Raw genomic sequence first — 116,056 nt, 5'->3', positions numbered from 1 at the left:
TCATGCCCTGTATCATCCCCAGGCAGCAGGTGCCATCGACCCCTAGTATGGACTCAAAAGAAAAACTGGAAAAGACAACTAACCAGACAACTGATGTTCAGCTTCCACCAAAGCACACTTAAGAAAGGCAATTTGGTCTCTGAATATGGTAATTTTCTAGGAGGTGCCTCCCATTTAAATAAATTGCTTAATTACAAGATTGGGGATGAGGGGAAGAGATCTAGAATGGCTGTAAGAGATCCAAACCACATGACGAAGGCTTCTCACTTCACCTTTTTCCTTTCCCCATCTATACCTAGGAGACTGGACCACTGGAATTTGAGAGTGACAAAGAGGGTCCGGGGAGGGAGCTTGGCAACACCAACCCGGTGATTCTTTTGCCCCCTGCCCTCACCCCTACCCATGCTTGCTGGATTTGGGCAGTTATGGACACTGAATGAAGATAATGGTCAAGAATACAAATGACAACTCTGTGATCTGTGCAACTGGTCCTGGCATATATCACAGTGGCATGACGCTCACACAGTAGGTAGGATGGGACAAACTGTATAAGAAAGAAACTGCTGAGCCACCTAGGGATGAAGTTGAGTGTGTGATGCAGGCAAGACATGGGGAGCACTGGACAAAGGGTGGAATGATCCCTGCAGAGGCTGGTCATACAATCACGTGGATGTGAAAGGAGAGGAAGAACCTGGGTCGGTAAGAGAAACAACCTTAGACCTGAAGAGGCCAGCAAATGAGGTTCAGTCAGGCAGTACGACGAGGCAGAGCTGTAAGCCCCGGGACAGGAACCCGTGAGGCTGTGTAGGCCTCCCAGTTGTTTATAATTGGGTCTTGCTGCTCCCTCGGCAAGGAGAGAGAAGGTCCCTAAGTGTGCAGATTCTACCTCCCATCTTTCCATCTGGTAGCCTAACCCATGCAGGTGTGTGATTCCAGGAGCTGCAGTATTTATCCCAAGTTGAACTCTGTCTTTCCTCTCTTGACCAAGGTGGACAGGCCTACCTCTGCCCCACTCTGAAGGGAGACAGCAGGGTGAGGAGAGCCTGGGAATAGTGTCCCAATAGTTCAGCAGGGACAGGGTGGATGAGGCAGGGAGCTGTGAGCAGATGTTCCTGCGGGAGGCTGGGAAGAACAAGGAAGCGGTAATGTTTGCAGCGGCAATGGTTTCCAGGGCAGAGACGAATCTGCCAAGTCACTAGGGGAAAGTCAACCTGAGTTTGGTCAGTCAGTTCAGTTGCTCAGTCATGTCCAACTCTTTCCAGCCTCACGGACAGCAGCACGGCAGGCCTCCCTGTCCATCACCAACTCCCGGAGCTTGCTCAAACTCATGTCCATCACATTGGTGCTGCCATCCAGGAAGGGAAAATCAGGTGATATTTCCCTTATTTGGGGGCAGTTGAGTTGGGGGGACAAGAAAGGCTAGAAAACTGGTCAAGGCTGGAAACCTAATCCAGAGAAGGGAGGAAAGAGAAGGGACTCGGAATGAATTCAATAGTATTTTCACTCTCCAGGAATAACGGTTTTGCTCAGAGGGTCCTTGGTTTCTGGACATAGTCTGGAGTCGAAATCATACATTAAAATGCAAATACCTATCTCATGTCTCTTCCTTGCTGAAATGGCTTTTGTGGCTGGTTTGCGAATTGTTTGAAGGCAAAAATTTAACCATTTCAAGGCATGGCTTGGAAGGAGGGTCCAGAAACTGTCCAAACACCTGTCTACTAGGCCCCTCTCCCCTTCGAGAGTGTCTGCAAACTCCCCTGGGACAAAACCAACCGTGCTGAGGGGGAAGAGCCCCTGCACACCTGCACTTCGTTTCTTTCACTTCACAAAGTTTTACAGTTCAGAAGTCTTGCAGTTCAGATTGAAGAGTAGAAACTTCCCAGGGAGAGCCAGAGCTGGTGCGACCCCCACACCAACCCCAGGGGAAGAACTAAGATACCCTGGCACTGAGGGTTGAGGGCGGAGCCCATAGTGTTTACTCAGTTAGCGCTGGGCATGGCCCTGAGGAGATAACTGAGTTTAGAGTAATTATCTCTGTCACCAGCCCCATGTTTTTTTTTCTTTTTTTTCATGTCCCAAAGCCAGGAACTACCTTCTTTTTCTTTCCTAAAGAAAAGATATTTACTTATTTATTTTTGGCTATGCTGGGTCTTCGTTGCTATGTGGGCTCTCTCTAGTTGCAGCAACCCTGGGCTACTCTCTAGTGGCAGTGGCTTCTCATGGAAGAGTCTTGTCTTGTGGAGCTTGGGCTCTGGGGTGGGCTCAGAAGTTGAGGTACATGGGCTTAGTTGCCCTGCCATGTGTGGGATCTTAGTGCCCAGACTAGGGATCCAACCTGTAGCCTTAGCACTGGTAGGCGGACTCTTTTTTTTTTTTCCTTTCTTATTTTTTTTTAATTTTTTTTTTTTATATATTGTAGTGTTTTTTGCCATACATTGACATGAATCAGTCATGGATTTACATGTGTTCCCCTTCCCGATCCCCGCTCCCTGGCAGGTGGATTCTTAACCACTGGACCACTGCGGAAGTCCCCAGGAACTTACCTTCTTGATTAGCCTAGAATAAATCAGCACCTGTGTAATCCTCCACCTGGACTCCCAGAGTCAAAATCAGCTCTACTTTCCCTGTAGGCTCAGCCTTGACCTTGGCTCCTTCAGACCACAGTTCTTTCCTGCTCTGCACTAACCCTGGGTTTGCAATCACTCATGCTCTTCTCAGGCAGAGTGCCGGAAGCATATGGACCTAACCTCAAACTCAGGAAAAGAGCTGTTTACTCATCTGCAAGATAGGGCTATTAATACTTAAGTTTCAGGGTTGCTTTGATAATGAAGAAAGCAAAGTACTTTGCTTGGCTCAAGAGGGAGGGGTCATATGTATAATGATGGCTGACTCATGTTGTTGTATGGCAGAAACCAGCACAACATTGTAAAGCAATTATCCTTCAATTAAAAAATAAAAAAGAAAGCAAACTACCGTATTTAATCAGTGCCAAGATAACATCAATTGTATTAATAAGATGTAGGATTAACCACCATGAAAGGAAAGTGCCCTCATTGCTTCTCTTTTTTGGTAACAATATAGTCCCACGTGCTGAGTCAGTAAGTCATGTCCAACTCTTTGCAACCGCATGGACTGTAGCCTGCCACGCTCCTCTGTCCATGGGATTTTGCGGGCAAGAATACTGGAGTGGATTGCCATTTCCTTCTCCAGGGGATCTTTGCGATCCAGGGATCAAACTCACATCTCCTGCACTGGCAGGTGGATTCTTTACCACTGAGCCACCTGGGAAGCATATAACCATATAATTCCATAACATAAAATTCACCCATTTAAGTATTTCTGTGGTCGGAAATTCTGTTTGTATATTCATACAGTTGAGCATCTATTACCACAATCTAATTTTAGAATGTTTTCCTCTCTCCCTCTAAAGAAACCACATTAAAAGTCACATCCTCCAGTCCCTGGCCACCACTAGTTTACTTCCTATCTGCATAGATTTGCCTATTTTGGATATTTCATAAGAATGGAATCATATAATATGCAGTCTTTATGACTGGTTTCTTTCACTTAACAAAATATTTTCAAGTTTCATTCATGTTGTAGATTATTGCACTGTATAGACATGCCACATTTTGTTTATTAATAAGTTGATGGATGTTTGGGTTGTTTCTACTTGGTTATTATGAATAAGGCTGCTATAAATATTCCTGTGCTAGTTTTTATGCAAGACTTCTTTCTTTGAGTATGTACCTAGGAATAGAATTGCTGGGTTATGGTAACTTTCTATGTTTAACTTTTTGAGGAAGTGCCAAACTGTTTTCTGAAGTAGCTGTATTGTTTTATTCTCCCACTAGTAATGTATGAGGCTTCCAGGTTTTTTCACACCCTTACCAATACTTGTTATTTTTGCCTTTTTGGTTATAGTCACCCTTGTTGTTGTTCAGTCACTGTCATGTTTGATTCTTCGATCCCATGAACTGCAGCGTGCCAGGCCTCCCTGCCTTTCACTATCTCCCAGAGTTTGCTCTAATTCGTGCCCAGTGAGTCAGTGATGCCATCCAACTATCACATCCTCTGTCACCCCCTTCTCCTCCTGCCCTCAATCTTTCACAGCATCAGCGTCTTTTCCATTGAGTTGGCTCTTTGCATCAGGTGGCTAAAGTATTGGAGCCTCAGCTTCAGCATCAGTCCTTCCAGTAAATATTCAGGCTTGATTTCCTTTAGGATTGACTGGTTTGATCTACTTGTTGTCCAAGGAACTCTCAAGAGTCCTCTCCCACCCCTCTATTCGAAAGCATTAATTTTTCGGCACTCAGGCTTCTTTATGTTCAACTCTCACATCCGTACATGATTACTGGAAAAACCATTGCCACCCTAGTGGATGTGAAGTGGTATCTCTGTGTGGTTTTGGTTTGTATTTCTGTGATGGCTGATGTTGAACATTTTGTCATTGCTTCTTTTCACTTAGAAATTTTATTTTGGGACTTCTCTAGTGGTCCAGTGACTAAGACTCCTCTCTCCTAAGGTAAGGGACCAGGTTCCATCCCTGGTTGGGGAACTAGATCCTCCGTGCTGAAACTAAGAGTCCACATGCTGCAACTAAAGTACTCACATACTGCAAAGAAGATCGAAAGATTTGAGTGCCGCAAATAAGGTCGGGCACAGCCAAATAAAAATGAAACAATTCTCCCCAAAACCCTTCAGTGTTCTCTTTTTTTAAAAGAAATTTTATTTTATTAAAAGAATCTTTTGACTTTAGACATTTTAAAAAATCATATTACTCTTATGCACACATAAGAGTGAAAATATGCAGCTTTTCACTTAATGCTTTTAGCAGCTGCTTATAATCACTGCCTAGTTTCTTTATTTTATTAGCTATTTTCTAATTCTAAAATTCCTTCTTTGTTAACTGGAATATTTATGTCATTACAAACTTTTCCCTCATCAATCATTTGCTTGCTCCTAAGAGCACTGCTTCCCTGGTGGTTCAGAGGTTAGAGTGCCTGCTTGCAATTCGGGAGACCTGGGTTCAATCCCTGGGTCAGGAAGCTTTCCTGGAGAAGGAAATGGCAACCCACTCCAGTATTCTTGCCTGGAGAATCCCATGGACAGAGGAGCCTGGTGGGCTACAGTCTATGGGGTCGGAAAGAGTTGGACTCGACTGAGCAACTTCACTTTCACTTTTTCAGGAACACTGCATACAGGAAAGACAGGATAAATGTTTGAAAGTTCCACCTCTGTTTACCTGTTTTCTGAATAACAACTTTGTTTCTAAGCATTCTCCGAAGCCAAAGTTTTTTTTTTCCTAAGAATTATGAATTCATGAATTTTACCATAATTGATGTATTTCAACTCATTGCTTCTGGTATTCCTTTTGCTGCTGGTTCAGTGAGGAAATAGGAAGCATATCAGTTATTTGAAAAGATATAATTTAATGTAATTGCTATTAAGAGTTGTTTTCATGCATTCTTACATTCACTACAGTATTATTTATAATAGCCAAGACATGGAAACAACCTAAGTGCCGATCAGTGGATGAAAGGATACAGAAAATGTCACACACACACACACACACATACACACACACACACACAATGTAATATTATTCGGCCATCAAAAAGAAGGAAATCTTGCCATTTGTGACAACACGGATGGACATTGAGAGCATTATGCTAAGTGAAGTAAGACATAGAAAGGCAAATACAAATGATCTCACTTATATATAGAATCTTTAAAAAGCCAAAAAACAAAGAACCAAAAAACAAATTCATAGATTCCGATTGGTGGTTGCCAGGTGGGGGATGGGTGGTGGTCAAAATAGGTGAAAGGAGTCAAAAGGTACAAACTTCCAGTTATAAAATGAATAAGTCATGGGGATGTAATGTACAGCATAGTGACTATGGTTAATAATATTGTATCACATACTTGAAAGTTGCTAAGAGTAAATTTTAAAGGTTCTCATAAAAACTGTGATTGTGTATGGTAACAGATATTAACTAGACTTATTGTGATCATTTTGCAATATATGTAAACACTGAATTGTGTTGCACATCTGAAACTAATATATCAACTATTATGTCAACACCTCATCTTGCTATATGTCAATTATACCTCAAATATGGAAAGAAAAGAATTGTAAACTAGGTTAGCTAGGGGTACAGTGGTTAAGGAGGTAACTCAAAGTGTAAAAAGAGGACTCTTGGGTATCATGGAGTGAGAAATTGTGTGAAGTAGCTACAAATAAAATGAAGACATTGCTTCAACTGACCGTTTTAGCTGCAGGTTATTTATTTATTTATTTATTTTAATATTTATATACTTGGCTGCATTGGGTCTTAGTTGCAGCACTCGGGATCTTTAGTCATGGCTGGCAGGATCTTTTAGTTGCAGTGTGCAAATTCTTAGTTGTGGCATGTGGGATCTAGTTCCCTGACTAGGGATCAAACCCAAGCCCCCTGCATTGGGAGCGCAGAGTCTTAGTCATTGGACCACCATGGAGTTCCTAGCTGCAGGTTACTTACTTATTTCCTTCTTCTCGTGTTCAGTAATTTTTTATTATGTAGTATTATATATGGTTTTGGCAAGCAGTTAAATTACCAATGGAGAAGGAAATGGCAACCCACTCCAGTGTTTTTGCCTGGAGAATCCCAGGGACGAGGGAGCCTGGTGGGCTGCTGTCTATGGGGTCGCACAGAGTCGGACACGACTGAAGCGACTTAGCAGCAGCAGTAAATTACCAATAGGCAACCTTAATAAGGCTTCTCTTGTAGCTCAACTGGTAAAGAATCTGCCTGCAGTGTAGGAGACCCGGTTTGATTCCTGGGTTGGGAAGATCCCCTGGAGAAGAGAACAGCTACCCACTCCAATATTCTGGCCTGGAGAATTCCATGGACAGAGGAGCCTGGTAGGCTACAGTCCATGGGGTGTCAAAAGAGTCGGACATGACTGAACAACTTTCACTTTCACCCCTGTCTGGTTGATGTTTGGTTTTAGGCTTTATTAGAGTGAGTTTGGGCTTCCCAGGTGGTGCTAGTGGTAAAGAATCCACTTGCAAACACAGGCGATACAAAAGACATGGGTTGGATCCCTGGGTTGGGATGATCCCCTGGAGGAGGGCAAGGTAACCCAATCCAGTATTATTGCCTGGAGAATCCCATGGACAAGAATAGGACAAAGTGTCCTGGTGGTCTACCATCTATAATGTCTCAAAGAGTCAGGCACAACTGAAGCGACTTAGCATGCATGCAGAGTGAGTTTATTTATTTTTTTACTTTATCCCTAGAATGTGTGTAGGTTTACTTCTAGGACATGGTTTGTCTGGGATCTCAAATTGTTCTCAGAATAGCTAAGATTGTTTGGCAAGCTTTTTTCATTCTGGATGGGGAAATTTTGGCTGATCACAAGAAACCATATCTAAGAAGCATAAGGATAAAACTAGATTTTATGGGAAATTTTGCTGCCTTCAACTGGCCCTTCTAGAGAGAAATTTTATTTTCCAATTATATATTTTACTTTTCATTTCTCAGGGCTGGGTTTTCTTCCTCAAACTTTGTGCAAGAATAGAAACAGCAGACAGAGCAGGCAGAGTTTGGGAGTTGAGTGTGTTAAAATTTCTGGAAGAAAATGAGCCAGGATGTAGTCTTCAGTAGAAGTTTTGAACCGTTTATATTTGAAAAAGCAGATGTTAGGAGAGTGGAGGAAGAAATGAAACAAGTACAATTTGCTAGGACAACAAAAGCTGTTTTCCCCTTTACTTCCTTTTTAATAAAAAAACTGGATGAGTTGGTAAATTGTTCTAGGTATAAAGCATGTGCATCAGGCCCCCTGAGATCTATTCTCACTGTCTGCACTCTCATTAGGGACATTTATTTCAGCCATGTCTCTTAATTATTTATTTTATTAGGGAAGGCCTATGTATAATAAGACTTTTAAACCTTCACCCTAAGCAATATCTTTACCTACTTCCTCTTTCTTTTAAATTCTTTATCAGAAGCACTTGCATGTAAGGAACAGCATATTTGCAAAATCATAATTTGGAAGTCTCACTCATCCTCTTCCTGTTTTGTGGTGGAGATGCTGTGAGAAAGCAGTGGACCGGTTAATCTATAAGCAGAGAGCCTCACACTCTGGAATCCCTGAGAACCAGCTGCATGCCTCACTCTCAGGGGCTCGGTTTTCCGTCTGGTCTCTCGGGGCTTTGAACAGACCATCAAAGGGCCTTGGAAGAGTGCTTGTCGGTGGTGGGGGTCCTGGAGCCCACAGTTCTCCTCCCCTAGGGAGGTGGTCCATTGAGTAGACACCTTCTGGTGCCCATGGGCTGTTTCCTACCCGAGGACAGTGATGGACAGGAGCACTTTGGGCAGCTGAGGATTCTGGGCTGTGAACTCAGTTTGGACACGGATGTGGAGGTGGAAGGGTGTTCTGCTGTCACCTTGTCTCTAGCTGCTAGAGCCATTCCTGGCCTCTTCTTCCAGTCGCCATGGGGGCTCTGCAGCAGCCCTGTCGAAGCAATTACAATGCCTCATCTCCGTCTCACTCTCTCCATTAGACGCATCTGACCTTCGGGAAATTCACAGAAGGGGTGGAAGCCAAACAGGTGGCTCAGCAGGAAGAGGATGCAGCAATTACACACAATCAGATGATTAAAAGGCTCGTGAGACTTAGCAAAATATACTTGAAACAACAAAGGGTACAATACAGTAGAAGAAAGAGAACCCAAGCAAACATCAGAGAGGTCCAAGACACAGCTCTTTTTGCAGTCACCTAGGACAGGCTTTAGGAGGGATTCACAAACAGAAAAATAGATAACAAAAAAAACCGCAGTGCTACGAACTGCTTCAATATCCTTGCCTCGAGAACCCCATGAACAGTATGAAAAGGCAAAACAGCATGACACAGGAAGATGAGCCCCCCAGGTTGGCAGGTATCCAATATGCTACTGGAGAAGAGTGGAGAAACAGCTCCAGAGAGAATGAAGTGGCTGAGCCAAAGAAGAAACGACACTCAGTTGTGGATGTGGCTGGTGGTGAAAGTAAAGTCCTGAATATTCATTGGAAGGACTGCTGCAGAAGATGAAGCTCCAGTGTTTTGGCCACCTGATGTGAAGAGCTGACTCATTGGAAAGGACCCTGATGCTGGGGAAGATTGAAGGCAGGAGGAGAAGCGAGCGACACAGGATGAGATGATTAGATGGCATCGCTGACTCAGAGGACATGAGTTAGAGCAAACTCTGAGAGGTAGTGAATGACAGGGAAGCCTGAGTCAGACAAACTTAGTAACTGCACAGCAAGAACGATGGGAGAATTGTGTCCTCTCAAAATTCATGCACTGAACCCGGAGTGTAATGGTATTGGAGGTGAGTCCTTGGGGAGGTAATTAGCTTTAGATGAGTTCATGAGGATGGGGACCCTAAAGAATGAATTAGTGCTCTTACAAGAAGATACACAAGACTCCCCTGGCTGTCCAGGGAAGTGGTTAAGAATCGGAGCTTCCACTGTAGGAGGGATGGGTTTGATCCCTGGTTGGGAAACTAAGATCTCACATCACATGCCATGGGATGAGTTAAAAAAAAAAAAAGATACATAAGAGAACTTCTAGTCTCTCTCTCCTCCGTATGAGCACATAGCAAGAACGTGGCAGTCTGCAGGCCAGGCAGAAAGCTCTCACCAGAGCCTGACCATGCTGGTACCCTGATCCCAGATTTCCAGCCTCTGGAACAATGAGAAAATAACTTCCTTTTGGTTAAACCACCCATTTTATGTTATTTTGTCACAGTGGCCTCAGCTGACTAACATAGACAATCCAGTTGTTCCAGAACAAGGAAATGCAGGGCCAAATAGTTCAGCCTTCAGCTGAGTGGGAATAGCTCATCTAATTTCATTCCAAAACCTTCCACTATGTATCTCTTCATGTGGCTGGTCCTGATTTATATCCTTTATAATAAAACTGTATAGTAAGTATAAAGTTTCCTGAGTTCTATGAGTCATTCCAGCAAATTACTGAATATGAAGGGGATGACACCTCCTGAATTTGTAGCCAGTTGGTCAGAAGTTTAGGTGGTCTGGACACCCCTAAACTTGGCATGTGAAGTAAGGGCAGTTGGGGGAGATTGTGCCCTTAAACCTGTAATGTCTGTGCTAACTCTGAGTAGTTAGTGTCAGAACTGGATTGCAGTATTGCAGCGAGTCTGTATTTCAGAAAATGATAGATATACAGATTTAATAGTCATTGGCATGGGGTTGGTATCTAATGTCACGGTCTGAGTGAAATTTCCTAGGGATATTGTATAGTTGGAGAAAGGACTCTCAGAAATGACCTTGGATTACTCCAACATTTTGAGTTTGAGCAGAGAGACAGCCAGTAAAAGAGACTGGAAAGAAGCTGTCAGGATGTAGGAGGGAAACCTGAAAGATGTAGTAGGGTGGAAACCAAAAGAAGAATGGGTACCTAGAAAGAGGGAGTGGCCAACTGTGCTCACAGTTCCCAAGAAGACAAATAGTTTGAGTGTAGAGATGGGACCATCATAGCACCACGACATTCTCAGTGGAGTGTTTACCACCTTAGCAACCTTCCTGTTAAGATCTACAAGTATTCACAAGGTCCTTCCTTTCTTATTCTCCTCCTTGGTCACTTTGGAAACAGACATTAAAAATATGCCCTCTGTGCTCGCTTGGGCAGCACATATACTAAAAATATGCCCTCTGTGTTGGTGGAGAAGATTTGTTAGCCTTCCTCTTGTCTTCAGTGTCAACTAAAATAATAATAATAATGCAAGAGCTTCAAATAAGCAAAGAATTAATTTATTTATTTGGGATCTTAAGAATTGCAACTGGAGAGGCACAGATTTGAGTAACCCCAAAAGAAAGTTCCAAGCCACTGGGTTGTTAAAAGTTACCTGGTAAGAATTGTGATGGACTCTGATGCAAATTGGAAAATATTTGTCCTCAAGGAATCACAAGTTATTTTAGGGTAAGGGTCTGATAATTATCTTGAGCTTCTGGCAGATGTTCAGGATGACATCATCAGGTCAAAAGGTTAGATTCCATCCAGGCTGAGACGTGCATACGTCACACTTCCCTAGTGGCTTCCTGGCTCCATTGTGGAGAGTGCTCTTAGCAGTACAGAGTCCATTTTGATTTCCTTTCACAGTAGAAACTTCAGGGCATCAGAATCTTTTTACATCTCCTGTCTCTTTCAGGCCAAGTTGGGGGCACCTTGCCAACAATTCTACCACAAATGAATGTTTCCTATGTATTTTATTTCAGACAACTTCTTGGGCTAAAAGCCTTGCAAACATGCTCTCTCTTTGTATCAAATATTTAAGATCAGACATATCAGGCTTCTGTTGGTTTGTAGTTAATCATTCCAGGAACACTTTTGTCTAGCTGAATGAATTTATAGGCACTGCCTTAATCTTCTCAAAGGTCTTTTGGGTGTGGTGATAGCCACACCCTTGATTTTTCTTTGTCCTAAAGCCCTGTGGTAGATTGTAATAATGGCCACAAATTGCTACATTCACACCCCTTTCATCATGACTGCCAATCTTTCCATCAAAACATAGATCCTATTTTTCACCCTTTTAATTTAGGTTGGGCCAGGTGGTTGCTTTGCGCAATGGTATGTTAGCAAAAGTGATGAAAGCAGAGGCTTATGAAGGGTCTGCCCTCTCACCGAACTTCTAAATGATAAAGAATAGCTTGGCTGGATGGTCTGGAAGGAGAAAATTTGAAAGACTAGAGAGAGGAGGTCTAGAGATACGTGTGAACGGACATGGGAGTGGGCATCAATGTGCATATATTTATGTTTTCCATCAGTATCCCTAAAAGGGCATCCATCTCAGAGGTGCTCAACAACCAGGTGGATGTGATAACTCATTCCATGGATGTCAGCCAGCCTCTCCTCCACCCTCCAGCCCCACCCAGTGCATGCCAATATGCCCATGAGCAGTGTAGCTATAATGGCAGGTGCCGCTAAGCATGGCCCTGTGCGTGGCTCCCAACTTCAAGGCTGGTCTACCTTCTGCTGCTGTCTTTGAGTGTCTGACTGGTCAGCAGCAGAAACAATGGCTATGCTGTTTCCCATTTCTAGGAGACCAACTTGCCACTCAGAGGCAGGTTGATTATAGCAGACCCTTTCTGCTGTGGAAGGTCCTAACTAGGATCAATGTAAATAGTTGGCATGAGGTTGTTTTCCCTGCCTATCCACCTTAGTGCTTGCTCAGTGGGCCCAGGTACAAAGCAGCCATAGTGGAGACATATTCTTCCCTTCCCAAGGGTGAATTGGCTCCTGCCACCTGAGTGCCCAACCTGCCAAAGCAGACTATACTAACCTCCCCCAAATTCCCTGGGAATCAGCTGGCCACCTAGAGGCAAGGTGGATGGACTTTATTCAACCCTTCCCCATAATGGAGGGCAGTGCTTTGTCCACATGGGGGTAAGATACATTTAGGTACAAATTTGCCTGCCTGCCCTCAGCACTCCTGCCAGAACCCCCTGCATAGAATGCATCATCCTTTACCATGATGCCTCTCGTAAAATGTGGAATGGCAATCAGGGGATACTTTTTGTGGTGAAGCAAGTATGACAATCTTTTTTTTTTTTTTTTTTTTGGTGGGAACCAACATTCTCTGGTTGATGGTTGTTGAGCAATGAGTTGTAATTTTGGAGTTCTTGCAGGAGAAGATGAGGGCAAGTCCTTCTACTCCGTCATCTTGTATGTTGGGAAATTGGGAAAGGAGTACGTCAAGGCTGTATACTGTCACCCTGCTTATTTAACTTATATGCAGAGTAAATCATGTTAAATGACAGGTTGGATGAAGCACAAGCTGGAATCAAGACTGCTGGGAGAAATAGCAATAACCTCAGATACACAAATAACACCACCCTTATGGCAGAAAGTAAAGAAGAACTAAAGAGCCTGTTGATGAAAGTGAAAGAGGAGAGTGAAAAGGTTGGCTTAAAACTCAGCATTCAGAAAACTATGATCATGGCATCTGGTCCCATCACTTCATGGCAGATAGATGGGGAAACAATGGAAACAGTGAAAGACTTTATTTCTCGGGGCTCCAAAATCACTGCAGATGGTGACTGCAGCCATGAAATAAAAAGATGCTTGTCCATTGGAAGGAAAGCTATGACCAACCTAGACAGCATCTTAAAAAGCAAAGATGTTACTTTGCCAACGAAGGTCCATCTAGTCAAGGCTATGGTTTTTCCAGTAGTCATGTTTGGATGTGAGAGTTGGACTATAAAGAAAGCTGAGTGCTGAAGAATTGATGCTTTTGAACTGTGGTGTTGGAGAAGACTCTTGAGAGTCCCTTGGACTACAAGGAGTTCCAACCAGGCAATCCTAAAGGAAATCAGTCCTGAATGTTCATTGGAAGGACTGATGCTGAAGCTGAAACTCCAATACTTTGGCCACCTGATGGGAAGAACTGACTCATTGGAAAAGACCCTGATGCTGGGAAAGATTGAAGACAGGAGGAGAAGGGGATGACAGAGAATGAGATGGTTGGATGGCATCACTGACTCAATGGACATGAGTTTGAATAAGCTCTGGGAGTTGGTGATGGACAGGGAAGCCTGGCGTGCTGCAGTCCATGGGATCACAAAGAACTGGACACAACTGAGTGACTGAATGGACTGACTAAGTATGACAATGAGCTCATGCTCACAGAATCCCTGGTCTTAACAAGTGGCCCTGTCACAGAAGCAATGACTTAACAGGACAGTAGAAAGGTTTGCTGAAGATGCAGTCACACACTAGCTGGGAGACAACACCTTTGCCTTTGGGGTTCTGTCCCCCACACAGTACATGGGCCCAATTGTGAGGCTGAGGCAAGAATATAAGTAGAGGCAGACGTATTTTAAGTTACAAATGAGGTTAATAGTCAAATATAATGTGTTCTGCCTCCCTACCTTAACAAACACACCTTCATAATGAATTAGAAACTCAATTTTTTAGTGCATCGATTCTTTTTTCTCTATTTAGTACTATTTTTATTGAAATATGGTTAACATATAGCATTATATTAGTTTAAGGTGTATAACATGGCAATTTGATATAAAGTTATTGCAAAGTATTGACTATATTGCTTGTGTTGTACATTACAACACTAATATACTGTTGGTGGGAATGTAAACTGGTACAGCAACCATCGGAAAACAGTATAGAAGTTCCTCAAAAAGGTTAAAAATAGGACGATCATATGATATAGCAGTTTCACCCCTGGGAAGTGGAAGAAGAAAGTGAAAACAAACAAACAAACAAACAAAAAAGAAAGTGAAAGCATCTCCACTAAAAGCAGAAACATTAATTCAAAAAGATATATGCATCCATATGTTAATTGCAGCATTATTTACAGCTGTCTAAATATGAAAGCAACCTAAGTACCTATCAACCGATGAATAGATAAAGAAGATGTGGTATATACATACAATGGAATTGTTGTTCAGTCACTAAGTTGTGTCTGATTCTTTGGGTCCCCAGGGACTGTAGCACGCCAGGCTTCCCTGTCCTCCACTGTCTCATGGAGTTTGCTCGGATTCATGTCCATTGAGTCCATGATGCTATCCAACCATCTCATCCTCTGCCGCTCCCTTCTCCTCCTCCTTTTGCCATCAATCTTTCCCAGCATCAGAGTGTTTTCCAGTGAGTCAGCTCTTCACATCAGGTGGTCAAAGTATTGGAACTTCAGCTTCAGCAACAGTCCTTCCAATGAATATTCAGGACTGATTTCCTTTAGGATGGACTGGTTGGATCTCCTTGCAGTCCAAGGGACTCTCAAGAGTCTTCTCCAACACCACAATTCAAAAGCATCAATTCTTCAGCAACTCAGCCTTCTCTATGGTCCAACTCTCACATCCATACATGACTACTGAAAAAACCATAGCTCTGACTATACAGTCCTTTGTCAACAAAGTGATGTCTCTGCTTTTAAATACGCTATCTAGGTTTGTCATAGCTTTCCTTCCAAGGAACAAGCATCTTTTAATTTCATGGCTGCAGTCACCATCTGCAGTGATTTTGGAGCCCTGAAAAATAAAGTCTCTCACTGTTTCCATTGTTTCCCCATCTATCTGCCATGAAGTGATGGAACCAGATGCCATGATCTTAGTTTTCTGAATGTTGAGTTTTAAGCCAGCTTTTCACCCTCCTTTTTCACCCTCATCAAGAGGCTCTTTAGGTCCTCTTCACTTTCTGCCATTAGGGTGTTATCATCTGCATGTCTGAGGTTGTTGATATTTCTCCTGGCAATCTTGATTCCAGCTTCTGATTCATCCAGTCTATAATTTCACATGATGTACTCTGCATATAAGTTAAATAAGCAGGGTGACAATATGCAGCCTTGTCGTACTGTTTTCCCAATTTTGAACCAGTCAGTTGTTTCATGTATGCTTATGTACATGGACATATATACACATACACGTATACTTATAACCAAAAGGTAGAGAATACACATTCTTTTTTTTTAATGTCACACACACTTACAAAATGGATGCTTTACTGTACCCTCAAAAATCTCCAAAAGTCAGTATCTTATAGACCACATTCTCTAACCACAGGGCAGTGCAGTTAGAATTATACACATACATACACAAGCCAGGAAACTTTATTAATTTGGAAACTGACACATCTAAATAGTGTGTGCCTTAAAGAGGAAATCTCAATGGAAATCTCTAAATATTTAGAAATGAACTATGGTGCAGTTCTGGTTTTTACCAATAAGCTGAACTAACTGTGGAGGGAAAATACCATGAAATGGAAAGATTGTGAAAGAATCTAGGGGTTGGGGAGTGGGTGGAAGGTATAGGATAGTAGTTTTAGCTCAAGGCTCACTACTGTGGGTATATAAACTCACACCTATGGTGACTCAGAGCTTGTCCAGATGTCCTCAGAATAAAATCAGGGCAGCACAGGCAAGTGAAGGGCTAAGGAAAACAGGTCAACCAACCCGGATAGTTACTTCTCTCCCCAAGCCTCCAGGAGACTGGTTCAACTTGTAATTCAGTGAAGTCATGACTGTGTATTTCAGTGAGGGCATTCCTCCTTGTTCACTAGGACCTTCACATACCCAAAGGTCATGGGGGATGGGAAAACGATTATTCAAGCAAATTATTATGTGTAATAGAGGGCTACTTCATCCGTGAAGCATGTTTCTCCAATCCATGCTTCCAGGCTAAGGGGAAGAAAATAGTATATACTGGCCACAGGTTTAAAGTATATGCTCATTAGACAGAGGCAAAAGGGGCCCTGACTTGGGCCAAGAACTTCAGAGGCCCTGCTGTTTCTCCTGTGAGGGGTGTAGGGTCCTTATGAGAGGAGGAGTCTGGGCCAAGGGGATGTGTCAACCCAGAGCCCACACATACCCAAGCCACTCTCTAGGTGCCCAGGACCCTGGAATTCCATGCCCACTTCCAGAATCTGCACAGCCTCTCCCCCAGGCCTGTGTCACCAGTGTCAGCATATACATCCCTAGGCTTATGGAGTGGCCAAGGGTTAGCTCTTTGTAGAGTGAGCGGATAGCACGTGAGATGTGAAGGCTTGGTTCAGGCAAGTTTATCGAAATCTATGGAAAGATGAAGGAAGTGGTTGGAAAGGGAAGGGGCTAGACCATGGGGTGCAACTGGGAGTTGGCTTGCCTTGCAATACAGAGATCTCAAAACTCTGAGTTCAAAGTTGAGTTTCCTCTGCTAGTTTGTACCTCTTAATCCTCTTTACCTATTTTCCCCTCCCCCATCCCTCCCCCTGTAGAAACCACTACTTTGTCTCAGTATCTGTGTCTGCTTTTGTTATATTAATATTTGTTTGTTTTGCTTTTTAGATTCAACATATAAGTGAAAACATATAGTATTTCTCTTGCTCCGTCTAATACCCACCAGGTCCATCCATGTTGTTGCAAATGGCAAGATTTCATTCATTTTTATCATTAGTATTTCAATGTATTACCATACAACTGGGCTCATTTCACATGCTAGTAAGGTTATACTCAAAATTCTTCAAACTAGGCTTTAGCAATAGGTGAACTGAGAACTTCCCGATGTACAAGCTGGGTTTAGAAAAGGCATAGGAACAAGAGATCAAATTGTCAACATTTGTTAGATCGTGGAGAAAGCAAGGGAATTTGAGAAAAGCATCTACTTCTGCTTCATTGACTATGCTAAATCCTATGACTGTGTGGATCACAACAAACTGTGGAAAATTCATAAAAAGATGGGGATACCAGAACAGCTTACCTGTCTCCTGAGACACCTGTATGTAGGTCAAGAAGCAACAGTTAGAACCAGACATGGAACTGACTGGTTCAAAATTGGGAAAGAAGTACGTCACGGCTCTATATTGTCACCCTGCTTATTTAACTTATATGCAGAGTACATCATGTGAAATTATAGACTGGATGAATCAGAAGCTGGAATCAAGATTGCTAGGAGAAACAACAACAACCTCAGACATGCAGATGATAACACCCTAATGGCAGAAAGTGAAGAGCACCTAAAGAGCCTCTTGATGAGGGTGAAAAAGGAGGGTGAAAAGCTGGCTTAAAACTCAACATTCACAAAACTAAGATCATGGCATTCAGTCCCATCACTCTATGGCAAATAGAAAGGGAAAAGTGGAAGCAATGACAGATTTTATTTTCCTGGGCTCCAAAATTACTGCGGGTGGTGACTTCAGCCATGAAATTAAAAGATACTTATTCTTTGGAAGGAAAGCTATGACAAACCTAGCTAGCGTATTTAAAAGCAGAGACATCACTTTGTTGACAAAGGACTGTATAGTCAGAGCTATGGTTTTTCCAGTATGTATGGATGTGAGAGTTGGACCACAGAGAAGGCTGAGTTGCTAAAGAATTGATGCTTTTGAATTGTGGTGTTGGAGAAGACTCTTGAGAATCCCTTGGATTGAAAGGAGATCCAACCAGTCAATCCTAAAGGAAATCAGTCCTGAATATTCATTGGAAGGACTGATGCTGAAGCTGAAGCTCCAATACTTTGGCCACCTGATGTGAACAGCCAACTCACTGGAAAACACTCTGATGCTGGGAAAGATTGAAGGCAAAAGGAGAAGGAGAAGGGAGCGGCAGAGGATGAGATGGTTGGATAGCATCATGGACTCAATGGACATGATCTGAGCAAACTCCATGAGACAGTGGAGGACAGAGGAGCCAGGCATGCTACAGTCCATGGGGACCCAAAGAGTCAGACACGACTTAGCCGCTGAACAGCAACATAACTGATTTACTTTGATGTTCAGCAGAAACGAACACAACATTGTAAATCAACTATACTCCAGTAAAAATAGAGAAAGAAACACTTGTTCTGAATCAGGTTTACATTAATTTGTCACCTGGGAGTTTCCACAGGTAAGCAGTACAAACAGTCAGTGATAGCTATTAATCAAAGAAATTTACATAGTTGGTTTTATAGAAAAAGGATGAGTTTCAATAAAGGGCTCAAATTCAAGCCCTGCCTTGAACTAAAAGTAGACATCTTCCATTAGGGCAATTAGGGTAGGCTCCTCTTCTTGGGTGTTGCATGCATATCCAAGTTCAAATGGCAGTCTTCTCTGGGTGTGATAGGAACTTCAGGGTGCTTTCCAATATCCATGCCACCCTTTTTTTCTTCATAGTAGAACCTCAGTTGTATTCATGATGTCAATAAGTTCGGCTGAAAAAAAAAACTCCACATTTTCCAGCCTATCTTAAAGTTAGGGATGGTCATGTGACACAATTCTGGCCAATAAGATGTCAGTGGAAGACAGTGGCTTATTAAGGGGGGCAAACTCCACTGGTAGTTTCCGCTTTGTATACTTGGTCCTTCCTTCCCCACTCCCAGGAATATGGAATCCCAGCAGAAGGATGAAGACTCACCCTAGGAATAGCAGAGTGGGCACCAGAGGAATCTGGGTTCCTGGTGATATAAAGCCATCATTCCAATTCTGGATTACCTTTCTCTGGATTTCTTATTATACAAGGTAAATAAAACTTTTATTTTGTTCAAGCCACACTTTTGAGAGTCTCTATTTCTTGCAGAAGGTTTCAATTCCCAACAGATTCAATGTATTTCCTGCCTGCTTCCTGGTATATGGACAGCTTGACTGGGGCTCCAGCAGCTTTCTTGTAAGTGACTGAATGCCAGAAGGGGCTTAAGATCTTGAGGATATGTGTGTAAGCTAAGAAAAAGTGTATAAAAGCACTGAATACTTGGATAGCTGAGCCCTGGTTTGGTAATCACTTACAGATAAAGGGGTATGGTCAGCAGTGCCCAGAACTCTTCCTATGCTTAGATTGGAAGACTAAGGCAAAGCTCCCCTCTGGCTTACTACCCCTGTTTGGTATTTCCACTGCTCCCTTAAAGAATCTGCATGCAATGCAGGAGACCTGGGTTCGATCCCTGGGTTAGGAAGATCCCCGGGAGAAGGGCTTGGCAACCCACTCCAGTATTCTTGCCTGGAGAATCCCCATGAACAGAGATGCCTGGCAGGCTACAGTCCATGGGTTGCAAAGAGTTGGACATGACTGAGCAACTAAGAACACACACACACACACACACACACACACACACACACACTACTCCCAGGCCTGGGACTGCCACAAGGTACCCAGCTAGACTCTATGGTAACCTGAGGCTTACACGATGCCATCTGGTTGAGTAAGGCAGCTTTGTAAAGTGCTCATAAAAACTGCAAACAATCTCCACCCACTCCTCACTTGGCCATTTGGGTCTCCATGGGCCTTCTGAGTTAACTGCAGGATGATGCAAATAAGCAGCTTTACCAAGGATTACTGGTGGAAAATGTCATCAGTTGTCTTTTGGAGTGGGAAGTCATTCTGCTCCTCGGCACAACTCTGGACAAGTTGAGAGCCTGTGGGGACACACAGAGTAACGAGTGCGTGGTTCCAAGCATGGACAAAAGCCTGCTATGAAGCTTTGGTGGTAATCGTGACTGGTTCACCTAGTGCCATGTTCTCTGTATTTGCTCTAGAAAGAGAACGCTGGTTCCAGGTGATAAAAAACAGTATACCTAAAATATCTCTGCCCTTGCTCTCTGTCTGAGCTTGTGCATAGGGCAGAACAGAGAACTTAAGTGAATCTCAGCTCCAAGAAATCAAGGTATTTCCTTAACATGAAACCAAGATATTTCCTTAATGTGTGTGGGTGATACAAGCAGAACATGGAGTCACTGATATGTGAAGAGTTAAGGATTTATGAATGATGTGGGTATTTAATGAACTTTCCAAATCTAGGCAATGGCCTGAAATTTGTGGACATGATGGCATAAAGACTCTCTGGTCCCATAATATACCTGGAGGTGGGAGGGAGCTGTGGGGACTTGCTGAAGCGTCCTTACAGTGAGTAATAGAGCCAAACAAAAGAGGGCACGGGGGTAACCCCATCATAAGATTTGTGCAGCTTCTTACTACAGCTGGGGCATTATTATTGAGTTGTGTGTCAGGAAGAAGAGGAAAACACTGATATTGATGTGCACTCATGGTCTCTGACACAAGGATTATACCCCAAGTTGGTTTTTAAATTCATCCAGCCAAGGCAGTCCACTTCAGAGCTGGACACTTCAAGTTCATGCCTAGAAAGGGTACCTGGAGCCAACTCAATTCTCCCTCACATTTTTTCATGGATGTGCCACACAGATTAGAGAAAGATCATTAAGAAACTACACTAGCTTGGCATTACAAATATAGAATAATATAGAAATAAAAAATTATAGATGACTTAGCTATGAAATATGACTAAAACTATTGCTGCTGATGTAACTTTAGGGCCAGTGTCAAAGAGATACATAACTCAGAAAATAACAGAAATTGTTGGAAGGCATTTTAGAATTTAATAAAGAGCATTTTACTGATTTTGGAAGTATAGGAAACTCTGTTAATATTTATGACCATAAGCATTGAACATTAGGAACCTAAGATCATAAATCCCAACCAAAAAAAAAAAGTGGATACCCATTCATACAAAATTGAAACAAAATTTTGTTACTTTAAGTTCCACGTGGCAGTTCCTGGACCAAAAAGCTTTGATAATATTTGAAGACCTCCCACAAGGTCCAAACTGACAGATCCCATCCCAAATTTTGACATGGAAATATGAGATCCTCACAAAAATTCCAAGAGCTGACATGTCTTCTTCCTAGAAGCTTTCATTCTTCTTTCACTTCAAAGACATACAAAGAAGAGAAATGGAAGAAGTCTTAAGACAGCCTCTGGTGAAGAGCTTTGATTTCTAGATTGACCAATTTGAGGCCCATGACTTTTTTGTGGGGAAGGCACGGCATTATCAAGCTGCAACTGCTATAGCAGTGCTGTGTAACAAACAGCCCCAAACCCAGTGGCATGCAGCAGTGCATATTAGCCATCACACTCATGCTTATGGGTTGGTGGGTCACCTGGAAATGCTCTTCTCATGTATGTCTCATTTTTCTGGAACCAGGGCATTTTTTCCCCCATAGTGATGGTAGCAGCACAGAGGAAATGCAAAGTCACATTACAAAAGGCATAAGGAAGGGTGAATAATTGGTAACAATAATGCAATCTACTATATATGGATGTTCATCAGCAGTTGAAAAAAGGAGATGTAAATAACCCAATTCTCTAGACTTAGAATTGTGAGGACACTGCTGGGAGATTGAGAAAGCTGAAAGCTGAAAAGCATACATTAGGCTTAGCAACATGAAGGCCACTGGTGATATTAACAAAAGTCAATTTTGTGATATTGTGGAGTGGAATCCACAATGGGGAGACTGAGGCATGTGTGGCAGGTGAAAAATGGTGGTAATGAGTATAGACAACATTTCAGAGATCTAGCTGTGAAGGGAGGAAGGAGACTAGAAGCTGAAGAACAATCTGAGGAGGATTCTTCTTTTTTAATAAAAGAGGCACAAACATGTTAAATGTTGCCTATAAGGGTCCAGTAGAGAGGGAAAAATTGGAGATATAAGAGGTAGAGGAGGTGACTGATAGGGCAAGGCCTGGAAAAGGGGGCATAGAGGGACCTGGGAAACAGGGGAGATTTGCATTATAGGGGGGAGGAAGGACACCACCAGCTCCCACTCCTGACTCATAATGAACTTAGAGAAGAAACTGTTTCCCCCATCTTTTCCACAGCTGGTGTTGTATGCTCTGAGTTCCTTTTCCTGCCATGGGGCATCAGTATTTTGGATCTGTGTGCCCCTCTGGATATTTAGTCCCATACATTTCCCCAGAATCAACTCAGTTGTCACTAGATTCCCTCAACATTGTTGCTGTGAAAGCAAGCACCACCAGTTCTAGCCTTGGATCAGAAGGTCCAGAATTGTTTGGAGTCTGTACTGGTTGACTTTTTTGCGTCAGCATGACTAAGCCATGAGTTGCCCAGATATTTGGTTAAAGCATTATTCTGCATGTGTCTGTGGAGGCGTTTCTGTACAAGATTAACATCTGAATCAGTAGGTTGAGAAAAACAGATTGCCCTCCCCAATGTAGGTGGGCCTCATCTGATCTGTTGAAGTCCAGAATAGAACAAAAAGGCTGAGTGAGAGAGAATTCTCTCTCTGACGATCTCCACACTTGGGGAATCCTTTTTCTTGGTCTTTCAGACTCAGTCACTGACTGGAACTATTCCATCAGCCCTCTTGGATCTCCAGCTTGCTGATTACAGATCTTGGGACATCCTAGTCTCCATAATCACACAAGCCAATCCCTCATAATAAATCTGTCTATTTAGATATAGATATATAGTTACCCTAGAGGTCTTTTGGTTTTGTTTCTCTGGAGAACTCTGACTAATACAAAATCCTTGGAACATCCCCTCTTAGGAAAAAGGCTTGGCCTGGGGCTGGGAAGAAGCTTAGGGGGAGGATGCTGGGGCCTCTGGTACGAGAGTAATGTAAGTGGGGAAGCACCTGCTCCACTCTCCCCATTAGGAGCTGCTGCTTTAGTCTTTCCACCATGAAGACAATACTTGTAGGAACAGTGGAGGAGCATGAGTCTGGGACCTCTGTGACACTGGTGAGTCATTGAAAATTCTGAGAAGCAGGCTCTCCTGGCTTCGGCAAAGAGATGACCAATGGCCTTGCTTCTTAAGCCCTTTTAGCCAGGTGTTACCTGAGGCTGAAAAAAAAGTCACAATCTTAATCTTGATATGACCCTGGAGTTTGCCCGGCTGTTAGATTCACATCTATACACCCTTTACTCCACACTAGATGTGGAGTAAAGGACAAAGAGGCACTTATAAGACTCCACAGTGATCACTGGGGCTGTCAGCATCAGCAGGGTGGAGGTGACAGAAACCTAATCCAAGATGCAAGAGATCCAATTCCAACTGAAGCGCCAGCCGTGCCCTTCCCTGCGTGTCTTTGAGAAGGTCAGGTCACCTCTCTGGGTCTCAATTTCTACTCTCTTCTTTTGCTCCATCTTGTCCCTGTGATAGGTAGAGACTCTTCAATTCTCCACCTTCTTCTACCAATACCCAGAATCAGGCTAAGGAGGAATATTATTTTGCAGGTGATTCAAAGATAAGCACGTTCAGTCACTCAGTTGTGTCAGACTCTTTGCTACCCCATGGACTACAGCCCACCAGGCTTCTCTGTCCATGGGGATTCTCCAGGCAAGAATACTGGAGTGGGTTGCCATGCCCTCCTCCAGGGTATCTTCCCAACCCAGGGATCGAACCCAGGTCTCCTCCACTGCAAGTGGATTCTTTACCATCTGAGCCACGAGGGAAGCCCTCAAAGATAACAGGTGTAGCTCATATATTGGTGGTGGTGGTGTAGCTAGTCTACCAGATGACAGGCCCAGCTTACCACTTTGGAGCTTATGCTGCTCCCATGCCTGGGTCTGCTACCGGGTACCCAATAAACCCTGTGATATTACAGGTAACCAGAGGCTTATGCAGTTTCACCTGGTTGAGTGAAGCACCTTTGTAAAGTGCTCATAAAAAACTGCAAACAAGCTCTACCCACTCTGGCCTGGCCATTTGGGTCTCCATGGGGCCTCTGAGTTAACTACAGGACTGATACAAATAAGCAGTTTTTCCAGGGGAGTCCAATTACGGGTGGGTATCCTTTGGAGTGGGAGGTACTTCAGGTATCCCTCTTCCCACCTCATGCCCCTCAGCGTAAGCTGGTAACAATTTCTTGCTGCTGCTAACTGCCCAAGGGTTTTACCATCTCCTTTTGATTTCCTTGACCCTACCCACATCTCTGTAAACAGTTCTCCCGTCAAACCCTTTGGACTGAGGCAACAGTGAAGCTGACATGGACCGATGCATGTGATTGTTTAAGGAAGTTTAAATAATTTTTATTTATTTATTTTTGACTGAAGAGCAGATTCCCCTGGCTTCTGGCAAAGAGATGACCAACGGCCTTACTTCTTCTGGTCTTGTTGCTGCACCGGTAGGGTGGGGTGGCTTTCTCTAATTGTGGCAAGCAAGGGCTGCTCTTTAGTTGCACTTCATGAACTTATTGTGGTGGCTTTTCTTGTTGCAGAGCACAGGGTCTAGAGCATGCAAGCTTCAGTAGTCGAGGCACCTGGGCTCTAGAGCGTGGGCTCTGTAGTTGTTGCACATGGGCTTAGTTGCCCCTTAGCATAGGGAAGTTTAAATATTAATCAGAGTTTCTCTTAAAGCTTAGGATTCAAATATACTGAATTTATTAATAAAAAATATGTCTTAGATGACTTTCGTTGCAATATTGCTGTGTAAAAGCCATCCCAGCAATGCTTACAAGCATTTATTCTCATGCTTGTGGGTCCAGAGATCAACTAGATTTCAGCAGACCTAGACTGGGCTCAGCAAGCTTTAGACTGTTTGCCACTGGGCTTGGCTCCTGGCCATGGGTTCAGTTTGAATCCCATTCCTGGGTTTTCTTCTGGAGTCAAGGCTGAAAGGCCATCTGCTACCGGGGATGTTCTTCTAAGGAGAGCTGGCTGGAACTAGGGAGAAAAAGGCAATCCATGCATATTTCAGCTTCTGTTAACATCCCCCGGGCTAAAGCAAATGTTTTGGCTAAACCCAAGTTTCAGCTTGCCTCACCTTGTGGCCATGGCAAGCATGTGATGTAAAACTCTAGTACAGGGTAGTAAAGTATTGGAACCCATAATTCATTTCACCACAAAAAATAAGATTTATTCCTTGAATATGGAGCTTGCACTTGTGATTCCAGTAAATTCAATATTAACTTGTAAGTCAGAAAGAGAAAGACAAATACCATATGATATCACTTACATGTGGAAACTAAAATATGACACAAATGAATTTATCTATGAAACAGAAATAGAATCAGAGAATAGACAGGTAGCTGCCAAGGGGGAAGAGGGTGGGAGAGCGTTGGATTGGGAGTCTGAGATTAGCAGATGCAAACTGGTATGTATGGATATGTCAAGTTGCCTTCCCCCATGACTCAAAAACAATTGTAAGCTTTCTTGGATCTAACTGGGTTTGTAGAATCTGGATACCCAACTATGGCCTAATCACCCAGCCATTATATGAAAGCTTAAAGAGATAGGATGATTCAATCCCATTGATGTGGGGATCTCCTCAAAAGGAGACAGAGACTACACTAAAACAATCCTTAACCCAAGCACTTGCCTTAAGGTTGCCAGACCCAGAAAAAGCATTCCAACTATATGTCCATGAAAAGGAAGGAATAGCCTTGGGAGTGTTAACTCAAAGGTTGGGACCTGTGCCCCAGTCAGTAAGTTACTTATCCAACAGGCTTGACCCAACTGCCCGAGGCTAGCCTCCCTGCCTTCGAAAATTTGCAGCTATTGCAGTCCTGATAGAAGATGCTTTAAGACTTTCTCTTGAGGACAAACTATTTTTACCAGTCACCAAGTGAAACAACTCCTGAATGGGAGAGGCCATTTATGGATGTCTGATCAAAGAATCCTCAGATATCAAGTCTGATCAAAGAATCCTCAAAAAATCCAGGCCTGACTGTATCCCCTTGTGAGCTTCTTAACCCAGCTACCCTCCTGCCTACCCCAGAGGGCTCTTTCTCCTTTCACTCTTGCTTAGAAACTTTGGAACACTGGACAAAACCCGAAGAGGGATTGTCAGAGGATCCTCTGACCAATCCTGAGGAAACCTGGTACACTGATGGGAGCAGCTTTGTCTTAGATGGAAAAAGGAGAGCAGGATATGCAGTAGTCTCTAACTTCAAGACAGTAGTGGCTAAACCTTTACCACCAGGTACTTCAGCCCAATTAGCTGAGCTCATAACCATGACTTGAGCTTTACAGCTGGGAAAAGGAAAAAGAGTAGCCATTTACACTGACTCCAAGTATGCCTTTCTGGTGGTACACGCACATGCTGCTATTTGGAAAGAAAGAGGCCACTTGACTGCCCGAGAGTCCCCAGTTAAGTATGGTGATCAAATCCTTAGGCTCTTGGAGGCAGTCCATTTGCCTGCTGAGGTTTCAGTCTCCCACTGTAAAAGACAGCAAAAAGGGAGCACGGAAGTGGCATGAGGGAACCAGACAGCCAATCAGGCAGCTAAGAGAGCAACATTATAGAACAATGACCTAATGGGGGTTACCACCCTAGTTCTGCAGACTAATTTGCCAGAAACTCCTTCATACATTGAAGGTGAGACTCTTAAAGCTAGGAGTGAGGGCTTTCAAGAAGATCACATGGGGAGGTTCCAAAAGGAGGGACTCCTTTTTCTGCCTGGGAACCGCCAATGGAAGTTGGTTACCTTCTTACATGCCACCACTCATTTAGGTGACAAGTACCTCCAAAGATTACTAGAAAGTTCCTTCAGAGGAACAGGCCTCCAAACAACTATAAGGCAAGTGGTCTCCTCTTCTCTCACTTGCCAATTAAACAACCCCAAGGAGCTCGAAGACCCCAGCTGGCCCAGCCCATCCAACAGAACGGGACCTATCCAGGAGAGGACTGGCAGTTGAACTTCACCCAGATGCCAGTTTCTCAAGGGTATAAATACCTACTAGTCATGATAGATACCTTCACAGGATGGACTGAAGGTTTTCCCACCCGGACTGAGGAGGTCAAGGAGGTGTTAAAAAAACTGCTCCATGAAATCAGTCCAAGATTTGGCCTGCCCAGGTCACTACAAAGTGATAATGAGACATCACTTACTTCTAAAGCCGCCCACGGGGTCTCTAAAGCATTGGGCATTACTTATTAGCTCCATTGTGGCTGGAGGCCTCAGTCTTCAGAAAAAGTAGAAAGAACCAACCACATCTTAAAATCAGAGATAAAAAAGATAACCAAGGAGCTCTCCCTCTGGTGCAAGGAGGCTTCAACAATAGCTCTCCTCCACACTGTATTGCCCCTAAGGAACAGGTCAGTCTTAGCCATTATGAGATGCTATATAGGAGACCTTTTGTTTATGTCAATGACCTCTTCCTAGATCCAGAGGCTCAGAACCTCTGATCTTACACCATGGCCACTGGGCAATTCCAAGAAGAAATATGCTTATGGGGTGTCAACAAGGATCCAAAAGAGTCTAAAGGGCCACCACTATATGCTCCAGGGACTCAAGTCCTAATTAAGGTCTGGAAAGACAGGTCCCCAAAGGTTCAACTCCAGCTCACATGTAATACTTTCTTCCCCCACAGCAGTCAAGGTGCCAGGGCCTGACTCCTGGATTCACTACTCATGAGTCAAGCTGTGGAAGAAAGCAGATGAGGACACTCAACATACCTGTGAACCCCTGGGAGATCTCAGATACCTACCCAGGACTACAGAAAACTACACACACCATATGATCTCACTAATATCTAGAATCTAAAAAATAAAACAAACAGATTCATAGATACAAATGGGTGATTGCCAGAGGGGAGGGTTTTGGGGGTGTGTGTGAAATAGGTGAACAGAAAATCTCCAGTTATAAATAAATAAGCCAGGGAATGTAATATACAGCAAAAGGAATGTGGTCAATAACACTGTAATATCCTTGTATGCAGGAGAGATAATTTCTACACTTACTGCAGTGAGCATTTCATAATGTATGCAGATATCAAATCACTATGAAGTAGTATACCTGAAACTAACATAATACTGTACATCAACTACATTTCAACTAGGAAAAAGAAATCATTTGACTTCTCCCCTGAGCACCCCTCCTCTTGGCTGACTCACTGGACCAGCATGCAGAGTTGGTTTAATCAACCTTCCAAGAACACTTTTCAGGAGGCTTAGATATGGCACCAGGATCTTATGGCTGCATCCCAGGCCCAAATAGATAAGAGCTCGATTGTCAAAGAGAAAGAGTTTGTGTATATAACCGTGTCAATTTTCTGTACAACAGTGATTATCACAAGGTTATAAATCACCCACATTTCACTAAAAAAAAAAAAAAAGTTTGGCCTTTGGCCCAGTGACACCAGTGATGGTGGTGCGTAGATTGGGCACTGGAAGTGGCTGGAATAACCAAGCACAGAGGAGGTCCAAATGACTTAAGAACTTGCTAATTTATCAAAGTGACTGCCAGAAACGGGCCTACAGATAGGAAGAAGTGGAGGCCTTGTCATGGTGGTAAAATAGCAACCCCGGCCACCATGAGAAAGCCTTGTGTCATCCTGGAGAGGCTACCCTCAGGCTAGCCCAGACGGCAAGGAGTTAGATGTGCTCAGACCTGGTCACCCCTCAGGACTCCGGGTAGAATGGAGGGGCTCTTTCTTCATCTCTCAGGGCAGCAGCGAACACTGCTTGGCTCTTGGTCGAGACACCCAAAGGACCACAGCCAGATTTTGCCATGGGGAACTGGTGTTTAAGCCCCTGGCTAAATTAAGCTGAAAAAGAGCAAACATCCTTACTTAGGTAAATTTCCCTTCCTGCCAACCGCAGAGAATGCACGCTGGAGCCAAAATCACAGGTCACAATGTTACTGAACAGAAGTTCTTGTGTCCAATGCACAATGAGGCCAAACTGAGACTTTGGAGTTTGGAGAAAAGAGACATTTATTTCAGGGCCAAGCAAGGAGAAAGAGCAGCTAAAACTCTGAACTTCTCAAAGGCGTTTAGGTAAAAGTTTTTATAGGGAAAATTTGGAGTGAAGGCTGCAGAGTTTGTGACTTACTTCTGATTGGCTGGTGGTGAGGTAACAGGTTGGTGTTACAGGAATTGAGAGGCTGGGACTTGGGACCAGGGACCCTTTGCTGCAGGGCTTGCACCTGGGCAAATGTCTCAAGCAACAAAATACAAAGAAACTAAATTAGAAGAAAATAAAACTAACAGCATGCATGCTTGGGCGAGGTTATGGACAACAAGATACAAAAAGACAAAAAAAAAAAGGCAAACCAAAAAACCCAACTGCCACTTCTGAAGAACTGGAAGCAAAAGTAGGGTAATGTGCATGCCCTGCACTCAACACTGCCAAAGGGGTGGGCAAACCGTCTAAGCCATCCCTCAGGCTTGACCCCGTAGACACATCCCTACCCTCACCCCAAATAAGGAACCAGGTTGTTCCTTATATGGAAGGAGCAAGGTAACTTGTTACTTGTTTTCGATTCTCCCCTACTGCAGCAGGGGCCCCAATAAAGCCTTGCTGGAATTTCTTGTCTGATCTTTTATCAATTTCTATTGATAGGAGAAGGTCAAGAACCCTGGAGGACATCAGAATGTTGGGTTCACTGTGAAGTTACCACCCTCACTTGTTCAGTTCAGTTCAGTTCAGTTGCTCAGCTATTGTAGCCACGCGTTCAGGGAGACAAACTCACTCAGAAGGACAATGCAGATAGTGGAGTGCAGTTTATTGTACTGGCGGGCCCAAGTCAGAATCTCCTCTTAGCCAAGGACCTCGACCGGCATTTGTGAAAATCTTTTATACCCCATGTGTACGTGTCCAAACCCACCAGCCCAAATTCCTTGAGATTTACATAAACAAACGAACGGTAAATACAATCACAATAACCCCATTATTCATGTGTTATGTGTTCAAACAGTTAATAGTCAATAAGCCCGTGGTTACATTCAAACCAGCTAATAAATGATAAGAGAAACCCAAGTAAGACGGTAGGTATTGCCAGAGGGCATCAGAGGACAGACCCACTGAAACCACAATCACAGAAAACTAGCCAATCTGATCACACGGACCACAGCCTTGTCTAACTCAATGAAACTATGAGCCATGCCGTGTGGGGCCACCCAAGATGGACGGGTTATGGTGGAGAGGTCTGGCAGAATGTGGTCCACTGGAGAAGGGAATGGCAAACCACTTCAGTATTCTTGCCTTGAGAACCCCATGAACAGTATGAGAAGGCAAAATGATAGGATACTGAAAGAGGAACTCCCCAGGTCGGTAGGTGCCCAATATGCTACTGGAGATCAGTGGAGAAATAACTCCAGAAAGAATGAAGGGATGGAGCCAAAACAAAAACAATACCCAGCTGTGGATGTGACTGGTGATAGAAGCAAGGTCCAATGCTGTAAAGAGCAATATTGCATAGGAACCTGGAATGTTAGGTCCATGAATCAAGGCAAATTGGAAGTGGTCAAACAGGAGATGGCAAGAGTGAATGTCGACATTCTAGGAATCAGCAAACTAAAATGGACTGGAATGGGTGAATTTAACTCAGACGACCATTATATCTACCACTGCGGGCAGGAATCCCTTAGAAGAAATGGAGTAGCCATCATGGTCAACAAAAGAGTCTGAAATGCAGTACTTGGATGCAATCCCAAAAATGACAGAATGATCTCTGTTCGTTTCCAAGGCAAACCATTCAATATCACGGTAATCCAAGCCTATGCCCCAACCAGTAACGCTGAAGAAGCTGAAGTTGAACAGTTCTATGAAGACCTACAAGACCTTTTAGGTCTTGTAACACCCCAAAAAGATGTTCTTTTCATTACAGGGGACTGAAATGCAAAAGTAGGAAGTCAAGAAACACCTGGAGTAACAGGCGAATTTGGCCTTGGAGTATGGAATGAAGCAGGGCAAAGGCTAATAGAGTTTTGCCAAGAGAACGCACTTGTCATAGCAAACACCCTATTCCAACAACACAAGAGAAGACTCCACACATGGCCATCACCAGATGGTCAACACTGAAATCAAATTGATTATATTCTCTGCAGCCAAAGATGGAGAAGCTTGATACAGTCAGCAAAAACAAAACGGGGAGCTGACTGTGGCTGAGATCATGAACTCCTTATTGCCATATTCAGACTTAAATTGAAGAAAGTAGGGAAAACCACTAGACCATTCAAGTATGACCTCAATCATATCCCTTATGACTATACAGTAGAAGTGAGAAATAGATTTAAGGGACTAGATCTGATAGAGCGCCTGATGAACTATGGACGGAGGTTCGTGACACTGTACAGGAGACAGGGATCAAGTCCATCCCCATGGAAAAGAAATGCAAAAAGGCAAAATGGTTGTCTGAGGAGGCCTTACAAATAGCTGTGAAAACAAGAAAAGCAAAAAGCAAAGGAGAAAGGGAAAGATATTCCCATTTGAATGCAGAGTTCCAATGAATAGCAAGGAGAGATAAGAAAGCCTTCCTCAGCGATCAATGCAAAGAAATAGAGGAAAACAACAGAATAGGAAAGACTAGAGATCTCTTCAAGAAAATTAGAGATACCAAGGGAACATTTCATGCAAAGATGGGTTCAATAAAGGACAGAAATGGTATGGACCTAATAGAAGCACAAGATATTCAGAAGAGGTGGCAAGAATACATAGAAGAACTGTACAAAAAAGATCTTAACAACCCAGATAATCACAATGGTGTGATCACTCACCTAGAGCCAGACATCCTGGAATGTGAAGTCAAATGGGCCTTGGAAAGCATCACTATTAACAAAACTAGTGGAGGTGATGGAATTCCATTTGAGCTATTTCAAATCCTGAAAGATGATGCTGTGAAAGTGCTGCAATCAATATGCCAGCAAATTTAGAAAGCTCAGCAGTGGCCACAGGACTGGGAAAGGTCAGTTTTCATTCCAATCCCAAAGAAAGGAAATGCCAGAGAATGCTCAAACTACCACACAATTGCACTCATCTCACATGCTAGTAAAGTAATGCTCAAAATTCTCCAAGCCAGGCTTCAGCAATACATGAACCATGAACTTCCAGATGCGCAGGTTGGTTTTAGAAAAGGCAGAGGAACCAGAGATCAAATTGCCAACATCCGCTGGATCATCGAAAAAGCAAGCGAGTTCCAGAAAAACATCTATTTCTGCTTTATTGACTATGCCAAAGTCTTTGACTGTGTGGATCACAATAAACTGGAAAATTCTGAAAGAGATTGGCATACCAGACCACCTGACCTGCCTCTTGAGAAACCTATATGCAGGTCAGGAAGCACAGTTAGAACTGGACATGGAACAACAGACTGGTTCCAAATAGGAAAAGGAGTACATCAAGGCTGTATATTGTCACCCTGCTTATTTAACTTATATGCAGAGTACATCATGAGAAACGCTGGGCTGGAGGAAGCACAAGTTGGAATTAAGATTGCCGGGAGAAATATCAATAATCTCAGATATGCAGATGACACCACCCTTATGGCAGAAAGTGAAGCGGAACTAAAAAGCCTCTTGATGAAAGTGAAAGGGGAGAGTGAAAAAGTTGGCTTAAAGCTCAACATTCAGAAAACTAAGATCATGGCATCTGGTCCCATCACCTCATGGGAAATAGATGGGGAGACAGTGGAAACAGTGTCAGACTTTATTTTTTGGGGCTCCAAAATCCCCACAGATGGTGACTGTAGCCATGAAATTAAAAGACGCTTACTCCTTGGAAGGAAAGTTATGACCAACCTAGACAGCATGTTAAAAAGCAGAGACATTACTTTGCCAACAAAGGTCCGTCTAGTCAAGGCTATGGTTTTTCCAGTGGTCACGTATGGATGTGAGAGTTGGACTGTGAAGAAAGCTGAGTGCCGAAGAATTGATGCTTTTGAACTGTGGTGTTGGAGAAGACTCTTGAGAGTCCCTTGAACTGCAAGGATATCCTACCAGTCCATCCTAACAGAGATCAGTCCTGGGTGTTCATTGGAAGGACTGATGCTGAAGCTGAAACTCCAATACTTTGGCTGCCTCATGTGAAGAGTTGACTCATTGGAAAAGACCCTGATGCTGGGAGGGATTGGGGGCAGGAGGAGAAGGGGACAACGGAGGATGAGATGGCTGGATGGCATCACCGACTTGATGGATATGAGTTGAGTAAACTCCGGGAGTTGGTGATGGACAGGGAAGCCTGGCGTGCTGAGATTCATGGGGTCGCAAAGAGTCGGACACGACTGAGCGACTGAACTGAATAACCGATAGGCCTGTGGTTACATTCCGATAGATACAGAAAAAATTTATGACCTGTCCGGAGGCGGGGGTGATTAGAGTATGTTTTCTCTTAGGCGATGAGTAACCTGGATATGATCTTCAAGCTTCCCCTGTCCAGAGGGGTCTTATCCTTCTGTAGTAGTTTCCACAGGCAGTAAGCACAGAGTCCACTGGAGGCGGCCGAGCACAATCAGCGTGAACAGGCCTCAGAGGGAGTCCAGGCCCTGTGAATCCCTTCTTCACAGCGACCCCATCGACTGCAGCACGCCAGGCCTCCCTGTCCATCACCAACTCCCGGAGTTTACTCAAACCCATGTCCATTGAGTCGGTGATACCATCCAACCATCTCATCCTCTGTCATCCCCTTCTCCTCCTGTCTTCAATCTTTCCCAGCATCAGGGTCTTTTCAAATGAGTCAGTTCCTCCCATCGGGTGGCCAAAGTATTGGAGTTTCAGCTTCAGCATCAGTCCTTCCAATGAACGTTCAGGACTGATTTCCTTTAGGAAGGACTGGTTGGATTTCCTTGCAGTCCAAGGGACTCTCAAGAGTCTTCTCCAACACCACAGTTCAAAAGCATCAATTCTTCGGTGCTCAGCTTTCTTTCTTTTTTTTTAAGTGTTTATTGAATTTGTTACAATATTGCTTCTTCTTTATGTTTTGGTTTTTTGACTGTGAGGCATGTGGGACCTTAGTTCCCTGACCAGGGATCGAACACGTCCCCTGGATTGGGAGGTTATCTCTTAATAACTGGACCGTCTGGTAAGTCCCTCAGCTTTCTTTAAAGTTCAACTCTCACATCCATATATGACTACAGGAAAAACCATAACCTTGACTAGATGGACCTTTGTTGGCAAAGTAATGTCTCTGCTTTTTAATATGCTGTTTAGTTGGTCAGAACTTTTCTTCCAAGGAGTGAGTGTCCTTTTATTTCATGGCTGCCGTCACCATCTGCACCTTCACTTGGGTGGGGCCTTAGTTCCGGTAGAACTCAATGGTAATTATTATGTACATTCCCTGAGGAGGAACCAGGACCTTGCTCATCCAGCACTATAGTTTCTTGATTGTTCTTCCTTTGTTTTTGCATTCCCTATTTCCTTGTTTGAATCTGTCCTTTGATACTAAGGGAAGATCAAGAGGCTGAAGACTTTATCCTACAAATAAGAAACAAAAGACCTGATGAACTATACTCCAATAAAATAAAATAATTAAAAATTAAAAAGAAAAGAAAGAAATGGGGGACCCAAAAAGGCTTTTGTGCTCAGGAGGATTCCACAGGGTCCTGCTCAGTTTCCACAACATTTCTGTGAGGCAAGAGTCACGAAAAATAAACCTGGTCCCCCTCTCCAAGTCGGGCTTCCCTGGTGGCTTAGGTGGTAAAGAATCTGCCTGCAATGCAGGAGACCTGGGTTCGATCCCTAGGTTGGGAAGATCCCCTGGAGAAGGAAATGGCAACCCACTCCAGTATTCTTGCCTGGATAATTTCATGGACAGAGGAGCCAGGCAGACTATAGTCCATGGGCTTGCAAAAAGTCGGACATGACTGAGCAACTAACACTTTCATGTCTAAGTCAGAAGAGCTCCCCTCTTAGACAGAACTAGGGGGCAGGTGCGGTACAGTGCACTGACCTTAGAGATACAACTCCAAGGTGCAAGTCTTCACTCAGACGCTGGCAACAAAAGTTTGAACAAGTCGTGAAATCTCTCCCAGGCTGGGTCTTCACAACTGCAAAGCGGTATATTATGAGAGTTGAGTAGAATTAAGGAGTACAATGTATGTGAAAGCCCTTGGTAAACAATGGGGTGTTTTTACTCCATGTACCTGCACGTGCTACAATGTCTTGCTGATTACACTTGTCCAGGAAATCACGGCATCCGGTTTACAGCTATTTCTGCTAAGGGGAAGCACACTGGCTGAAACCACCCACTCTAGCCAGGCACCATAGTAACAATATGCATGAGTTATTTTAAGATAGGTCCTAGAAAGGAACGGGGAACTAATATGCCCCCACCAACCAGAAGAGTTCCACAGAGGTCAAAAGGAGACACTATTTGCCCTACCACCTCCCAGAATCCTTCTCTCCGGCAGCCATCTTGGCTGAGCAATGCCTGCGCCAATAGGAAGGACTCTGAGTCAGAATGATTGGCCAAAGACAACCGGAAACTCACCCCCTTACCAAAAACCAAGACTGCAAGCTGAGCGACTGTGAGTTGAGCTGCCAGGCAGAGCAGATCTTTTGGGTTCCCTTATCCTACTGCTCTCCGCCTGGGTGCCCCTTCCCAGTAAAATCTCTTGCTTTGTCAGCATGCACTGTCGCCTCTGACAATTCATTTCCTGAGTGTTAGACAAGAACCCATTTTCGGGCTCTGGAAGGAGCCCCCTTCCTGCAACGTTGGTAGGAAAGTTATCTGCAAGAGCCACTCCAGAACTCCCTCCAGCAGGGTTTCTCTTTTTTTGCTGGCTGCTGAGAAACTCTGAGCTGACTCTGGGACTCAGTTACACCAAGGCTGTAGATCTCTCTAGTAGTAGATCTCTTCCCAAACTTTGGGTTTCACTGATTGTCTGGGTTTGTTTGATTTTCTGTCTTAAATTCCTTTTTGGAACTTATATGGACAGAAAATAGGTCATTTTGCAATGGCATTGTTAATGCCATCGTTTTGTCTAGTTTAAAACAAGGTTATGTTCGTGATTTAAATACTGGATCATACTAAAATACAATACAATTACACTTGAGGTGAACCACAGGGAGCCTCTCAGCACCGCTCCTGGCTGAAATGGGATGGGCAAATGCTAATTTCACCTGAAATCCACCAGACTCTTCCAGACACAGGCATTAAGTGGCTGTACAAGAGTGTGAGAGGGACTTGACCAACTGCCGCTTTTTCCTCCCCCGATCTTTCGCCAGAACAGTTCCGGTGGGGCGGGGGTGTGGAGTACGGAGCGCGGTGGAGGTGGGGCAAGACAGATCTCCGCGAACTCAAGTGTGAGCTGCGCGGGAGGTTGTGAGGCTCGCGGACGAGTGGATGGCTACCGTTTCAACAGGGCGGAAAGTGAGAGGCTGCGGGTCGTAGGGAGGCTAGAGACGGCCGCGGGGATTTTATTCTTTCTGGTGGAGAGGCAGCTCCGTTTACCCACCAAGAAGAAGTGTCACAGAGATTGGGAGAGACGCGATGCAAGGATGGGCTCCGGCAGCCCGGGGCAGGTGATCTTGGCAGGAGAGGGGAAGTGCGAGTGCCATGGGAAAAAACGTTGAGTCCACGCGGTTCTCCACGGAGAGGTTTTTTTTTTTTTTTTTTTTTTTAAATCAACTCGGGCCAACAAGATTAAGTCTGGCCGGCTTAGGGGCTCCGCGTCCAAGGGACGGGCTTCCGAGTCACCCAGACTCAGTTCAAATCCCAGCTCTTCCACTCAACTGATCACCCTACTTCGCCTCAGCTTCCCCGTCCTAAAAGTGGGGCTAATAACTGCACTGGTCTCTTAGGGCTGTTGTGACGAATAAATGGTCCCACGTAAATAAAGCGTTTGTGCCTAGTATCTATCATAGGCAGGGACTAGGTCATTACTGTCATCTCGGGAATTCCTTGGTGGTCCAGTGGTTAGGCGGAGAAGGCAATGGCATTCCACTCCAGTACTGTTTTGCCTGGAAAATCCCATGGACAGAGCAGCCTGGTAGGCTTCAGTCCATGGGGTCGCTAAGAGTTGGGCACCACTGAGCGACTTCACTTTCACTTTTCACTTTCGTTCATTGGAGAAGGAAATGGCAGCCCACTCCAGTGTTCTTGCCTGGAGAATCCCAGGGACGGGGGAGCCTGGTGGGCTGCCGTCTATGGGGTCGCACAGAGTCGGACATGACTGAAGCGACTTAGCAGCAGCAGCAGCCAGTGGTTAGGACTTTGGAGCTTCCGTTGGAAAGGACATAGAGTTCCATCCCTGATCGGGATTCTAAGATCCTAAAAGGTTCAATGGTCTCCCAAAGACCACTAAGATGCTGGGACGCCCTGGCGCCAAGCTGTGCTCTGGACAAGACCCGAGAGATGGGCGGGGATTGGTGGTGAAGTGGGCGGGTTCGACCCAAGCTCTCGCGGCTTCCTTTACCCCGGGTTGGTGCCTAGGGCTGGACAATCGGCTGGGAGGCTTCCCGGCTCCACCAGCCCAGGGCGTCCGAGGCGGCGGGATTCGTGATGACTTCGTTCTGGTGAGTGTCTCTGGAGCAGAGGTCAGTCTTGGCCAGCCAGACGCGCCTTCGTGGAGCGGCCAAGTGCCGGGTCCGCGGACGCCAGGGTCAAGGAAGGGGGCAGCCGGTCTGTAAATTAAGTCCGGCCCGCCCTCTACCTAGGTGGGGCAGCTAGGAGACAGTGCCTGGGGACGCCGATGAGAGCCCTTGCTTGTTCTCGACCGCTGCGCTCCGGGAAACACTGGTTTTAGAGGTGGAAATGGAAAATTTGACGTGGAGGTTGCTTCTCGAGCCTGGAGTGCGTAGCACGGTGTTGCCGATCGTGCGGGGCGGCCTGGAACCCGGAGGCTCTGAACAGGGCTGGAGGTGTGGGTCCCTGGGGTGTGGGACCCTGGCGCGGCAACCGCCGGCTCTGGGCAGTGGGAAACTGCGGCTGCGTCCCTTACGCAGCTTCAGAAGACAGCCTGGGGTTTAGGAGTCAGATTTTGAAAAGTCGGTTCTCAGGTCCAGGCGACAGTCTCGAGGCAGTAGTAAATGTTTGTTTTGTGGTTCTGGACCTAAATCCTCTTAAGGACTAGCGTAATAATTAACAGGGGAAAAATAGACTTGGAGGGCTCATTTAGTTTTTATAAACCAGGAAGAAGGATCAGAAATACAATTTGTGCCTTTTTATCCCCAAAGTTTACTTCCTTTGTATTTTTCTAAACTAAAACGATCATTTAATGCTAACAAGGAAGGCGTCTCCCGGCGATGCAAAAACGTGTTGGTGGGATGATGTTTTATGGGCATTAACATGAAGCGCAGTTTGTAAGGGCTTCCCTGGTGGCTTGGATGGTAAAGGATCCGCTTGCAATGCGGGAGACTCAGGTTCGATCTCTGGGTGTGGAAGATCCCCTGGAGAAGGGAATGGCTACCCACTCCAGTGTTCTTGCCTGGGGAATCCCATGGACGAGGCTCCTCTGTTACAAGAAGTTACAAGAAGTCGGACACAACTGAGTGACTAACACTTTCACTTTCACTTTTGTGGCTGAACGAGGGGAGGAGGTAGCCCTTTCGTCGCAGAAAGACCTCTCCCCTTCCTTAGCCAGAGACTTCCCTCATCCCACATTCCTTGATGAGTGAGAAAGAACCCTGCCCCCAGGCTCCCAACTGGTGCCAAGGAATTTAAAGCTGGCAAGTCCTCAACAAACTTGACTTTCCGTTCACATATGGACCGCTGGAATTGTGAACAAAAGGTCTGGGTTTTGCCTGATATTTTTGCTATGTTTATATCTCTGTGATAGTAAGGCTGCTCACTCGTGTGGCCTTGGGGAACTAAAAAGAAACTTTCCTTTAACCTTTTTTTTTGCCTTTTTAGTTTTCTTTTTTATTAAAAAAAATACCTGACTCTGAAATAGATATTTCTGATTTTTGTCCCTCTGTGATAGGATAGTTCACTCCAACACACCCTACCTACCGAAAAAACAATCACTATAGTAACATGCAGTAAAATTCAGTAAATGTTGATAGGTAAATTCCTTTCATCTACTGTGGAGCACTTATTTGTTATGAATAGGCCCTGCTCTAGATTGTACTACTAGAGTTCATCTCAGCACTCTTTGAAGTGTCATGTCCAAGCTACAGTTGTGGAAATGGAGAATAAAGGTTGTCCAAGGGCTACATTGAAAGCAGCAGGTTGGAATCTAACTCTGAGGATAGTAAGTACTTTTTTGATTGTGTGGGACATTTTATTCATAGCATTTCATTCCACAAAAATTTGATAATCCTACCATGTGAGAGACGTTATACCAGGTATGGGGAATACAACTGTCCTGACCTCTTGGAGAAGTTATGACTCTAGCATATTTAACATCATCAGTTGATCATTTTTTAATACCCTTCTCTACAGGACAGAATTATCTTCAGTAATAATATATTATACCAATGATAATTACTATTGTCTTGCCTTCTTTTCATTTGCAGACAATTAAAAAATAAACTGCAATTTTTAAAGATATTCTAATTGGGTAAAATAGTTTATATATGAATTAATTCATAAGTGGTAAATTCATACCAAACAAAATATACTTGGCAGTTTGCACTGTTTTTACTATTTTAAATTTTAAACACAAATGAAAAGCTCAAGTGGCCACCACTAAAGATAGAAGTAACCAGATGTTTGGTTGCGTCTTTAAAATCATTGTGCTATTAGTGTCTATTTTACGTCTGTTGCTTAAATGGAGAAATGGGCTTGAGCAATTCTGAATACTTCTTCTGATTGCACATTTACTCCTGAAAGGAATCTATGTAGCTGAGCCAGGTATGTGTTGGGAACCAGCTGTGCCTGTGAGTTCTTCAGATTAACTTGCATATAGAATATAACTTTTATTAAAGGATAAGTAATGTGCTAATTTGAAGCTCATCTGTATTATTATTGTATTAAAAATTTTATTGAGATATAGTTGATGTACAATGAGTTTCAAGTGTGCACCATTTTGTTGTTCAGTTCCTCAATGGTGTCTGACTCTTTCCCACCCCAGGGACGCAGCATGCCAGGCTTCCCTGTCCTTCACCACCTCCCAGGGTTTGCTGGACTCATGTCCATTGAGTCGGTGATGCCATCCAACCATCTCATTCTCTGTCATCCGCTTCTCCTCCTGCCTTCAATCTTTCCCAGTATCAGGGTCTTTTCTGTAGTGACTGATGAATTTTTAAGGTTATATTCCATTTATAGTTATTATAAAATATTGGCTCTATTCCCTGTATTGTACTATGCTGCTGCTGCTAAGTCGCTTCAGTCTTGTCTGACTCTGTGAGACCCCATAGATGGCAGCCCCCCAGGCTCCTCCATCCCTGGGACTCTCCAGGCAAGAATACTGGAGTGGGTTGCCATTTTCTTCTCCAGTATTGTACTATAAGTCCTTGTAAAAGCTCATCTATATTATCAAGAACCATAGTAATTGCTTAGAACTTAGATCAGCAGTTCTTGGTCTTTTTGGTCTCAGGACCCTTTTAACTCTTAGAAATTATTGAGGACCCCAGAGAACTTTTGTTTAGGTGGGTTGTTTCTATCACCACATTAAAAATTAAAGCTGCGAAAAATCTAAAAATACATAAAGTCACTAAAAATAATAATCATAAACCTATCCAGTGGAAACATAACACATTTTAATGGAATTACTGTGATGAGTTGAAGACTCTACTGGGGTTGATGGCTGGATCCACTTCCTAGCTCACTCAAGTACCTGTTGGCTGGGGACTTTAGTTCCTCTCCACGTGGCTCTGCATGGGCAACTCACAGCATAGCAGTGGGCTTTTCCAGAGCAGATCCTCTGAGAATGTGTCACCAAGGTGATAGTCACAGAGTCTTTAATTAGCAGTCTCAGAAGTGACCTATGTTGTTTTCATATTGGCCACCCATACTCATGTGGGAAGGGGCTTCTTCCACTCTGTGCTGTTATTGGCCAGGGTGGAAAGGGCTACACAAAGGTGTGACTGCTTGGAAGCTGAGACCATCCAAGGGCTACCCCGGAGACTGGCTACCATGGGACTTTGGCATTTATTTCCATGAATGAGACTGGCTGTGATTTTTTCTTTTTTAAAAAATTTTTAATATTTGTTTTTATTTATTTGGCTGCTCTGGGCCTTAGTTGTGACATTAGAGCTCTTAGTTGTGGCGTGTGGAATCTCATTCCCCCACCAGGGATCAGACTTGGGTCTCCTGCATTGGGAGCTTAGAGTGTTAGCCACGGGACCACCAGGAAAGTCCCTCTTTCTTTCTTATATCTTTGTAAGGTTTTGGTGAAATGTTTATGCTGTTTCATAAGTTGTAGTTTTTTTCCTATTCTTTGAAAGAATAGGAAATCAACTGAAAATGAAAATTTGGCTTATAGAATTATTCAGAGATTTCTATTTTCCCTTGTGTCAGTTTTTTAAAGCTGTATTCTTCTCTAAGAACTTGCTTATTTCCTCTTTTCAAGTTTAGTGTCACAAAATTACTCATTTATATTCTCTTATTACTTCCTTAATAGCCTTAAGTTTCAAGTGATGCTCCCGACATTCCTGACTTTGGTGATTTGTGCCTGCTCTTCTTTTTATCTTAATTCCTTTCAATGAGCTTATTACTTTTATAAGGGCTTCCCTGGTGGCTCAGATGGTAAAGAATCCACCTGCAATGCAGGAAACCCAGGTTTGATCAAGGGAAGATCCCCTGGAGAAGGGAATGGCAACACACTCCAGTATTCTTGCCTGGAGAATCCCATGGACAGAGGATCCTGGTGGGCTACAGTCCAAGGGGTCACAAAGAGTAGAACTAACACTTCCCCTTTCACTTTTAAAGTAAAACAGTTTTTGGCTTTGATGATTCTTTAAAGTATATGTTCCCTATTTCATTATTTTCTGCTCTCATATTTATTATTTTCTTCTTCCTACTTTATTTTGAGCCTAGTTTACTGATCTTTTTCTAATTTCTGAGGTAGATGCTTGACTTCCTGACTCTCAGATTTTCTTCTTTTCTAATAGAGATATTCAAAGCCATAAATTTCGTTGTGAGTATTGCTTTTTAGGTGCTTTCCAGTGGTGTTGACTTGTGGTATTTTCACTGTCATGTGATTCAAACAAATGTTAATTTCCATCGTGATTTTTTTTCTTTGACCCATGGTTATTTAGAAGTGCATTTCTGAATTTTTAAAAGCAAGGATTTTCTAGTTATCTTTTTGTTATTCACTGCCAACTTAATTGCATTAGGATTAGAAAATATACTCTATATTACTGAAATTCTTTGAAATTTTGGACACTTGTTTTATGACCCAGCATATTTTCAGTTTTTGTAAATGTTCTGTGTATGTTTGGAATAAATTCTTATTCTGCAGTCATTACATGTAAGGCTTTATATAGTCCATTTATATTAAGTTTGCTGATTGTCTGCTTCAAATCATCTAAATGCTTATTAACTTTTTGATTGCTTTGTTGATCAGGTTAAAATCTCTCTCACCATGATTGTTAATATGTCTGTTTCTCCTTGTAATTCTTTCAGTATTTTGCCTTATATATTTTAAGGGTATGTTATTAGAATAAAGAATTGTTATCTCTTTCTGTGAGCTGAGTATTTTATAGCTTGAGGTATTCCTCTATCTGTGGTTTTGCTTAATATCTCTATATTAACTTCACTTGATATTAATTAAGTCAACTTTAATATTAATATAGAGATAGCAACTTTATCTTGGTTACATTTAGTATATTTATCTTCCTTTTTACTCAACATTTCTATATCATTTTGTTTTGATGTATCTCTTGCAAACCACATATATTTGGGTTTCTTTTTTCTATCTAGTCTGATTACCTTATGTTTTAATTGGAACATTTAATCAATTTATATAATTATTGGATGAGATGGTTAGATAGCATCTCTGAGTCAATGAACATGAATTTGAGCAAACTTGGGGAGTAGTGGAGGACAGAGAACCCTGGCATGCTGCAGTCCATGGGGGTCACAAAGAGTTGGACGGACTTAGTGACTGAATGGTAACAATTATTGATATAGTTGGTTTAAATCTAACATCTCAGTGAGTGCTTTCTATTTGTTCTGCCTGGTCTATATTCTTCTTTTCTCTGCACTTTTGGAATTGATTTTTTTTTTCTATTATCCCATTTTCCTGTCTATTAGCTTTACTATTTATATTTCATTTCTGCAGTAGTTACACTATAGATTATAAGGTTCTTGACCTATCAAAGTCTAAAATGTTGTTTTTAAAAATTATTTAATTCTTATTTTATTTATTTTCATTTTTTGGCTGTGCCACGTGGTATGTGGGATCTTAGTTCCCTAACCAGTGATCAAATTCATGCTGCCTGAATTGGAAGAGCAGAGTCTGGTCCCGCTGGACCACCGGGGAAGTCCTTACTTGGTTTTTTAAATCTTCCCAGGGAAATGTAAAGACCTTGGAACACGTTTAGTCTGTTTATTCCTTTCCTGACTTATGTGTCATTACTTTACCCTTTTTTGGTTCTGTTGTGTTTTATGATTTTCTTATTGTTTCTTACTGTTACTAAACAAAGCAGTATTATTTTATATAGTCAGTAGTCATCTAGACTTATCCACTTTTCAGTTTTATTTCTCTCCCTTATTTGTTTATGATCTTCCTTCTGGAGTAATCTATCTTTAGTAGTTATTTTTGTACAAGTATGCTGGTGATCAGTTCCCTCAAATGTTGCTTGTCTAGAAACACCTTTCTGGGCACCTTCATTTTTGAATAGTCCTGGTGATATTAAAGATATTTCAGTATCTCTGGTTTCTCCTGTATTCTGTTGGAAAATTAACTAGCAACTTCTTTTAAAGGTAATCTTTTATGGCTGCTTTTAAGATTATCTTCATGTATTTTATTTGTTTTTTGAAAAGCACTTGTTTAACTTTATGCATCTCCCACCACGTGGCTTCAAGCTACCATGACAAAAGCCCCACCCACACCTTAAATCTCCTCAGCTCTTCTGCTGAAGAATGTGGCCTTCATGACAGGCTGCTTTGGAAACTTCCCCTTCCCCAGAACTTCCGATTAGCCCAATCGCACCGCACCCATGCTAGGACTCACCCCAGCCTTGTTCTTGGCAGCGTTGACCTGTGTCTGCTCACTGACTGAGATCCATGTTTTATCAAGGTTGACAGTTGGGCAGAAGCTCTGGTTCCTCTTTAAGTAGTAATGCTTCACCAATTTTGCGTGACTGGGGAGAGAAGGCAACCATTTTCATTACTTCACTACGATTAAAAAGCTATGTTTATCCTCTTCACAGCCCATCTGCCCCATTACAGTGTAAGTTGTTCATGCGTGCAAAAGAGTGACATAGCAGGGTCTCCACTTGTCAAATAAAACAAATCTTTAAAAAGCCACCAAAGCGATCAAGTGGAAGAGACTAGTTTTTTCATGGAAACAGAGTAAGTCACTGAGAAGGTCAGAGGCAGTGCCAAGACTAGAATTCAGGTCCCTTGATAGCTTCTACGATGTTACTCCTGTAACAGGTCTCCTAAACCAAACCTCCCGCTAATTTGTGGGCATGCATGGATCCAACCGCTGTGTAGGTCAGTCTGATGCCTGTCACTAACCTGCTGACTGACTGTCATGAGGGCCACAGCCAGTGACTAAGGTCAGCAGTTACTTTTGGAGGACTCCACTGCACTCAGGCAGTAGCTGATACCCAAATGTGACTCTAGCCCTGAATCTCCTTGTGTTTTAATTTTTACTATAATGCTTTTTGGTGTGTATTTATTTTTAATGTTCTTCCTTGTGGCTTAAATAGTACTTCACAAAAGCTCCTTCATTAGTTTTGGAAATTTTCAGTCATTTTTCTTCAAGTATTCCTCTGCCCCAGTCCCTCTTCTCTAGTACTCGAATATTCACTAGAATATCCTCTGTGTCTTTGATTTTTTTAGTAATTTGAGATCTTTTGTTCCTATGTTATCCATTTTGGCAGTTATTTTATTTTTTTTTATTGAAGTATAGTTGATTTACAATGTTTCAGCAAAGTGATTCAGTTATACATATACATACATAAAGAAGTAGAGCCGGAAAACCAATAAGGTAGATAAGTGAAGTGAAAGTTGCTCGGTCATGACCGACTCTTTGCAACCCCATGGCTATACAGTTCATGGAATTCTCTAGGTCAGAATACTGGAGTTGGGTAGCCTTTCCTTTTTCCAGGGGATCTTCCCAACCCAGGGATTGAACCCAGGTCTCCTGCATTGCAGGCAGATTCTTTACCAACTGAGCTATCAGAGAAATCCCAAGGTAGATAAACTGGTATACTAAGAATGTCATAGCGGAGCTCTGTGAGAATGTTTGGAGGTAGTAGGTGCAGATTAGGTTAGAAAATGGTAGTTTGGATATTAGGTTATGAAGGGCCTGTAATGGGCTTCCCAGTTGGCCCTAGTGGTAAAGAACTCACCTGCTAATGCAGAAGACACAGGAGATTCAGTTCAATCCCTGGGTTGGGAAGATCCCCTGGAGTGAGAAATGGCAATCACGCCAGTATTCTTGCCTGGAGAACCCCATGGACAGAGGAGGCTGGCGGGCTATAGTCCATGGGGTTGCAAAGAGTCGGACATGACTGAAGCAGCTTAGCACTAGCACTAGCATACATATATATCTATTCTTTTTCAGATTCTTTTCCATTATAGGCTATTACAAGATACTGAATATAGTTCCTTGTGCTATACAGTAAATCCTTGTTGTTTACCTATTTTTTTTTTTTTTGTTTACCTATTTTATATATAACAGTGTGTATCTATTAATCCCAGTTCCTAATTTATCTGTCCCCCTCCTTGGCAGTTTATAGTCTGACCTATCTTCCAGTCTTGTCAAATTCTCTCTTAAATTCATCCACTTAAGTTTTCAGTGCTGTTATTTTTTTATTTCTAAAATTTCTGTGTCTTTTTATATTCTCCAATTTTGTGTTTGGGAAGCAAAAGACAAAGGAGAAAGGGAAAGATATACCCAAGTGAATGCAGAATTCCAGAGAACAGCAAAGAGATAAGAAAACCTTCTTAAGTGAACAGTGCAAAGAAAGAGAGAAAAACAATAGAATGGAAAAGACTGGAGATCTCTTCGAGAAAATTGGAGATAACAAGGGAACATTTCATGCAAAGATGGGCACAATAAAGGACAGAAACAAGGACCTAACAGAAGCAGAAGATATTAAGAAGAGGTGGTAAGGATACACAGAAGCACTATACAAAAAGGTCTTAATGACCTGGATAATCATGATGGTCTGGTCATTCCCTAGAGCCAGACATCCTGGAGTGTGATGTCAAGTGGGCCTTAGAGAGCATTACTGTGAACAAAGCTAGTGGAGGTGATGGAATTCCAGCTGAGCTATTTCAAATCCTAAAAGATGATGCTGTGAAAGTGCTGCACTCAATATGTCAGAAAATTTGGAAAACTCAGCAGTGGCCACAGGACTGGAAAAGGTCAGTTTTCATTCCAATCCCAAAGAAAGGCAATACCAAAGAATGTTCAGACTACCACACAGTTGCACTCATTTTACACGCTAGCAAGGTAATGCTCAAAATCTTTCAAGCTAGGCTTCAGCAGTACGTGAACTGAGAACTTCCAGATGTACAAGCTGGGGTTAGAAAAGGCAAAGGAGGGACTTCCCTGGTGGTCCAGCGGCTAAGACTCTGTGCTCCCAATGCAGGAGGCCAGGGTTCAGTCCTTGGTGGTCTGGTTGCTTGATCCCACATGCTGCAGCTAAGGCCAGGAACAGCCAAATAAATAAATAAAATAAATAAATATTGAAAAAAAAAAAGGCGAAGGAACCAAAGACCAATTGCAAACATCTGTTGGATCATAGAAAAAAGGGGAATTCAAAAAAAAAATATACTTCTGCTCTATTGACTACCCTAAATCCTTTGACTGTGTGAATCACAACAAACTGAAAAGTTCTTAAAGAGATGGGAATACCAGGCCACATTACCTGCCTCCTGAGAAACCTGTATGCTGCTCAAGAAGCAACAGTTAGAACCATCCACAGAAGAGCGGACTGGTTCAAAATTGGGAAAAGAGTACATCAAGACAGTATATTGTCACTCTGCTTATTTAACTTATACGTAGAGTACATCATGCAAAATGCTGGGCTGGGTGAAGCACAAGCTAGAATCAAGATTGCTGGGGGAAATATCAAAATGTCAGATATGCAGATGATACCACTCTAACAGCAGAAAGTGAAGAGGAACTAAAGAGCCCCTTGATGGGGGTGAAAGAGAAAAGTGAAAAAGTTGGCTTAAAATTCAACATTCAGAAAACTAATATCATGGCACCTGGTTCTATCACTTCATGCAAATAGTTTGGGGGGGGTGAAAGTGGAAGCAGTGACAGATTTTATTTTCTTGGGCTCCAGAATCACTTCGGACTGTGACTGCAGTCATGAATCTAAAAGACACTTGCTCATTGGAAGAAAAGCTGTGACCAACCTAGACAGCGTTTTAAAAAAGACAGCAGAGACATCACTTTACCGACAAAGGTCCATATAGTCAAAGCTATTGTTACTGAAATTGCAAGTCCATATGCCTGATGCACAGTGAGGCCCATCAATATTCAACATTAGAGTTTGGAATAGAGAAAGGTTTGTTACAGATTCATACAAGGAGACGAGTGGCTGATGCCCTAAGAACCCCAAAGTTACTGAAAGCTTTCAGCAAGTCCCTTTAAAAGCAAAAGGTGAGGGATGGGCATGGTTAGTTGTTGCAGACTTCGTGTCTGATCCTTTGTTCTTGAGGTCTGGTCATGGTCAGGTAGCCATGTTCCTGTAAATCTCTACCAGATAAATGTTATTCTTTATCCTGACAAGAAAGGGCAAAGTCCCAAGGCACAACTTTCATCCCAAAGCCCCAGTCCTGGCTAAGAGGAGGCAGATCTCAGCTGGCAGCTCTTTCAGGGCCAGGTTCCCACATCCTGCCCAGCTGTCATCCCTGAGGGAGCCAGGCATCCAACCCAAATGGCCTTCAGTTTGCTCAGGCCACCCAAATGGGGAGACCAGGGGTCTCAGACTGCAGCTCACACAGGTGGCCACTGCTGTTAGGTTGCAGAGACAGAGATGGGGGGAGGTTCACTGCTGCCTCAAGGGCTGAACCAAGGCTAGTGGAAGGGGCCTTAGTGAGAGCTCTGGAGCCCTACAGGACGTAGTCCCCAGTCTGTTCCCTGGGCTGTCCAGCTCACCTTCTGGCCCAAGTCTGGGTAAGCTGGACGGCCTCCAGGAGAAGGCCTGAATCTGCCTCTTATGTCACCCTCCACCAGATGGCCACGACACCACCGCCTGTTGACTCAGTCACCTCCCCAGTGGTCCCTCATTGACAGGTACCAGTGGGCGGGGCACACTGCGGCCCTGACCAATAGCTGAGCAAGACAACTAATGGTCACTCATTGATGGTTGGTTGCTTGTGGGCAGGGCCCACTGAGGCACGGAGCAATGGCTGAGCAAGCCCTGATGCCTAGTAACAGGGGGCAGGGTAATAAGGCACAGCAATGGCTACCTGCTAAGGGTTGTGCTCTTCCTGCTCTGTTACAGGAACATCAAGAGCTTCTAAACTCAGGGAGAGAAAGCCCTGACATCCCTGTAGAAGAAAAGGCTAGAGCAGGGCTTCTTCAGTTGTGGGCCATAGACTCCTGAGGGCCCCAGTGACCTCCTCAGGGAGTGTGTAAGGTCAGAGCTATTTCATGATAGTATTAAGATGCTAGTTGCCTTCTTCACTCTGCTGACTTTGACACTGATGATGCAGGGGCAGTGATGGAAAACTGCTGCTGGTACCTTCACTTGAACTGGTGGGAGTTGCATTCTTCCCACCACACTCAGGGGAAACTTCACAATATCCTTGATGAAATGGTTAAATCAATTGATTTTTTTTTTTTTTAATACCAATTTTGGACTTCCCTAGAAGTCCAGTGGTTAAGGCTTTGTAGTTCCATTGCAGGGGGCGAGGGTTCAATCCCTGGTGGAGGAATGAAGAAAAAACATGTGGCATGAAGAAAAAACAAACAGTTTTAAATATATCTTTTGATGAACAGTAAAACATTCCTACTACGGACTGTGCAGTTATTGCCTCAAGAAAAAGTGCTTGTGCAATTTGAGCAGGAAGCTGAACTAACTGCTTTTTTTCTTATAACCGCTTTTTAAAAATTTATTTTTTAATTGAAGGATAATTGCTTTACAGAATTTTGTTGTTTTCTGCCAAATATCAGTATGAATCAGCCACAGGTATATGTATGTCCCCTCCCTATTGAGCCTCCCTCCCCATCCCACCCTCTAAGTTGTTACAGAGCCCCTGTTTGAGTTCCGAATGTACAGCAAATTCCCATTGCTTCTCTGTTTTACATATGGTAATGGCAGTTTCCATGTTACACTCTATCTCACCCACTCCCTGCTCCCCATCCCCGCCATGTCCATAAGTCTGTTCTCTCTTTCTCCATTGCTGCCCTTCTAATAAATTAATCAGTACCATTTTTCTAGATTCCACATATATGTGTTAGCATACAATATTTATCTTTCTCTTTCTGACGTACTTCACTCTATAAATATGCTCTAGGTTCATCCACCTCATTAGAACTGACTCTAATGCATTCCTTTTTATGGCTGAGGAATATTCCATTGCATATATGTACCATAGCTTCTTTATCCATTCATCTGTTGATGGACATCTAGGTTGCTTCCATGTTCTAACTGTTGTAAATAACGTTGCAATGAACATTGGGGTACATTGTCTTTTTCAGTTTTGGTTTCCTCAGGGTATGTGCCTAGTGGTGGTGGGATTGCTGGGTCAAATGGTGGTTTTATTCCTAGATTTTTAAAGTAACCTCCACACCGTCTTCCATGGTGGCTGTATCAGTTTACATTCCCACCAACAGTGCAAGAGAATTCCCTTTTCTCCACATCCTCTCCCTCATTTATTGTTTGTAGACTTTTTGATTATAACCGTTCTGACTGATGTGAGGTGATATCTCATTGTAGTTTTGATTTGCATTTCTCTAATAATGAGCAATGTTGAGCATCTTTTCATGTGTTTGTTAGCCATCTGTATGTCTTTGGAGAAATGTCTGTTTGGTCTTTTCCCCACTTTTTGATTGGGTTGTTTGTTTTTCTGGTATTGACTTGTATGGGCTGCTTGTATATTTTGAAAATTAATCCCTTGTCAGTTGTTTCATTTGCTGTTATTTTCTCCCATTCTGAGAGTTGTCTTCACCTTGTTTATAGTTTCCTTTGCTATGCAAAAGCTTTTAAGTTTAATTAGGTCCCACTTGTTTATTTTTGGTTTTACTTCCATTACTCTAGGAGGTAGATCATAGAGGATCTTGCTTTATGTCATCAAGTTGAACTAGCTGCTTTTTAATTGAAATATTTTTTGTTTAAAGAATGAATAAAAATGAAGAATAAGCTGGTTATTCAGACTTCTGTTTTTGATAGATATCTTTTTTAAAAAAATGAACCAAGTGATCTTGTCCATTTGAAGAAAACAACTGGTAGTATTTGTTACCAATCATAAAATTCAAGCTTTCCAAAAAATTAGAACTTTGTAAAACTTATTTCTATTGCAATGAGTTTGAGAGTCTTATTATTTAGAGACCTTTCTGATGAGACTGGTGTCGATATTAATGAATGAATTCTCTGTATTGCATTAAAAAATGCATTTGGGGGATCAGCATAGCTCAGCGAACCAATATTTTCCATATGAATGATGCATGGTGTTATAAAATCAAGTGTAGGTAAAAGATCCATTCAAAGTCCAAATCATACCAATGAAAAAAGTTCATTGATATGATTTCAGATTCCACGTTGCTGCTAACCTTTTAACTACGACTTCTTGATTTTTGGCATGGTATCAAAGATGAATATCCACAATTATCTTTGTCCCACTTGTATATCTGTGTGGGGCTATATTTTCCTCACATGTTTCAACCAAACAACGTAACAGATTGAACGCAGAAACAACATAAGGATTCATTTTTATCTATTAAACTAAATATTACAGAGGTAGGCAAAAATGTAAAATGATGCCATTTTCTCACTACTTTTTGTTTGGAAAAATGTAATTATTTTTCATAAAAACATGTTATTTGTGTTAGCTTTTAATGGGCTTATTATGTTATTTCTAAATTAATACATACTTTTAAAAACTCCTCAAATTTAATTTCTAAAATGGTAAATATTGACAGATATAATCCACAAAAACAAAAGCCCTTTGGGAGTCCTCAGTAATTTTTAAGATTATAAAGAGGTCCAAGGACTTCCCTGACGGTCCAGTGGTTAAGATTTTGCCTTTCAGTGCAGGGCGTGTGATCCCTGGTGGAGGCTTTAAGATCCCACATGCTTCAGGGGTTAAAAACCCAAAACATAAAGCAGAAGAAATATTGTAACAAATTCAATAAAAACTTTAAAAATGGTCCACATCAAAAACAATTTTTTTAAAGAATAGAGATCATGAGCCCCAGAATACTCAGAACCAGTGATCTGGACAGTCATCAAATGCCTACTAATATTCTGCAAAAGAGAGATGCTGTGCCTAGCCTCTCTGATGGAGGGGCGCACACCATCACCTATGAAGGGATTTTCTCAGAAATCAAACCTGGATCTGATCAAGCCTCTTGATCTAACTACAAATTTATAGAAATTTCAGGGAACAAAGGAACTTAGCCGGGGGGTGGCTGAAATCAGCAGTCCAGATGTGGAAAATCCAAATAATGTAGGATAAACAACATGGTTCCTTAAACAAGTAAGTTGCTAGGAAGAGATACAGAGGAATCTATATATTAAAAGGAACTGATGAAACATATCAAGCAATGTATGGATCTTATTTAAATTCTGCTTTGATTCTATTTTTAATTGGAGTATAATTGATTTACAGTATCGTCAGTTTCTGTGTACAGCAACGTGAATCAGCTCCATTTTACATGTATCCCTCCTTCTTCAGCCTGCCTCCCACCCCACCACACCCCATTCCACCCCTCTAGGTTGTCACACAGCACCAAGCTGAGCTCCCTGTGCTATATAGCAGCTTCCCACTAGCTATTTTTTTTGTGCATGGTTGTCTCTATATTCAAATGCTACTGTCTCAGTTTGTCCCACCCTCTTCTTCCACTCTGTATCCACAAGTCTGTTTTCTATGTCTGAGTCTCTTCCTGCCCTGCGAATAAGTTCATCAGTACCATTTTTCTAGGTTCCATATATATGCCTTAATATACGGTGTTTGTTTTTCTCTTTCCTACTTATTTCCGTCTGTACAAAAAAGAAAAAAGACAGAAGGGAACTCTGTGCACATTTGATGGTAATAAAGACTGATTGTTAAGTTTTTAGCTGATAATGGTGTCTGTGTGTATGTAAGAATCTTTATCTGAATCCCCCAAGCCTTAAGCAAAGAAGCAGAACTTTAATGAGGATTGCACAGTAAGAAATTTATTATAGGAATTAACACAGTTTTGGGACGAGTTCCAAAAAAAACATTAGAGAAAAGTCACCAATCATCATAGATGAATGAGCTGGAACTGGGAAGAATTCAGAAACATCTGTTTTCTGGAGTACAGCCACAAAGAGATTTGCTGGAAAAGTATATGAAAGGTTGTTTGTTCCTCATGGTTACCACTACTGTGAGTTCTCAGAAAAAGTTCTTATAGTGAACTTGAGGTAGTTGGTCAGCAGGGCCAGCTGTTGGGAAGGAGGGCTGGACACAGAGTTGAGGGAAAGAGGACCAAGTGGATGGAACTTGCCAGCGTCTGCACTGCCTCTGAATCTCATGCAAATTTCTCTGTGGTCATCTCTAACCTGGCATTACACAGGGAAGGGAATTCCAGCTTAGTTCATCTGAGTACAAAACTGCCACATTACCCTTCAAAAATAGAATATTTACTGATGAAATGATGTGATGTCAAGATTTTCTTCAAAATGATTTGAGAAGTGAGGGAATAGGTGAAGAAACAGATTTTGTCCAGGAGTAGAAAATAGGTAATAGGTATAATAAAATTCATGTTATTGCTTTTTTTGTTTGTTGTATGTACTTGGGATTTTTTTTCTATAATTAAAAAGTTTTTTTTTTAAGTACCCTGATCACCCCTTGCATTTTTCCCTTGGAGTATCATTAACTTTATGGGTTTTATTTTATTTGATATGTTATAGTTAATTATAGTCATTGTTCTTGTTGATGTATCAACTATCTCAAATATGGCTGGTAGAAGACCCTTTAAACTGGCTCCTCTTTCTTGGATATAACTGTAGTCTTCTTAGGTAGCCCCCTTCCCTTCTGGCATCACAGGATATTCTAGACTTGCTTTGAATTTTCCTTAGCCAAAGCCAGAATCAGCCATTTCTGCAAGGGGCTCTGATTTTCTTTAGAGGGGAATGCTGTGTGTAAACCAAGATCCAGATGTTATATGTGCTCATAATTATTAGTGTGGTATCATTTCTTCCAGGTTCTTTCCTTTTTAAAAAAATTTATTGGAGCATGGTTGATTTACTATGTGTCAGTTTCTAGTGTGCAGGAGCATGATTCAGTTATACATATTTTTATATATACTTTTTCATATTTTTTCCATTATGGTTTGTCACAAGATATGGATTATAGTTCCCATAGGAACTATAGGGTAGGACCTTGTTTATCCATTCTAATAGTGTATATCTGTTAATCCCAGACTCCCAGTTCTTCCCTCCCTTACCCTCCCTCCCTTGGCAACCACATCTGTTCTCTGTGCCTGTTTCTGTTTTGTAGATATGTTCATTTGTGTTGTATTTTAGATTATACATATAAGTGATAGAATATGGTATTTGTCTTTCTCTTTTTGACTTTGCTTAGTCAAATAGATAATCTCTTAGTTATAGATAATCTCTATAACGTGTCATTGCTCAGTTGTGTCTGACTGTTTGCGACCCCATGGACTATAGCCTATGAGGCTCCTCCATCCATGGGATTTTCCAGGCAAGAGTACTAGAGTGGGTTGCCATTTCCTTCTCAAGGGGATCTTCCCAACCCAGGGATCGAACCCCGGTCTCCTGCATTGCAGGGAGATACTTTACTCTCTAAGCCACCAGGGAAGCCCTATGATAATCTCTAGGTCCATCCAATTTGCTGCAAATGGCGTTATTTTCTTTTCATGGCTGAGTAATATTCCATTGTATAAAGGTGTACCAGACCTTTATCCATTCATGGACAGTTAGGTTGCTTCCATGTCTTGGCTATTGTAAATAATGCTACTGTGAACATAGGGGTGCATATATATTTTTGAATTATAGTTTTGTGTAGATAAATGCCCAGGAGTGGGATTGCTGGATCATATGGTAGCAATATTTTTAGTTTCTTTCTCTTTTTTTCTTTTGACTGTACTGGGTCTTTGTTGCAGCATGTGGGCTTTCTCTAGTTGTGTCGTGCAGGCTCAGGAGTTGTAGTGCATGGGCTTAGTTGCCCAGCACTATGTGGGATCTTAATTCCCCGACCAGGGATCAAACTGAGTCCGCTGCATTGGAAAGGTGGGTTCTTAACTACTGGACCACTAGGGAAGTCCCTATTTTTAGTTCCTTAAGGAACCTCCATACTGTTCTCTATAGTAACTGCACCAATTTACATTCCCACCAACAGTGTAGGAGGGTTCCCTTTTCTCTACACCCTCTCCAACATTTAGTATTTGTAGACTTTTTAGTGATGGCCCTTCTGACTGGTGTGAGGTGTTATCTCATTGCAGTTTTGAATTGCATTTCTCTAATAATTAGCATTGGTGAGCATCTTTTCATGTGCCTCTTGGCCATCTGTATGTCTTTTGGAGAAACGTCTGTTTAGATCTTCTGCCCATTTTTTGATTGTTCTTTTTTGTTTGTTTTGCTTTTTTGTTGTCTTGGTTTTGTTGTTGTTATTGAATTGTATGAGCTGTTTTTATATTTTGGAAATTAAGCTCTTGTAGGTCACATCATTTGCAAATATTTTCTCCTAGTCTGTAGGTTGTCTTTCTGTTTTGTTTATGGTTTCCTTTGTTGTGCAAAAGCTTGTAAGTTTGATTAGGTTCCATTTGTTTACTTTTGTTTTTATTTCTGTTGCCTTTGGAGACTGTTTTAGGTCCTTTCTTAAATAAGGGATGTTTAATAAATTAAGAATGGATGTTGGGGGTCTTCCCTGGTTGTCCAGAGGGTGTGACTCCATGCTTGCAGTGCAGGGGGCCCTGGTCAGGGAACTAGATCCCACATGCTGCAACTAAGAGTTCACATGCTATAACTAAGCTTGCATGTTGCAACTAAATATCCTGTGTGCAACTAAGACCCAGTACAGCAAAATAAACAAATTAATTTTAAAAAAAGAACGGAGGGAGTTCAAGAGGGAGAGGACATATGTATACCTACGGCTGATTCATGTTGATGTTTGGCAGAAACCAACAAAATTCTGTAAATCAATTATCCTTCAATGAAAAAGTAAATAAATTTTAAAAGAGAATGGATAATTTTATTAAATGATTTTAAAATCATCTGTCAATATAATCATATTGGGAGTTCTCCTGACCTGAATTTCCACTTGGTGAAATTTATTAATAAATTATTGGAAGGCGAAGATATTGAATAATATCCTCCTAACTGAGAAGGAACTTTGAGACCCAAAACCAAAGCAGGTAACTGCATGAAGAGCAATTATGAAGTTTATTGTGAGTGACTTACACATGGGCAGGAGCTGGCAGACGATCCAGAGGCATTCAAAGCTGCAGAAAAGGGTACAGGGGATTTAAAAGACCAAAGCTGAAAATAAAATCTGACTACTAGGGAGAATCTCATCCATGTTGATGGGAAATGGATGTTTTTCACTCCCTTTGTGTGTGGGGGGGGAGTCCGGTTCTCATGACCCTTAACCATTCACATCAGCAAAAGGCATTCTTCCAGTTTTCATGTCAGATGAAGGCCAGGGGAAAAGTTAATAGGAAACTCCCCTGGCTTAGGCACACTTCTTGTGAGTAGGCTAAAGCTCAGTCTTGCAGGAAGGGAAACAGGTAATAGTTTAAGGAGGAAAAATTATATGGAATACCATAAAAGTCATTTACCCAGAGAATTTTTTCTCCTCATTTTTGTTTTGTTTTTATTCAATGACACACAGTTTCATTTCCTGCTAGCAGAAGGAAAAGAACCAAACCCTCAAAAAGGCCAAGACCACATTCCCCTGTTGTTCCTGATTTGTTTCCTTCTGTTAGGTTGAAAATTGTGTAATGAACTTATGACATTGTTATTCTTAAAAAAAAAAAGAGATAGGACTGTGGGCCTAGGAGGAAGTTGGAGTGTTTTAATCACACTATAAGATTGAATCATCCTTGCTCTCCTGGAAGAGCTTCATTTATTAGTGGTGAATCTTTCATTTAGGATACCATTATACTCTGCTAATATTTGTTCAGCATGCTTACAGCATTATTCTTCAGTACTTATACTTGCATCACTGTAAAACTGGCTTTTGTAAATTGGCGTGGAATTGCTTACTTATGAAATATGGATTTCTGATTTTGTTGAGGCCTTTGACAACTTCCTTGTTTTTGTTTTTGTTTTTTTTTTCACTTTAATGGATCTGTTTAGATCATCTCTTTCATCTAGGTATTCAAGATCTAGGCTTCTCCTTGTGTCTCTTACCTATTCTATCTTCTCTTCCTTCTCTCCTCTCCTCTATTCTCAGTTCAGGGGGCCAGATTTAGCTGATATCTGCTTACCAATTCCTGGAAAAGAAATTCTGGCTGATTGGCCCAGCTCTGAGGTGTTTGCCTTTGGTCCAACCAGTCAATGGTCAGGGGAGAATTATGTGATACAACTAGCTCATAGGTGTGACCTCTGTGGGTCAGGCCGGAAAAGAGTCTTAGAGCAGGGAGGTTATTAAGTAGGGAGATATCTAAAAAGTTGTCTCCTCCGTGCTTGGGTTTAATAATTATTCCACTTCAGATGTTTTCTAATTTGCCCCTTGCCATTTGCATTGTTATTAGGTTCTTGTTTCTACTTTTCTTAGATTCATTTTGTTATCCATTTTCAAACTTATTTGATTGTTTAATTTATTAATTTTATGTCTTGTGATCAGAAATTTGTATTTAAATTCAAAATTTCCACTCAGCATAATTTTAGTGTATTCCATAGTTTTGTATGTAGTATCTTCATTATCCTTATATTTTTGTTCTGATGCTGTCCTTGACTCAAACTGTTGCTTTGGAAAGCTTAAAAATTTTTTTCCATGTTGTGGAAGAGGGGGCTTACTATTATTATAGGTTGTATTTAAATTATTTATTTATTTATTTGTATTTGGCTGTGCTGAGTCTTCTTCGCTGCACAGGCTTTTCTCTAGTTGCAGTGAGCAGGGGCTACCGTTCCTTGCAGTGTGTGGGCTTCTCACTATGGTGGCTTCTCTTATTGCAGAGCACAGGCTCTAGGGCATGCAGGCTTCAGTAGTTGTGGCTTTTGGACTCTAGAGCGCAGACTCACTAGATGTGGTGCATGGGCTTAACTGCTTCACAGCATGTGGGATCTTCCCTGACCAGGGATTGAACCTGTGTCTTCCTGCGTTGGCAGGCAGAGTTTTTACCACTGAGCCACCAGGGAAGCCCCTATCGGTTACATTTTGATTGCACTTGTTAGTGTGTGGAGTGTATAATCTAAATGATTTCTACTTTATTGTGGTTTTCTTTGTATTCAAATAAGTGGCCAACTTTTGTAAATGTCCTAAAAGCTCTTTAACAGAATATGAGATCTAAAATGTAGCTGCAGACTTTCCTGGTGGTACAATGGATAGGAATCTGCCTGCCAATGCAGGGAATGTGTTTTCAATCCCTGGTCCGGGAAGATTCCACATGCCGAAGAGCGACTAAGCCCGTGCACCATAACTGTTGGTTCTGTACTGTAGAGTCCAGGACCCGCAAGTACTGAGCCCTAGCTCTAGAGCCCATGCCCTGAAACAAGAGAAGCTACCGCGATGAGAAACTCACACACTGCAATGAAGAGTAACCCTCACTTGGCTCAACTAGAGAAAGCCCTCCTGCAGCAATGAAGACCTAGTGGCAACCCAAAATAAATAAAATACATAAATTAAAAAAAAATTAGTTGCTTTCTTGCTTTATATATTTCTGAGACTTGGTTTGGTAGGGAATGAGATGCTAGAGTGTTAGACATGAGAATGTTAGAATCCATGACCACCTTTGGATTTGTAATCTTTCTCCTCCCATATTCTGCCATTCTTTGTGTAAATAATGCTATTATCTAGTGGATACAGTTCATGAGCACTACATGATCTATATCTGTTTTGTAGATCACTCGTGATCACAGTAAGTGATCTTTTTGGCCCCATTTAATTTTTTTTTTTTTTGCCTCAAATTCAACTATGTTGACATTAATACTGCAAGCCTTACTTTTCCCCTCCCCCCGCCTTGGGCTTTGGCACATTCTTTTATTTGTGATTTTTCTGAGTGTCTGTTGCAACTTGATTCTTTCCTCTTCTATTTATCAGAAATCAGTCTTGGTAAGTAGTAGAAGATATAGGCTTAATTGACCTTTTCTCTCCAGTTACTGTTCCCATCTATATTAAATAGTCAGGTCCTTTTATGTTTCATGTAATCAAGGAAAAAAGATTTACACATCATTTGCTCTTTTGTGTCCTAACAGCTCTAGATGTCTGTGGATCCTCAAGATGTCGGTCTTATTCTTGGCCCTGGGCATTGTGTTATTTATGTTCAGAAGTGTGTACTTGTATCCAGAATCCAGCAGCAACAAAGCACCACTCCCTCAGCCTAGTCTGGCTGCCGGAATGCTGAAGCTTCTCCCTGAGGAACATATCAAGAACCTGTTTACCCACGATGGAATCTGGTGAGATAGCCAGTTATTCCCCCTTGGTCTGACCTCTCGCTCGCTCCTCCTGTGGCTGACAGTGTCCTATTGTGCCTACCTTACAGCCAGTTTCCTACCTTCCTGCTCCTGTGCTGATTGTGAATGTGATTCCAAACTACAGGACCAGAAAAGATCTTGGTTTGCAGAGCACAGGCTCTGTTCCCTATAACACCCAGCAAAGTCCCTTGTGATTTTGGAGGGCCCGTTTAACACAAACTACAGGAAAGGCATGGCCTTTCTGTCCCTTTGGCTTCCTCTTCAGATGGGTGGGGCTGAGATGCCATTGCGACTCTCAAGTTTAAAGCAGTTTGGAGAGGGCTTCCCTGGTGGCTCAGTGGTAAAGAATCCGCTTGCCGATGCAGGAGACAAGGGTTTGATCCCTGGTTCTAGGAAGATCCCACAGGCCGCTGAGCAACTAAGTCTGTGCCACAATTACTGAGCCAGTGCTCTAGAGCCCGTGCTCCACAACAAGAGAGGCCATCGCAGTGAGAAGCCCCTGCACCGCAACTAGAGAGTACCTCCCGCTCGCCGCAACTAGAGAAAGCCTGCACAGCAGGGAAGACCCAGCAACAACCAAAAATAAATAAATGAAAATTATTTAAAAAAAAAAAATAAAGGGGCTTCCCTGGTGGTCCAGTGGTTAAGACTCCATGCTCTCAATGCAGGAGACACGGGTTCAAACCCTGGTCAGGGAACTAAGATCCCACATGCCATAGAGCATGGCCAAAACAAAACAAAAATAAATAAACACCTTAAAAAAAAAATTAAGAAGTTTAGGGAAAAAAAAAAAAAAGAAGAAGTTTAGGGAATTCCCTACCAGCCCAGTGGTTAGGACTTGGAGCTTTCACTGCTGAGCCTGGGTTCAATCCCTGGTCAGAGAACTAGCCACGGCTTGTGGGATCTTAAGTAGAAGTTTGGTGCAGGAGATGATTCAAGAGAGGGTTTTTTTTTTAGATTACAAAATTTATTTTTTATTATTTAAAACAATTTATTGGAGTATAATGACCGACAATGATGTGTTAGTTTCAGGTGTGTAGCAAAGTGATTCAGTTATACATGTACATATATTCATTCTTTTTCAGATTCTTTACCCATGTGGGTTATTACAGAATATAGTGTAGATTTCCCTATGCTATCCAGTAGGTCTCTTTTTTTTTGGTTATCTGTTTTATATATAGTAGTGTGTGTGTGTTAATCCCAAGTTCCTATCCATCCTCCTGCCACATGTCTGCTTTGGTCACTATAAGTTGGTTTTGAGAGGGGGCCTTCTTATCCCTTCTCCTCGCTGTGTCTTTGGGAATGGCTACTGCTGGGATTCTAGAGTCTCAACCCAACCTGGATGGTGGTTGTGAGAAAGGAGAGTCTGGGGGGAACAGCACACTGGGTTAGACTTCAAGCGCCCGGTTCACCCGCCAGCCCACCCAGTCTGTGATCTTAGTCCTCATCTTGTTTTAGGCTCTTCCCGAAAAACCAGTGCAAATGCGAAGCCTTGAAACATCAGGAAAGCTATAACTTTGAGAATGCCTATGGCCAGACTGAACTCCCTGCGGTGAAAATGAGGAGACAAGCTGAATTTGAACACTTTCAGAGGAGGTAATGCAGACCACGGGGGCTCTTGGGCCCTGAGGTGGTGTGGAAGCTCTCCCCCCTCTCTCCTGAGGGTGTAGGGCCAGGGAGAGAAGAAAGGCAGTCCCACTCTTGCAGGGTCCCTGGAAAGCACTACTAAGAATAGACCAAGTAAAGAGAACTGAGGAAATAGTCCTTCAGTGAAGATTTACAAAACTTGGAAATTCCCTAGCAGTCTAGTGGTTAGTACTTGGCATTTTCCTTGCTGGGGCCTGGGTTTGATCCCTGCTTGGGGAATGAAGAGGCTGCGAGCTACGTTGTGAGGCCAATAACAAGCACACAAACCAAAAAACCCCCAAGACACTTGACATGTCTCAAGCATTTCATAATAAAGAGGAAAGGAGGGAAAAGACTGAGACATCAGTGCCGTGTTGGTGGCACAGCCTCCACGCAGCCGGGCCATCAGAGCCTTTAGTCTCACCAGGTTGCACTGTCTGATTCATTTATATGTTGAGAATGTACTGTCCCTCTGCTGTGTGCAAAGCCCAGAGTTAACCTTTGGGATGTGTTGACCAGGATTGTTGGTTGAAAACAGGAGAAATGGATTCTGCCTGGCTTATGTTAAGAGGGAATCTGTAGGAAAGATGTTGGTACTTTCCCATAGCCATAAGTGGTAGGATGACCAGGTTGGGAAATCAAGAACCAGGGGAGCACAGAATGGCTGGGCAGTTTCTTTTCTCTTTTTTCCCCCTAGGAATCATTTATGAGTTACAGTGGAAAGTGTGCTGTAATAGATAATAACCATTTAAGGACTTGAACTCTGGAATAGGCTGGATGGCAAGTTGTTTAACATCACAGACTTCAGTATCTTCATATGAAAAACTGTAACAGTTTATTACAGTAATAGCAGTTTATTACAGTAATAACAGTTTATTACTGTAATAGGTTATTTGTAAGAAAAACTGTGTTTACATGCAAAGAGCTAGCAACTCATACAGGGCCTGATGTACAGAAGCATTGCAAAAATATTATCTACTGTTTTGCTTGGATTATTATTAACATTATCATTCTTATAGTTCTTCATGGGCAGTACAGGATACAGTAAGAGGGACTTCCTTGATGGTCCAGTGATTAAAACTCCACGCTTCCACTTTCGAAAGCACATGTGTGATCCCTGGTTTGGGAACTAAAACCACATCCTGCATGCCATGCAGAATAGCCAAAAAGAAACAAAACACATAAATAACCTAAATAGTAATAAGTGCTATGGGAGGTAAATTAAATATCATTGTCGATGGTGTAAAGTTTAATGGGACAATGAAAGAAGGTTATTTTGGACTCTGATTTGTGTTATCTTTTCTTGTCTATCACGATCCCCCATAAAAGAGCATTCCAGAAGGAAGAATTAACAATGCCCAGAGCCAGGGTGGGTTACATGACAGGAAAACAGGCCTTTCCTGATGGCTGCATGACAGGAAAGCAGGCCTGGACTGTTTCGCCTAGTGTGTCAAGGGGAGGCTGGAGGTATGAGCCCAGAGAGGCCATTGGTGACGGCTGTGGTAAGCCAGCAGGTGGAGTGTGCATTTTGCTTTCTGGGTAATGCAAAGAATTGAACAGTTTTTGTTTGTTTGTTTATGATTTATTTTGGTTGCACTGGGTCTTGCTTACTGCGTGTAGGCATTCTCAATTTTCGGTGAGCGGGTGCTATTTGTTGCAGTGCTCTGACTTCTCCTTGTGGTGCCTTCTCGTTGCGGAGCGCGGGCTCTAGGGCGCATGGGCTTCAGTAGTTGCAGCTCGCAGGCTCAGTAGTTGTCTACAGGGTTAGTTGCACTGCTGCGTGTGGAATCTTCCCAGACCAGAGATCCAACCCATGTCCCCTGCTTTGGCAGGTGGATTCCTAATCACTGTACCACCAGGGAAATCCTTGAACAGTTTTTAAAGTTGGCAACTTATTCTATGAGACAGGTGCAGGCTAAGTTGCTTCAGTTGTGTCTGACTCTTTGCGACCCCATGGACTGTAGCCTGCTAGGCTCCTCTGTCCATGGGATCCTCCAGGCAGGAATACTGGAGTGGGTTGCCATGCCCTCCTCCAGAGGATCTTCCGGACCCAGGGATTGAACCTGTGTCTCTTACATCTCCTGTGCTGGTAGGTTCTTTACCAACACCAGCCCATTCTATGAGATACTTTCATATGTAAAATACCACTGTGGCTTTTCTGCAGAGGATAAACTGGAGGGAAGGTAAAGGGAAGGCAGGGACATATGTTGAGGTGCTGGGACGAAGATAAACATTTTCTCCTGCCGCGACAATTGTATGTGCTGCTTTGATGACCAGTCCCTAGGCTTTACTGCTCAGTTGCCTGAGCCTAAGTCTTGAATTAAGGAAGGGAAAAAGGGACTCTCGCCCTTGTGGGTTTGATTTCGAGAATGAGCCACGATCCCAGACTCCATACAAGTGGAAAACTCCCCGGAACACGGAGGAGCAGCAGAAGGGAGTGTTGGAGATCAGGAAGCCAGTGCAATGTGCAGGTGATCCTGGCTGGGGTTTGAGCCCTGGGCCCCCACGGCTGTGTGAGGACCATGGGGCTCAGTGGTTAACAGTGCTGCCAAGAGAGGCAAACCAGCTGCGTTCTCCATGTCTCAGATGGGCGACCCTGGACAAGCAGTTTAGCTTCCTTTATGGGCCATAGGTACAGGGTGGAATGGCGATAGGGCCTCAGGTTGACATTTAGTAAGGTGATCCATGAAAGGCCTTAACAACCTCAGTGAAATCATAGGGTAGTAGAGGAGATAAGAAGATGTAAATAGACATATGACATGGTAAGCGCTCACGCATGCAGTGTGTGCCCTGGCCCTGTGCCCCGGTAACACCCTTTGCCTGCCTCCTGCCGGGAAAGCCTGCTGCTTGCCTTCTGGTCTCTACTTGTCGCTGTCTGAGGTCCCTGTGCTCAGGGACTGTTAGCTCCTGGCACAGGGCTATCAGGCATCTGTAGAATTAGTGGATGGTGGCAGGGGAAATGCGTGAGACGGCTCCATCTCTGTCTGGGACGGCACAGGGCTGCAGAGAGAGAAAGAGAAGTCACGGAGTCCTCAGGAGAGAGCCCCAGCTGTGCACCATGCATGGTGGAGGAAGGGACAGCAGGAAAGGAGCTTTGAAGAGATTGGAGCCGGCAAGGTGGGGACAGGGAGGCATGAGAGGAGGTACTAGCTCGAGTGGGGGGCTCGTCCAGAGGATGCTGGGCAGAAGGAGTTACAGAAGGAACAGATTCCAAACAGGAAGGGCCAAGGCCTGGCTGTGTTCTCACCTTCCCCTCCTTCACCTCTTGGAAATGCCCAGCTCTCTTGGGATTATACCTGGCAATCCAGGTATGAACAAGAACAGAGCCGGATACTGATAATGACGAGAACCGGGTCTCAGGCCAGTAAGCAAGTTGCTGGGTGGGGAGACTCAGTGCAGGGCAAGGCTGTGAGTCAGGCACAAAGATCAGTCTGATCTAAATGACATCTCTCGATGAGCTTATAGTATTACAGAGGAGCATGGAGTGTGTCCTCCCCTGGGGTCAAGTGGCTGCTGAGTTACAGCCTCCCTGCACCGCCATTATCTGGGTGCGTGGAACCCAGCATTGAGTGCACATGGGCAGTCTGTGGCCTGGGGAGTGTTTTCAGCAAATTGCATGGAACTCAAGAGTTCTGTCCCCAGCTCAATGATAATAGCAGTCAGAGGGAGGGATGTGGTAGGGTTTAGGAGGTATTAAAAAAGATAATTAAAAAAAGAACATTCAGGAAGAAGGTGACATCCAAGCTGGCCTGACCTCTTTTACTGAACCGATCACTTTGTATTCTAGTTATGGGAGTTTGGCTCTGGGTTCTCACACTTCCCAGAAAGGGACTTTACTGATACCTTTGTTCCTGGGTTTAGCACAAGGCTGGGCAAGTCAAGGAAGCAATGAATAAGAGGCAAGGGGTGATGTGTGACTCTAGACTGAGCTCTGGGTGTGGTTCACTCCTTGATGGAAGAAAAGTAGTTTGAAGGATGAAGCTTCAGGAATTAAAAAAGAAAGAGAAAAAGCTCCCTTCATTTATTTAGTCAAAAAAGCAAGATGCAGACGGTTTGTACAGTGTGTTACATTTGTGTTTAAATGAGGAGGGGGTGTTTCTCTGATTGTGTGTGTGCAGAGACATGTTTATATATGTTGAAGGGAGAAGGATGAACAGTGATGGTGTTTAACAGTGGGCTTTTGAAAGTAGCTTGTAGCATTTGCTAATTTCTGTGGTTCAACAGTCACACTGTGGCTGATTTCAAGCTATGAACAAGATTTCATTGGATTCCAGTTATAAAATATCTCCACCATTCAGATACAATAGATGAACATAACCTCCAGAGCAGAGATAATAGGGAGATGTAGTAAAATAATTAGGAAGTGGTAAGTTTTGACTGCTTTTCAGCTGTGTTCCCATAATTTAATTTTTGTTAATAACTGTGTTTAAAAGCTGGCTTACAAAATTCCTGAAAATTCAACAGTTGACTGCACTGTGTGGGTACTGGCCGGCTCTCCCACACCACTATTACCCATGAATATCAATGGCTCTGTGTCCCTTTGTGGTGGCAAGTGATTTTGCCTCACAAGCCCTTTGCACACACAGTGTCCGAGCTTCCTGATGGACACTGGACTGGGCCAAGTCACTCATTCAGTGGCCAGTATGCTGGCTACCAATTTAGGGGTATCCAAGAGGCCCAGCTCTGGGAAAAGTTTTCTGCTATTCAATCCCCTCAGAAAGAAAGATCCTACTTGAGGTTAACAGTGTCCTTCTCCTCACCCAAGTCCTTCAAGGGCTCATTTCCCCCTCCAGTCTGAGGGATTCCCCACCCAACCCCCAACCTCAGTCGTAATTACACTCTGGATAAACTACTCTCAGATGCACAAACTCCATCTGCTGTTTCACTGTTCCTTTCCACACTGCTGACAGTCCAGTGGCTTCTTGCTGGAATGAGGCAGGTCTGGAACTTGTGGGATGGATAGGACTCAGCCCTGGGTTTTTAATGTGTCAATACAGGTGTAAGCTAAACTATCAGAATTTGGGTAACGCGTTCCAGTAGATATCAGCTGAGTGTGACCAGTCAACTCTCAGGCCGGGAGCCTGGACAAAGACACTCTAAGGGCCTACCCAGATCCTCCTAGCCCTGTTCGTAGCAAAACACACCAGTTAAAAAAGATTGCTTCCGCATTCTGTTTCACACACTCTCCTCCTCTGACTTTCATTTGGCATCTTCAGGCTAGAAACCTATCTCTCTCAACTTAGCAAGTACAAATTTGTCTGGCCAAGGTCAGGTTACCCAAAGACTTTCTGTCCCAGCACACTGAGGGGAATAGGGGACTCAACAGCTCTTTTGTAACAGCAAGTGGAGATTTTTCTGGGGGTGTTGTGGGGAAGCTGGGTAATAGAAAAGATGTTATTCCATATAATTTTTATATTGTTACACAGATCAGCACACATAATCACATATTTATGTATGTGTATACATATATAAATATATACTACTGGGGTTTTGTGTATATATATTTATTTATTTATCGTTGTATTGGATCTTCATTGCTTTGTGCGGGCTTTCTCTAGTTGCAGTTCAGTTCATTTCAGTTCAGTTGCTCAGTCCTGTCTGACTCTGCAACCACATGGACTGCAGCATGCCAGGCTTCCCTGTCCATCACCAACTCCTGGAGCTTGCTCAAACTCATGTCCATTGAGTAGGTGATGCCATCCAACCATCTCATCCTCTGTCATCCCCTTCTCCTTATGCCTTCAATCTCTCCCAGCATTAAGGTCTTTTCCAATGAGTCAGTTCTTCACATTAGGTGGCCAAAGTATTGGAGTTTCAGCTTCAGCATCAGTCCTTCCAATAAATATTCAGGACTGATTTCCTTTAGGATGGATTGGTTGGATCTCCTTGCAGTCCAAGGGACTCTCAAGAGTCTTCTCCAACATCACAGATCAAAAGCATCAGTTCTTCGGTGTTCAGCTTTTTTATGGTCCAATTCTTAACATGCATACATGACTACTGGAGGAACCATAGCTTTGACTAGATGGGCCTTTGTTGGCAAAGTAATGTCTCTGCTTTTTAATATGCTGTCTAGGTTGGCCATAGCTTTTCTTCCAAGGAGCAAGCATCTTTTAATTTCATGGCTGCAGTCACTATCTACAGTGATTTTGGAGCCCAAGAAAAGAAAGTCTGTCACTGTTTCCATTGTTTCCCCATCTGTTTGCCATGAAGTGATGGGACCAGATGCCATGATCTTCGTTGTTTTGAATGTAGAGTTTTAAGCCAACTTTTTCACTCTCCTCTTTCACTTTAATCAAGAGGCTCTTTAGTTCTTCTTTACTTTCTGCCATAAGGGTGATGTCATCTGTGTATCTGATGTTATTGATATTTCTCCTGGAAATCTTGATTCCAGCTTGTACTTCCAGCCCAATGTTTCTCATGATGTACTCTGCATATACGTTAAATAAGCAGGATGACAATATACATCTTTGATGTATTCTTTTCCCAATTTGGAACCAGTCCATTACAGGTCCAGTTCTAGCTATTGCTGCTTGACCTGCATGCAGATTTCTCAGGAGGCTGATAAGGTGGTCTAATATTCCCATCTCTTGAAGAATTCTCCAGTTTGTTGTGATCCACACAGTCAAAGGCTTTGGCATAGTCAATAAAGCAGAAGTAGATGTTTTTCTGGAACTCCCTTGCTTTTTTTATGATCCAACAGATGTTGGCAATTTAATCTCTGGTTCCTCTGCCTTTTCTAAATCCAGCTTGAACATCTGGTAGTTCTCTTTTCACATACTGTTGAAGCCTGGCTTGGAGAATTTTGAGCTTTACTCTGCTAACGTGTGAGATGAGTGCAATTGTGCTGTAGTTTGAAATTTCTTTGGCATTGCCTTTGGGATTGGAATGAAAACTGACCTTTTCCAGTCCTGTGGCCACTCCTGAGTTTTCCAGATTTGCTAGTAGCAGTGAGTGGGGGCTACTCTTGGTTGAGGTGGGCAGGTTTCTCACTGCAGTGGCTTCTCTTGTTGCAAAGCACAGGCTCCAGGTGCCCGGACTTCATCAGTTGCAGCTCTAGGGCTTAGTTGTATATTTTTAATGTAATCAGTACCGTAAGAACAAATCATTCTGAAATTTGCTTTTTCCTTCAATGATTTTTTTTTTCATTTTAAACAGGAAGTTTACTTAAATGATAAGATTTTTGGACTTCCCTGATGGTCCAGTGGTTAAAAATCTGTCTGCCAATGCAGGGGGCATGCGTTCGATATCTGGTCTAGGAAGATTCCACATGCCACGGGGCAACTAAACCTGGGCGCCACAATGCAGCGAAGACCCAGCACAGCCATAAATAAGTAAAAACAAACAACAAGATGTTTGACTTGGTAGGAAACTATCCAAGATTCATTTCTTTTCTAGTAATTCATCCTTCCTTAAATACAGATTGCTCTACCTGTAACAGCTATGTATAAAAGAATTATAAAATTATCCTTGGTTTTATGATGATAAATGAAAAACATTAAAATTCTCCAATAGGGGGACTTCCCTGGTGATCCAGCAGTTAAGAATCCACCTTGCAATGCAGGGGACATGAGTTTAATCCCTGGCCAGGGAACTAAGATCCTACATTCAGCAGACAGGCTAAGCTCACTTGCCGCAGCTACTGAGCCCGTGGACCTCAACTGGAGAGTCCATGTCCATGTGCCACAACAGAGATCCTGCATGACACAACTAAGATCTGACCCAGCCAAATCAATAAAATTTAAAAAATAAAAGTCTCCAAGAGATCAAAGCATGCAACGACTTTTATCTTGTGTTAAACATCGAAAGCAAAATAACTTACTGAATATAAAGACAAGAGCTGAGTGAGCCTACTGCTAATGGAGAAAGGGATATTTTCTCATAACCAGTATTCCCCCATCCCATCTCCATTTGATGTTGATCAAAACATACTATTGGCTATTCAGTTTTTAAAAAATGCAACATGTGGGAATTCCTTGGGTGCTCCAGTAGTTAGGGTTTCATACTTCCACTAAAGTGGCCTAGGTGCCATCTAGTAGGGGGACTAAGATCCCACAGTCCCCTCATTTCAACAATAAACAAACAAGCAAACAAATAAATATGCATGTGCACACACACCAGGAATGGGGAAGGGAAAATGAAAGAATAAAGAAAACAGTACTGTAGTGATCAGGAGGTGGTAGAACCAAATTGCAGTTTTTCTGGTTTCTGCAGTGGCTCCTTAGTCTGGAGGAACAAACCAGCAGGTTTCCTTTCTAGTGGACAGCCCCTGTCTGCTGCTGGGACGCTTCAGTGGTATCTCTAGCCTCTATATCCGGCTGTGTGTGTCTATCTCATTGATTAGCTGCCCATCAAGTCAGAATCTGATCTGCCTCATGGACAAACCTTGCCAGTCACATAAACTTCCACTGGTTTGCTGAGTGGTGTGTGCCTCTTCATCTCAAACGGCCCGCCTCCTTCAAACCACGTGATTGCCAGTTCTCAGTTTTGAGTCCCTGCTTGGGATTTTTGTGGGTCAGCTCTGAGTCTCTTGTTGCTGCTTCACAAAAGAGGAAGTGAGAAGCACCAGGAGACTCTGATAAGTTTTTAAGAGTTACCTATACATCTATTTTGTTCTTTTTAATTGCTCTACAGCTATGAGTATGAATGCATTGAATTTTATTAAGCCATTCCCCTGTTAAAAGATACTCTGATTTTTAGAAAATTTTCATTATTACAATTTCATAATTTATAATATTACATTGTACTTACATTCTTTCCTTCATTTATTAAGATGTGTATAAGGATGTTCATTTCAGACAGTGCTGAAACAAACCTTCTTATATGCATGTCCTACTGTTGACAACTGCAGGTTTCTCCCCCTACCTATAGCATCTGAATTGCTCAACCACAGGATATGCTTATTTCTGCTTTTAGTAAATATGGCCAGATTGCCTTCAAGAGGACCTATATTAATTGACACTTTCATGAAGAGTCGGTAAATATAGTGCCTTGTTTATATACATGCTTGCGGGCAAAGTCGCTTCAGTCCTGCCTGACTCTTTGCGACCCTGTGGACTGTAGCCTGCTAGGCACCCCTGTCCATGGGATTCTCTAGGCAAGAATACTGGAGTGGGTTGCTGTGCCCTCCTTCAGGGGGTCTTCCCAGCCCAGGGATGGAACCCATGTCTCTTAAGTCTCATGCATTGGCAGGCGGGTTCTTTACCACTAGCGCCACCTGTGAAGCCCTGTTTATATATATACCTTCTACCTAATCAACAATCATTATTATCAGATTTTAAAACTTCAAGGAAAAGGTGCTGGTTTTTCTTTATTCATTTGACTCACAATCTCCATAATGTGCCTGCTCAGTAGTTGCTGCTTTCGAGTTGGGTTACCCCACGGCATGGGTTCTTAGTTCCCTGACCAGGGATTGAACCCATATCCTATGCAGATTCTTAACCACTGGACCATCAGGGAAGTCCTCTTTTTTAAAATTTTTTATTTATCTGTTTAGGGCTGTGCTGGGACTTTGTTGCTTTGTGTGGGGCTTTCTCTAGTTACAGCTAGTGCGGGCTACTCCTTGTTGCAGTTGCATGGGTGGCTTCTCTTGTTGCGTAGTCGTGGCGTACAGGTTCTGACAGGTTCAGTAGTTGCCGCTCACAGGTTTAGTTGCCCCACAGCATGTGGAATCTTCTCGGACCAGGGATGGAACTTCCGTTCCCTGCATTGGTAGGCAGATTCTTATCTACTGCACCACCAGAGAAGTCTGCCTTGTTGTTTTCTTAAAGTTTCATTTCCGTGACTTATATTGAAGCTGAATGTGTTTCATATATTTACTGGCCATTTGTATTTCCTCTTCTGTTAATTACCTATTTCTGTCTCTTTCCTCTTTTAAATTTTGGCTTTTTCATGTTCTCATACTTAAGTAGTCTAATCTTTCTTCCAGGTAATCTCGATGATTTCCATGGTTAACCAGATCCCTGAAGCCTACATTTCAACTGTATTACCTTAGTCCCTCAAACAGTCAATATTACTGGGTTGTCCTATATCCTTGACTGAGGGTTGTGTTATGTTCTTGACAACAAGACCATCTGAAAATTGTCATTGTGTTTGCTCTGAACATATTGAGAATCATCAACTCCGAGATAAAGTTTGTCACATGTTTTATTTTTTAGTTCAGCACCAGGAAGTTTGACCCCATTCAGCTGGTCTGCTTTGTCCTTTTAATAATAAATCCAGCACATTGATTGTCAATTACTTTGTACCCTGGCTACCAGGAAATTGGGTGTGACTTTGGTATTTCCCGAAAAAAACTGGCTTGACTGACATGACCTAATCATTTTTTTCTTTTTCATTGTTTGTGATTTTTTTTTTCAGTTCTACCACTTTATTGCTACCAAGCCATCTCCCTCCACCCTCGTGCACACATTCTCAGTCATGTAATCCCATGGACTTCAGCCTGCCAGACTCCTCTGTCCATGGACTTTTCCAGGCAAGAATACTGGAGTGGGTTGCCATTTCCTTCTCCATGGTTGTGATTTTTTTTAATTAAAAAAAAATTATTTATTTTGGCTGTGCTGGGTCTTCGCAGCTGCATGTGGGCTTTCTCTAGTTGTGGAGAGCAGGGGATATGCTCTCTAGGCGTGTGGGCTCAGTAGTTACGGCACAGGGGCTTAGGTGCTCCAAGGCATGTGGGATTTTCTAGGATCAAGGATGGAAGATGTGTCCCCCTGCATTGGCAGGTGGTTTTTTTGGGACTGCATGGACTGTAGCCCACCAGGCTCCTCTGTCCATGAGGTTCTCCAGGCGTGGAGCAAGTTGCCATTTCCTCCTCCAGGGGATCTTCCCAACCCTGGGATCAAAAGGATAAATAAACTTTCTTACTCTGGATGTTGTTGTTGGAATTTATGCCTGGAACTGTTGTACTTGTCTGGCAGCTATGACAGAAGAAAGTCTTCAGGCAAAGCTGACACCATCAAGGGGTAACCAGCAGGTATTCAACCTAGAAATTTGGCTGTCTCACCAGAAGACTAACCAAACAGAAAACTAATCAGACTGATCACACAGATCACAGCCTTGCCTAACTCAGTGAAACTATGAGCCATGCCGTGCAGGGTCACCCAAGATGGATGGGTCATAGTGGAGAGTTCTGACAAAATGTGGTCCACTAGAGAAAGGAAAGGTAAGCCATTTTAGCATTTGTGCTGTGAGAACCCCATGAACAGTATGAAAAGGCGAAAAGATATGACACTGAAAGATGAACCCCCTAGGTTGGTAGGTGTCCAATATGCTACTGGAAGAGAGCAGAGAAATAGCTCCAGAAGGAATGAAGAGGCTGAGCCAAAGCAGAAACAGCCCCAGTTGTGGATGTAACTGGTGGTGAAAGTAAAGTCCAATGCTATAAAGAACAATTTTGCATAGGAACCTGGAATGTTAGGTCCATGAATCAAGGTAAATTGGACGTGGTCAAACAGGAGATAGCAAGAGTGAGCATCGACATTTTAGCAATCAGTGAACTAAAATGGACAGGAATGGGCGAATTTAATTCAGATGACCATTATGTCTACTACCGTGGGCAAGAATCCCTTAGAAGAAATGGAGTACCCATCATAGTCAACAAAAGAGAAATGTAGTACTTGGTTGCCATCTCAAAAATGACAGAATGATCTGCTTCCAAGGCAAACCGTTCAGTATCACAGCAATCCAAGTCTATGCCCCAACCACTAATGCTGAAGAAGCTGAAGTTAAACAGTACTATGAAGACCTACAAGACCTTCTAGGACTAACACCCCTCAAAAATGTCCTTTTCATCATAGGGGACTGGAATTTGAAAGTAGGATACCTGGATAACAGGCAAGGTCAACAGATACCTAGAGTAACAGGCAGGTTTGGCCTTGGAGTACAAAATGAACCAGGGCAAAGGCTAACAGAGTTGAAGATGTAGCTCAGATCATGAACTCCTTATTGCAAAATTCGGACTTCAATAGAAGAAAGTAGGGAAAACCACTAGACCATTCAGGTATGACCTAAGTCAAATCCCTTACAATTATGCAGTGGAAGTGACAAACAGATTCAAGGGATTAGATCTGACAGGGTGCCTGAAGAACTATGGATCGAGTTTCTTAACATTGTACAGGAGGCAGTGATCAAAACCATCTCCAAGAAAAAAGAAATGCAAAAAGGCAAAATGGTTGTCTGAGGAGGCCTTACAAATAGCTAAGAAAAGATGAGAAGTGAAAGGCAAGGAGAAAAGAAAAGACACACCCATCTGAATGCAGAGTTCCAAAGAATAGCAAGGAGAGATAAGAAAGCCTTCTTAAGTGAACAACACAAAGAAATAGAGGAAAACAATAGAATGGGAAAGACTAGAGATCTCTTCAAGAGAATTAGAGATACCAAGGGAATATTTCATGCAAAGATGAGCACAGTAAAGGACAGAAACGGTATGGACCTAATGGAACCAGAAGATAATAAAAAGAGGTGGCAAGAATACACAGAAGAACTATACAAAAAATACCTTAATGACCCAGATAACCACAGTGGTGTGATTGCTTACCTAGAGTCAGACATCTTGGGAGTGTGAAGTCAAGTGGGCCTTAGGAAGCATCAAACAAAGATAGTGGAGGTGATGGAATTCCAGTTGAGCTATTTCAAATCCTAAAAGATGATGCTGTGAAAGTGCTGCACTCAATATGCCAGCAAATTTTGAAAACTCAGCAGTGGCCACAGGACCGGTAAAGGTCAGTTTTCATTCCAGTTCCAAAGAAGGGCAATGTCAAAGAATGTTCAAGTTACTGCACAGCTGCAGTCATTTCACATGCTAGCAAAGCAGTGCTCAAAATTCTTCAAGCTAGGCTTCAACAGTATGTGAACTGAGACCTACCAGATGTACAAGCTGAATTTAGAAAAGGTAGGAGAACCAGAGATCAAATTGCCAACGTCTGTTGGATCATAGAAAAAGCAAGAGAATTCCAGCAAAACATCTACTTCTGCTTCATTGATTATACTAAAGCCTTTCACTGTGTGGATCACAACAAACTGTGGAAAATTGAGATGGGCATACCAGACCACCTTGCCTGCCTCCCAAGAAACTTGTAAGCAGGCCAAGAAGCAACAATTAGAACTGGACATGGAACAACAGACTGGTTCCAAATTGGGGAAGGAGTATGTCAAGGCTATATATTATCACCCTGCTTATTTAACTTATAGGCAGAGTACATCATGCAAAATGCCGGGCTGGATGAAGCACAAGCTGAAATCAAGATTGCTGAGAGAAATACCAATAACCTCAGATAGGCATATGACAGCACCCTAATGGCAGAAAGCCAGGAGGAATTAAAGAGCCTCTTGATGAGGGTGAAAGAGGAGAGTGAAAAAGTTGCTTTAAAACTCAACATTCAAAAAACTAAGATCATGGCATCTGTTCCCATCACTTCATAGCAAATAGATGGGGAAACAATGGAAACAATGACAGGCTTTCTTTTCTTGGGCTCCAAAATCACGCAGATGGTGACTGCAACCATTAAATTAAAAGATGCTTGCTCCTTGGAAGAAAAGTTATGACCAGCCTAGATAGCATATTAAAAAGCAGAGACATCACTTTGCCAACAAAGGTCTGTTTAGTCAAAGCTATGGTTTTTCCAGTGGTCATGTATGCATTTGAGAGTTGGACTATATAGAAAGCTGAGTGCCAAAGAATTGATGCTTTTGAACTGAGGTGTTGGATAAGACTCTTGGGAGTCCTTTGGACTGCAAGGAGATCCAACCAGTCCATCCTAAAGGAAATCAGTCCTGAATATTCATTGGAAGGACTGATGCTGAAGCTGAAGCTCCAGTACTTTGGCCACCTGATGGAAGAACTGACTCATTGGCAAAGACCTTGATGCTGGGAGAATTGAAGGCAGGAGGAGAAGGGGACGACAAAGGATGAGATGGTTGGATGGCATCACCGACTCAATGGACATGAGTTTGAGCAAGCTCTGGTAAATGATGAAGCACAAGGAAGCCTGGCATGCTGCAGTCCATGGGGTTGCAAAGAGTCAGACACAACTGAGTGACTGAAAGCAGCAACAACAGAAGAGCCCTGTCTGCTGGTGGTCCTGTCTTCACTTCATGAAACACCCACCAGGCAACAGTGAATAAAGGAGCCTGAAAGAGCAGCAGAGTGTGGGAAAAAACAGGCAGTAGTTCTATCTACATGTTCCCTCATACCGTACAAGGCAAGAGTCTTCCCATCCTAGGCCTTAGAAGGGAGGGTGTTTATTTATTTATTTATTTTAATGACTTACAAAGAATTTGCTTTATTGTTAAAAAAAGTAAAATTCACAAATTGTCTATATTTAAATTGATAACTTTTTACCATGTACTTTTTTTTTTTTTCAATTTCTTTATCGTGGGAGGGTGTTTAATGTGGATGATCCGTCTCAGTCAGCTTCCTCTGTCCCCTCAATTCTCTCCCCTTTTCCCTCTTAGAGGACACACAGTACAATGCATCCCAGCCCCTTTTTGAGAAATTTCAGTCCTGGACAAAGGAAAAGCAGGTTCTGCTCCTTTCAGTCTGGAGGCAGAGAGCGTCAGCACTTCTCCTGTATCCCCTGCACATCCACTCTGCCCTCATGGACCTTCCCTTCCACACCGGCTGTTCTTTACCTCACACACCTGCAACCTCCCACCTGAGACCCACTCTGCTGTGGGAGCATGCTGGCCTCCTTGGGGCGGGCCAAAAACAGGGCAGTGGTTGGGAATGAACAGCTCTGGGGATGGCCCTCAGTTGATGATGGTCAGGAGTTAGTGGATAAATACCCCGGCTGTCTCATTCGTGGTTAGGGGAACTCTGAGATGGGTTCTGTTCAGGCCTGAGCTCAACTGCCCACAGCAGCCCCATTGGCTCATAACTCACCCTTGCTGGCTTCCTCCCCTCACCCTCCCTCTGCCCATGTTCCCTGGAATAGTCAATAACACTATGTCCTCAAACACTTCTCGCTTCTCGGCGTCTGCTTCCCGGAGAACCCAACTTAAGTTCTTTGTTCTGCTTTATTTATTTTTATTTTATTTTTAATATTTATATTTATTTATTTGGCTGCGTGGGGTCTTAGTTGCCACATGTGGGATTCTTTTTTTTTTTTTTTTCAGTTGCAGCATTCCCTGACCAGGGATCAAACCCAGACCCCTTGCCTGTACTGGGAATGAGGAGTCTTAGCCACTGGACCACCAGGGAAGTCCCTGTTCTTTTTAAAAAAAAAAACCCAAACATTTCAGGATGTGGTCAAGTAATTTCCAGTAATATTACCCCCTGTGCAGTCTTTGATGAAATTAGGGGCATAGAATGTGTTTTGACAAAAGTGACAACAGAAGTGGGCTCCCCAATTTTCTTCACACTCTACTAGCTTTTACTGCTAGTGTGGCGTCTCCTGTTCTTTTTTCTTTCTTTTTTTTTTTATTTAAAAGCATTTTTAAGACGTCAAATAATATGTGTATACTGTTTCAAGGCAAGTGATACTAAAAGGCCTAACCCCGCTCCCTACTTCCCAGTGCTGCTCCTCAGAGGCCACTATTCTCATCTAATATTTCGAGCTGTTCCTCTGGAATTACCACCATATTTCTAAGTAAAATACTAATACCGTTAACTACAGATTTCTCAACCTTAGACATTATCCATTTTACTTATTATAGTAGATGAACATAGAGCCCCCTTCAGTTCTTGATTTCTCCTCTTGTACACTTCCACACTCCACATAATTTTTGGTCAATTCAACATTTAATATTTCCATTTTATGACTGAATGACTATGACTCCCAGTTAAGCCATATGTTGTTGTTGTTTGTTGTTCAGACACTAAGTCATGTCAGACTCTTTGTAACCCCGTGGACTGCAGCATGCCAGGCTTTCCTGTCCTTCACTATCTCCTAGAGTTTGCTTAGATTTGTGTCCATCGAATCAGTGATGCTATCTAATCGTCTCATCCTCTGTCGTCGCCTTCTCCTCCTGCCTTCAATCTTTCCCAGCATCAAGGTCTTTTCCAGTGAGTCAGCTCCTCACATCAGATGACCAAAGTTTTGGAGCTTCAGCATCAGTCCTTCTAATGAATATTCATGGTTGATTTCCTTTAGGATGGACTGGTTTGATTTCATCCTTGCAGTCTAAGAGATTCTCAACAGTCTTCTCCAGCACCACAGTTTGAAAGAATCAATTCTTCAGCTCTCAGCCTTCTTTATGGTCCAACTCTCACATTTGTACATGACTACAGGAAAAACTGTGTGTGTGTGTGTGTGTGTGTGTGTGTGTGTGTGCGCTTAGTCACTCAGTCGTGTCCAACTCTTTGTGACCCCATGGACTGTAGCCCACCCAGCTCCTCTGTCCGTGGGGATTCTCTAGGCAAGAATACTGGAGTGAGTTGCCATGCCCTCCTTCAAGGGATTGAATGTTAAGCTTTAAGCCAGCTTTTTCACTCTTCTGATCTTTCACCTTCATCAAGAGACTCTATAGTTTCTTTTCACTTTCTGCCATTAGAGTGGTATCAACTGCTTATCTGAGGTTGTTGTACTATAATTACATTTCCTTTCTTACATTTCCTTTTGTATGTAATGTTTTGGTTTGCCTGGAATTAACTGTTTCATTCTTTGATTTGTTTGGTTTTCTTTCTATTTACTACTAATTCTTCTCTCCTCCTTTCTTAATCCTATTTGTGGTTGAGAATATTTCTTTTATACCAAAGGTAACATTCTATATGGGTTGCCCTGGTTTCTCAGGAGTCTTCCCTGGTGGCTCAGATGGTAAAGAATCAGCCTGCAATGCAGGAGATCAGGGTTTGATCCTTGGGTCGGGAAGATCCCCTGGAGAAGGAAATGGGAAGCCATTCCAGTATTCTTGCCTGGAGAATGCCATGGACAGAGGAGCTTGGCTGGCTATAGTCCTTGGGGTCGCAAAGAGTTAGACACAACTGAGGAACTAACACACACACACACAGCCCTCTATACAGATGGGTTTCCCTGCTGGCTCAGCGATAAAGAATCCTTATGCAATGCAAGAGACCCGGGTTCTATCCGTGGATTGGGAATATCCCCTGGGGAAGGAAATGGCAACCCACTGCAGTATTCTTGCTTGGGAAATCCCATGGAGAGAGGAGCCTGGTGGGCTACAGTCCATGAAGTCACAAAGGAGTCAGACACGACTTAGGGGCTAAACAACAACAATAGCCTTCTATACATATACAAGTTTCCCTTGCTATCTGAATGTAGACAGTTTCTATGAAATTTTTCATAAAATGAAATGGTGTAAAGTGAAGAAATAATTACCTCTGGACGCATCTTGCTAATGGAAGGCACAAGATAAATTGAGATAAAGCACAGATGCCAAAGCTACAGTAGCGTGATGCTGAGATGCTGTGTGTAGTTCCAAGGAAAGGAGCCTGGTGGTGCCACTTTTACTGCCTGGGATGCCTGCTGCCTCAGTAATTTTTGTCGTTCAGTCACACAGTTGTGTCCTACTCTTTGCGACCCCATGGACTGCAGCACGCCAGGCCTCCCTGTCCCTCACCATCTCCTGAAGTTTGCCCAAGTTCATGTTCAAGTTCATGTTCATTGCATCGGTGATGAGCTGCAAACGCTGAGTACTATCATATTATTATTATGCCGTTCTTGGTGGCGTGTGGAATTTTAGTTCCCCAAGTAGGGGTTGAACCTGGACCATCGGCAGTTTGAGAGTGCTAACCAGTGGACCACCAGGGAATTCCCTTTCACCTTTTTTTGTTTTTGTTTTGGCTGTGCTGGTTCTTCGTTGCTCCATGGGGTTTTCTCTAGTTGCGGTGAGCCGGGGGCTACTCTCTACATGTGGTGCGCGGGGTTCTTATTGCGGAGGCACGGGCTCTAGGGAGTGCAAACTCAGTAGTTGGGGCACTAGCTGGGACTTAGTTGCCCTGTGGCATGTGGAATCTTCCTGGACCAGGTGTTGAATCCGACTCCCCTGCACTGACAGGCAGATTCTTTACCCCCAGAAAGTCCTGCTAGTCGTGGTTTTGATTTTGAATGTGCTTTGTTGTAATCTGCTTCAGTTCTTTGTGGAGTCAGAGGTTGGAGAGAGGAGCAGGAATAAAGGAGGAGAGAGAATGGAGGGCAGTTTAGGACCATCTATGAATGACTCCTCCCCACTGGCAGTGCAAAGCTCTGGGTACAGACATCACTTTAAGAACTAACCAGAGACAGGTGTCAAGGCAGCTGCTAATGGTTTTGTTTCCCTACAGAGAAGGGCTGCCTCGCCCACCGCCCCTGCTGGCTCAGGCCAACCTCCCCTTTGGATACCCAGTCCACGGGGTGGAGGTGATGCCCCTGCACACAATTCCCATCCCAGGTAGGTACCTCTCCATTCAGAAGACTGAAACAACTTTCTTCTTATTCCTTCTCAAGCAAAAGGTGGGAGCAGAAAGAAACAGTCATTCATGCTGTGTATCCAGCATAATGCACAAAGCTTTACATGATTTCATTTAATGTACCGGGAATCACCCTTAGTAGCTGTGACCTCCATGGGGATCTGAGATAACATAGAAGATGACAGAAATCTAGGTGCCTTGAGGAATCTTAGGGACATAATAGACTACTTGGTGTCCTCCAGCATCAAAGCATGAGCCCGTCTTCACGGAGTGCATAGGAAAAGGATGTCTATGCCAGTTAAAACTCCCCTCCATGAGTGTTTTTTTACACACTCTTCTAGTTAGTTCAGCATCACTTCCCTGTGAGGTAAATATTATTTTGCCAGCTTCACAGATGAGTTTAGTAAGTTATCTAAGAGCTCATAGGGAGGATATGTTTGTATTAGAACTTGAATTAGTCATAAGAACAGAGATAGATGCTAAAGTAAAAAACATTTGGGATAAATTGCTAGTGTTTTTGAATAGTCGTTTAAAAATGATTCGCCATTTTGCATAGTTCTTTTTTTTTATTGTGGGTAAATACACGTAACATAAAATTTACCATTTTACCCATTTTTAAGTGTCCAGTTCTGTGGCATTAAGTATATTTACATTGTTCTACAACCAGCACCCGTCTCTAGAACTTTTCACCTTCCCAACTGAAACTCTGTATCCATTTAACATTAACTCCCTTTTGCCCCTCAGTCCCTGGCAACCACCATTCTATTTTCTGTCTCTCTGAATTTGACTGTTTGGGGAAACTCATATATGGATGATTCATTATTTAATATCTATTGCTTTCTCCCCTTCAGTATCAGAGATATCTGGAAGGGACTGGATTAATTGACATCACTCATCCAGAACTGATGGCGGGCAGCAGAGGCTTTAGAACTACCAGAGTTTGAGGAGGGCCATGGGACACCATCTAATGGAGCCCTGGGAAGGGGGAGTGGTCAGCAAACACCCTGGGCAGGTGACACTTGGGGTGACTCTGGAGGACATGTAGGAGTCAGACAGGAAGGTGAGAGCATCAGGAAGCCCGAGGCATCCTCTCAAATGGTGTTGATTGTCTTTTCCTTGTGTCCTCCAGGTCTCCAGTTTGAAGGACCAGACGCTCCCATCTATAAGGCAAGCGTCCCCTTCCCAGCTTCCTTTAGCTCTTGGCATCCTGTCCTTGGCTCACTACCTATGCTTTCTTCTCCCAGTGGTGGCTGGTCTCAGATTTTGACAGAACCTCTATCCTGATTAAATATTAGACATGAGTCCATGGTGGGGAGTGGGGGAAGGGTACCTATAGAAGTCATGAATTTTCCAGCCATAGGGTGGCTGAAGTTCCAGGGAAGACTTCCAAAGAAGTGGCCACCAAGGCTTCTGCTGGCTTCAGCTCAAGGGGAAGCTTCTGCCACAGCTGGGCTGTGTTGCCTCTGTTTGGGTCAGCACCAGCAAGGTGGATGCTATGTGGCCTGTCCTCCTTTCGCTACTTAACATAGCTCCAAATTAAGGTCTCTGCAAGTATGTCTGAGGGGTGGGATGCAAATTGCATCCAGAACCCTAACTGAAAAGGAGTCTGGGAAGTTTAGTTTTAGTTTTTCCAAGACAGAGGCTGGAATGGACAGTGATGGAGCTGTTCTATTCTCCAGAGGACGCCTCTGCTCACCTCGCTCCCAAGTACCCTCACCTCCCTCCTCCCTCCCCCACCTTTGTCACTTTCTACTGTGTCACCTTCTTCATGGCTCTTATCATACCCGCAGTACTTTATATGTGTCATGATAGGCTTATTGCCACTCTTCCCCACTAGAATGTAAGCTTTTTGAAGGCAGGAAGTCTGTCTACTCTTTTCCCAGGACCTGTAGTTTGGATCTCAGAAAGTATCTATTGATAGTCTAAAGTATTTTCAGCAGGAATGACATTATCCAGGTTGTTGTTTTTCAGTGGCTCAGTTGTGTCCAACTCTTTGTGACCCCATGGACTGCAGCATGCCAGGCTTCCCTGTTCTGCAGTATCTCCCAGAGTTTGCTCGAACTCATGTCTATTGAGTTGATGATGCAATCCAACCATCTCATCCTCTGTCACCCCTTTCTCTTCCTGCCCTCAATCCTTCCCAGCATCAGGGTCTTTTCCAATGACTCAGCACTTCACATCTGGTGGCCAAAGTATTGGAGTGTCACCTTCAGCATCAGTCCTTCCAGTGAATATTCAGGACTGATTTCCTTTAGGATTGACAGGTTTTATCTCCTTGCAGTCCAAGGGACACTCAAGGGTCTTCTCCAACACCACAGTTCAAAAGCATCAGTTCTTTAGCTTTCACAGTCCAACTCTCACATCCATACATGACTATGGAAAAACCATAGCTTTGAAAATATAGACTTTGTAGGCAAAGTGATGTCTCTGCCTTTTAATATGCTATCTAGATCCATCATAGCTTTTCTTCCAAGGAGCAGGCATCTTTTAATTTAATGACTGCAGTCATCATCTGCAGTTATTTTGGAGCACAAGAAAATAAAATCTGTCACTGTTTCCATTATTTCCCCCTCTATTTGCTATGAAGGGATGGGACTGGATGCCATGATCTTCATTTTTTGAATGTTGAGTTTTAAGCCAGCTTTTTCACTCTTCTCTTTCACTTTGATCAAGAGGCTCTTTAATTCCTCCTCGCTTTTTGCCATTAAGGTGGTGTCATCTGCATATCTGAGGCTATTGATATTTCTCCTGGCAATCTTGATTCCAGCTTGAGCTTCATCCAGCCTGGCATTTCACATAATATACTCTGCATATAAGTTATCCAGGTTACTTTCGCTAAAGATAACTGGCTGTTGCAGAAGACAAGAAGGCAAGGGAAGAGAACAGCAGTGGGGATGAAGAGAAGGAAATGAATTTTAGCTACATGTTGAAGGTGGACCCAACAGGACTCACTCCTAGATTGACTGCAGGTGTTGGGGAAACAGCAGGACAGGAGTGACTTCTGTTGGGGACTTGAACAGCTGAGTGGGTAAAGGTGCTACTCACAAGGCAGGGAAAACCATGGATGGGGAAGAAAACAGTTTTATTGAAAACAATCAATAGTTCAAGTTTTGAAGATCCGTGAAACTTCCTAGCAGAGCAATCAGCCAGGCAGCTGGACCTCAGAAAGATAGGAGCTAAAGATGTGCATCTTCAAAGCATCAGCATATGAATGGTATTAAAGCCAACGCCTCTAGTGAGAAAGGTTCTGTTCAGTTAAGTTCAGTCGCTCAGTCGCGTCCAACTCTCTGCGACCCCATGGACTGCAGCACGCCAGGCCTCTCTGTCCATCACCAACTCTCAGAGTTTACTCAAACTCATGTCCATTGAGTCGATGATGCCATCAACCATCTCATCCTCTGTCATCCCCTTTTCCTCCTGCCCTCAATCTTTTCCAGTATCAGGGTCTTTTCAAATGTCAGCTCTTCGCATTAGGTGGCCAAAGCATTGGAGTTTCAGCTTCAACATCGGTCCTTCTAATGAACACCCAGGACTGATCTCCTTTAGGATGGACTGTTTGGATCTCCTTGCAGTCCAAGGGACTCTGAGTCTTCTCCAACACCACAGTTCAAAATCATCAATTCTTTGGCGCTCAGCTTTCTTTATAGTCCAACTCTCACATCCATACATGACTACTGGAAAAGCCATAGCCTTGACTAGACAGACCTTTGTTGGCAAAGTAATGTCTCTGCTTTTTAATATGCTGTCTAGGTAGGTCATAACTTTTCTTCCAAGGAGTAAGCGTCTTTTAATTTCATGGCTACAGTCACCATCTGCAGTGATTTTGGAGCCCCCCCCCAAAAAAAAAGTCAGCCACTGTTTCCCCATCTATTTGCCATGAAGTGATGGGACCAGATGCCATGATCTTAGTTTTCTGAATGTTGAGCCTTAAGCCAACTTTTTCACTCTCCTCTTTCACCTTCATCAAGAGGCTCTTTAGTTCCTCTTCACTTTCTGCCATAAGGGTGGTGTCATCTGCATATCCGAGGTTATTGGTATTTCTCCCAGCAATCTTGATTGCAGCTTGTGCTTCCTCCAGCCCAGCGTTTCTCATGATGTACTCTGCATATAAGTTAAATAAGCAGGGTGGCAGTATACAGCCTTGACGTACTCTTTTTCCTATTTGGATCCAGTCTGTTGTTCCATGTCTAGTTCTAACTGTTGCTTCCTGACCTGCATACAGTTTTCTCAAGAGGCGGGTCAGGTGGTCTGGTGTTCCCATCTCTTTCAGAATTTTCCACAGTTTTTTGTGATCCACACAGTCAAAGGCTTTGGCATAGTCAATAAAGCAGAAATAGATGTTTTTCTGGAACTCTCTTGCTTTTTCGATGATCCAGCGGATGTTGGCAGTTTGATTTCTGGTTCCTCTGCCTTTTCTAAAACCAGCTTGAACATCTGGAAGTTCACAGTTCACGTACTGTTGAAGCCTGGCTTGGAGAATTTTGAGTACTACTTTACTAGTGTGTGAGATGAGTGCAATTGTGCGGTAGTTTGAGCATTCTTCGGCATTGCCTTTCTTAGGGATTGGAATGAAAACTGACCTTTTCCAGTCCTGTGGCCACTGTTGAGTTTTCCAAATCTGCTGGCATATTGAGTGCAGCACTTTTACAGCATCATCTTTTAGGATTTGAAATAACTCAACTGGAATGAGAAAGGTTAAGAAGGGAAAAGATAAAGAAGGGAAAAGGACTCAGAACCAAGCCCTGAAGAGCTCTCTTTGGAGGTCTGATGGATGAGGAGGAATTAGCAAACGGAATTCAAGGAGCCGCCAGCAGGGGTAGGAAGAAATCTTTAAGGATGGTATCCTGCGGCTTCCCTGGTGGCCCAGTGGTTAAGAATCTGCCTTGCAATACTGGGGACACTGGTTTGATCCCTGGTCTGGGAAGATCCCACATGCCTCAGGGCAGCTAAGCCCTGTGCACAACTATTGAGCCTGTGCTCCATAACAAGAGAAGCCACTGCAGTGAAGCGCCCACCCACGGCAACGAAGAGCAGCCCCCACTTGCTGCACTTGGAGAAAGCCCATGCACAGTAACAAAGACCCAGCGCAGGCAAAAATAATTAATTACAATAAAAATAAACTAGTAAAAAAAAAAAATGGTATCCTGCATGGCAAGAGTTAAAGAATGTTTCAGAAGTGTCCCTTGAACACACCAGATCTTAGGACTAGATTCTTCCTTACTGAAGGTGAGGCAGTAACTCCTGCAGAGACCGACCCTAAATTTCAGGGGCACGATCTATCCTCTCATTCTTATGTGCTCTGCCCCCTGTTGGCCATCCTGGGTATGTGCTGTTCTTTGCATTTAGTCTTGCTGTCTCATCCACCCTAGGTCACCCTGAAAGCTTCTCTGGGGACACTGAACACCCTCGCTGACACCCCAGACAATGTGGTGCAGGGCAGAGGCCAGAAGCAGCTGACCATTTTGACTGGTAGCCGGAAGGTTTTGAATTTCATCCTCCAGCACGTGACATATACCAGCACAGAGTACCAGCACCCCAGGGTGGATGTGGGTGAGAGCCTGTCCTTGGATGACAAAACGCTTAGGGACGCAGGAAAACACCACCAGCCCTCAAAGTCTTCCTCCTCCCAGAAGGAAGACTTCTATTTCTAACTGGCTCCTATTTCTAACTCTAAACACTGGACTTTCCAATTACTGTGTCCAGTAATATCCCCCCATTGCCATTGACCCCACAAGACGGGCAAAATGCCCGCTCGTGTCTCCATGAAGGCAGATCATTCGTGCTGCATACCCAGCTCTGTTCCTCATTCTCGGCAGCGAGCAGAGCTGGCGATTCCAGCTGCAGCAGAGAGGATGCAGTCTGTGCACCAGTGTCTTGTCCTGGGAACTAACCGGAAAGTGGGGTGTGAGGAAACCTGCAGCAGGGAGGGCAGGAGCTTTGTCTTCCTCCTCCCATCCCAGCCCGAGATTTCCTGGGAGAATAATTGCTGATTCTAAGGGCAGCCCCAATTTCTTTCTGGATGAATTAAAGGCACTCTTTCCCATTTTGAGCAGCTCCACAGGATGCATTCCCAGGACACCCACACACACCAAAAAATGAACTGTGGGACATTTCCCATGAACACAAACTAGGGAGAGAGTTCCCTCCACCTTCAGGTTTTCAAATGTTTCTTCTCACAGAATGACCCTGAGAGGTCAAATGAGGCAGGTAGGGTTTTCCTGGTTTTGTAGATGGTGAAGGAGATGAATGATTTATGCAAGGTATTTCAGATAATAAATAACAAAGTCAAACTTAACCCACCCCTCTGATTCCAAGCCCACTTCACCCTACAGAGCCTCACGGGGAAGAAATGTGAGTTTCAGAGGCAGTCAGCAGGTTGCCCCAGGGACACACAGTGAGTCAGGAGCTCGAATGCCGTAGACTCTATGCTGTCCTCCATCTCCTTCCACCAATCTTCCATTGCCCCATCTCGTTGGCTTCCTGGGCAGCATGGGGAGTGACCCAGACGCAGTACACAACTCTGACCTTATTTCTCCCTCCAGTGAGTCTGGAGTCCAACTCCTCAGTGGCCAAGTTTCCAGTGACCATCCGCTTTCCTGTTATGCCCAAGTTATATGACCCTGGACCAGGTAAGGCCCTTGTCCCTGGGGCTCCATAGTGGGTCCTATAGACTACTGATGAGATTCAGAGGGGATCCTCTCTGAGACAGAGTAGGAGAGTAATTGTAAAAACAGAGTGGTACTAGAGGAGGAATAGATATATCAATAGCATCAAATTAGAAATCTAGAAATAGACAAGTTGAAATTTTACCATATGATAAAGGTAACTTTTCAAATTAAAGGGGGAAAAGATGGATTATTCAAGAAATCATGTGGGATAACTGTGTAGCTATGTGGAGAATGACAAGTTGAGTATATCTCACAGCTCACATCAAGATAAATTCCCATTAGAGCAAATCCTAATTTTGTATAAGTATTCAAAAAAGGGTTCCCCTGGTGGCTCAGAATCACCTGCCAAGCGGGAGACCCTGGTTTGATCTCTGGGTTGGGAAGATCCCCTGGAGAAGAAAATGGCAACCCACTCCAGTATTCTTGTCTGGGAAATCCCATGGACAGAGGAGCCTGGCAGGCTATAGTTCATGGGGTCCCAAAGAATCAGACACAAGTTAGCAACTAAACAACAACTAGAAAAAAAGCAACAACATGGAATTTAAAAATAACTTTGGAATATAAGATTTTTCTAAATGTGACACAAAACCCAAAGGCCATAAAAGACTGGAAACATAAAATACATAACAATGTTTAATTGTTTTTCTTTTTTATGGCCACTGACACGGCCTGTGGGATTTCAGTTCTCTGATCAGGGATCGAATCTGGTCCCTCAGCAGTGACAGCATGGAATCCTAACCACTGGACTGCCAGGGAATTCCCAATTTTTAATAACTTTTTTGGACAGAAATCTACCATATGCAAAGTCAAAGGACAAACTGGGGGAAAAATACTTTCAACACAAAGTCAAAGATCTAATTTTACTTAGGAGCACTTGTGAGGACTTCCTGGTTGTCCAGCAGCTAAGACTCCATGCTCCCAGTGCAGGGGGTACTGGTTTGACCCCTGGTCAGGGAACTAAGGTCCAACATGCTGCACAGTGTGGCCAAATAAATAAATAAATTCTCACTATAGTCCTATAAAGTAGGTTGTTGTTGTTTAGTCGCTGTGTCATGTCCGACTCTTTGTGACCCCATGAACTGCCACATGCCAGGCTTTTCTGTTCTTCACTGTCTCCCGGAGTTTGCTCACTCATGTTCACTGAGTCAGTGATGTTGTGAATCAATAAGAAAAGAACAAATAAGAGAAGAATAAGCCAGTTCACAAAAAGTTAAATTCAAGAATACTTTCAGTCATTAAAATACATGTTCAGTCTCACACTAAGTGCAAATGAAAACTACATCCATATCAGTAAATATTGGAGGAGGAGTGAGGAAACATTCTTTTAAACTGCCAGTAGGAATGTAAATTGGCACAACCCTTCTGGACCAACTTAGCAATGTCTGTCAACATTTTAAATGTATACGCACGTTGGGTCAGCAATTCCACTTGTATGAGTTATCCTATAGATGCTTACATCTGTGTGAAAAGACATTTGTTTGAGGGTGTTTATTGCAGCATTGTTTGCAATGACAAAAACCTTGAAAATGGTTGTGTGTGTTAGTTGCTAAGGCATGTCTGACTCTTTGCGACCCTGTGGGATTCTCCAGGCAAGAGTGCTGTAGTGAGTTGCCATTCCCTTCTCCAGGGGATCTTCCCGACCCAGGGATTGAACTTGAGTCTCCCTTATTGCAAGCAGATTCTTTACCATCTGAGTCAACAGGGGTTAAATCAAGTGAGGTCCATGGGTATAATAAAATGCCACGCAATGACATTCAGAAGGACAAAGGAGGAAAACATGAGCTGGAAGTGTTTTTTATATTGATACAAAATGCTTTCCAAGATGTAAGCAAGGTACAAAAAAGAGTGGAAAGTAAGCTACTATTTCTGTAAAAAGAAAGGGGTAAAGAAGACATAACTGCTTGATTATAGAAAAATAAACAAGAAGTTAGTAATACCTGGTAAATTCCTGGGGAGGAACCAAAATGATGGGGACAGAGATGGGAAGAAGTATTTTCATGATATAACTTTCAGTATATTTGGAATTTTGAGCTAGTTGGCATTTTTGACGATATTTCCTATATATTCAAAATGTAACGTTAAAAAAAAAAAAGTAACGTATTCAGATAGATTCTATTAAAAATAGGATTAAGTCTATATGGAGAGGAATTTACAGTATGTGCTTAACATCATCATAACTATCTCAAAAATAGAAGAAATCACAACAAGTTCACAAAAAAGCTTTTTTGGCTTCAGATTTGTCTTAAAGGTAAAGTATTACCCATAAAATGGAAATCTCCACAGTCCTATTTCCCTCCCTTCTTCCAACAGTCATGGTCTTTCTTTTCCTGGTTTCTGTACATTTTAATATGTAGATTTCTATTCCAACACACAGGTGCACACACAGAGCATACAGTGTGGTATAATGCATTTTTGAACTTTTCATAAAACTTATCACATTATATGGCATAGAATTCTAGTTTCTGGCCTTTTATCAGTCCATGGCTTGTCTTTTGGTTTTGCTTCTGGGGTCTTTTGTGTTATAAAACTTCATCCTTTAATAAAATTGATTCATTGCTTTTTTCTAGCTTTTGCTTTTTTGCCTTAATTCAAGAAATTCTTCCAACATTGAAGCCATAAAGATATTCTCCTGTACTTTTTTTCAAAAGTTACATATGCTTGTTTCTCACATTTAGATATTTAATCCACCTAGAAGTTATGTTTATGCGTGGCATGTGATAGGGACCTAATATTTTACACATGGAGAGCCTATTGTCCCACCACCATGGACCAAGTGGTCCAGCCTTGTCCTCAGCCCCTCACACACACAGCTTCATGCATGTAGGGGTTTGAACCAGCCTTTGTTGGGTTGCATTGATCTGTATCCTGGGGCTCATTTTACAACATTTCTGTATGCTTTATAACAGGTTTTCTATCTAGTGCAGATAAATTCTGTATTGACGGATGACTGTACTTCAGTTAGTGAAATTTTCTTAGCTCTTCTTGGTCATTAACTTTTTCATTAGAGTTTTAGCATCAGCTCATCAAGATCACCCAAAATGCCTTGAGATTTTGATTAGAATTTTCTAAAATTTGTTGATTAATTAGAGATGAATTCACAGTTTTATGAAGTTGAATATTCACAACCGTGAATCTGCTATATCTCTCCATGTGATACTCTCCATGTCATAGTCTCTTCATAGGTTCTTCAGTAATTTATTTTGTAGTTTTATTTGTAAAGGAATTGTACATTTTATTGGATTTGGTCTTAGGTAGTTTATATATATTTTTTTACTTTTATAAATTGGATTTTGTTCTACATTTTAATTGATGTTAGTATATAGGACATTAGTGATTTTTGAATGTTGGACTTAATAGGCATCCTTCTTGCACACATATTAGTGATTTTTTTTAACATATAGAGTCTCTTAAACAAATAATGATTTTTATCTCTTCCTTTACAATCCTTATCATTTGTTTCTTTTTCTTGTCATAATGCATTTTGCTAAAATCTTCAGTACAGTGTTGAATAATAGCAGTGGTAGCACACTTGCTTGTTCCTGACTTTAAGAACCTTCTAATGTTATACCACTATTCTTGTTTGCTGGGTAGGAGTGTGGTAGATGTGTCAGGGTAAGAAAGTTTCCTTCTTTCCTTCTGTTTCTAAGAATTTTTCTATTTCTACTTTCTATTTCCTTGCTGAGAGTTTTCATATTTATATGAATAAGTATTGAATTTTATCAAAGAAATTATCTGCACCCACTGAAATAATTTTTCTCCTTTAACTGGGTTCATGAAGTGACTTACATTGATTTTTTGCTGTTGAAATTGTTCTTGCATTTTTGGAATAAACCCATCTTGATTGCAGTGCATTATTTGATTGAATGCTCAATTAAATTTGTTGCTATTTTATATAGGATTCTTACATCTGTATTCAAAACTGAGACTGTCTTTTGCTGTAATGTCCTTGCTCAGTTTTGTTATCAATATTATATAAGTCTCATTAGACAAGTTAGATACCTTTCCTTTTTTCACTGTTTGCTGAAATGAATTGAATTGTAATAAAATAGGAATAATATGTCTCTTGGGGTTTTATTAAAATTTGTCTGTCCTTTTGTCTTTTTTTTTTTTTTTTTTTTCTATCCAAGTTTTGGGGAAGGTGGTTGGGGTGTGAATGTGAACGGGAAAGAGTGAGAGAAAGGGAAGAAATTTAAAACTAACAGCTCTACCGCTTTAATGGTTATTGATCTATATGTACATGAGTCAATTTTTAAAATGTTTCTATAAAGTTGTCTTAAAGTTAGCATAAATTGTCTATTTTTTTTTTTGCCATAGAGTTGTTCATAGAATTCTCTTATGCTTGTTAAAAATTTTTTTAATATCTTAAGTCATGTCTCCCTTTTGATTCTTTGTATATATCTTAAATGATTTTAACTTGGTTTCCTATCTAAATATTCTCATTTCTTTTATGCCTGTTTTGTTTCATATTTTCTTTTTCATATATGTGATTCTATGGTTTATCATTTAAAGGTTTCAAACATTCTCACTTTGAGTCCCTTTCAGATTCGTCTATTGTTTGTCTATCTAGAGTGGATACTTCAGGCACAGGGTGGATTTGCCGGCTTTGAATGTCTTGGGATTTTTGCTGGTGGCTCATCTTGAATATGAGGCTTTACAAGCTTGTTTTGTTTTCTCCTCTCTCCTGATTCCTTCCCATCTCACAGCTTTATAGTTGCCCCAGATTCTCAGTCTATCATCATATACTACAGTCTTGGGGTCCCTGTCCCCTAGTGATATGGGCATCACCGAAGAGCCAGTTGCTGGGCCTCAGGGTGGCTTGGCACAGGACACGGCTGGGTGAGATGCTGTCATCGCTGAACCCAGAGGTGTGTCTGGAGATGATGGCTCTTTGAGGTTCCTTGCCCAGCGGGTAGTATGTCGTGAGAGCTGGAGGGAGTGCAGCCTGGCTCCAGTCCATGGTTTCTAGCAAAAAACCTGGTTGTGGACCCACATACTTCATGAGACACTTTTTTTATCCCATTAACACTCAAACTCTGCCTCCTAGCCTCTGCTGTTCTGACCCCAGATTGCAGCAGACCCAGCTCCAGCTCTGCTCACTGCTTTTGATTCCTGTTCCTTGGAAGAAATGTCATCTGTTTTTGAACATGGCTCTGTCTTTGCATATTTCTTTATCATTGCTCTGTGTTTAGAACAATAAACAATCTCAAAGCAGAATGCTATACTGCCCACCTGGCCGGGAGTCTCCCACCTTTACTACCTCTGTGGTAACTCAGGCTCCTGATTCTCTCTTTACTGTAATGAAAGAACCAAATTTGTCACATGGCCTGAGAAGAGAAAAGGTAGGAGAGATTTCATGTGACACGCTCTCGAACATGATTTACGTGACTCTTTCTGTTACTGAGCCCTTTCCCGATTCTTGGACCATACCATACCATAGAAATGAATATCACTTCCATAAGACTCTTCAGCATGCAAAGCCTTTTATTCACAGAGATAGTTTGTGCATAGGAGAGAAGGCAGGGAAAATGCCAGCTCACCAGGTAAAATGGGATGAGTTGCTTTTATAGCAAAAAGGATGGTTTGTCTCATGATCACTGATAATTTCCAGAAATCATCAAATTTCTTGGATCAGCTGCAGGTGGCTGCATGATGGCTGTCAGGAAAAGAGAGTGTTTCTGTGCGGGGGAAGAAATGCATGAGAATTTTCTGTAAGAAAGCCCGAGAACAGATATGGTTAAAATTTACAGTTGAGCTTCTTATCTTGTAGCAACTAGGTATACTCAATAGTGGACCAGAGGTAACATTAATCTTTTATTTCTGTGATCCTGGTTTCTCCCCCCCAGGTCTTGGACCCCAAGGGCCTTTGTTCTTTAGTTTGCAAGGCTTGTTCTGCCCAAGGCCAGTCTTTTTCTGAAGTGACTGTACTATTGTCTTCCTGTCTTACTTCCACTCACTCCCAAAGACTCAAGAGGAGCTGGGTAATGGTGCAACATGTATTAAAAAAAGGAGATCTGGAATGACCTCTGACTTCTGTCATTCTGAGAAAGTGACTCTGCAGTGGGGTTCTGTTGCACTCACGCACAAACAGTTGGTGGGGTGTGACTTTCAGCATGTGTTAACTCCAGTTGATCCCACCCCACCAGACGACCCACCTGCCTATCAGCTAGGGCGCCATTCTGTGGCTAGATCTCCTTAAACACACCAGCAGCTATGGTTGTTTGACCCAAGGGTCTTTTCCATAGAAAGGCTGTCCTTTCTCCAGCTGTTTCTATAAATCACACAACCTGGTCTACCCTCTTCCGATCTCCAAGTGGACCTGTTTCCACTTACACCTTCCAGAGGATAAAGATCAGGTAAGTTTCTCTATAGGAGTGCAGCTGATGACAGGGCAGGTCTCAAGTTCTTTAGAGCTTTTCTCCTCTTCCTGGGCCCTGTGACACTACATAGAAAATCCCTTGATGGGCAAGGCTCTATGCATCTCAACTCCTAGCATGAAAGCAGGATACAAGCCCAGTACAGACAGGCAAGCATAAAATGAAACATCCAGGTAAATAGTAGGAAATAGCAGAATAGAACCAACAGAACCAGGAAAGAGACTTTAGATTAGAACACAGACAAAATTTAAACAAATCATTATGGTTGTTTTTCAGTCGCTAAGTCATGTTTGACACTTTGCAGCCCCATGAACTGCAACACGCCAGGCTTCCCCATCCTTTACCGTTTCCTGGAGCTTGCTCAAATTCACGTCCATTGAGTCAGTGATGCTACCCAACTATCTCATCCCGTCACCCCCTTCTCCTCCTGCCCTCACTCTTTCCCAGCATCAGGGTCTTTTCCAATGACTTGGCTCTTAGCATCACGTTGCCAAAGTATTGGAGCTTCAGCATCAGTCCTTCCAATGAATATTCAGGGTTGATTTCTTTTAGGATTGATTGGTTTGATCTCCTTATAGTCCAAGGGAGGACTCTTCAAGAGTCTTCTCCAACACCACAATTTGAAAGCATCAATTCTTCGGTGCTCAACCTTCTTTATGGTCCAACTTTCACATCCATACATGACTACTGAGAGAAACCACAGCTTTGACTATACAGACCTTTGTTGGCAAAGTGAAGTCTCTGCTTTTTAATACACTGTCTATGTTTGTCATAGCTTTTCTGCCAAGGAGCAAGTGTCTTTTAATTTCATGCAGTCACTGTCTGCAGTGATTTTGGAGCCCAAGTCTGTTTGCACTTTTCCCCCATCTATTTGCCATGAAGTAATGGAACAAGATGCCATGAAAAACAAATAGGGTATGTTTAAATATATTTTTCTAATCCAACTAATGAACTCTTATTAAGCACTGACTGAGATCCACAAATACTTGAGAGGTCGTGATATAGAGAAACCCTCAGAACGACACAAGTCAAGACAGTGAGGCTTCCCAAAGACAGAACTCTGATGTCTACCCTTTCTTGCTCAGAGAGGAAGCTCAGAAACCTGGTATCCATTGCCACCAAAACTTTCCTCCGTCCCCACAAGCTCATGACCATGCTCCAGAGCATTCGTGAGTATTACCCAGACTTGACCGTGATTGTGGCTGATGACAGCAAGGAGCCCCTGAAAATTAATGACAGCCATGTGGAGTATTACACCATGCCCTACGGCAAGGTATGTTCCTCCCGGGTGGGGAGACAGATGAATCCTGGGACAAGAGGGCCTCAGGCAGAGTCAGGTCCTTACCCAGGAGGGGCCAGCTTCAGTAGACTTCGAAAGGCAGCAAGATCCTGGCATGGGAGGGTGTGGAATTCTCCTCTGAGTCCTTTTACTGACTTCAAAGTCACAGAGAAATCGGGTCACTTTCCCTTTTCTGCATTAACAGGGTGGTTAATCCACCTTTTCTCATGCATGGTTTAGAAATTGATTGTGATCCTTCTAAGTGACTTGCAGCGTCTGACAGTCTAGTTTCCTGGCTTGCAGGTCCAAGAGCAGAGAAACTGCTCATCCCTATCATTTCACCCTCCCTGATGCGTCTCCTCCACTCACGTTCCTTCAATCAAAGGAGGAGGTGGACATGATGCACACCAGAGTGCCCCTCCCCGCCGCAACAGCTTCCAGGCTACATGAGGGGAAAGGGCTTGAGAGCCCAGAGACTCTGTCCTGTGAAAAGAGACTCCCATCAGTCCATATTGGCCACAGGGCCAAGGAAGGACTCTCCCCTTTCTTGGTCTCAGTGTTTGACCCAGAGAGCCCCTGTCCTTCTCCCAGTGTCTCTGAGGCATGGACTCCCTTTAACCTAGAGGTTCCCGACCACTGTTTGGGGTGCAGTGCAGCGTGGCTCTTGAGAACTGAGAAAGCTGCCAGGTGACGCTGATAGGTGGCAGGGCAGAGGCCACCACCATCTAACCTCACTCTGCTCACAGGGTTGGTTTGCTGGTAGGAACCTGGCCATATCTCAGGTCACCACCAAATACGTTCTCTGGGTGGACGACGACTTTCTCTTCAGTGACCAGACCAAGATTGAGGTGCTGGTGGATGTCCTGGAGAAGACCGAACTGGATGTGGTAAGGGAGAGCTGCTGGTTCTACCTCCTCTGTGTGACAAGCCAGAGGGGAAGGGAGGGAGAAGGGCAGAGAGGGAAGTGTTCAGGGGAGAAGAAGAGGGAGAGAGGTGGGGGGAGCCAGTGCAGGAGGAGATGAGGGGCTGAGACCTGCACGTGGGAGTCAGATGTGCGAGTTCTGCTTCTGCCTCCATTCTTAATTTTCTTTGAGCGAATTACACCAACCCCCATCCCCCAAACGCACCACTGTTCCGTCTTTGAAATGTCGTGTTCATGCATCACTTCTAACTTCCTCCCTGCAGTGGTGGGAGAAGGCAGGCAGGGCTCTGGTTCTGTCACACACCCTTACACACAGCAAATGGCACAAAGCTGCGAAAGCACGCGTAGCCTTAATGAGATTAAAAAAGATAACAAAAACATCAAAAACCCATTCACATACAGGAAAGAGAAGAAAAATGTGACAATAATTAATAATACTGTATTATATCTTGAAATTTGCCGAGATGACTATACTGTATAGAGATGATGGATCTGTTAATTAGTTTGAGTGTGGTGATCTTTTCGCAATGTACACATCTATCAAAACATGTATAACCTCAAAATATGCAATTTTAATATGTCAAAGAAAAAGCTGTTAAAAAGAAGGAAAATGGATAAGAAGTAGCACAGTGACCGTGGTTATCTCTTACTCCAAGCGGACAGTCCCCAAAGTGTCTGGCTTGACTAAGATGTCTCTAGAGACCCAATCACAGTAGCGTAAATGACATAGAAGGTACAGTTCCTGCCCTTGTAATGAGAGCTGGTGCTGGACTCTCCTTCCAGAGGCATCCTGAACCAGCTCCATTCCCCGTTGTTCGTCCATTTTTGTTGTCCTCGGCTGTATGGTCAGAAGAAATGGGGAAAGAGGGGAATTGAAAGACAAGCAGTTTTCTTTTAAGAGTGTGATATTTATAAAAGTAGCAAGCATCTGTTTTAAACTACATCTTTTCAGCCAGGACTTAAGACACATGGTCAAAACTTGCAAGGGAAGCGGGAAATTTTCAACTTTGGTGGGATAGTAGCTAGACCTTAATTTCGTTCATCAAAACTCAGTCCATTTACTAAGAGGAGGAGAGAAAGAATAGGGGACAGCAGACAGCACACTGCTGTGTCCCTCTGGGTGGTTATGATGGTTCAGGAACAGATATACTTGCCTGTCCTGTTTTGCTTAGGCTCCAATATAGAGATGTACTCATCTCCCATGAGTGCAGGGGTAGGCATCGCAGAGAGGTGAGCCAAGAACAGAAAATGGGAGGAAGGAGCCTGAGACAGATGGCTGGCTGCAGGGAGTCCACATAGGGACCCTTGGATATGCAGGCTGCCTCTCGCCTGCACCCAAACACTGCTTCTCCTACCAGAAGGGAGTGAGCCACCTGGAAAGAGTGAGCTTGCAGGAGGGTAAGCACAGCAGAGTTGTCTGCCCTTTGGACTTGGTGTAGGCCTAGTGTGAAGGGTAGATAGAGAAAGGGTGTGATTCTTGTCATAACAGGTTCAATCCAGTGAGGCTTCCTGGCAGGGGCTACATGGGTATCGTCTGTTCTCTAACGCAGATTTCTCTGCCCACTGGCTAGGTCGGTGGCAGTGTGCTTGGAAATATGTTCCAGTTTAAGCTGTTCCTGGAGCACAGTAAGAACGGGGACTGTCTCCATCGGCGGACAGGATTTTTCCGGCCCCTGGACGGCTTCCCCAACTGCGTGGTGACCAGCGGCGTTGTTAACTTCTTCCTGGCCCACACAGAGCGGCTCCAAAGAGTTGGCTTTGACCCCCGCCTGCAGCGAGTGGCTCACTCAGGTGGGAAGGCTGGGGGGGAGAGGAGGGAGCTGGGCTGTGGACTGACCTCAGAAGTCTGCTCTCCCCCAGGGAGGGAGGGAGGGCCGTGTGCCACAGATTCAGGCAGCTTGCCCATTCTCCCCAAACTGGGGAGCCCACAGTTTCCCCTGCCTCCCTCCACTCTCTCTGCCTTCTTGCCTCCCACAGGCTATTCCTCCTTCTCTGAGATACCCTTCCCCTTCCTCTCCCTACAGCTCTGGCCCCTACCTGCTGCTGCACCTCCATCTCCAGACTTCCTTTCCTCTGTAACTGCAGCTGATGAACTTCCTGTCTTAAATTGCCCTCAGTCCTGGAGTCCCCAGTTCCATCCAGTTGGAGCTAATCTGTGTCTCTCTATCCATATCAGTCTGTCCTTCTAATTCATTAGCCTGGGCAGGTGGGTCCACATGGGTGGAACCACCCCAAGGGTGTAAACCGTGTCCCCTCCCCCGACTCTCCTTCCGGACCTGCAATAGGGCCCTGGGTCTGTGGCTTGAAGGTCACATTTCCTTCTCTTGCTTCCCCTCTCTTGGCAGAGTTCTTTATTGATGGGCTTGGGAGCCTGCTCGTGGGGTCCTGCTCAGATGTGATTATAGGTCACCAGCCCCATTCTCCAGCGGAGGACCCAGACCTGGCAGCTCTGGAGAAGACCTACAACATATACCGGACCAACACCAATAATGAGATCCAGTTCAAGCTAGCTCTCCACTACTTCAAGAACCATCTCCAATGTGCCACATAAAGATGCCTGGGCATTGGCAAAGTGCTGTGTCAACCAGTTGCAAGTATCTAAAACAGAGGAACTGGAGGATGAGCTATGAAAAATGTGAACTCCTGATAAGATGAATAGGGCAGATGGGTCTGGCTCAGTTGCTGTAGATCATTAGAAATGGACCAATCACAGATCAGGGTAATGGAGATTGTATTAATAATAATTATTATTGATCACCATTTGTGAATCACTTGTACACACCTGATGCAAAGACCTGACTCATTTGAAAAGACCCTAATGTTGGGAAAGATTGAAGGCAGGAGGAGAAGGGGACAACAGAGGATGAGATGGTTAGATGGCATCACTGACTCAATGGACATGAGTTTGGGTAAACTCCGGGAGTTGGTGATGGACAGGGAGGCCTGGCGTGCTGCGGTTCATGGGGTCACAAAGAGTCGGACACGACTGAGTGACTGACCTGAACTGAACTGAACTGTGCATATAGTGGTGGTGGTGGTGGTTTAGGTAACAAGTCGTGTCCAACTCTTGTCTCACATCATCTCATGCAAAAGAGCACATGATGGGCTGGTATCCTTGATCAAAAGGATTGGTATCCTTCTGGGTCCTTGAGGGATATTTGGTGGGTATTACATCGCAGATCATCTCCAGCATCAACTATCATCCACAGATTTTTATTTGGTCCTACTTTGTGGACTCAAATAATGTGAATAACCCAGAGTCCTTAACCTTGAGGAAGTGGCAGCCTGGTTCAGTTCATTCCATTAGTAGCATTCAGCAGCCAGGCTCAGAGGATCAGAGGAGAGAGAGCTCACAAGGGCAGGTGAGGAGGGCTCTGTGGAGTCAGCTTACCTGGAGTCCAGCACATGGATGGGATGCAGGAAGGTGGAGGGTAGAAATCACTGGGGTAGTCCACTCACTGCTGGAATAAAGCTTTCCCTGGCATCAGATACGTACCATAAAGACACACTCCAGAATGCCTGGGATTGAACTTGGAACTTGTGCTGAGTTACTTTGTAAGCGCAGTGGCCAAGCCACTAAATTCCAGGGCCTTAACATCAGTTGCTTACTACTCAAGATTGACGTCATCTGCAGAATGGAGCCATCATGACGACATGGGTTTTCTCTGTTATCTTGGGAGTCAGTGGATTCTCCCACTGCTGCACTGCTTTTTTCTACTCTTTCCTACTGAAGACAGCCACGGTAGCTCAAAATCTCTGAAAAATGTGTGAGATGTTAATTCATGAAAAATGTTTTGGTATTATTAAATTATTAAAAATAATTTTTAAAAATACTGCATGCTCTATCTCTTTGACAGCCACAATTCCTATTAGTATATTCAAGGCTCTGAGAAGTCCTGCTGTGAAGAAATTGATTCAGCATTTCTCAGATATGGATACAGACTGGCCATCAATTTTTTGTTCTCCCAAACACAAATAAAGCACATACCTCATTCCATTGTATATGTCATAATGATTCTGTTGCAAAAGTTTTATAACTTTTAACTAATGTGCATAACCATTTAGTACAGTAGTATATGTATTTTATGTATAATACCATAGCTATAAAGGGAGACGATGTTGGCTTGCTCCATTCAGTACTGTCCTTAGACCCAGGCAAGATGAGACCCTACCTGTGCTTTAGAGAACTCTGCATATCACAGACACGTGTATTTATTTTAAAAACCAAACAGACTCACAGAAGAAGAGATCAGATTTGTGGTTACCAGAGGCAGGTGGTGGAGGAAGGGAAGATTGGATGAAGGTGGTCAGAAGATATAGACTTCCAGTTATAAGATAAATAAGTACGAGGGCTGTAGTGTACAGCATGATAAATATAAGTAATGCTACTGTGTGTTATATATGAAAATGGTTAAGAGAGTAAATCCTAAGAGTTCTCATCACAAGAAAAAAATATTATTTTTCTATTTAATTTTGTATCTATATGAGATGGTAGATATTCACTAAACTTATGGTGATAATCATTTTATGATATCTGGAAGTCCAATCATTATGCTCTACATTTTAAACTTTAACAGTTGTAGTTGATGTTTTTGTTCAGTCACTCAGTTATGTTTGACTTCTTGCCACCCCATAAATTGCAGCACGCCAGTCCTTTACCATCTCCCTGAGTTTGCACAAATTCATGTCCATGACGCCATCCAACCATCTCATCCTCTATTGTCCCCTTCTCCTCCTGCCTACAATCTTTTCCAGAATCAGGGTCTTTTCCAATGACTTTGGCTCTTTACATCAGGTGGCCAAAGTATTGGAGCTTCAGCTTCAGCATCAGTCCTTCAGTGAATTTTCAAGGTTGATTTTCTTTAGGATTGATTGGTTTGGTCTCCTTGCAGTCCAAGGGACTCTCAAGAGTCTTTTCCAGCACCACAATTCAAAAGCATTAATTCTTCAGCACTCAGCCTTCTTTATGGTCCAACTCTCACATCCATACATGACTAGAGGAAAAACCGTAGCTTTGACTATGGGGATCTTTGTCAGCAAAGTAATGTCTCTGCTTTTTAATATGCCTGTCTATGTTTGTCATAGCTTTTCTTCCAAGGAGCAAGTGTCTAATTTCATGGCTACAGTCACCGTCCGCAGTGATTTTGGAGCCCAAGAAAATAGTCTGTCACTGTTTCCATTGTTTCCCCGTCTGTTTGCCATGAAGTGATGGGACCAGATGCCATGACCTTAGTTTTTTGAATGTTGAGTTTTAAGCCAGCTTTTTCACTCTCCTCTTTCACCTTCATCAAGAGGCTCTTTAGTTCCTCTTTACTTTCTGCCATAAGGGTAGTGTCATCTGCCTATCTGAGGTTATTGATATTTCTCTCGGCAATCTGGATTTCAGCTTGTGCTTCATCCAGCCCAGCATTTTGCATGATGTACTCTGCGTGTAAGTTAAGTAAGCAGGGTGACAATGTACAGCCTTCACAGACTCCTTTCCCAATTTGGAACCAGTACGTTGTTCCATGTCCAATTCTAACTGTTGCTTCTTGTCCTGCATACAGGTCTCTCAGGAGGCAGGTAAGGTGGTCTGGTATTTCCATCTCTATAAGAATCTTCCACAGTTAGCTGTGATCCACACAAAGGCTTTAGTGTAGTCAGTGAAATAGAAGTAGATGTTTTACTGGCGTTCTCTTACTTTTTCTGTGATTCAACGGATTTTGGTAATTTGATCTCTGGTTCCTTTGACTTTTCTAAATCCAGCTTGTGCATCTGGAAGTTCTGGGTTCAGACTGCTGAAGCCTAGCTTGAAGGATTTTGAGCAATACCTTATTAACATGTGAAATGAGTGCAATTGTGCGGTAATTTGAACATTTTTTGGCATTGTCCTTCTTGGGGATTGGAATGAAAACTGACCTTTTCCAGTCCTGTGGCCACTGCTGAGTTTTCCAAATATGCTGGCATGTTGAGTGCAGCACTTTAACAGCATCATCTTTTAGGATTTGAGATAGCTCAGGTAGAATTCCATCACCTCCACTAGCTTTGATCATAGTGATGCTTCCTAAGGCCCACTTGACTTCATACTTTAGGATGTCTGTTTCAAGGTGCATGATCATACCATCGTGGTTATCCGGGTCATTAAGAGATCTTAATGAACTTGTATAGTTCCTCTGTGTATTCTTGCCACCTCTTTTTATTATCTTCTGGTTCTGTTAGGTCCATATCATTTCTCTCCTTTATTGTGCCCATCTTTGCATGAAATGTTCTCTTGGTATCTCTAATTTTCTTGAAGAGATCTCTAGTCTTTCCCATTCTATTGTTTTCCTCTATTTATTTGCGTTGTTCACTGAGGAAGGCTTTCTTATCTCTCTTTGCTATTCTTTGGAACTCTGCATTCAAATGGGTATATCTTTCCTTTTCTCCTTTGCCTTTCCGCCTCTCTTCTTTTCACAGCTATTTGTAAGTCCTCCTCAGACAACCATTTTGCCTTTTTGCGTTTCTTTTTCTTGGGGATGGTCTTGATCACTGCCTCCTATACAATGTCATGAACCTCCATCCATAGTTCTTCATGCACTCTATCAGATCTAATCCCTTGAATCTATTTGTCACTTCCACTGTATAATTGTAGGGGATTTGATTTAGGTCATACCTGAATGACCTAGTGGTTTTCCCTGATTTCTTCAATTTATACAGTGCTGTTGGTCAATTATATCTCAATAAAACTGAAGGAAAAGAACAAACACATGTGTTTACTTATGCTGGGCATCTCTGTCACTCAGGATCTAGTGCTCAGCACCAGGACAGCATAATCTGTTTCCCTAAATATCTGCTCTGAGACTAGACACTGTCCAGGCCCCAGAGAAATGCATCTCTATTCCTCTTGCCCTGTGTTCTCAAAACAAAAGACGGTTGCATCCAAATGCACTGAAAGTCTGAGGACAGTGCTTTGAAATGTAGGTAAGATCTGAGCAGCAAAGTGCTTAGGTAAAAAAAAAGACACATTTTTAAATTTGTCAAATTCTTCCTCTCAAGTAACAATAAAGTCTTGCTCACTACCTAGTGTGTATTTTCTTGCCTTTTAATGCATGGTTACAAAAGTGCTAGAAAATTAGTGTGCTGTTCACAATTGCATGTGTGGCTTAAGAACATTTAAAAATAGTAAGCAATTTTTATTCTTTAATTTTTATACATGTGGTTCCAGCTGTATCATGCTTAAGTTTTCAAAACTTAAATCTAACTATAAAAACAACAGCTTTACAATATTTTGGATTTTGCCTTTTAAAGATAAATTTGTCAAGGTAAGAGGATAGTGAAAGTCATTATTCAGTCATGTCCGACTCTTTGCAACCCCATGAACTATATAGTCCATGAAATTCTCCAGGTCAGAATACTGGAGTTATGCTTTTCCCTTCTCTAGGAGATCTTCCCAACCCAGGGATCAAACCCAGGTCTCCCACATTGCAGGCAGATTCTTTACCAGCTGAACCACAAGGGAAGACAAGAATACTTAGTGAGTAGCCTATCCCTTCTCCAGCAGATCTTCTCAACCCAGGAATCGAGCCAGGGTCTCCTGCATTGCAGGACCTATCTGGGAAAATTTTACTTTAACAGTTTGCTAGCTTTAGTTATTATAGCTTTTACATGTATAAAAATAATTAAAATATACTTTAAATATTGAGACATTTAATTTGTCCCAGGCCTGGTTCCCCACTCCCCCCCAAAAAACTCTGTCTTCCTCATGAATTGCTTGCAGCATGGCATGTGGGGCCTTAGTTCCCTGATCAGGGATCAAAACTTTGTCCCCTGCAGTGGAAGCATGGAGTCTTAACCAATGGACCACCAGGTAGGTCTCTTGCATTCTTGATACAGGGAGATAGAGGTCATGGCAACTGTAGCATCTTTGAACATCCTCCAGCAGGGACTGCTGTGATGTGCTGCAGTTACCATCAGTAGGCTCCAGGAAAATCTTCCTTGTTCCCAAGATCTGGAACCTTCTACTCCAGCCAAGACTCCAAGAAGAGTTCTTAAAGTGGAGGATGTTTGCTTAAACCATGAGCCAGTTCTCCAAGAAAATTTCTCTAGGAATAGATCAAATTCCCAGAGAGTGTGTGTGACTCCACATCCTGGTCTTACTATATTGGATCAAGAGAAGCTGAACCACTAACCAAGCCGATTGTTTCTCTTGGAATGTGAATTGGATCTGAAAACATCAAGTGGGTGACTGCACAGCGGAGTGCTCCCATATGCTATTTGGACTGGGGAGCAGAAAAGTTTGCTAGACTGCAGTGAGAAAAGGAATTCAACATAAGCACAAAGAGAAGCTGAAATGAGAGACTTCTGGCAGCCTTCTGGTTCTTGCCTGAGGTCTGGCTATCATCCTGCCCTGGGGTTTTGTGAAACACTATATCCTTATAATTCTTTTTTTCTTAACTTAATTTGAGTTGCTTCCTGTAACTTACAAGCAAAGTGTCCTAAATAATACAACTATTCTGTGTATCAGTGTGTTTTCAAAACAGGCATAAATAAAATGTTTTCTCTTTGGGTAGTTTGGAAGCCAAAATCAGGTCGTGGAGAATAACCCCTGCATGGGCCTCCCTCCAGTCTTGAATTTCAGACACAATCTGATCCAAGAGCAGCCTGGATCAAACCAATAACAAAGGTATCCTTCCAGGACAGTGAAGGGCCTCTGCTACTTCCTGCTAAACAACAAATTCCTGGACTGATGGACATGCCTGCATGCTAAGTTGCTTCAGTCGTATCTGACGCTTTGCGACCCTGTGGACTGTAGCGCCTCTGTCCATGGGATTCTCCAGTCAAGAATACTAGAGTGGGTTGCCATGTCCTCCTCCAGGAGATCTTCCTGACCCAGAGACTGAACCTGTGTCTCAGGTCTCCTGCATTGGCAGAGGTGGGTTCTTTACCACTAGCGCCACCTGTGAAGCCTGAGACAAATTGGTGCAAATAATTGTGTGGGCCCCCAGGGGGAGCTCAGGTTTCCCTGAGCTGTTTAGCATATGGGAGCACTCCGCTGTGCAGTCACCCACTTGATGTTTTCAGATCCAATTCACATTCCAAGAGAAACAATCAGCTTGGTTAGTGGTTCAGCTTCTCTTGATCCAATAAGAACTCTTCTTGGAGTCTTGGCTGGAGTAGAAGGTTCCAGATCTTGGGAACAAGGAAGATTTTCCTGGAGCCTACTGATGGTAACTGCAGCACATCACAGCAGTCCCTGCTGGAGGATGTTCAAAGATGCTACAGTTGCCATGACCTCTATCTCCCTGTATCAAGAATGCAAGAGACCTACCTGGTGGTCCATTGGTTAAGACTCCATGCTTCCACTGCAGGGGACAAAGTTTTGATCCCTGATCAGGGATCTAAGGCCCCACATGCCATTTCCGTTTCCCCTCTACTAAGTCCCACTCCCCAGCTCTGGAAAGGAAAATTTCTATGAGTTTCAGAAAGAGGAATCCTGTTGGCTACTGGGCTAGTGGCCTTTTTCTTGGATACATGAGGTGTGTCCATTTCATGTGACTGAAGTAGAAATGGGACGGGGGTTTGCCTCCTTTTGGATACTCTCCCTGACTCAGGAAAGTATCTCCCCAATTGTTTTTTGATTATCAATTGACCAACAATATGTACAAGCCACTATAAAGGGGATCTATGAGAATGCATTTGTCTGCGTGTACCAGAAGCTTGACCCAAACTGTCTTAAACTGTCTCATATATAGTTTGAAGCCCAGAGGTGGAGCAGACCACAGGTTTCCTGTCATTGACAGGAATAGGCATTAGGGATTCCAAGCCCTGGCAGTGGAGGGGGCACCTTGCTTAGCCCATCTAGCACTGCCCAGAACAATCCAGGTTCTTCTAAGAGGAGTCACCTTGTCCGTTACATTCCTGTTCCCCATCTGAGTGAGCATTGGGCAGGGTGACCCTTCTGAGGCCTCCACAGCCATAACTGCCTACTTCCTGCTAGTGCTGTTCACAAGTCCGGGATTGGCCGCAGGAGTTAAAACACATTAGCTGTTATCATCCAGGTTTTTTGTTTTTATCAGTCAGATTTTTAAGGAAACGATTGCCAATGAGATCTCATTGGAAATTCCTTTCTTTTATTTCAGTCCAGACATCTTGTCTAGACAGTCTTGGAAACTAGGAAATCCATTCTGGTAACCACAGGTCTCCACACCTGGCCTTTGCCGTGATACTATCATCTAAGTTATAGTCATCTAAGGTACAGAGAGACCATCAATAATCTCTTCGCCCCCAGGTTTTTCCTCTTCATGGGTAGAAAATGTTTAAAGCACTGCAGTGTAATAGGCTAGGCTTTTGCTCCAGTGGGTCTCCTGCTAAGTCTTCTGTCTCTGCTGGTGCTTTCTCCCGGGGGGTAGATTTCAGCTTTTCTAGTCCTAAAGGCTCCACATTACAGGACATCCAGTAAACCTGGATTGCAAGCCACTCTTAGCAAAGCCATAGCATACCTGCTTTAAAACAGGCTGCCTCAGCCTAAAACTCCTCTGTATCGCAGGACCATCATGAAGATGGCATGAAATCACCAACATGTGCCAACATCCTGTTTTTTTCCTACCATTTGCCATTATTAATATTGATGTTGATATTGATATTGATATCCTACAGTCTTGCTAGGCCCATAGTCTGTGTTCCAGACTCCAGCAACAGTTTCAGGATCAGCTTCCAAGGAAGTCACTGCTGTCTACCCCAGTTTTTCTGCTCAAACCTACACCTAATGACCTTCACAGTGTTTTTGTCTATATACAGCTCTTTTTCTTAATCCTTTGTCTGGATGCTTCAACCACCTTTCTGGCCTTCAGCCTCCTGTTCCAGCTTCAGACAAGTCCGCTATATAAAACCTATATCCCTGAAACCTCTTTAAATTTTACCAAGGTATTATCAGTTTTCATTATGTAATTGAGTAGTCTGTATAACTGCACAAGCCCCTCTATCCCATGTGCTTGGAAATATCCCTGATCTCTGCATGTAAGAACACAGGTATTAATAAAAAGAATAATTTCGACTTGATTGAAACTAAAACCTCTGCTATACAAAAGACACTATTTTTCCTTGGTTGTGTGGCTTGTGGGATCTTAGTTCCTCGACCAGGGATCAAACCCAGGCATTCAGCAGTGAAAAGGTAGAGTCTTAACCACTGGACCACCAGAGAATTCCCAAAAAGACACTATTAAGAAAGTAGAAAGACAAGCCATAGACTGGAAGAAAATATCTTCAGTATAAATATTTGACAAAGGATCCAGATACATTAGGTTCAAACTGGAAACAACCCAAATGTCCATCAACTGAAAAATGAATGAACAAACTGGTGTATTCATAGAATGGAATACTCAGCACTGAAAATCATAATGCTAGTATATAAAATGACATGGATGAATCTTGAAAAAATGTTTAGCAAAAGAAGTGAAGTGGTAGTTGCACAGTCGTGTCTAACTGTTTGTGACCCCATGGACTGTAGCCTGCCAAGCTCCTCTATCCATGGGATTCTCCAGGCAAGAATACTGGAGTGAGTTGCCATTTCCTTCTCCAGGGTCTTCCCAACCCAGGGATTGAACCCCGGTCTCCTGCGTTGCAGGCAGATTCTTTACTATCGGAGCCACCAGGGAAGCCAGACACAAAAGATACTGCAAAACAGTATATGTATACAATAATAATAGGCAAAACTAATTTCTGATAATAGAAACCAGAGTAGTGATTTCAGTAAAGACTGGAAAAAAGGATCAGAGAACTTTCTGGAGTGATGGAAATGCCCTATATCTTGATCTAGTTGGTGATCATAAAAATGTATACATTTGTGAAACATAATTGATTTCTTCAGTTAAGGTATGTGCATTTTCCTTAACATAAATAATATCTCAATAAAATGATTTTTAAAAAGTGAGGTGGAGGGCTTCCCTGGTGGCTCAGTGGTGAAGAATCCACCTGCCAAAGCAGGATGCACGTATTCGCTCCCTGATCTGGGAAGATCCCACAAGCCACAGAGTGACTAAGCCCATGTACCACAACTATTGCACTTGTACTCTAGAGCCAGGGGACCACAACTACTGAAGCCCGCGTGCCCTAGAGCAATAAAAGCCACCACAAAAAGAAGTCCGCACACCACAACTAGAGAGTAGCCCCCACTTGCTGCAACTAGAGAAAGCCAACATGCAGCAATGAAGACCCAGGCCAGCCAGAAAAAAATGAAGTGGCTCAGATTTCCTCATCAGAGCCTGGGGAATGCCAGACTCAGAGCAGGGGGCTGGACAGGAAGGGTTGGGATGTGGCCAGTGGAGACTCAGGGCATGTCACCCTGCGCAAGTCGGCACTGGTGGCTTCCCTGGCATAATCAGGGGTCACAAGGCAAGATAGTGACTTGTGGCAGGTCTCACGTATCCTGGGTGGCCAGGAAAAAGAGCAAGGCTCATTCTATCCTTTAACTGTGAGCATCCGAACATGGTTACAGGAAACAGACTGAACAGCCTTGAGAGTGAATAGGAACACTTTCCACCTTGACCACTCAAAGCATTATCGTCCCTACTCCATGGTCTGTTCACTTACAGGCTCGTAAGAGATGGGAGAATATCTTTAAAGTTCCTAATCCTGGACTTCACCCCTGTTTTCTTAAACCCTGGCCTCATTGTACTTTCTGGGGTACAATCTGCCCCAGTTCACCCCTCAGTCACAGGTGCCACAGCTGAAGCTACGCTAACCCCACCTCCAGCAGAGCCCTGAACTCCCCTAGCTCGGGAGCCACCTTGTGGAGGCTTGAGAGTCTATCCTCAAAGATGCCATGAGATGCCACACACGGCGGGTTAAAAGAAACTAGTTATACTGGGCCAGGGAGATTACATGTTGTCTCTGTTATCCTTTATATATATATATATATATATATATATATATATATATATATATATGTGTGTGTGTGTGTGTGTGTGTGTGTGTATGTGTGTGTGTGTGTAGTTTAAATATATATGTATTTAAAAAATAAATATACTAAAAAAATATATCGTGTGTATGTATGTGTGACGCTAAAGGGTCTCTGAACACAGAACTAGATTGTTGTTTCTTCTTCCTAAGTTCCCCTGTGCCCTCTAATGGGGTTCAGGGAACATGTCTGTTAAGACACTAGCCACGCTCAAAGATAAGCAAGTCCCAAGGAATTCATAGCCCGACCAAGGAGGAGAGGGAGGGAGGATGGGAGAGACTGAGCCACAGAACACAGTTTCTTGTAATTCCAATGAGTCATGACAAAAGTTGTAAGAGAGATGATTCTTTTACATCCCTCGGGGAATGAGAAAGTAGGGCTGGTAAGGTTTTGTTCAAGCTGAGAAAGAAGGTGGAGGGAATTGCAAAAGAAGAACTAGGGACTAGAGTAGGGAGAAGTGGGAATAGGAGGGCAGTGAATCCTTCTCTTTCATACTGGAGAGAGGAACTATGCATATACTTTCAAAAGATATAATCACCCTTTAGGAGTTTCTGCAGTAGCTTTTGAAAAATTAATTGCAATACACTTTAGCCTGTACTGAACCCTTGCAAGAAGAAACTAGACGGGAAGGCTGAAGTCCAGAGCTGCCCAAGTCATTTGATGTTAAGTCAAGTAGATATTATGTCACTCCAGCCTCGAGAGAGGGATACCCTTATCTCACCATAGAAACTCAAGGGGAATTTGGTTATTTCTTCAAAAAGGAAAATCGTTAATGTTTCTTCTAACAATATATGAGTTATATACGGGGGGGGGGGGGGGGGGGGGAGAAAAGTTCTCGTAAATTTACTCCCAGGAGATAACTGTCATCAACAGACCTTTTTGAATTTGGACTAAGCAGGTTCTTGACTATATGTAACAGAAAAGGACTCTAGGTACCTTCCATAGAAAAGGGGCTTATTAGGAGGACCTTACATAGTTCATAACAGCAGAGGGAAAGCAAATTCAGAAAGATGGGCAAGAATGAAGGGAAACTAGGCAACCAGGAACCTGCCAAGGTCAGGATCCTGGACAATCTACGAAGGATGCCGCGTCTGCTGCCAGTGGATACGGCATGGCTGCCATCACTGCCTCTGAGACCTGGCGTCACAGCCACCACCAGCAGCCAGCTAAGTTCTAAAATGTTCCTGCTTCTGGATTCTAAGTCCAGTTGCCCAGGGTAAGGACACACACTTTCACTCTGGCAGCCAGGAGCCTGGAGAGTATATCGCACAGTTCTGTCAGCCAGTCCCATACAGTGTTGAATCCCTCAAGAAATCATATGACCCAGGGCAAATATTCATTGTATCTGTATGCATTCAGCTTTTCTGTTTGTGTATAAGTGAGATTTTATTACACACAGGAATTGGTAAGTAGATTTTTGTTTTGGTTTGTTTAGAACAGTGTATCTTTTCATGCCAATATAATAATTTTCCCCTAAATTCTTGCACAGTATGTATTGTATAGATATTGTCAACATTTATTTAATCAATTTTCACACGACGGACATTTATTTTTATTCTTTACTATTATAAACCACACATCTGAGAACATTCTTGACCAACTGGCACTCATCCTAGTAGTCCCTAAGCATAAAGTTCCAAAAGTGAAACTGCTGAGCAAATGGCCTATAAAATTATCTGTCGCCAGATCGACCTTAGGAGACACTATCCATTTACACCTTAACTAAAACTTATAAGAAAGTCCAAAATCGACTATCTTTCACTGATCTGCTTCTAATTTTGTTAGAAGGAACCATCCACCAAGAGAGGGAAGTGGAAATGAGACGTTCTGTACTAAATTCTTGGCGCTCTAGCCACGTGGAACGTCAAGGAATCAGGTGCGGCGCACTTCCTGGCAGCGATTCGCGCTCGGGGCACCAGGGCCTTGAACCGCATTCGCACCACGTGCCAGTCGGCTTCCCTCCCGGCTCCGCCAAGATAACCTATCCAGAGCACCTTCTGCGTAAATAAATAAACAACACGAAGCCCAGGCCTCCTGCTGGAGAGCTGGAGGTCAGAGCCGGCCCTCTCAGGTCCAGCATTGCTAAGACCGATCCCGGCAGCCTGCCGCATTCCGTGCTTCCCCAAACTAGGTGAGGACCCCTGGGGGAGAGCAGAGAGGGAGAGGCGACAAGCAATGACACCCCGGGACCGGAAATGTATGGGACGCCGGGGATGCAGAAGCCCTCGCCGCTCCGCTTTGGCCTGCTCCTGCGGCTCGGGGCCCAGAGCCCACAGTTCAGCGCCGGCGGACACTGGGCATCTACTACTGCTTTCCAAAGGCAGCCTCACGCGCCCGCTATGTGGCTTGAGAAGACTCCCGGCCGCCTAAAGCAGCCAGCAGGTCCCATGGTGTAATGGTTAGCACTCTGGACTTTGAATCCAGCGATCCGAGTTCAAATCTCGGTGGGACCTCACCAAGCCTTTTGGTTCTCCAATTCCTATTTTGGAGGCCTCCGGCGGTAGTGGGTATCTTGTGCTGTGCCTTCTCCCCAGTGACCTATCGGACCGCGGTTTAGGCTCCCTCGGTCTTTCTCAGGATGCGTTCTTTTCAGGGTCGGCTTGAAGGTTGCCGCACGCATGCGCAAGAGCCCGGGCGGAAAAGTAAGCGTGACTGCGGGACTCGGAGCGGGACTTTACCCCGTAAGGTCTGTCAAAGGCGCCCGGAGGGTCTCCAGCATCCTGCTTCCGGCGGGGAGCAGCAGCAGGCTTCGGGTCTAGGAGACGCCCCCTGCCCGCGCAAGCTGCCTGGAATCCTTCTTCCCATTGGCTACCGTGCCAAACATTCTGCTCTGATAGCTGGGAACTAAATGACCGGCGCAAGCCGAGGGTGAGGGAGTAACCGGCGTGTGTTTGGGGATCGCTCCGCCCGGAAGTCGGTCTGATACCGAAATGTGTCTGGATAGTCCGCCACACGGACGGCAGACTTCGGGGTTGTTTGTCTTTCGGTCGGAAAAAAAAAAAAATCCCTTAGTCAAGGAATCCGTTCTTCAGTCCGTTTCGGCCGGTCAGGCTATCTACCAGCGGTTTCTCGTCGTATCGATGGGCTGTTTCTCCCGAGCAGAAGATAGGAATCTCCGTGGGATTCACCCACAAGGTTGAGCGAATCTCTTTTGGCGAATCTGTCCAGGGTCGGTATTTGGGTGCTGAGCACGCGCACGTGATTTGCAGGAAACGTTGTACCTCTGGGATAGCCGCGAAGAGAAGCGAATGGAGTGTTGTCTTCTGGGTTGGTATCTGGGTTTTAAGAGCTGTCTGTCTCTCGGGAATAAGTGACGAGGGAGCCCGCTGACGCATTTGTGATCTCCCTACAGGGTGACTGGCACTGTGATTATGTGGTCCCGCGCCTTGGGAGAATGCCATGGAAACAGAATACTCGCTCTGCTCTTCCTTTCTCTCATCCTGAGCACCCTTCCTCCCCAACCCACCCCACACACTGCTTAAACATTTGAATGGATTTGTGTGTATGGGCGATCCCAGCTTCAAAAATACCTAGGCATGAGAGGTGGGAGGATCTGCACTATCAAATAATAAAGTTTATTATCAACTCTTAAGCTGTAGGAATTAAGACAGTGTGGTACTAGGGCAGAGAAAGACATAGGAGTAGGACAGAATAGAGAGTCCAGATACAGATGCGCACGTACTTGGACAGTGATCTATGATAAATATAGTACAACAGAGCGGTGGGAAAAGGGCCTTTTTTCAATAAATTATTCTGGGATCATTGAGTGTCCATATGGAAAAATATGAAATCAAATTCCTCCCAGTTTACAATAACACAGCAATACATTCTAAATGAATTATAGATTTTAATGTGAAAAAAAAGCAATAAAGTTTTGGAATACAACGCAGGGGAATATCTTCATGACCTCAGGGTAGAGAAAGTCTTCTTAAGACACAAAAGATTCTAAAATCTTGATATATATCACCATATTAATATGATATTCTATGTTCTTATCAAAAGACCCCAATAAGGAAGTGAAAAATTAAGCCATAGAAAAGGAAAATATATTTGTAATGCCTAACTGACAATTTGTATCTAGAGTATATTAAAAACTCCTAAAATTCAATGAGAAAAAAAGAAACCTAATGGAAAATTACAAAAGACTTGAACTGGCACTTCATAAAAAAAAAAAAAAAAGGAAATCCAAAATAATCGATACATATGAGAAGACGGAACGCATCAATCATCAAGAAAATGCAAATTAAAAGCCCAGTGAGATACTATTATACACTTACCAGATTGACTATGCTGAATGCTGGGTTTCCCTGGTGGCTAAGTTGGCAAAGAATCTGCTGCCTGCAATGCGGGAGATCAGAGTTCGATCACTGGGTTGGGAAGATGCCCTGGAGGAGGGCATGGCAACCCACTCCAGTATTCTTGCCGAAAGTTGGACATGACTGAGCGACTAAGCATACAGCACATGCTGAATGTTACCGAGATTATGGAATACTGTGAATTCTCAGACAAGTAAGTTGGTGAGAAGTTGAAGATATCATACCCTGTAATATGGCAATTTTACTCTTGTGTGTGTGTGTTAAGTCGCTTCAGTTGTGTCTGATTCTTTGTGACCCTATGGACTGTAGCCACCTCAGGGGGCTCCTCAGTCTGTGGGATTCTTCAGGTAAGGATGCTGGCGTGTGTTACACCAGGGGATCTTCCCAACCCAGGGATCAAACCTGAGTCTCTTACGTCTCCTGCATTGGCAGGCGAGTTCTTTATCACTAGTGCCACCTGGGAAGCCCAATTCTACTCCTGAAAGAAATGAAGGTCTCTCAGTCGTGTCCAACTCTTTGTGACCCCATGGACTCTAGCCTTGCAGGGTCTTCTGTTCATAGAATTCTCCAGGCAAGAATACTAGAGTGGGAAGCTGTTCCCTTCTCCAGGGGATCTTCCCAACCCAGGCATCGAACCCAGGTCTCCCAAATTGCAGGTGGATTCTTTACCATCTGTGCCACCAGGGAAGCCCTAGACAGTGTATTTATTCCAAGACAGCATATTAAAATGCAGACATCACTTTGCCTACAAAGGTCTGTATAGTCAAAGCTATGGTTTTTCCTGTAGTCATCTATGGATGTGAGAGTTGGACCATAAAGAAGGCTGAACATGGAAGAATTGATGCTTTCAAATAGTGACGCTGGAGAAGACTCTTGAGAGTCCCTTGGACAGCAAGATCAAACTAATCAATCCTAAAGGAAATCAACCTTGAATGTTCATTGGAAGGACTGATGCTGAAGCTGAAACTCCAATACTTGATACGAAGAACCAAGTCATTGGAAAAGTCCCTGATGCTGGGAAAGATTGAGGGCAGGAGGAGAAGGGGACAACAGAGGATGAGATGGTAGGATGGCATCACCGACTCAATGGACATGAGTTTGAGCAAACTCCAGGAGATGGTGAAGGACATAGAAGTATATAGCATGCTGCAGTCCATGGGGTAACAAAGAGTCATACACCACTTAGTGACTGAACAACAACAACATATAGCCACAGAAATGTTTGCTTTTGTGCACTTAGAGACATGTGTAAGAGTGTTTTTGTCAACATAATAGCCAAAAATTGGAACTCAAATGTCCACCTACAGTAGAATGGATGAATAATTTGCAGTAAGGCCACACATCACACAGCAACAAAACAAATGGACAACTCCATGCCACAAAAGAAGATAGGTAGGAAAGGGTAAATAATGAATTGTTCCATTTGTTTAAAATTTCTAAACAGGAAAACTTTTTATTATCTAGAGCTGCAAACTTAAATAGTAAAATTATCCAGCAAAGCAGAGAAGTAATTCACATGTAAGTGAGGGTATGGAATATTTTGGGGAAGAGAGAGGGCTGTGGTCTTCCAGGGGTACTGATACTATTGTATTTTTTGTCCTTGGGTGGAAGTTACATAATTTGTTCACTTACAAATTTTTGTTAAAATGCACATTATGTTGTATGCACTATTCTGAACCTGTGTTATATTTCTCAGTTTAAAAAGTCAAAAAGTTGGAGAAGGAAATGGCAACCCACTCCAGTATTCTTGCCTGGAAAAATCCATGGACAGAGGAGTCTGGCGGGCTGAAGTCCATGGGATTACATGACTGAGCATGTGTGCACGAGGGTGGAGGGAGATGGGTTGGTAGCAATAAACTGGTAGAACTAAAAAAATAAAATAAAAATAAGAAGTCAAAAAGTGATAAACACGCTATGGAAAACAGTGTGGAGATTTCTTAAAAAACTGGAAATAGAACTGCCATATGACCCAGCAATCCCACTTCTGGGCATACACACTGAGGAAACCAGATCTGAAAGAGACACGTGCACCCCAATGTTCATCGCAGCACTGTTTATAATAGCCAGGACATGGAAGCAACCTAGATGCCCATCAGCAGATGAATGGATAAGGAAGCTGTGGTACATATACACCATGGAATATTACTCAGCCATTAAAAAGAATTCATTTGAACCAGTCCTAATGAGATGGATGAAGCTGGAGCCCCTTATACAGAGTGAAGTAAGCCAGAAAGATAAAGAACATTACAGCATACTGACACATGTATATGGAATTTAGAAAGGTGATAACGATAACCCTATATGCAGAACAGAAAAAGAGACACAGAAATACAGAACAGACTTTTGAACTCTGTGGGAGAAGGTGAGGGTGGGATATTTCAAAAGAACAGCATGTATACTATCTATGGTGAAACAGATCACCAGCCCAGGTGGGATGCACGAGACAAGTGCTCCGGCCTGGTGCACTGGGAAGACCCAGAGGAATCGGGTGGAGAGGGAGGTGGGAGGGGGGATCGGGATTGGGAATACATGTAAATCCATGGCTGATTCATATCAATGTATGACAAAACCCACTGGAAAAAAAAAAAAAAAAAAAAAGTGATAAACAACAAAGTCCTACTGGATAGCACAGGGACCTATAGTCAATATCCTGTGATTGGGGCTTCCCTGGTGGCTCAGTGGTAAAGAATCCTCCTGCCAATGCAGGAGATATGGGTTTGATCCCTGGTCTGGGAAGATCCCACATGCCGTGGAGCAGCTAAGGCCTTGTGGCACAGCTATTGAGCCTTTAACTCTAGAGCCCCAGAACAACAACTATCGAGACCACACGCCACCTCAAGAGAGGCCACCACAATGAGAAGCCTACATAGTGCACCTAGAGAGTAGCTCCCACTTGCAGCAACTAGAGAAAAGCCTGTGCAGCAATGAAGACCAAAGATAAAGACCAAAGCACAGCCAAAGATAAATAAAATTATTTTTAAAAATGTGTCCTGTGATAAACCATAGTGGAAAAGAATATGAAAAAGAATGTATTAGTATATATGTGTGTAACTAAATCACTTTGCTATACAGCAGAAATTAACATTGTAAATCAACTATACTTCAATAAAATAAATTAAAAAACAAGACAATACTCCAGTATTCTTGCCTGGAAAAGTCCATGGACAGAGGAGTCTGGCGGGCTGAAGTCCATGGGATTATATGACTGAGCATGTGTGCACAAGGGTAGAGGGAGATGGGTTGGTAGCAATAAAGTGGTAGAACTAAAAAAAAAAAAAAAAAACACAAGACAACAAACAAAAAAGTCAAAAAGTACCTGCCTAGAGACATGTTTCTGCCCTGGTCATAGATGAGGAATCTGAGATCAAAGTTTGTCCACAAAAAACAAAAAACAACAAAGTTTGTCCACAGAGTGGGAGTCAGGATAAAGCTCCTCTCTCAGTTCTGAGCCATCGGAACCATATTTAGAGGATCAGGTTCGATTCTAGGGATCACACAAAAGCACTGATAAATTTCATCCTGTTGCTAACTGCGTGACTGCATTTGGGTGAGAAGTTTAAATGCTCTGAAATGGTAACTCTGTGTGGTGATAAATGTGTTAACTAAATTATTGTGGTAATCATCTGGCAGTATATAATGTATAAAATCATTACTGTTGTACACCTAAAACTTATACATTGTTATATTTCAATTATATCTCAATAAAGCTGGAAACAATATTCTGTGCCTCATCTGTAAAAGGATAATAACAGTGCCTTTTACCTAGCAGTGCTGTGAGAGTTAGTAAAATCGTAAGCAAAAAGCTCTTTTCTTTGTGTCCCATCCACGATAGATTTAGTAACGATAACTACTAGAAAGATAACCAGAATAATAAAAACTCAGACTCTTGAGAAAAGAATAAATGCTCATTATGGGAAGGAAAATAAAATTTACAGGACACTTGTCAGTTGTCAGTTTATTTGCCTAGTTATTCCTAGTCTTGGTTGTAACAGAGGCAGAGAATGAGCACTCATGGGTGGAAGTTAAAGGGACAAATGGGAAGAACTTTTTAACAATTTGAGCTGTCCATCAATGGAACAGCCTTGAGAAATTTTGAGCTTTTGGTGACTGGAAGCCTGGAGTCAGGGAGCTCAAGGTCTTTGTCTCAGGGGTGTAGGATGATCCTGCCCTGAGATAGAGGTACCCTGCCTTCCACTCTGAGGTTTGATTCTGCTGTGAATCCTTGAGCCCACTCAGGACTTACTCACCAGGATCTATCTCATCATTTCTCTAGTGACTTTCACCATTTTTTTGTTTGTACCAAGATCCTCAGTAAGGTGTTCTATATTGCCAACCAGTTCACACATACACGAAGCTGAAATAGAAGTTTGAGAAACAATATTTACCTTTATTCCCTGTAAAAGTACACTCATATTTTCTGTGGTTTTTATTTATTTATTTTTTTAACTGATCACAATCTATTAAGTTGCTATCACAACCACACACTAATGGTTCTGAACCCATCACCATCCCCTCTTCCTTCCCCTACTAGCTCAGCTTCACTGAGACAACTCCACCCCCTGCCCCACATTTCCTTCCGTTTCCAGTCCCAATATCTGAGAGGAGAACTTTTCTCTCTGCCTCTCAAACAGTCTAAGGAGCCCTTCCCCCTGGTTTTACTCCTGTGAAGGGCCCCTAAGGACAGCATTGTCTGGAATATATCGCCTACAGGATGTCCTTGCCTGGAGTGGCCAGCAGAGGGACCAGCAGAGCTTCAGACCTCCAGGGAAGTCAGGTCTGTGCCTAGCCGGGCCTCTTCCCTATGCTAGATGCCCAGGGCTGTCCATTCATTATCTTGTTTATTTCATTTGTACATGACATAGTGTGTACTCAACACACAATGCCTG

The 116,056-nt window shown here is 43.1% G+C and overlaps 1 protein-coding gene, 1 long non-coding RNA gene and 2 other non-coding genes across 5 annotated transcripts; 2 read left to right on the top strand and 2 right to left on the bottom strand.

Annotated features, from left to right (window-relative positions):
- Positions 1 to 34,101: 34,101 nt before the first annotated feature.
- Positions 34,102 to 44,475, bottom strand: LOC133057359 (uncharacterized). Its single transcript, XR_009693006.1, has 3 exons — positions 43,981 to 44,475; positions 34,869 to 34,965; positions 34,102 to 34,393 (listed from the first exon to the last, which is right to left on the bottom strand). It is a non-coding gene; the product is annotated as an uncharacterized LOC133057359 (long non-coding RNA).
- On the top strand, positions 36,396 to 97,933 carry B4GALNT2 (beta-1,4-N-acetyl-galactosaminyltransferase 2 (SID blood group)). 2 transcript variants are annotated; one of them, XM_061143799.1, is made up of 11 exons: positions 36,396 to 36,442; positions 58,511 to 58,711; positions 60,188 to 60,325; positions 78,573 to 78,679; positions 79,828 to 79,865; positions 84,068 to 84,248; positions 85,241 to 85,327; positions 92,826 to 93,013; positions 93,766 to 93,906; positions 95,513 to 95,732; positions 96,287 to 97,933. In XM_061143799.1, exons 1-11 carry the CDS (start codon positions 36,411 to 36,413, stop codon positions 96,490 to 96,492), a joined length of 1,539 nt encoding a protein of 512 aa, XP_060999782.1. In that variant the 5' UTR covers positions 36,396 to 36,410; the 3' UTR covers positions 96,493 to 97,933. The 2 variants fall into 2 exon arrangements, with proteins under 2 accessions (XP_060999782.1, XP_060999783.1); XM_061143800.1 differs by lacking the exon at positions 36,396 to 36,442 and adding an exon at positions 37,279 to 37,435.
- Positions 44,477 to 44,604, bottom strand: LOC133058162 (small nucleolar RNA SNORA3/SNORA45 family). The gene has a single exon (XR_009693270.1). It is a non-coding gene; the product is annotated as a small nucleolar RNA SNORA3/SNORA45 family (small nucleolar RNA).
- An 11,302-nt stretch (positions 97,934 to 109,235) lies between the features above and the next one.
- On the top strand, positions 109,236 to 109,307 carry TRNAQ-UUG (transfer RNA glutamine (anticodon UUG)). The gene has a single exon. It is a non-coding gene; the product is annotated as a tRNA-Gln (tRNA).
- Positions 109,308 to 116,056: the final 6,749 nt, after the last annotated feature.

This window comes from Dama dama, chromosome 5 (genome assembly GCF_033118175.1).
Source record: "Dama dama isolate Ldn47 chromosome 5, ASM3311817v1, whole genome shotgun sequence".
Classification (NCBI taxonomy): domain Eukaryota; kingdom Metazoa; phylum Chordata; class Mammalia; order Artiodactyla; family Cervidae; genus Dama; species Dama dama.
Note: the sequence above shows the minus strand (reverse complement) of the source record. Positions and strands in the feature narration are given on the sequence as shown.

What these genes read in the sequence shown, in the direction of transcription:
- B4GALNT2 (XM_061143799.1), top strand. Translation starts at nt 36,411, where the DNA reads ATGCAAGGATGGGCTCCGGCAGCCCGGGGCAG. An exon ending in GCACACAATTCCCATCCCAG is followed by an intron (nt 78,680 to 79,827) that starts GTAGGTACCTCT and finishes TGTGTCCTCCAG; the next exon opens with GTCTCCAGTTTGAAGGACCA. An exon ending in GTTATATGACCCTGGACCAG is followed by an intron (nt 85,328 to 92,825) that starts GTAAGGCCCTTG and finishes TTTCTTGCTCAG; the next exon opens with AGAGGAAGCTCAGAAACCTG.